Genomic DNA, 144,179 nt, shown 5'->3' with positions numbered 1-144,179 from the left:
AGTTTACATCATTTGGGGGATTAAATGAGACAGTAAAAATATAGCTAACAGAGGCACTAAGAAATAGGTAGGTAGTTAATAGATAGTAATTCCCACTTACTATACACTTGTAAAATGTGTTTCTTGCTAAAAGGAAAATTGGTTGCTCTCTTCATAAAATTGCCATTAGAAGAAGCCTCACATTTTTGTACAGTTGTGATTAGCATTGTTTTAAATCTGCTTTTCAGTTGTTTATTTATTTTGGGGCTCCCATGCAAATTATGTAAATCCTTCTATGTGGTGATTACATTATTTTCTATTTCTTTTGTTCATTATATGATCTTACTCTTACTTTTATGGGTTCCTAATTTGAAAGTACGTTTCCTATAAATGTTTGTCACAATAAGGTTAATTATATATCCTTCACCCCACATAACCATTTTGTTGTTGCTGTTGTTATGGTGAGAACATTTAAAATCTATTCTCTTAGCAAATTTCAAGTATACAGTAACTATTAATAACTACAGTCACAAAAGATCTCCAGAATTTACTCATCTTATAACTATGTTTGTGCCATTTAATCAATATCTCCCAATTCACCCAACCCTAAACCCCTGAAAATCACCATTCTACTCTGTCTCTCTGAGTTCAATATTTTTAGATTCCATATATAAGTGAGGTCACACAGTATTTGTCTTTCTCTATCTGACTTATTTCACTTAGCATAATGAGAAGAAATCTCATTTGATCTTCATACAACTTTGTGAGGTTGATAAAGAAATTATCAACTTCACTCCACTATTGGGAAAATTATGATCATGAAAGGTAAAATGAATATCAAAGTGACAGAGGCAATGACTGAGGCAAGACTAAGTCCAAATTCTTAGGCCTCATAGGCCTCATATTTCCAGCCCATATATCTTTCAAGATTCTCTTAAGCCTCTTAAGGAATCTATGCTGACATTCCAGAAATGTTGTTATGATTACACTTCTACAATATTTTTAATATTACCTTGAAGGAAATTCATGGTAGTTAATAGAACTTAACTAGTTATAAGTTCTTTCCCCAGATACCAAACACAACTCTGTTATGAAATTAGTGTCTTGCATTGTTTAATGACATGAAAAGAGCTTTCCTCATCTCATTCAACCCTATTATAAAATTAGGGCTTACAAACTCACCAATGAACCTGAGAAAATGCTTAAGGGGATTCCTTAGAATACACCTATTTTCTGTTTTGAGTCCAGTAATTTCCCCTAAGTAAGAAAGATGAAGATCTCATTAAGATGCTGGCGTATTCCTGGTGTTTTCATATGTGTCTTACATACCGACACACATGTGCACAAGCATGTACACATATATACACACAAGCATGTACACATATAAACACACATCCATGGAAGGGATCAAAACTATTTCATATCTATATATTGATATAAAGTGTTAAATTCTGCATTATCCTTTAGAAAGATAACACAGATTGAGGAGAAGTAAGTTCTTGTGCATCTATCAGGGATCTTTAGATGCAATAGTCATGTCCAGCTTTGGAAAACTTGAGAAATAAAAAAGGACTTATTAGAAGGATATGGGGTGACTCAGAACAAGAGAAGCAACTGCAGGAGTGTGCTTAGCAAAGAGACCCAGTGATGCTGGTAGCAAGACTCACCTATTAGGAACCAGTGAGACGGACTTTATTCAGGTCCCCTTTATGAAGATAAATGGAATCTATTTTTTTCTCTAGCATTCCTTTCAAGAGTCAAATCTTGGAAAATAATGAACATCTGATAGGTTCATGGATTTACCTCTTAACCAGGTGAAGGTAGGGAAATTTGACCCTTAAGACCACAGAAAGTGGGCAAGAAATTCCCAAAAGGAAAGCATGGTGCTATTATCAGAAGGAAGAGAGAGATGCTAGACTGCTAAACATGAAAAGAAATAAAATAAAATGCCAAAATATCTTAGTTAGAATTACATTTTAAAGGGAAAGATCTGCCTTATGTAAACCCAATAAATTAAGGTGATATAAGATTGTCCCATTTAATCATTTCAGAGATTTATTCTAGAAAGTCCTCAGTACCTCAAGTCAAGAGAAATTCTTCTCTTAGTATGCTACTTACAGTTACCTGTTTTATTGTTATTAAACCTGTCATTTAAAAACATAAGCAGAACAATATAGTTCATTTTTAACTACACTTTCTTTCATCACATAATTACATTAGAAAACACTAAGCCTTCTGCTACAATGAGATAATACAATTCCTAGGTGTTCAAAGACACATGGCAAACAATGGCTAAAAGGGGAATGTTATCTTACAGTAAAATATGCTTAACTCTAAGGGCTTTGTTTTACCACTGCTAATGTGCTTTTGGAATTCTGACAGAGATGTACCTATAAGAATGCCATTGAATAACAAATCATTACATACAGAACACTCAAAGAAAAAAAAAGACAGTAAGAATTCAAAATAAGACAGTGAGTGCATTTTGAAATTAATTTTGAAGGCATATTACATGCAAATTAAAACCTTTTTTGCAAACTGCAATAACTGTTTTCCTTGATTATAATGAAGCATTTGGTAGAATTAAGTATTTGATATCTATAAATCATTTAAAAGATGGAATAAAGACCTGGGGTTATTGGTGTGTGATGTGTTGTTCCTGAATTTACTCACAGAATGAGTTATAGAGATATGATTCTGTGAATTCTCCAGCAAATACGACTCAGCTTTCCATAAGGGTAGATAAAGACTCCGTGCGAAATCATAGAGTTAGAATTTTACAAAACTTAGAATTAGACAGCAAATCATCCAGTATAGACTTTTCATATAACAATTTCTCTTATCATGTAGTTTACACGCAGTGTTCAAAGTTTGTAGCAATCCAAGTTTTACACTCTGGTTCACTCTCTTATTAACCACAGTAGGGAGGAAATTTTTAGCAGAATATCTGGGAAGAGTTTCAAATTGCTCTACCCCACCAGAGAGTCCCTGGGTTGAAGGAAAGAGAAAACTCATGATATGAACCAGTCCTCAGTTTTTTTCAGGTCATTAAAAACAACTAAAATTACCTGCTGGTAGGTAGGAACCTAAAGAGATTACTTCTTGGAAAGCCTGGGTAGTTTAGTCAGCTGGGTGGCAAACTCTTGATTTCAGCTCAGGTCCTGATCTCGGGATTGCTAAGATTGAGCACCCCCACCAAGCCTCCCATTAAGCCCCTCAGTGAAGCCCTGCATGGGGTTCTATGGTCAGTATAGAGTCTGCTTATCCCTCTCCCTTCCTCTCTGCCCTCCCCTGGCTCCACTCTCCACACCCCACCATGTGCTTGTGCTCAAATAAATAAATAAATAAATAAATCTTTTTAAAAAAGAAAAGAGATTATTTCTTTATACATTTCCTTCTTTGTTTCCAAATATAATTTAGGTGGCTTTAGAAGTCAGTTAACAAAACCTTATCTCCCAAACAGGAAATCTGTGCCATCTCAAACTAATGTCTTCTTTTTTGTTTTTCCTAGGACAAAACACATTTACAAGCAGCTTTCCCATCAAGCTAGTTATTAGAAAAACCTCGACTGTATGGACTCACAAACTAAGTGTAACATACACTTAGTTTGACCTAAGACAACCCATTTCTAAGACTTCTTCCAGATCATAATCTCTCCATAAACTTTCCAAAAACATTACAAACATCACAAACATCTACCACTCTCACCTCTCGGAGCCACCATCTTCTCTCATCTGGATTATTACAACTGCCTCCTAACAATTGGTTTCCCAGGTTCTACGCTCATCTTACTCTAATCCATTCTCAACACAAAAACCCAGAGTGTTCGTTTAAAACTAATACCAAATATATCACTCCACTGCTCACAATTCTCCAGTATCTCCTTATCACACTTAGAGTAAAAACCAAAATCCATGCCATGGCCTACAAGGCACTACACCTAGTTCCCCATGACCTCTAAAACCTTGTAACCCACTACTGTGAACCCTGCTCATTCTGCCCCAGCCACCTGGACATGGCCTCCCAAAGATGTCATCATGCTCCTGCTTAGGAGCTTTGCACAGGCTTTCCCCAGATATTCTCATTCTAACTCCTTTACCTTATTCATGTTATTGATCAAAAATGTCACCTTGTTAATGAAAACCTCCCTGAATATCATATTTAAAATTCGCCCAGTGGCCCCAGAACTCATTACCCTTTCCTGCTGATGTGGTTTGAATGTCCCTCCCCCACCTCACCCAAATTCATATGTTGAAATCCTAATGCTCTCGATATGATATTATTGGAAGGTAGAGCCTTTTGAAGGTGCTAGGTCATGAGGATGGAACCCTGATGAATGGGATTAGTATCATGCTCTTATTAAAAAAAAAAAAATCAACCATCAGAAAGGATGAATACCTACCATTTGCATCAATATAGTTGGAACTGGAGGGGATTATGCAAAGTGAAATAAGTCAAGCAGAGAAAGACAATTATCATATGGTTTTACTCATCTGTGGAACGTAAGGAATAGTCCAGTGGATCACAGGGGAGGAAAGGAAAAGCTGAATGGGAAGAAATCAGAGAGGGACACAAACCGTGAGAGACTCTGAACTGTGGGAAACAAACTGAGGTTATAGAAGGGAGGGGGGTGAGGGACTGTGGTAACCAGATGATGTATATTAAAGAGGGCACATGTTGTGATGAGCACTGCGTGTTATACACAATTAATGAATTGTTAAACACAACATCAAAAATTAATGATGTACTATATGCTGGCTTACTGAACATAATAAATAAATAAATAAATAAATAGCCCCACAGAGTTCCCTAGCCCCTTCTAGCATATAAAGACACAGTGAGAAGATGCCAACTATGAACCAGGAAGGGGCCTTCTCCAGAATGTGATCATGTTGGTGTTTTAATCTTGACTTCCACCCTCTAAAACTGTGACAAGTAAGTTTCTGTTATCCTTAAGTTGCCCAGTCTGTGATATTTTGTTGTAGCAGCCCAAACAAACAAAGACACCTGTATTATTTTTCTCTCATGTGTTGTCACCATTTTATAAACATATGTATGTGCATGTGTATGCATGTGTGTGTGTAAACAAACTCTACTGAAGCAATGATTTATGTGTTTCTTACGCCACCACTGCCCTCCCCCACCCCCCACCCCCGGCTTGTTGTGTTTCCAGTACCCAGAATAGTTCCTGGAACAAAATAGGTTTTTCAAATAATTTTCTTTAATAAATCAGTTAATAGTTAAGGAGACTAACTGATTCCATGGCCCTGATACTACAGGTAACTCAAATTCACATCCTCTATCCTCATTTGTAAAATGTGATTCATGATCCTTAAGATTCACTCCATGCTTTAAAAGTAAAGTTACAGTCATAGATCTACAGATATGGCAGGAACCCTGGTGAAGCTCTGAGACAGTCTCATTGTTCAATACTGTTGTAAAATCAAGCTGGAGTGACTGTGAGGAGGGTACCCAGTGGCCCCTGTGACCATGTTTCAACATAACCAGGTGTCAAGGTGGATCTGAAGTTGCACTGTCTTGTCTCAAAGAGTCATAAAGAAAATCTGATGGTTTTGTCCTTTCCTCCATTCAGCATGATTTTGTAAATGCTAGCCACAAGACAGAGTTTCAAGAGATGAAATATCTAATTAAAATGATATTTCTGGTGGGAATAACTCTTGGGGAGTAATGATATGACTAGACAATATTAAACAAAAGAGTCTGAAACTAGGAGTCAGAGTAACTCAATCCTAAATCTAGTTCTGTCACTATCTGTGTGACCTTGGTGAAGTTGCTTAATCTTTATGCCTCAGTTTCCTCATTTGTCAAAGGGATTTGCCACCCTTCACAGGAAATTGTGGGAATTGCAGAAGATAACAGACACAAAAATACTTCTAAAGTTTATAAATGCCCTATACCTACATATGTTATGGAATTGTTTCATATTTTTAATGCACTAACAATGTGTTAAATGCTGAAAATGACCGAGAATTAAATGTGCTCTTTGCTCATAAAACGATGAGATGCAGTCCTATAGACTCAAAATCTACCTAACAGGATATGACACACACACTGGGAGACACTCCAGAGAAGAAGCTGTTGACAAAGTGGAAAAGTCAGGCATATGCAATTATGATGTTGAATCCAATTATCATCAGGAGTTCAGGGTAGGTATTTATGTGTCGTCACAGGGATTGGGAGAAATTCTGGGTGGGTAGTAAGAGTGGATTTTCTTTAGGAAGGCTAAGTTATCAAAGACAAAGTCACTTCGAACTTGAGAATTAGAAACTTTACTGGTTGTACAGCTCATCTACTTAACAGGCCCTAACATTTGCTGCATTCAGAAACTGAGTTTGGTTGCCATGAGACCACAGTAGAGTGCCACACTTGGTACTAGCACAGCTGTAATCAGGACAGATTGCAATCAGGGCACTTTTCTCTGGCTCTATAGATACAGACAAAATCCATGTTTGCTTTTTCCAGGGCCCAGTTCAGAAATCAGTGCTGGTCAAACACAGCACACATTCCCGTTGGCACTAAATTTGACTCGGCAGAGTGTGTATGGAGATCCTGGCAAGCAAAAGACTCATTTTTCTAAGCCATGGCCAGTGCTTGGAAGCGAATCTAATCCTAGTATGGTGTTCCAAGAAGAAAAGAGAGAAATTTTCCGAGATAACCAGAAGGGAAAATATAAGAATAATTGTAACAAGATCCTTGGGGGGGGCGGGTAGTGAGGAGGGGAGGATGCCATATTGCATTAAACTTTATATGCCCTATAGTACCTATATAATGCATAAGTCAAACTACATATGTTAATTAATGAAAAGATGAAAGCTTAGTCAGGATAGACTAAATACAACCAAATGATTGTATTCATTTGGTTGCAGAATCAAATCATTCAGCCTTTAGAATCACCAGGGACTAGCCCATCACAGTATGGAGATATAACTGTTATTTCTGAATGCTATCCTGGTGGCACAGCCACCAAATGGAAGCAACACTAGGAAGAAGCAAATGTATGATCTTTGCTATGCCCAGTCTGATTTGACAAAGGTCATTCAGATAGGACCTAGAAATGAAGCGTTAGTGCCATTAACAGATCTACTTTTGAAAAACAAAAGGCTTATAAATATTGAAAAATTAAAAATGAAATAAATTTAAGCCTATATAAACAAAAGAATATTATTTTTTAAAAATTTAATTTAATTTTTAATTTTTTCAGCTTTATTGAGATATAATTGACAAATATCATTGTGTAAATCTAAGGTGTATAATATGGTAATTTGATACAAGTATAGCTTTGTGAAATGATTACCACAATAAGGTTAAACAAATCTTTCACATTATACAGTTACCAGTGTGTGTGTGTGTGTGTGTGTGTGTGTGTGTGTGTGTGTGGTGATAACATTTAAGGCCTATTACCTCAGAAATTTCAAGTATACAATACAGAATTGTTAACTATAGTCACCATGTTGTACATGAAATCCCCCAAACTTAATTATCTTATAATTAATGCCTTCTTACTCTTTTTTTCCAACCCTTTCAACCTTTAAAGTTCACAGAACCTTCCTGTTTCATATCCTTGATATTGGTTCCTTCAATGACTTTAGCTGTTCTTTAGAAGTTGTACAAAGAACATCTCTCATATAATATAGTCGGCTAATAAAATATGCAGGACTACAAATATTCTAGTTATTGCAAAGTTGTGCTTCTGACATACTATATAAGGTTTCCAACAGATTTCTAACAATAACAATACATAGCTGTATGTTTAATATATTACATTATATTATAATCATAACTATACCTCTGCTGGACATAGTGTAATCATCTCTGGTTGACTCATAAAACACTTCAGGATCCTGGTGTGTCTGTTTATGCTCACAGCAAGCAAAACATCTGTGTTAGGGTGCTAGTGAGTGGAGTATTTGTTTAATAGATCTCTGGTAAGCACAACTATATCTTTGCTCAAAAACTGTTTCTTGTGTAAATAACTCTTGGTAACTCTAGACATGTTCTGCCTACAAACTTACAAAGATTAGGTCTACTTAGTTCCCCATATTAAACAAGATCAGTTGTGTTTTATTTGGTATGGCTTAAATATTTTCTTGTGATTATATTCATTTCTGCTCCATTTTTTTTTCCATAATAGTGTCCTTTTTAATTTTTTATTTCAGATTCTCTCCAGGCTTGAAGGTTTTGTTTTCCATGAAATTTTCCAATTTCTTCCCTCAGATGTTTACTTTAAGGCTATGTACAATAAGTCCTCCAAAAGCTTTCTGGCTATATCTTTATATAGCAAAAATACACACACACACACACACACACACACACACACACACACAATTAAGCAAATAAGCAAAATGTTATTGGAAATAATATAGACTTATGGTTTCTCTAATATGTCCTGCAAAGTTACAGGATTCTATAGATATGCTTTGCTGGCCACCATGATATGAAGAGAAAGATAGACCCACTTCTTTCTTTGCATCCCATACTCCTCAACCTCAGCAATTCCATTCTTATCAGTTTTACATATTGGGATTCCACAGCATAAAAATAGTTTGCCAATAGTAATGTTCCCCCAACTACTGATTGTGACTATTTCATTTAGGTGATCTAGTTATGTCCTAACAAACTACCATTGAGTAGTAGCAGTGATGCTAACAAGTCTTTTATTTAGTGTATAAATAATTTTGAAAACTTACTAAGTAAGGGTAAAATGTTGACTTGACTAAAGCCAATATACTCCCAATGCTTACTGTCCAGAGTAACATTATGCACAATATTTAACTGAGCTCCCACCCTACAATTGTAAAAGGTAAGCAAGATTATCTTATTACCTTAAAGATTTAGATTAGAAATTATTGGAAAAGCATGTTCATATGCAGTTTGACTCTTTTCCACACTAAAATAATTATCCAGCATTGTAGCTAGACTCATGGGATTTTGAATGTAGTAATAAATTATTGCAAACCTTCCAAAAAATACAGAATCATATGTCTCTGGGACTTGGTTGGAAGCTGAAGCTATAAGTAAGGATGTGGGAAGAAAATGTTAGTACTTCTAAAGCCAACTGTGTAAGGTTATGAATTGGAATTTGTTGTTATAATGGATGAAACTAGAATGAATTTCTCCCACGTTGTAGTAGGAAATTGGCTGTTAAACTTTATAATTTACCTTCTAATGATTAAAGAACAGAATGTCCAGATTCTTAGAATTTTCATTATGGAAGTTCAAATTTATATATGGTTTATATTACATGGGTGGCTACAATGAGAAACTTTCAAAGTTTAGGTAAGATCAGAAAAAAGATAAAAATATGAAACTGAAAGTAATGAGAATTAAAACACTGTAGACGAAAGTATCCAGCTATAGAAGATACATTCTATCTACAGAGAACATATAGATCCATATTCAAGAGATTTTTTTTTTCCGAGAAGATCTAAATCCAAGCAAAGAATCAAATATAGATAAGAAAAGCAGTAACTTAATTGATCAATGAATTTATGGAAGCAAAGTCAAACTGAGGCTTAAAAAGGGGGGAACAAAAAAATAAAGATTCATAAAAAATTATCCAGCACTATCTAAGAAGAGATTATTATATCTAAGTCACCTGAGGTCAACTCTCATTGAACAAGGATGGCTTACCAAGCTTTTCTTACAGCTTTTAGACAACTTCCATGTTATCAAGAAAGAATGAAAAAACAGACATATATAATGAGTTGACCTTAAGTAAAATAAATTATTCTAGATACACTAATGGGCCTGATTCAACCATTTGAAAGGCCTTAAGAACAAAACTGAGGGTGCCTGGGTAGCTCAGGTGGTTAAGCAACTGCCTTCAGCCCAGGTCATGATCCTGGAGTCCTGAGATCGAGTCCCATATCAGGCTCCCTGCTCACTAGGGACTCTGCTTCTCCCACTGACCTGTCTCCTCTCGTGCTTGCTCTCTCTCATTCTCTCTCTCTCTCAAATAAATAAATAAAATCTTAAAGAAAAAAACAAGAACAGAACTGAGTTTCCCTGCTTGACTTATTTCACTCAACATAATCCCCTCCAGTCCCATCCATGCTGATACACGTTGGGTATTCATCTTTTCTGATGGAGACATAACACTCCATTGTATATAAGACCATATCTTCTTTATCCATTATCATATGGTTTCACTTATTTGTGGAGCATAAAGAATAACACAGAGCACAATGGGAGGTGGAGAGGAGAAGTGAGTTGGGGGAAATCAGAGGGGGAGACAAACCATGAGAGACTGTGGAATCTGAGAAACAAACTGAGGGTTTTGGAGAGGAGGGGAATGAAGGGTTGGGTGAGCCTGGTGGTGGGTATTAAGGAGGCACGTATTGCATGGAGCACTGGGTGTGATGCATAAACAATGAATTTTATAGAACTGAGTTGTCCTGGAAAAAGAAAAGAATTCCACCTGTCAATTGCAGCTTCACTTCTGAAGCATCTAATCTGTCTTTCCTGACAGCCTAACCTACAGATTTTAGACTTGCCTAACTACCTATCACAATCACATAAGTCAGTTCCTTGAAATAAATCCCCTTACTGTATATCTTTTATTAGTTCTGTTTTTTCCTGGTTGAACTTTGACCGGTACATACCCACAAAACCTTTCTCAGGCAACTAAAGGAGACTATAGTTCATCAAAAAGGAAAAGGAACACTAGGATCAAGCACACAGGAATTTTAACAACAAAAAAAGAGAGATAGAGGTGCACCTGGGTGGCTCAGTGGGTTAAAGCCTCTGCCTTCAGCTCAGGTCATGATCCAGGGTCCTGGGATCGAGTCCCACATCGGGCTGTCTGCTCAGTGGGAAGCCTGCTTCCTCCTCTCTCTCTCTACCAGCCTCTTCACCTACTTGTAATCTCTGTATGTCAAATAAATAAATAAAATCTTTTAAAAAAGAGAGAGAGTTAGAGACAATTCCTGGATGATGGTGACAAAAAATCCCCAGAGGATAACAGCTATGAACCATGTTGAATAGCATGTCTTACAACCATTAGGGAAACAGGCATGAATATTTCTAAGGTGAAAATTACTAGTATGTCATAGATAAGCAGAGATTAATAGCTTGAGAAGAAGACAAAATCCAGATTTTAAAACAATATTGATAGGAGTTCTTAGTGACCAAGACAAAAATAAGTTGCCTAGCTGATTATTGACCATAGAATTTTATAGTTCACTGTGACCACAGGAGTAGGAACACCAATGAGATGCTTCCAGTGCTCTAGATGTCCATAATTATGCTTTTGCCTGAGATTATTATCAATTTTGTGTTCTGTGTTCTAAAGAAGAATATAATCTTCTTTACAAAGGACAAGGTTTTTAAAAAAAAAAGTCTGAGCAATTAATGCTTCTCTGACTTGATATTTTAGAGAAAATGAAAATTTCTGAATAGGGTGAAGAAATGACCTGGAAAAGATACCAGGAAGGGAAGGAGTTCTAGGAGGCTAAGGAGAATTAAAACTTGTGCCCACAGAAAAATGTTTTTAGCAAATAGGAAGAAACTCAGTACTATTAAGGTTGTACTGTGGGAAATAAAACTCCAGTGCTAGAGTAACAACTTTGATACGTCTCAGCTGCCAGTCTGTAAAATAAAAACACATTGTTTAGATATCAGCATCATGATTTTGCTCAACTGGGTCAAAGGCAAAATTTAAAGCAACTTTAGGTATGAAATGGATTATTAGGAGAAGAAATGCCTTCTGAAGTTATGGGCAGTCTGGAAACCATCAAGTGATGGAATATAAGCAGTCATTTCTATTAGCCTCAGGTGGATATATGAATTGTCATTCAGGCATGTCATAGATCCAGAAGAGGAAGGACAAGTATAAACAATAAGTACAATAAGTAAAATTCTCTAGGTCAATTGAATAGTGGCTTCAAGGGCTTCAAAGGGCTTCAGACTACCTCCTACATTAGTATTTGAGGATTCCAGGGAAAGTTAGAGATATAATACCTTCATCTTTACTGAGCCTATCTTAGAACACTGGAAACAAATGCATGTGTATGTCCATATAGAAATAAATGCCATGCTATCATAAATTTGGCAGATTAAGAAATGAGGCATACCTAGCAACATGTATAACAAAAAATCTTCAGTTGGGGGAGAAAAACACTAGCAATCCATCTGATGTTGATTATAACTCTCTTCACAGGAAGCCTCTTGTCAGGAGCCAGGGTCCAAAGAAAAAAGGCCTGATGCAAGCCAAATAAGGAATTGGAACTATAGCCAAGTAAACTCCAATTCAGGGAGTTTCTCAAGTCCAGCAAAGAAAGCAGGGCAAATTCATGATCTAGACTAAGATTGTGACAGGGAGGGAAAAACCTGCAATAAAATATTCATATGTTTCAATCCAAGAGCTTCCAAGGATCAAGCCAATTATAAGCCAGGAAAACTAGTTGTAGGCTCTACCTACAGTGGTGCTAACAAAACTGCTCTAACTTTGACCTGGTCAAGCTCTGCTATGGAACTGGGGTCAGCCTGGTCCAGCATAAGAAGGACACTACTATTTCTGGCATGGAGGAATTAGAGACAACGAAAGTAGGGAAAATGAGATCATTAAGGACAACAGGTAGATGTCTGTAGCTACATAAAAAGAAATGATGCTTGAGTCTTATTTCAAAGCTGTTATATATGCTGAGAGTCATGGAACCCTTGTCAGTGACATACCAGTTCGTAATGAATAGGGATATGGGAGTTCTATGTTATATATTTCTAAGAACTCTGCTCCTGAATAGGCCAATGAAAAGAAACTCAGCACACTTACTCGGGCAGATACTCGTTCAGAATGATAACAGAAATTGTTGTGTTTTGATCTTAGTATTAGTTTATGAAGCTGACTAGAGAGTCATGGAAAGAATGATCAAAGCATGGACAAAAATAATCTATACTTTCTTTTCCCCCATAGAGCCTGAAAAATCTTTTTTACCCACCTTTCATTATCCTTTGAAATAACTTGTAGGAAAATAAAAGCAGATGTCTGGAAAAGTCATCGAGAAAAGCCACAAATCAAAAAGAGATTTCAAACATATGTTTTTAATGAACTGGCTGAAGGTTTGTTCTCCCCCCGCCCCCCCCGTTCCATCACAACTGATCCCAGAGTGTTAGCAGCAAGGTGTTCTATCAATCAGTACTTTCCCAAAACTAAATGTACTGTCATTCTACTCTCTTTGGGAAGAGAAGACTTAAAGTGGATGGAAACTGCCTTAGAGTACCAAAACAGCTTTCCTTTTCAGTCTAGTCCCACTGCTTTTCTTTTAGTCCACAGGTACAGCAACCTGGACCTGGAAAACTTGGAATAAGTCCTTACCCATCCTTCTGTACCACATGCAAGGGAAAAATATGAAGTCATTCCTTATAATACCTGTCTGATTCACATTCATTGGCTTTTCTTCTTCTTTCTTTCCCAGAACCACAGTATTCACTAACAAAATTTAAAACATCTTTTGTTAGCCTGAGTACTTTTCTTAAAGGATCAGTAATTTTTTCTATCTAGTGAGGCATTTTGGATAGATAGACATATTATATCTGGCCAAATAAATCTCCACCTGAAAGACAATTTCCAGTTCTTAATATGACCCTAAGTATAAGTCAGCTAATGGTTTTATTTTTAGATGAGGCCTAAAAAGATCATCTTGCCATAACCTGTATTCTAATCAGTAAGATGTAACTATACCTGTATCTTCATTTTATGGAGTGAAGTTCATTGTTATGCTGAGTCTTACTATAGCTTAAGGGGCATGAGAATTCAGAACAGCAGCTTCTATAGAGATACTTGGTCTACCACCATACCATGCTGTCTCTTTTTTGGAATCATGGCTAATTTAAGACATATTATTATAAACCAGGCCATAGACATTACCTTAGTAATTGAGTTTATGAAATTTCCAAGCTAGATGATGATGATTAAAGAGTGTCTTCACAATAACAACTTCATAATTAAAACAAATGAAGGGTTTGTAGAATACTGTAGGCAATAAAACACACTTTTTTCTTTTTAATAAAATGGTAAATAATAATAGAAGCCATTATTGGTAATCATTTAGGTTCTCATACCAATATATATAATTATAGAATTCCTACATATCATAGCGAATATATTCTGGTCTGAGATAAAATTCAGGATCAAGAATTGTAAACAGAAAAATAAACTGCTATACAGAAAGATGTGGTAGCACATGTTGGTACAATACGGCAAAAAATTTGCTCTGGTCCTGTGTCTCTTGGTGAATGAATGTAGAAGCAGTGGATATAGGAAATAGGACTGGACATTTCCAAATGGGAATGATGAGCTTTTCGCTATGCTACCTTTGCCTCAGAGAATGCCATCACTTCCCACTAACCATAGCTCAGTCAAAACTCTGGTTCTCCAAGGGAGCAGATTACTGTACAGCATGCACAAAGAAGAAGGAAGTAGCATTTCCACAAATAGTCTCAAACCAAACTTTGAGAAATCCTCATATTCAGTAGAAGATGGGAATATGGAAAATATAGTTTATTAGTAAAAATATATCTTGCTAAAAAATGTTATTAAAGTAACTAAAGCAGGTATTTCTAGGACATTTTAGCATATTTTATTAAAATGAAGATTTGATTCTTCACCCAGAGGCACCTGGTGGCTCAGTGGGTTAAAGCCTCTGCAGCAGCAGGGCATGATTTCAGGGTCCTGGGATTGAGCCCTGAATCTTTGCTCAGCGGGAAGCTTGCTTCCGTGCCCCCTCTCTGCCTGCCTTTCTGCCTACTTGTGATCTCTGTCTGTCAAATAAATAAATGAAATCTTTAAAAAAAAAAAGAGAGAGTATGGACAAACGCCTCCATTTGATAAATCAATACTCCTAACTCCAAGTTCAGGTGACCATATGTATTCTTTTCATGTTTTAGAATAAAACAAGAAAAGCTTTTTTTTAAATGTTTTTCATATTTTTTGCAAAAAATGGAGACATTTAAAAAAATAAAATCTACGGGGTGCCTGGGTGGCTCAGTGGGTTAAAGCCTCTGCCTTCAGCTCAGGTCATGATCCCGGGTCCTGGGATCAAGCCCCACATCTGGCTCTCTGCTCGGTGGGGAGCCTACTTCCTCCTCTCTCTCTCTCTGCCTGCCTCTCTGCCTACTTGTGATCTCTCTTTCTCTGTAAAGTAAATAAATAAAATCTTAAAAAAATAAAATCTACAAGCTGAGTTTTTAAATACTATAGTTATGATATTTCAAAACAAATTAGTATAAACTCTATATGATTGATAATATTAAGGAATTAATTCAATTTTCAAAAAAAGTCATAGTTTTAAAATTTTATACTTATAGGTGAGTTATAGGTGAGAATATTTCTGAGCAGCATTTTCAGAGTTACTTATTTATATAAGCATTATTTTATACATTGCTTTGTCCTTAAAAGAATGTAGGGGAAATTGAAAAGATATAAACCATGTGAATCTACCTTTAGATGGCTAGGCTGACTCAAGGTTATATAGTAGATAGTTGAATTTGTATAGCCTGTATTATACTTTGGTAAAAAAACAAAAACAGAAACAAAACCGTACCACCCCAAGTCTTCATAGCTTATAAAAACAAAAATTTGTTTCTTGTTTGTTATAAATTTATTTTGAGTCAAGCTAGCTCTTCTAGCAAATATGATTCATAAGTAGACTCAAGAAATTGAGGCTTCTTTTATCATCTAATAGTTTTCGAAGCATATGATATTACTAAAATTATTTAAATGAGAGCATTTTAAAAATGTGTATAATGGTATCAACCATAATTTTTTTTAAAGATTTTGTTTATTTGACAGAGAGATAACAAGCAGTCAGAGAGGCAGACAGAGAGAGGAAGGGAAGCAGGCTCCCTGCTGAGCAGAGAGCCCGATGTGGGGCTCGATCCCAGGAGTCTGGGATCATGACCTGAGCCAAAGGCAGAGGCTTTAACCCACTGAGCCACCCAGGGGCCCCAACTATCATTTTTATTCTAAGATACAAGTATCTAGTCATTCGTTAGGACAGGTTTTTAAAAATCTATCTCCACAATATTTGTACTTGTAAAAATTGCCTTTTTTTAAACTGACATGTAATTGATATACAATACCTATTAGTTTCAGGTGTACATCGTAGCAATTCAATATTTTTATACAGTATGCATGATCTCCATAAATCTAAATACCATCTGTCATCATACAAAGTTGTTGCATTATTATGGACTATATTCCTTATCCTGTACCTCACAACCCTATGACCTCTTTATTCTTAATTAAAAATTTGTATCTTTTGATTCCCTTTACCCATTTTACCTGCTCCCCTACATTGCTTTTTAAGTGATATTTGAGAGGCATGTTTCTGATTGACTTCATAGCTTTAAAGTCATAGCTTCCCCACACCAAAAAACTAAATCTGTTTACATTATTGTGTCTCCTCCACCCCCCCCCCTTTAAAATAGTTCAGCCAAGTGACCTATAAAAACATAGTTTTAAAACTAGCACTGATTTTGGCCATTTCAACTTAATTGTATTCCCCATACAATTTTGTTTAAAATCATTTAGAAAATACCATAAATTATGAGTGACTGACAAGAATCTGAATGTAAGAAATATCCTTTAATTCTGAGACATACTTTTGGGTAAAATATTAAGAGTCTATTACATTCTAGACATTACGCTAAGTACAACAACAAAGATAAAATATAGAGGCGGGGAGAGACCTGAAAACTGGAAGTTTGGTATAGGTGTGTGCGCCATTTTGACTCTTATGGGGTGGGTAGGCCCCTTTCCGGGGGTGATGTGCATGCTGATGGCCAAATAGGGAAGAAAGAGAACCATGTGTAATTTGGAGAGAGAATATTCCAGCCACAAGGAATATTAAATACAAAGCACAAAAGCCATAAAGCATAAACAAATTCAGCTTGTTCCAGGGTCTAAAAGAAGGTCATTCTTTGCATAGAGAGATGAAGATTAGTTCAAAGAATAGGAAAGGTGTGAACCACACAGGGTCATGATGGCCATGGTGTAGGGTTTAGATTTATGTGTACAGAGAAGTAGTCCTTCGGGTATTTTTAGTAGGGATATGATATGATCTGATTCATATTTTATGAAGGCCACTCTGTTTTGTACAAAGAGAATACTATCCAGGAGGAGTGGAAGTAGAAATTTGGTAGGAGGCCAGAGCTCTAGCCTCAGTGGGAGCAAGGGAGGCATGGACCAGTACTGGAGAGAGTAATGGACAGAATTCCATAAGGATTCATAATCAAGACACAAAATAAACTAGAAAAATATTTGCACCACATATCACAAATTCTGGTTTTCTACAGATCAATAAGAAAAAGACTGATAGACAAAAAACATATTAATTTGAAGAAAAGGAAATAAAAAGGCTTCTAAATATGTTAATCTCCCCAATCTCATAATAAGATAAATGAAAATTAAAATTACACTGAAATACTCATCTAACCAAACACTGGTAAAAAGCAAAGAGTTTAACAGATTATAAGTTTGGGGAAGGCATGAAGAAATAAACATACATTTCTGGTATGAATCTAAGTATATGCTATGTGATGAACAATATGGAGATGTCTATCAAAATCACAAATGTACTTGTCCTCAGACCCTTCAATTCTGTTTATTATAATTTATTCTACACATAAACCTTAATTATACATCTTTGACAGAGGTGGTTAATGCTTTGCCCATATCCCTCAACCAAGTATCTGTATCCCTCAACCAAGGACTCTCAGATGTTGGTGTGTATCTACTTCAGCTCTCTCACCCTTGACACTGAATAATTGTGAGAAGTGTATTTTTCTCCTTTCTCAGTTTCCCCCATTTTTAACTTCCCATAATACTAAGATACAGTTACTGACTAAGGTACCTGGCTTATAGTGCACCACTGGTTGATTTCTTTTCCCTAGATCACCTTCCTCTTCCTTTACTAGTTTTCACAGCACCTCCGAATAAATTACTTACAATCAATGTTGCTTCCTGGAGGAATCCAACTAAGAGAATCCTCCATCTCCTCCTTAAATATGTTCTAACTTTAGATTCCTTATAGGGGATGCTATTGGCATTTGGGCAGATATAGCCGATGTTTTACAGGTCTGTCCCTACCTTCCAGGACTTTTAGCGTTCCTCTTCCCTGCACACTAAACTTCTATAGCACTCTAGTTACCAGTCCTTGTGACAACTCAAACCTTATTCCTTGCATTTTCATGTTTCTTACGTCTCCTTCCCATCCCTGGGAACAAAGCTTCTCCTCTATCACCCTCATTAGAGTGCCACTTATTCCTTTCAGGTTCCTCAATCACCAGGTCTGGAAGTGGGCTAAGTGTCTTCTTATGGCTCTTTACTGCTTCTAGATCATTTTCCCACCCTCTTCCAGAAAAACTCCATCTTGAATCCCATATCTTTCCACCATAATACCACCATCTGTCACCCTAGGAGTGCCCCTTGAAGAATCTTCCTTATTCCTTAAAGATTTTGGCCATGAGCTCATTGTCATTCTATCCAACACTGATATTATAATTCTTGGTGATTATAGTATTTACCATGTCCTCTCAGTCCCTTGATCTCTCTTCCTTTATCAAGAGAACCTTGAGAACTTCCCACCACAGTATTTACCCATAATTTGGTATCTGTGCCACATGTTACCTTCCTTTTTGCTACAATGAATGCACTGTCCCTGCCCCTATCTAGACCAATATGTTGTCTAGTATTTTAATCCCATACTTTCTTTCCTATTCAAGGACATCACTCCAGCAATTTGTATCTCTCTTCCTGAATCATTAATGTTCCCATTTCCACTAGGTCATTACATTCAGGATTCAATTATACTGAAATTTCATCCATTTTAAAATGGTGATACACTCATTTGGTTTTTGTCCTTCTCCACTGGACATTTTATCACAGTCTTCCTTGTTGGTCCTTCCTTATCCCTCGGTCTAACAATGATTGGAGGGCATCAGGACTCAGTGCATAGCCTTTCCTATATCCATGCTGCCTACATTGATGATTTCATCCAGTTTCAAGATTATAAATACCATTTATATACTGACAACTCCAAAGTTTATTTCTCTAACTGGGTCCTCCCCTCAAAATTCGTAGCTCATATATCCAATATCCTACCGGATATATCTATCTGGATATCTGATACATGATTTTAACTGGAAATGTTCAAACTTCTTATCTCCTATCCAAACATTCTTCTTCAATGGTCTTCCTCTACTCAGGAAATGGCATACCCCTCCTTCCAGTTGCTCAAAACATATACGTAGTACCATAATTTGATTTTTATCTTCCTCTAATGCTCCATATCTACTTTAGTAGGAAATTATTTTTGGCTTTTCTTTAAAAGTATATATAGAATTCAACCACAACTTACACCTCCATTGTCAATACCTTTTAAGGTGTTGTTAAACAATAACATTGTTTATTTAATGTAATTGTAATGTAATGTAATTGTAATTATGTAATTATTGTTGTGTTAAAACACTAACACTTTAAAGACATTTTTTCAAGTTTTTATTTAAATTCCAGTCAGTTAACATACAGTGTAATATTAGTTTCAGGTTGTAAAATATAGTGATTCAACCCTTCCATACATCACCTAGTGTTCATCACAATAAGTGCATGCCTTAATCTCCGTTGTCTACTTCACCAATCACAACCCACCTCCCTTCTGGGAACCATCAGTTTGTTCTCTGTACTGAAGAGTCTGTTTCTAGTTCATCTCTTTCGTTTTTTCTCCTCTTGCTTATTTGTTTCATTTCTTTAATTCCACATAAGAGTGAAATCATATGGTATTTGTCTTTCTTGGACTGACTTATTTTGTTTAGCATAATACTCTCTAGTTGCACCCATGCCATTGCAAATGGTAAGATTTCATTATTTTTTATAGTTGAGTAATATTCCAGTGTGTGTGTGTCTGTATCTGTGTATGTGTACACACACACCACAACTTCTTTATCCATTCACGAATTATCACATGCTGTATACTTGTATACTTGTATATTGTAGATAATGCTGCTATAAACATCTGAATGTATACATCCCTCTGAATTAGTATTTTTTTATTCATTCAGTGAATACTTAGTAGTGCAATACCTAGATTATAGGGTAGTTCTATTTTTAAATTTTTGAGGAAGCCCCACACTGTTTTCCAGAGTGGTTGCATGAGTTTGCATTTCCACCAACAGTGCAAGAGGATTCCCTTTCTCTACATCCTCGCCAATGCTTGTTGTTTCTTGTGTTGTTGATTTTAGCCATTCTAACAAGTATGAGGTGATATGTCATGGTAGTTTTGATTTGCATTTCCCTGATGATCAGTGATGTTGAGCATCGTTTCATGTGTCTGTTGGTCATCCACATGTCACCTTTGGAAAAATGTCTGTCCATGTCTTTTGCCCATTTTTGTTAGATTATTTAGTTTTGAGATGTTGAGTTTTATAAGATCTTTATACATTTTGAATATTAACCCCTTCCTGAATATATTATGTGCAAATATCTACTCCCATTTAATAGGTTGTCTTTTAGTTTTCTCAGTCATTTCCTTTGCTGTTCAGAGCTTTGTATTCTGATGTAGTCCTAACAGTTTACTTTTGCTTTTGTTTCCCATGACATAGGAGACATATTTAGAAAGAACTTGCAATGGCCGATGTCAAAGTACTGCCTGTGTTCTCTTCTAGGATTTTTGTAGCTTCAGGTCTTAAATTTAGGTCTTTAATCCACTTTAAGTTTATTTTTATGTATGGTATAAGAAAGTGGTCCAGTTTCATTCTTTTGAATGTTGATGTTCAGTTTTCCCAACAACATCATTGGGAGACACTGTCTTTTTTCCCATTAGATAGTCATTCCTGCTTTGTCAAAAATTAATTGACCATATAGTTATGGGTATATTTCTGGGTTTTCCACTCAGTTCCATTGACCTATGTGACTAATTCTGTGCTACTACCAAACTGTTTTGATTACTACAGCTTTATAATATAACTTGAAGTCTGGAATCGTAACGGTTTACTTTGATTTTCTCTTTTGAGATTGCTTTGGCTATTTGAGGTCTTTTTTGGTACCATACAAATCTTATGATTGTTTGTTCTCTGTGAAAAATGTTATAATTTTGATAGGGATTGCATTAAATGTGTAGATAGTATTGGGTACTGTTGGCATTTCAACAATAATTGTTCTTTTAATCCATGAACAGGGAGCCGACTCCCTGTGCTTCTTGGAGCCTGATGCAGGACTCAATCCCAGACTCCGGGATCATGACCCAAGCTGAAGGCAGTTGCTTAACTAACTGAGCCAACCAGGTGCCCTCAGTTTCCAAGTATTTTATTGAGGATTTTCGTATTGATGTTCATCAGGGATATTGGCCTGCAGTACTCCTTTTTAGTGGTGTCTTTATCTGGTTTTGGTATTGGTAATATTGGCCTCATAAAATGAAAGTGGAAGTTTTCCTTCCTTTTCTATTTTTCAGAATAGTTTGAGAAGAATAGGTATTAACTCTTCTTTAAATGGTTGGAGGAATTTGCCTGTAAATCCATCTGATCCTGGACTTTTGTTGTTAGGAGTTTTTTGAGTACTGATTCAGTTTCTTTGTTGGTTATCAGTCTCTTCAACTTTTCTATTTATTCCTGTTTTAGTTTGGCAATTTATATCTTTCTGGGAATTTATCCATTTTTTCTAGGTTGTCCAATTTGTTGGGCATATAGTTTTTCATAATACTCTCATAGTCATTTGTATTTCGGTGGTGTTGGTTGTTATGTCTTCTCTCTTTGTGATTTTATTTATTTGGGTCCTTTCTCCTTTCTTTTTTGATAAGTCTGGTTGGAGGTTTATCAATCCTATTAATTTTCTCCAACTCCTGATTTCATTGATCTGTTCTATTGGGTTTTATTTGTTTGTTTTGTGTGTGTGTGTTTTGTTTTTAGTTTCTATATCATTTATAGCTACTTTAATCTTTATTATTTCCTTCCTTCTGCTGGTTTTAGCCTTTGTTTGTTGTTCTTTGTCTAGCTCCTTGAAGTGAAAAGTTAGGTTATTTGAGATATTTCTTGCTTCTTAAGGTAGGTTTGTATAATTACTATATACTTCTGATCTCTTAGGACTAGGACTGATTTTGTTGCATCCCAAACGTTTAGAACATAGTGTTTTCACTTTCATTTGTTTCATGTATTTTGTAAAATTTTCATCTCTGACTTCTTGGTTGACCCATCATTGTTTAATAACATGTTATTTAACATCCTTGTTATTGTGGTCTTTCCAGATTTTTTTCTTGTGGTTGACTTGTAGTTTCATAGCATTGTGGTCAAAAATGGTGCTTGGTGATTTTAGTTTTCTTGTGTTAATGTCTCTTTGTGGACTAATTTGATTATTCTAGAGAATGTCCTATGTGCACTTGAGAAGAATGTGTATTCTGCTCTTTCAGGATAAATATTATCTGTTAAGTCCACCTGGTCCACTGTGTCATTCAAAGCTATTGTTTCCTTATTGATTTTCTGTAGGTGATATGTCCCTTGATATAAGTAGGGTGTTAAAATACTCTACTACTATTGATTATTATCAATGGATTCCTTTATTTTTCTTTTTTTTCTTGAACTTTTTAAATTAAATGACATTTATTAATTTCATTTTATAAATAAATCGTAAAGAATATGTATATTGCCAAACATGCTTACTTAACTTTGTCATTTTTTTTTTAATTTAAATTCAGTTAACTAACATATCGTGTATTATTGGTTTTGGAGGTACAGGTCTGTGATTCTGCAGTCTTGTATAATACCCTGTGCTCTTTACATCACATGCCCTCCTTAATATCCATCACCCAGTTACACCATTCATCCACTCTTCACTCCTCCAGCAACCCTCAGTTTGTTTCCTTTGATTAAGAGTCTCTTAGGGTTTGTCTCCCTTCTGGTTTCACCTTGTTTTATTTTTTTCCTCTTCCCCTATGATCCTCTGTTTTGTTTCTTAAATTTCATGCATCAGTGAGATCATATGATAATTGTCTTTCTCTGATTGACTTATTTCATTTAGCATAATACCCTCTAGTTGCATCCATGTTGTTGCAAATGTCAAGATTTCATTTTTTTTGATGACTGAGTTATATATATGTGTGTGTGTGTGTGTGTGTGTGTGTGTGTGTGTGTGTGTACACATATATATATACATATATATGATCTTCAGATAATTGCATTTGTATCTTTGGGGTAAATACCCAGTAGTGCAATTGCTGGGCTGTAGGGTAACTCTATTTTCAACTTATTGCGGAATCACCATACTATTTTCCAGTGTGGCTGTACCAGCTTCCACTCCCACCAATAATGTAAGAGGGTTCCCCTTTCTCTACATCTTTGCCAATGTCTGTCATTTCCTGACTTATTAATTTTAGCCATTCTTACTGGTGTTAGGTGGTATTTCATTGTGGTTTTGATTTGTATTTCCCTGATGCCAAGTTATGTTGAGCATTTTTTCATGTGCTTGTTGGCCATTTAGATGTCTTAATTGGAGAAATATCTCATCATGTCTTCAGTTCATTTTGTTACTGGACTATTTGTTTTTTGGGGGGTGTTGAGTTTGATGAGTTTTTTATAGGTCATGGATACTAGCACTTTATCTGATAAAAAAAAATGTGAACATCTTCTCCCATTCTGTCAGTTGTCTTTTGGTTTTGTCAACTGTTTCCCTTGTTGTGCAAAAGCTTTTCATGAAGTCCCAAGAGATGTATCTAGTAAGAAGTTGCTGCAGCTGAGTTCAAAGAGGTTGCTGTCTGTGTTCTCCTCTAGGATTTTGATGGATACCTGCTCATATTAGGTCTTTCATCCATTTTGAGTCTATTTTTTTGTATGGTGTAAAGAAATGGTCCAGTTTCATTCTTCTGCATGTGGCTGTCCAATTTTCCTAACACCATTTGTTGAAGAGACTGTCTTTTTTCCATTGAATAGTCCTTCCTGATTCATCAAAGATTAGTTGACCATAGAGTTTGGGTCCATTTCTGGGTTCTCTATTCTGTTCCATTGATCTATTTGTCTGTTTTTGTGCCAGTACCGTAAGTTCTTGATGATTACAGCTTTATAATAGAGCTTGAAGTCTGGAATTGTGATGCCACCAGCTTTGGTTTTCTTTTTCAATATTCTTTTGGCTATTCAGGGTCTTTTAAGGTTCCATACAAATTTTAGGATTATTTGTCCCAATACTGTGAAAAAAGTTGATGGTATTTTGATAGGGATTGAATGTGTAGATTGGTCTGGGCAGCATAGACATTTTAACAATATTTGCTCTTCCAATCCATGAGCATGGAATGTTTTTCATTTCTTTGTGTCTTCCTCCATTTCTTTCATGAGGGTTATATAGTTTACTGAGTACAGATACTTTGCCTCTTTGGTTATGCTTATTCCTAGGTATATTATGGTTTTGAGTGCAGCGTAAATGGGATCAACTTCTTAATTTCTTTTTCTTTTGTCTCAATGTTAGTGTATAGAAATGCAACTGATTTCTGTGCATTGATTTTATATCCTGGCACTTTGCTGAATTCCTGTAGGAGTTCTGGCAATTTTGGGGTGCAGTAATTTGGGTTTTCCACATAGAGTATCATGTAATCTGAAAAGAGTGAGAGTTGACTTCTTCTTTGTCTAATTTGGATGCCTTTTATTTCTTTGTGTTGTCTGCTGAAGCTAGGACTTCTAGTACTATGTTCAACAGCACTAGTGATAGAGGACATTCCTGCCATGTTCCTGACCTTAGGGGAAAAGCTCTCAGTTTTTTCCCCATTGAGAATGATATTTTCTGTGGTCTTTTCATATACAGCTTTTATAATATTGAGGTATATTCCTACTATCCTTACACTGCAAAGAATTTTAATCAAGAAATAATGCTGTATTTATTCAAATGCTTTTTCTGCATCTATTGAGAAGATGATATGGTTCTTGTCCTTTCTTCTATTTATGTATTGTATCACATTAATTGATTTGTGGGATGCTGAACCACCCTTGTAGCCCAGGAATAAATTCCACTTGGTTATGGTGAATAATCCTTTTAATGTACTGTTGGATCCTATTGGCTAGTATTTTGGTGAGAACTTTGGCAACCATGTTTATCAGGGATATTAGTCTGTGATTCTCCTTTTTGGTGGGGTCTTTGTCTGGTTTTGGGGTCAAGGTTATGCTGGCCTTATAGAAAGAGTTTGGAAGACTTTCTTCCATTCTGATATTTTGAAACAGCTTCAGAAGAATAGGTATTATTTTTTCTTTAAATGTTTAATAGATGTATCTGTTTCCTCTAGCATCTTGGGTTGAGTCTAAAATGAAAAAGGTTGTTGACTTGTTTGGAGGGCTTATCACACTTTTCATGTTGATTCGTGGTTTTGAGGATGTGTCTGTAATCTGTAGGCAGTGTTAGTTTCATGTCAGAATTAAACAAAAGCTTTATCTGTATTACCAGAAACCCCAAAATTATGAAATCTGTTTAGGAACTGGCTGTCCTGTATCTGGAGGGATGTTGGATTTCTTTGAGTTCCTTTACTATCTCTCTTTTGTGTAAACAGGTTGAAGACCACCCATGGGTCACTCTCATCGAAATTTCAATCACTTATGTGCCAGCAAATTTAAATATGACTGGTTACCTCCTGATATCCTGCTACATTCAAAGAAATTTTGTATTCACTTTTGTTCAAAAAGAGAAAAAGAATAACGGCAGTAAATGTGGGGCAACATCCCAAAAGCCAGTGGGACAGGAAAAGTCAACATCACCTCAAATGGAAAATGTAAGGACTCATCCAGAAGTGTCTTTTGGGGCAGGAATTAACCTATAAATTCTGGATGGTGAGGCAATCTTGCTGACCTGTTCAGATTTTCTATTTCTTGTTGATTCAGTTTTGGTAGTTTGTACATCTCTAGGATTGTGTCCATTTCTTCCAGATTGCCTAATTTGTTGGCATGTAGTTGCTCATACTATATTCTTATAATTGTACTTCTTCAGTGTTGGTTTTGATCTCTACTCTTTCATTCATGATTTTTTTAAAGATTTTATTTATTTATTTAACAGAGAGACACACAGCGAGAGAGGGAACACAAGCAGGGCAGCAGCAGAGGAGAGGGAGAAGCAGGCTTCCTGCCAAGCAGGGAACCTGATGGAGAGTTCGCTCCCAGGACTCTGGGATCATGACCTGAGCCAAGGGCAGATGTTTAACAACTGACTTACCTAGGTGCCCCTACTCTTTTATTAATGATCTTACTTTCGTCCTTTATCTTTTCTTTTTCAAAAGTCTGGTCAGGGGTTACAATCTTATTAATTCTTTCAAAGAACTAGCTCCAAGTTTTGTTGATCTGTTCTACTGTTCTCTTGGTTTCTATTTCATCAGTTTCTGCTCTTATCTTTATTATTTCTCTTCTCTTGCTGGGTTTAGCCTTTATTTGCAGTCCTTTTTTCTGCTTCTTTGGGTGTAAGGTAGGGTTGTGTATTTGAGAACTTTCTTGTTTCTTGAGAAAAGCTTGTATTGCATATACTTCCCTCTTAGGACCACCTTTGTTGCATCCCAAAGGTTTTGAACAGCTGTGTATTAATTTTCGTTGGTTTCCATTTTTTAAAAATTCTTCCTTAATTTCCTGGTTGACCCATTCATTCATTCTTTAGCAGGATGCTCTTTAGCCTCCATGTATTTAAGTTCTTTCCAAATTTCATCTTGTGATTGAGTTACAGTTTCAAAGCATTGTGGTAGAAAAATATGCAGGGAATGATCGCAGCCTTTTGGTAAAAGTTGAGACTTGATTTGTTACCCAGTATTTGTGATCCAGATCTTTTCTGGAGAATGTTCCATGTGCAGCTGAGAAGAATGTGTATTCTGTTGCTTTAGGATAGAATGTTCTGAATAATCTCTGTAAAGTCCATCTGGTCCACTGTGTCATTCAAAGCCCTATTTCCTTATTGATATTTTTGCTTAAATGATCTGTCCATGGCAGTGAGGTGGGTGTTAGAAGTCCCCTACTATTATTGTATTATTATCAATGTGTTTCTTTAATTTTGTCATTAATTGGCTGCTCCAATGTTAGAGGCATACATGTTCACAATTGTAAGAACTTCTTATTGGATAGACCTTTTAATTACGATATAGTGTCCTTCCTCATCTCTTACTAGTCTTTGGTTTAAAATTGAATTTTTGTGATATAAGGATTGCCACCCCATCTTTCTTTTGATGTCCATTATTAGCATGATAAATGGTTTTCCACCCCCTTCTGTCAATCTGGAGGCATCTTTGGGTCTAAAATTATTCTCTTGCAGACAGCATATGAATGGATCTTGTTTTTTTATCCAATTAGATACCCTGTGTCTTTGATTGGGGCATTTACCCCATTTACATTCAGAGTAACTATTGAAAGACATGGAGAGGAGGGGCACAATGGTGGAGAAGTAGGAGATCTTGTTTCAACCCATCCCCTAAAGTGAACTAAATATCTACTAGAACACTCTGACACCCATGAAATCAGCCTGAGATGTAGGATTATACACTTCTGGATCTCTGTGGGGGAGGAAGACACAGTGGAGAGGTAAATCAGAGTGGGAATGCTCGGACTGATTGCAGAGGATAAACAGAAGGGGGAGGGAGCCACCAGAAGTGACACACTAGAAAGTAAGACTCCAATACAAAAGCACCCTATGATTGGGGACAAGAATTAAGTTGGAGTCTGGTGAAAAGCACTCAAAAAGAACAGAAGATCTTAAGGGGCAACTGGTGGAATCAGGCGGTCACAGGCACACACCTAAGCCCACAGACCCAGGACAGCCACTGCCAGCGACCACTGGTGCAGAGTGTGAGGGAGCCTCTAGCTTCTGATCCCTGAGCCCTCAGGGTTGCACAGCTTGCAGCACTACTCAGTTGAGTGTACTCCCATCCCCGCATGAGGGAGTCTACTGTGGATACCAGCCTGCGCTCTCTAGAACTACAGCCTTTTGTGCTCTGTGAGCACTGTGCGACCAGGGTCTGACCCACTCCCATCCACGCCTGAGAAAGCTCCGTACAAGTGCTAGCCATCATTCCCTAGGACTGGCCAAGAGTCTGGATGCTTCTAGCCCGGGCCTGAAGAAACTAAGTGCAATCTCTGGTTGGGATCCCTCAGCAGTGGCCTATGCAACTGTGAGGTCTGGATCCCAGACAGCAGTCCTGGCAAAGTCAGCCACTGGAAGCAGGCTCCCTGTACCAATATTGCTCATTGTTTTAGTGGCACAGAGGTGCAGAGACAAGCACGCACTTGGGCAACCCCTGAGACAGTGGCCGTGGACATGCACTGCCTGTGGGAGGTTGCACGGTTCAGAGGAGTTTGCAGAGGGGGAGTGTGTTCTGGACCACCCAGAGGGGAGCAGACTGAGACTTCTCTCTGAGAAGGAGCTCTGGGAGCAGTTTTCCACTAAATCTCCAAAAAGCCACAAAAAGCTGCCAAAGAATGAAAACTTCCAAAGAACAAAAGCCTGAAAAAACAGTTTCCACAGAGCCCAGCCCCTTGATAGTGGGCAAGAGGATTCAACCCAAGCAAGACTGACTGAAAAACAACGTGGCAGGCCCACTCCCCCAGAAAGCAAGCCAAAAGAATGAGAGAGGATAACCACCACAGGGTCCTCATGAAACTGTAAAACCCCAATAACAGGAGAAAACAATATATTAAGCTTCCAATATTGCTCTAAAACCTGTATATTTCATAGTTACAACTTTTGTTTTTAATTTGTTCTCACTATTCTTGTTCTTTTTTTTTAACCTACTTACCATTACAACTAGAAGTTTAATACAACATATTCCATAATAACTTTTAACTTGAACTTTTTTCATACATATATCTGTGTTTTTCTTTTAATTTTCTATTTTTTTAATATACATATAAGCTCCATGGTAATCCTCTCTTCCTAATCAATACTACCCCTATATATAAAACAGTTTTAATCCCCCTTTAAATTTGGAAAGATGAGTCCTTTAAAAAAGATATCAAGATACACACAGGAAGAATCAAAATAAACTTCCTCGCCCACATTGAGGATTTATAACCACCCTCTCATCTTTTTCTTCTGTCATTGTTCCTGTGTATTTGTTTTTGTTCTGGTATTATATAAATCTTATACTTGGGGTTCATTTTGGCTGGGTTCTTTTTTTTTTTTCCTTGTCATTTATTTTTGTCAGTCTTTTTGTTTGTTCATTTTTGTTTGTATGCCTTATAAATCCTACTTTTAGGGCTCATTCTGGCCGGGTCTTCTCTTTTTCTTTCTCTCTCTCTTTTTTTTTTAAATTTTCTCTTTCTTTGCTGTTGACTTCCGATTGCTCTGAAGCCTTCCAGAGTACACCTTGCCTGGATTGTGGTTGATATATTCAGCTACACATGCCCTCAACCACCTCTCACCAAGTTAACTAGGAGAAGGAACACCCAACAGAGGAAATATTCAGAGTTTGTGCCCTCTCCATAAAACTATTTGATATGGACATAAACAGTATGTCAGAAAGGGAATACAGGGTAACAGTTATCCAGGCAATGGCTCAGTTGGAGAAAACCATTAGTGACCACATAGAATCTCTAAGAGCAGAAGTGAAAGCCACCCAGGAAGAAGTTAAAAATGCTATCAATGTGTTCCAATCTAATATAAATACTCTAACAGCTTGGGTAAAGGCAGAAGATAGAATTTGTGATCTAGAGGAAAAACTGATAGAGAAAAAGGATCAGGAGGCATGGAAGAAACAACTTAGAAGCCACAAAAACAGAATTAGGGAAATAAATGACACCATGAAACGTTCCAATGTCAGAATTATTGGGATCCCTTGGGGGGGGGCGGTGGAGAAAGAGAGAAGACTAGAAGATCTGGTTGAACAAATTCTGGATGAAAATTTCCCCAGTCTGGGGTATAGAATCAGTGGTCATGTCCTAGAGCAGAAAGAACACTCCCCCAAGATCAAGAAATCTAGAAAGACCTCAAGACACTTGATTGTGACTCATGAATCATAATTTTAGACAAGAGGTTCTGAGGGCAGCTGGGGGAAGAGATTCCTTATGTACAGAGGATGGTCCATCAGAATAATGTCAGACCTGTCCACAGAAACCTGACAAGCCAGAAAGGGCTGGCAAGATATATTCAGGGCACTAAATAAGAAGAACATATAGCCAATGATACATTATCCAGCAAGGCTCACATTCAAAATGGATGGAGAGATAAAGAGCTTCCAAGACTGGAAAGGTTTAAAACAGTATGTGACCACCAAGCCGGCACTGTAAGAAATATTAAGGGGGGTTCTATAAAAACAGAAAGAAACTAAGAGTGACATAGAACAGAAATTTACAGAGACTATAGAAACAAGGGCTTCATAGGCAACATTATGTCCATAAAAATGCATCTTTCAATAATTACTCCCAATGTGAATGGCCTAAATGCGCCCATAAAATGGCACAGGATTGCAGATTAAATAAAACAACAGGACCCATCCATATGTCATCTACAAAAGACCCATTTGGAAGGTAAAGATACATTCAGACTGAAAGTGAAAGGATGGAGAAACATCTTTCATGCCAATGGGCCTCAAAAGAAAGCGAGGGTAGCGATTCTCATATCAGATAAATTAGATTTTAAAGACTGTAATCAGAGATAAGGAAGGACACTACATCATTCTTAAAGGGTCTATCCATGAAGAAGATCTAATAATTATAAATATGTATGCCCCCAATATGGGAGCTGCCAACTACATAAGCCAACTGTTAATCAAGATAAAGAGTCATACTGACAACTGAACCAGGAAGAAATAGAAAACCTGAACAGACCCATAACCAGTAAGGAGATTGAAACAGTCATCAAAAATCTCCAAACAAACAAAAGCCCAGGGCCAGATGGCTTCCCATCCCTTTGATCTAATTTTTGATAGATAAAAAATTTAAAGAAGAACTAATTCCTATTCTCTTGAAACTGCTCCAAAAAATAGAAATGGAAGGAAAACTTCCAAACTCATTTTATGAGGCCAGCATCACCTTGATCCCAAAACCAGACAAGGATCCCATCAAAAAAGAGAACTACAGACCAATATCCTTGATGAACACAGATGCGAAAATTCTCACCAAAATACTAGCCAATAGGATTCAACAGTACATTAAAAGGATTATTCACTACGACCAAGTGGGATTTATTCCAGGGCTACAAGGTTGGTTCAACATCCACAAGTCAATCAATGTGATACAACACATTAATAAAAGAAAGAATAAGAACCATATGATACACCCAATAGATGCTGAAAAAGGATTTGACAAAGTACAGCATCCCTTCCTGATCAAAACTCTTCAAAGTGTAGGGATAGAGGGCACATACCTCAATATTATCAAAGCCATCTATGAAAAACCCACCGCAAAAACCATTCTCAATGGAGAAAAACAGAAAGCTTTTCTGCTAAGGTCAGGAACACAGCAGGGATGTCCATTATCACCACTGTTATTCAACATAGTACTAGAAGTCCTAGCCTCAGCAATCAGACAACAAAAGGAAATTAAAAGCATCCAAATCAGCAAAGAAGAAGTAAAACTATCACTCTTCGCAGATGATATGATACTATATGTGGAAAACCCAAAAGACTCCACTCCAAAACTGCTAGAAATTTTACAGGAATTCAGTAAAGTGTCAGGATATAAAATCAATGCACAGAAATCAGTTGCATTGCTCTACACCAACAACAAGACAGAAGAAAGAGAAATTAAGGAGTCAATCCCATTTACAGTTGCACCCAAAACTATAAGATACCTAGGAATAAACCTAACCAAAGAGTCTAAGAACCTATACTCAGAAAACTATAAAGTACTCATGAAAGAAATTGAGGAAGACACAAAGAAATGGAAAAATGTTCATTGCTCCTGGATTGGAAGAATAAATATTGTGAAAATGTCTATGCTACCTAAAGCAATCTACACATTGAATGCAATTCCTATCAAAATTCCATCCATTTTTTTCAAAGAAATGGAACAAATAATCCTAAAATTTATATGGAACCAGAAAAGACCTTGAATAGCCAAAGGAATGTTGAAAAAGAAAGCCAAAGTTGGTGGCATCACAATTCTAGACTTCAAGCTCTCTGACAAAGCTGTCATCATCAAGACAGCATGGTACTGGCACAAAAACAGACACATAGATCAATGGAACAGAATAGAGAGCCCAGAAATAGACCCTCAACTCTATGGTCAACTAATCTTTGACAAAGCAGGAAAGAATGTCCAATGGAAAAAAGACAGCCTCTTCAATAAATGGTGTTGGGAAAATTGGACAGCCACATGAGAAAAATGAAATTGGACCATTTCCTTACACCACACATGAAAATAAACTCAAAATGGATGAAGGACCTCAATGTGAGAAAGGAATCCATCAGAATCCTTGAAGAACACAGGCAGCAACCTCTTCGACCTCAGCCACTGCAATATCTTCCAAGGAACATCGCCAAAGGCAAGGGAAACAAGGGCAAAAATCAACCATTGGGATTTCATCAAGATCAAAAGCTTTTTCACAGCAAAGGAAACAGTTAACAAGACCAAAAGACAACTGACAGAATGGGAGAAGATATTTGCAAATGACATATCAGATAAAGGGCTAGTGTCCAAAATCTATAAAGAACTTAGCAAACTCAACACCCAAAGAACAAATAATCCAATCAAGAAATGGGCAGAAGACGTGAACAGACATTTCTGCAAAGAAGACATCCAGATGGCCAACAGACACATGAAAAAGTGCTCCACATCACTGGGCATCAGGGAAATACAAATCAAAACCACAATGAGATATCACCTCACACCAGTCAGAATGGCTAAAATTAACAAGTCAGGAAATCACAGATGCTGGCGAGGATGCGGAGAAAGGGGAACCCTCCTACACTGTTGGTGGGAATGCAAGCTGGTGCAACCACTCTGGAAAACAGCATGGAGGTTCCTCAAAATGTTGAAAATAGAACTACTCTATGACCCAGCAATTGCCCTACTGGGTATTTACCCTAAAGATACAAACATAGTGATCAGAAGGGGCACGTGCACCCGAATGTTTATAGCAGCAATGTCTACAATAGCCAAACTATGGAAAGAACCTAGATGTCCATCAACAGATGAATGGATAAAGAAGAGGTGGTATATATACACAATGGAATACTATGCAGCCATCAAAAGAAATGAAATCTTGCCATTTGCGACAATGTGGATGGAATTAGAGGGTATCATGCTTAGCAAAATAAGTCAATCGGAGAAAGACAACTATCATATGATCTCCCTGATATGAGGAAGTGGAGATGCAACATGGGGGGTTGAGGGGGTAGGAGAATAATAAATGAAACAAGATGGGATTGGGAGGGAGACAAACCATAAGTGACTCTTAATCTAACAAAACAAACTGAGGGTTGCTGGGGGGAGGGGAGTTGGGCGAAGGGGGGTGGGGTTATGGACATTGGGGAGGGTATGTGCTATGGTGAGTGCTGTGAAGTGTGTAGACCTGGCAATTCACAGACCTGTACCCCTGGGGATAAAAATATATTATATGTTTATAAAAATTTTTAAAAATAAATAAATAAACAAAAGAAATGGAGCTGAGCCTTCTGAAGTGACAACTAAGTAGGGCTAAGGAGAGGTCAGTTCATATACACACAAGACACACTATCTCTTAAAAGTAGGAATTAATAAAGGCTCATGCATTGTAACAATAATCAGATTTGGTATAAATCTGACCATCATTAAATCATCTTTGTCTTTTTTCCCTAATAAATTAAGAAGTGCCTTTCACATGGATCATATTTTATGGTTCACCACTTCTTTTATGAGTAAATGATTAGCATATACATGAACCCCTAATAAAACCACACAACCAACTTATACTACAATAGTCTACAGTTCTCAACAAACAAAAGACAATCTCTGGGGACCAACATGGAAGTATGATTAGAGATCATACCTATTTGCTGTCTAAACATTGTCTATAAACTGAGTAAAATATTCTTCATACAATTCTGTATTCTTTGTCATATATATATATAAGTGACCTGGTGATTAATAAAATACATTCAAAATCCTTTTTAAAAAAGAGTCATATTGATATGAACCCATTAACAGTAGGGGATCTTAACACACCACTCAGCAACAGAGATCACCCAAGCAGAAAATCAATAAGGAAAGAAGAGCATTGAAGGACATATAGGACCACATGGACCTCATAGACATATACAGAACATTCCATCCTAAAATAACAGAATACTCATTCTTCTCAAGTCCACATGGAACTTTCTCCAGAACAGACCACATATAGGGTCACAAATCAAGGCTCAACTGATACCAAAAGACTGAAATTATTACCTGCATATTCTCAGACCACAATGCTTTGAAACTGGAACTCAACCATAAAGAAAAGCTTGGAAGGAATTCAAACACTTGGAAGCTAAAGACCACCCTGGTTAAGAATGTTTGGATCAACCAGAAAATCAAAGAAGAACCTAAACAATTCATGGAAACCAGTGGGAATGCAGACACATTTGTCCAAAACCTATGTGATAATGGCAAAGGCGGTCTTAAAGGGGAAAAACATAGCCATCCAAACCTCACTCAAAAAAAAAAAAAAAAAAAGAAAAGAAAAATCCAGAATACACCAGCTCTCATTACATCTTAAAGAACTGGAAAATCAACAACAAATTAAGCCAATCCCACTCACAAGAAGGGAAATCATCAAGATTAAAGCAGAGATCAATGAGATAGAAACTCGAGATACAGTAGAACACATCAATGAAACTAGAAGCAGGTTTTTTGAAAGAATCAATTAGATCAATAAACCTCTGACCAAACTAATCCAAAAGAAAATACAGAGGACCCAAATTAATAAAATTATGAATGAAAAGGGAGAGATCACGACTAACACCAAGGAATAGAAACAATCATCAGAAATTATTATCAACAGTTATATGCCAATAAGTTAAGCAACCCAGACAAAATGGATGCATTCCTGGAAACCTATAAACTTTCAAAACTGAATCAGGAAGAAATTGACAACCTGAATAGACCAATATCTAGTAATGAGATTGAAGCAGTGATCAAAAACCTCCCCAAAAAACAAGAGCCCAGGATCTGATGGATTCCCTGGAGCACTCTACCAAACATTCAAAGAAGTAATAATACCTATTTTCCTGAAGCTGTTTCAAAAAATAGAAACAGAAGGAAAACTTCCAGACTCTTTCTATAAAGCTAGCATTACCCTGATCCCCAAACCAGGCAAAGACCCTTTCAAAAGGAGAATTTCAGACTAATATCCCTGATGAATATTGATGCCAAGATTCTCAACAAGATCCTTGCTAATAGGATCCGACACTACATTAAAAAGATTATCCACCTGGGACGCCTGGGTGGCTTAGTCGGTTAGCCGTCTGCCTTTGCCTCAAGTCATGATCCCAGGGTCCTGGGATCGAGCCCTATGTTGGGCTCTATGCTCAGCAGGGAGTCTGCTTCTCCCCCTCCCTCTGCTCTTCTACCTGCTTGTGCTTGCTCTCATTCTCTCTCTCTCTTTCAAATAAATAAATAATATTAAAAAAAAAAAAAGATTATCACCATAACCAGCTCGGATTTACCCATAAGATGCAAGGGTGCTTCAACATTTGCAAATCAATAATGTGATAGAACAAATCAGTAAGAGAAGAGAGAAGAACCACATGGTCCCCCAATTTGATGCAGAAAAAGCATTTGACAAGACACAACATCCCTTCCTGATTAAAATGATTCAAAGTATAGGGATAGAGAGAACATTCCTCAACTTCATAAAATCTATTATGAAAAACACATAGCAAATATCATTCTCAATGGGGAAAAGCTGACAGCCTTCCCTTTGAGATCAGGAACACAAGGATGTCCACTCTTGACACTGTTGTTCAACACAGTACTAGAAGTCCTAGCAACAGCAATCAGACAACAAAGAGAAATAAAAGGTATTCATATTGGCATAGAAGAAGTCAAACTCTCTCTCTTCGAAGATGAAAACCCAAAAGACTGCACCCCAAACTACTAGAACTCTTACAGCAATTCAGTAATGTGGCAGGATACAAAATCAATGTACAGAAATCAGTTGCCTTCTTATACAGTAACAATGAAAATATAGAAAGGGAAATTAGAGAATTGATTCCATTTACTATAGCATCAAGAACCATAAGATACTTGGGAATAAACCTAATGAAAGAGGTAAATGATATGTACTTAAGGAACTACAGAACACTCATGAAAGAAATCGAAGAAGACAAAAAAAGATGGAAGACCATTCCATGCTCTTAGATCAGAAGAATAAACATTGTTAAAATGTCTATACTGCCTAGAGTAGTCTGTACTTTCAATGGCATCCCAATCAACATTCTACTAGCATTTTTCAAAGAGCTGAAAAAAACAATCCTAAAATTTGTATGGAACCAGAAGAGACCCCAAATTGCTAAGGAGATGTTGAAAAAGAGAAAGAAAATTGGGGGCATCATGTTGCCTGTTTCAAGCTTTACTATAAAGCTGTGATCACCAAGACAGCATGGTACTGGCACAAAAACAGACACATAGACCCAGTGGAACAGAGTAGAGAGCCCAGATATGGACCCTCAACACTATGGTAAACTAATCTTTGACAAAGTAGGAAAAAATACACAGTGGGAAAAAAAATCAGTCTCTTCAATAAATGGTGCAAGGAAAATTGGATAGCTATGTATAGAAGAATGAAACTCGAATGTTCTCTTACACCATACACAAGGATAAACCCAAAGTGGATAAAAAACCTCAAGTGAGGCAGGAATCTATCAAAATAATAGAGGAGAACATAGGCAGTAACCTCTTTGACTTCAGCCACAGCACGTCTTCTTTCAAGACATGTCTCCAAAGGCAAAGGAAACAAAACTGAAAATGAACGTTGGGGACTTAATCAAGATCAAAAGCTTCTGCCAAGCAAAGGAAAGACTCAACAAAAAAAAGAGGCAACGCAAGGAATGGGAGAAGATATTCGCAAATGACAGGACAGACAAAGGGCTGATATCCAAGATCTCTAAAGAACTCCTCAATCTCAACACACACAAAACAGATAATCATGTAAGAAAATGGGCAGAAGACATGGACAGACACTTCTCCAAAGAAGATATACGAATGGCTAAAAGACACGGGAAAAAATGTTCATCATCATTGGCCATCAGGGAGTTTCAAATCAAAACCCCTTTAAATACCACCTTACACCAGTTAGAATGGCCAAAATCAACAAGACAGTAAACAAGTGTTGGAAAGGATGTGGAGAAAGGGGAACTCTCTTACACTGTTGGGGAAATGCAAGTTGGTGCAGCCACTTTGGAAAACGTAGGGAGATTTCCTTAAGAAATCAAAAATAGAGCTACCCTAGGACCCTGCAATTGCACTACTGAGTATTTACCCCCAAAGATACAGACATAGTGAACAGAAGGGCCATCTGTACCCCAATATCCATAGCAGCAATGACCATAATCACCAAACTGTAGAAAGAGCCAAGGTGCCCTTCAAAAGACAAATGGATAAAGAAGATATGGTCCATATATACACTGAATTATGCTTCCATCAGAAAGGATGAATACTGCCCCCCCTTTATATCAACATAGACAGGACTCTAGGAGATTATGCTAAGTGAAATAAGTCAAGAGAGAGTCAACTATCATATGGTTTTACACTTGTGGAGCATAAGGAATAACATGGAGGACATTGGGAGATGGAGAGGAGAAGTGAGTTGGGGGAAATCAGAAGGGGAGACAAACCATGAGAAACTATGGACTCTGAGAAACAAACAGGGTTTTGGAGGGGAGAGGGTGAGGTGTTGGGTGAGCCTGGTGGTGGGTATTAAGGAGAGCACATATTGCATGGAGAACTGGGTGTGGTGCATAAACAATGAATGTTGGAACATTGAAAAAAAATAAAATTAAATTAAACTTTAAAAGAAGGTGAAAATAACTATTGAAAGATATGAATTTAGTGCCTTTGCATTACATGTAAAGTGACTAGTGTATGTTGTCTTTGCTCCTTTCTGGTCTGTTACTTTTAGTCTCTCTCTTTGCTTAGAGGACCCCTTTTAATACTTCTTGTAGGGTTGGTTGGTTGATCACAAATTCTTTAGACTTTGTTTGTCGTGGAAGCTTTTTATCACTCCTTCTATTTTGAATGACATCCTAGCTGGGTAAAGTATTCTTGGCTGCACATTTTTTTTTTCATTTTATACCCTCAATATACTATGCTAGTCCTTTCTGCCCTGCCAGATCTCTGTGGATAGGTCTCCTGCTAATCTAATATTTCTACCTTCGGAGTTTACAGACCTCTTTTCTCTGAGCTGCTTTCAGGATTTTCTCTTTGTTTCTGAGATTTGCAATTTTCACTATTATATGTTAGAGTGTTGATCTTTCTTTTTTTTTTTAAATCCTGGATTTTGATGTCTGTTTCCTTCCCCAGATTAGGGGCATTCTCTGCTATAATTTCCTCCAATTTACAGTCTGTCCCCCCCCCTTCTTTCTTGTTCTGGGATCCCAACTATTCTAACCTCGTTTCCTGTTATGGTGTCAAGTATTTCTCGAATACTCCCTTCATGCTTCAGTAGTTGTTTATCTCTTTTTTCTCAACTTCTTTATTCTCCATCATTTGGTCTTCTATATCACTCATTCTCTCTTCTGCCTCATTTTTCCTAGCAGTTAGTGCCTCCATTTTTTAAAAATTTATTTATTTTTTTCAGCATAACAGTATTCATTGATTTTGCACCACACCCAGTGCTCCATGCAATCCGTGCCCTCTCTAATACCCACCACATGGTTCCCCCAACCTCCCACCCCCCATCCCTTCTAAACTCTCAGGTTGTTTTTCAGAGTCCATAGTTTCTCATGGTTCACCTCCCCTTCCAATTTCCCTCAACTCCCTTCTCCTCTCCATCTCCCCATGTCCTCCATGCTATTTGTTATGCTCCACAAATAAGTGAAACCATATGATAATTGACTCTCTCTGCTTGACTTATTTCACTCAGCATAATCTCTTCCAGTCCCGTCCATGTTGCTACAAAAGTTGGGTGTTCATCCTTTCTGATGGAGACATAATACTCCATAGTGTATATGGACCACATCTTCCTTATCCATTCGTCCGTTGAAGGGCATCTTGGTTCTTTCCACAGTTTGGCAACCGTGGCCATTGCTGCTATAAACATTGGGGTACAGATGGCCCCTCTTTTCACTACATTTGTATCTTTGGGGTAAATACCCAGTAGTGCAATTGCAGGGTCATAGGGAAATTCTATTTTTAATTTCTTGAGGAATCTCCACACTGTTCTCCCACTGTTCTCCAAAGTGGCTGCACCAACTTGCATTCCCATCAACAGTGTAAGAGGGTTCCCCTTCCAACACACGTTGTTTCCTTGCTAATTTTGGCCATTTGGCTTTCTGGTGTAAGGTGGTATCTCAAAGTGGTTTTAATTTAAATCTCCCTGATGGCTAGTGATGATGAACATTTTTTTCATGTGCCTCCATTTTTTATTGCATCTCATTAATAGCCTTTATTATTTTGACTTGATGAGATTTTTAGTTCTTTTATTTTTTCCAGAAAGGAATTCTCTAGTGTCTTCTATCTTTTTCAAAGCCCAGCTTGTATCTTTATAATCATTATTCTCAAGTCTAGTTCTAACATTTTACTTATGTCCCTACTAATTAGATCCCTGGTAGTCAGAATGTCCTCTTGTTCTCTTTTTGAGGTGAGTTTTTATGTTTTGCCATTCTATCCAGAGTAGAATAGATGAATGAGAGAACCAAACACTAAAATGGCAGCAATAATCCCATACAATAAAAGGATAAAGTGTAACTGTAAAAATGGAAATTAAAAGACAAGGAAAAAAAATAGGACAACAACAACAACAAAGGCCGGTATATAAACAGACAGGTGAACAGAACAGAGCAATACACTCTCTCCTCAATGAGTGTGTTTTGATCAGTTTGTCAAAAGAAACTCCATCTCAAAACTGTAAAGAAAGAAAAACTAATATATACAAAAATAAAATTAAATACATTGAAAGTATAGAATATAACTGTAAAGATTAAAAAAACTGTAAAGATGAAAAAACAACAAAAAATGAAAAAGGAAAAAAATGACCAAAAAAAGAGAGAATATGATCTGACAGATGAATAGAACAGAGTCATAAACTAGATTTTGGGTGTATTTTGTTCTGTTAGAATAAGCTGCATCCCAAAATTGTAAAGAATGAAAAACATATATATACACACAAAAATAAGCTTAAATACAATGAAGGGATAGAATGAAATGGTAAGAATGAAAATTTAAAAAGATTTTTAAACAAAATGAGTTGATAAAATAAGAAATTAGTTGAAAAAGGAAAGAAAAAATAACACCTATACTCCTGAAGCTGTTTCAAAAAATTGTAGCAGAAGGAAAACTTCCAGATTCTTTTTATGAAGCCAGCATTACCCTGATCCCCAAACCAGGTGAAGACCACATCAAAAAGGAGAATTTCGGACCAATATCCCTGATGAATATGGATGCTAAGATTCTCAACAAGATCCTAGCAAACAGGATCCAACAGCACATTAAAAAGATTATCCACCATGACCAGGTGGGATTCATACCTGGGTTACAAGGATGGTTCAACATTCACAAATCAATCAATGTGATAGAACAAATCAATAAGAGAAGAGAAGAACCACATGGTCCTCTCAATTGTTGCAGAAAAAGCATTTGACAAAATCCAGCATTCATTTCTGATTAAAATGCCTCAAAGTATAGGGATAGAGGAAACATTCCTGAACTTCATAAAACCTATCTATGAAAGACCCACAGCAAATATCATCCTCAATGGGAAAAAGCTCACAGCCTTCCCGTTGAAATCAGGAATACGACAAGGATGCCCACTCTCACCACTCTCGTTCAACATAGTATTAGAAGTCCTAGCAACAGCAATCAGACAACAAAGAGAAATAAAAGGTATCCAAATTGGCAATGAAGAAGTCAAACTCTCTCTCTTTAAAGATGACATGATACTTTATATGGAAAACCCAAAAGACTCCACCCTCAAACTAATAGAACTCATTCAGCAGTTCAGTAACGTGACAGGATACAAAGTCAATGTACAGAAATCAGTTGCTTTCTTATACACTAACAATGAAAATATGGAAAGGGAAATTAGAGAATCAATTCCATTTACTATAGCACCAAGAACCATAAGATACCTGGGAATAAACCTAACCAAAGAGGTAAAGGATCTGTACTCAAGGAACTACAGAACACTCATGAAAGAAATTGAAGAAGACACAAAAAGATGGAAGACCATTCCATGCTCTTAGATCGGAAGAATAAACATTGTTAAAATGTCTACACTGCCTAGAGCAATCTATACTTTTAATCTATACTTTTAATGCCATTCCAATCAAAATTCCACCATATTTTTCAAAGAGCTGGAGCAAATGATCCTAAAATTTGTATGGAATCAGAAGAGAACCCGAATTGCTAAGGAGATGTTGAAAAACAAAAAGAAAACTGGCGTCATCACGTTACCTGATTTCAAGCTTTACTACAAAGCTGTGATCCCCAAGACAGCGTGGTACTGGCACAAAAACAGACACATAGACCCAGTAGAACAGAGTGGAGAGCCCAGATATGGACCGTCAACTCTATGAGCAAATAATCTTTGACAAATCAGGAAAAAATATACAGTGGGAAAAAAAAAAAAGACAGTCTCTTCAATAAATAGTGCTGGGAAAATTGGACAGCTATACGTAGAAGAATGAAATTCGACGATTCTCTTACACCGTGCACAAAAATAAACTCAAAATGGTTAAAAGACCTCAACATGAGACAGGAATCCATCAGAATCCTAGAGAAGAACATGGGCAGTAACCTCTTCTATATCAGCAGCAGCAACTTCTTTCAAGATATGTCTCCAAAGGCAAAGGAAACAAAAGCGAAAATGAACTTTTGGGACTTCATCAAGATCAAAAGCTTCTGCACAGCAAAGGAAACAGTCAACAACAACAACAAAAAAAGAGGCAACCCACGGAATGGGAGAAGATATATATGCAAATGACAGTACAGACAAAAAGTTGATATCCAGGATCTATAAGGAACTTCTCAAACAAAACACACACAAAACAGATAATCATATCAAAAAATGGGCAGAAGATATGAACAGACACTTCTCCAATGAAGACATTCAAAAGGCTATCAGACACATGAAAAAATGTTCATCATCACTAGCCATCAGGGAGATTCAAATTAAAACCACACTGAGATACCACCTTACACCAGAAAGCCAAATGGCCAAAATTAGCAAGACAGGAAACAACGTGTGTTAGAGAGGATGTGTTGAAAAGGGAACCCTCTTACACTGTTGATGGGAATGCAAGTTGGTGCAGCCACTTTGGAAAACAGTGTGGAGATTCCTCAAGAAATTAAAAATAGAACTTCCCTATGACCCTGCAATTGCACTACTGGGCATTTACCCCAAAGATACAAATGTAGTGAAAAGAGGGGCCATCTGTACCCCAATGTTTATAGCAGCAATGGCCACGGTCGCCAAACTGTGGAAAGAACCAAGATGCCCTTCAACGGATGAATGGATAAGGAAGATGTGGTCCATATACACTATGGAGTATTATGCCTCCATCAGAAAGGATGAATACCCAACTTTTGTAGCAACATAGATGGGACTGGAAGAGATTATGCTGAGTGAAATAAGTCAAGCAGAGAGAGTCAATTATCATATGGTTTCACTTATTTGTGGAGCATAACAAATAGCAAGGAGGACAAGGGGAGATGGAGAGGAGAAGGGAGTTGAGGGAAATTGGAAGGGGAGGTGAACCATGAGGGACTATGGACTCTGAAAAACAATCTGAGGGTTTTGAAGGGGCGGGGGTTTGGGAAGTTGGGGGAGCCAGGTGGTGGGTATTAAGGAGGGCATGTATTGCATGGAGCACTGCCTGTGGTGCAAAAACAATGAATTCTGTAACGCTGAAAAGAAATTAAAAAAAACAATTAATTAATTAAAGAAAAGGAAAAGGGAAAGAAAAAAATTAAATTTGAAAGACTAAAGAATCAATGGAAAAAAGGCAGGAGTTCTATGTTCTGTATTCCACTAGCAGTGGAGTTTTGCAGTTCTCATTCATGGGTAAACTTGGCTGGATGTTCTTACAGATCTTGGGAGGGGCCTATTGCATTGAATCTCAAGTATCTTTGCCTTAGGTGAAATTGTACCACCCTTGCCAGGGGCCCAAGCTAAGTAATCTGCTCTGATTTCTTCTCTGTGGCTTTTGTTCCCTGAATGTTTTAGAGGGTAAGAATAAAAATGATGGCCTTCCTATCTCCCGTCCCAGAGCTGAAAACTCAGGGCCCCACTCCTCAGTGCACTCCTAGAGAAAAGCAGGCCTGTCTTCTTGGTCTCTGGCTGCACTCTCTTCAAACCTTGCAGACTCCTGTGTTGCACTCTTGCACTGCTCCCCCCACCCCAAGGAAGGAAAGGAGGTCTCACCGTTTCTGCTGCTTTGTTGGGGCCCTGCTCGGAGAGCAGTTGCCTGAATGTGCTGCAGTTTGTGGGTTATGGCAACCCCAAGCTAAGAGCCCACTGCTGGGCTTCCCCACTCCTATACCTTTGAGCCCTGTCACCCTCAGGCACCACCAACCTTCCTTGACCCCAAGGATCCTGAGACCACATTATTCCAGCCGGGGTTTTGCCCCCGCTTAGACATTTGAATGACTTCCCTCACCAGAGCACACTTCTAAAAGTTCTGATTTTGTGCTCTGCTACTATATCTCTTGCCAGTAGCCAGCTTATGGAGGCTCCCTGCCCCCATGGCTTATCTTCCCATATATCGCCTCAGATTCACTCCTTTGCATCTCCTCCCTTGAGGAAAGTGGTCACTTCACTATTTGTAGAGTTGCAGCTATTCTTTTCTTAGATCTCCTGTTGAGTTTAGAGGTGCTCAGAATTATTTGATAGCTATCTAGCTGAATGCCTGGGACCAGATGAAATTAAGGTCTCCTACTCCTCCATCATCTTGGATTCAGTCCTCTTTTATGTTTTTATTAATTGTTTTATTTATTTGGGTGCTTCCATGTTGGGTTTATAAATATTAATTTTTTTTGTCTTCTTGTTGCATTGTCCCCTTTATTATAATATAGTGCCCTTCTTTGTGTCTTGTTGCAGTCTTTCTTTTAAAGCCTAGCTTGTCAGACTTTACTGAACCTGGGTGGCTCAGTCAGTTAAGCATCTGCCTTTGGCTCAGGTCATGAACCCATTATCCCAGGATCGAGTCCCATGTGGGGTTCCCTGCTCAGCAGAGAGCGTGTTTGTCCATTTCCTCCCTGTTCATGCTCTCTCTTACTATTTTTGTCTCTTTCTCTCAAGTAAATAAATAAGATCTTTTAAAAAGGCTTTTAAAAAGAAATAAAGATAATTTAAAAAAAATAATAAAGTCCAGTTTGTCAGATATAAGTGTTGATATTCATTTGTAGGTTAATTTTCTCCATCCCCTCACTTTCAATCTGCAGGGTTTTTTAAAATTTATTTTTTTAAGATTTTATTTATTTGATAGAGGGAAAGACAGCAAGAGAGGAAATACAAGCAGGGGAAGTGGGAGAGGGAGTAGCAGATTCCCTGCTGAGCAGGGAGCCCAACGCCAGGCTCAATTGCAGGACCCTGGGACCATGACCTGAGCCGAAGGCAGACACTTAATAACTGTGCCACCCAGGTGTCCCTGCAGGTGTTTTAGGTTAAAATGAGTGTCTTATGGGCTGCATATAGATGGCTTGGTTTTGTTTGTTTGTTTGTTTGTTTTTAATCCATTCTGACATTCTATGTCTTTTGATTGGAGCATTTAGTCTATTTATACTCTAATTACTGATAGCTCTGTATTTACTGCTGTTTTGTTACTTGTTCTGTCATTGTTTCTGGAGATTTTTCTCTGTTCCTTTCTTGTCTTTGTTCTTTTTGGGCTCTCCTTTGCAATCAGAGTACCCTTTAATATTTTTTGCAAGGATTGGTTTAGTGGTTAAGAACTCCTTCAGTTTTGTTTTTCTGGGAAACTCTTTTTCTCTCCTGTTCTGAATGAAAGTCTTGCTGGATAGACTATTGGTGGCTGCAGATTTTTCCCATTCAGCACTATGAATACCTCATACCACCCCCTCTGGCTTACCTCCCCCGCTAGCCTTATAGGACATCCCTTATAAGAACTTCATTTGTTTTGCTGCTTTTAAGAGTTTTTCTTTATCACTGTGTTTTGCAAATTTAATTACAATATGTCTTGGTTTTAGCCAGCTTTAGTTGATTTTGATGGGAGTTCTCTGTGCCTCCTGGATCTGCAGGTCTGTTTCTTTCTCCAGATTAAGGAAATTTTTAGCTATTATTTCTTCAAGTAAATTTTTTGGCCATTTTGCTCCCTCTTTTTCTTCTGGGATTCCTATAATAGGAATGTTATTACATTTGATGGAGACACTGAATTCCCTGGTCTATTTTCATGTTATATAATTATCTTTCATCCAGTTTCATTATTTTCCATTATTTTGTCTTCTAGTTCACTAACCTGTTCCTCTGTTTCTTTCAACCTTCTGTTCATTGCATCATGCCTATTTCAGAAACTATTCATTGTAATCTTCATCTCTGATTCTTATTTTAATTCTTCTATCTAGTGGTAAGGGTCTCATTAATTTCTTCCATTCTTTTCTCAAGTCCAGTGAGTATCCTTAAGATCATTGCTTTAAATTCTCCATCAGGTATGTTACTTACATCTGTTTCACTTTGATCTCTGGCCATGACCTTATCTTGTTCTTGGATAATTTTCTCTGTCTTCTCACTTTGTCTAAGTCTGGGACTGCTTCTCTGTGTTAGAAAAGCCAGTTATGTCTCCTGTTCCTGAGAATAATGGCCTAAGGTTATATAGGTTATGTCGTGCCCAGGGCCTGGCACTTCCAGGGAGTGTCTCCAGTGTGTTTTGCATGCACTGTTGTGTTCTGGCTACTTTGTCCTTTAGGCCAATTCTCCACAAGATTTTCCTTCTCTGCTAGAGGAAGTGTTTCCTTTTTTTCTTTTTTTTTTTTTAATTTAAATTTATTTTTTTTCAGTGTTTCAAAATTCATTGTTTATGTACCACACCCAGTGCTCCATGCAACACATGCTCTCCATAGTACACACCACCAGGATCGCCCAACCCCCCACCTCCCGCCCCTCCAAAATCCTTATTTTTCAGAGTCCAGTCTCTCATGGTTTGTCTCCCCCTCCAATTTCCCCTATCTCACTTCTCCTCTCCGTCTCCTAATGTTGGAGGCAGTGGTTTCATCCCTGATGTGAATATAGTGAGTTTTAACTAGGTGTGCTCTAGGTTGCTTGTAAAATGAAATCTGTCACCACCTCCACAAACGGAGGCCCTACAAAACTCTCTGTTTGGGAAACATAGTGTGGGCAATTTTTTATGCTGGGAAGGGTCCCACCCACTGGGACTAAGGTGAGTGACCATGACTGAGAAGGACACAGCAGCACAAGGGTGTGGGGGTTAGCAGTTAGGCAGCTAGTGTCCACACTGCACTACTTCCCACAGGTGGCTCTGTGGTATGCTGGGGATGAGGAAGGGAAATGGCACTGGCCAGGCAGTTCCTTTGTTCTCAGAAAGGTATCTCTGTGAATGCTGCCTCTTACTGACATGGTCTAAGAGAAAATCTCCTTACTATGTGCCCCCAGGTGTTCTTCAGTTCACTGTTTCTGCACTGACCATCCCTGGGTTGTTGGCCTGCTTTCCATCCTGAAGCAGCACAGTGCCCTCTCCCAGCCAAGACTGCTGACCTTTAAAACTCCATGCTTTAAGCTCTGCAGGTTACAAGACCTCACAATATTCAGCACCTCTCACTTTCCAAGCCAATAGCTATGGGGTGATGTTCTCCTCTGCTTTCCCCCATATGCTCCTTTCTCTTGCCCTTCTGCATGACCACAGTTGTCTCCCCTCAGCAGCAGTCAGGATCCCTTTCTTCCCTAAATCATGTCTCCACACTTTCTACCTTCTTCCATGTGGCCTCTTCTCCTTAGTTGTGGAGGTTGTTCTGTCAGTCTTCTGTCAGGTTAACTTCTGGGGTATTTAAGATGAGCTCACAGTTATATAGTTGCATTTATGGGACAAGGTGAGCTTAGGGGCCTCCTACTTTGCTGCTATCTTCCTGTCTCTCAGCATTTTTCCACTAATTTTGTTTCAGAAGACTCTTAAGGATGAACTGGTCTTCTAATTCTAAATAAGTGGAAAATTATTTCCTTCCATGATGTCAGGAGAGCTACACTTTATTATCTTCAGCAGAATATCCCCTCCACACACACCCTCAATATATACAAAATATACCAGTCTTCTACTTCTGGCACAGATTTAGTAGGAGCCAGGCCAGACTACCAGAATACAGCCAGGCATGCACTCAGGCCAACCTGATGATCCACACTTTCAACACTTGTAAAACCTTCCTCATCGTGGTCCCTATTTTCATTTTTGCATTACCCCCATACAATTTAACTTCAAAACAGAAATCAGAGTATTCTTTAAAGATGTAAGCTAGATCATGTTACTACTTTGGGCAAAATCTTGAATTCCATTTGAACTAAAGGTTAGAGTCTTTACAGTGGCCCAGGGGACCACATAGAACCTAATATCCCAGGCACTGTTCCACATAGACTCTTTGACATCTTTGAATAAATGAGAGTTGGACAGATTCAGCAGATTCTATTTTGAGAGTAGCACTATTAAGATCTGCCAGTGAATTTGCTGTGGTAAGATCAGGGAAAGGGAACAATCAAATGTGGTAAATGACTCCTTGATTTTTGGCCTGAGCACCTAGGTAAATGATTATGTGTTAACTTTTCATTAGAAAGACCAGGACTAATATACATATGTGGGGTTATAGGTAATAGGTAGGAATTCTATCACATACATTTGAAATTTTAGGAGCCTATTAGAAATCTAATAGAAGAGTAAGGGTATGCAGTTGGTTATACAAACCTGGTAAGAGAAAACTAGGTGAGTGTGATTTCACGGAACCCCAGAAAAAAAATGTTGTATCAAAAAGGATGCAGTGGCAATCTATTTTTGATGCTACCAAGGTTGAGTAAAATTATGGCAAAGTTAAAAATGGATTAAACAAATGCAGGCTATTGGTGATCTTGGGAAGATGGTGTCATTTGGGTGGTAAATGGATTAAGGAGAGAATGGGAGGAGTTAAATGGAGGAGAGCTTATACAACTGATTTGATGGTAGAAAGGTAAGTCAGTTCCCCCTTTATTATATCCATTTTTATTGTGAACAAGGAATAAGTTTAACCTTCAAAGTGTATAATTTAGTGATTTAGTGGCTATATTTGCTATATCTAGAAGGCTGTACAACAATTACCACTATTGTGATTTTAGGACATTTTCAATATCTCTCACACCCAAAAAAACACCATATAATCATTAGCAGTCACTTTCCATCTTCTCCAACCCATCCCCTAACCTCCAACCCCTGGCAAGTACTAATTTACGTTTTATCTTTATGAGTTTGCCTATTCTGGACATTTCATGCAAATAAACTCATACAACATGCAGTCTTTTGTGTATGGTTTCTTTCAGCTGGTATTTTTTCAAGGTTCATCTATGTTATATATGTCAAGATTTAATTCTATTTTTTTAAAGTTTTTAATTATTTGAGAGTGACAGTGAGAGCGAGCACAAGTTGAAGGGGATAGGCCGGGAGAGACGGAGAAGCAGGCTCTCCACTGAGCAGGGAACCAGACATGGGGTTCATTCCCAGGACCCCAGGATCATGACTTGAGTTAAAGGCAGATGTTTAACAGACTGACCATCCAGATGCCCCTATTTCATTCTTTTTATGGCTGAATATTTTTCCACTATATGGTTTTACCACATTTTGTTTATTCATTCATCGGTATATAGACAATTGCAGTTGTTTCCACCTGTTAGCTATATGAGTAATGTTCATATAAACACCTATGTATGACTGTTTGTGTAGACATGTTTTCATTCCTTTGTTATACTTAGGAGTGGAACTGCTAGACCATACAGTAGTTGTAATTTTGGCAATTTGAGGAACTGCTAGACTGTTTTTGAAAAAGGCCATACAATTTTATATCCCTAACAGCATTGTACAAGGAATGTATATTTCTCCACATCCTTACCAACATCTATTGTCATCTGACTTTATGATTACAGTCATGCTACTGAGTAGGACATGGTATCTTACTGTGGTTTTGATGTGTATTTCCCAGATAACCAATAGTGTTAAACACCTTTTAACAGATTGTGTTTACTGACCATTTGTATATCTTTAAAGAAATGCATATTCAAATCATTTGTCCATTTACAAGACCAGTGCTCTAACCCCTGAGCTATGGAGGCTATTTGTCCATTTAAAATATATATATTAACTCATTTACTATTCACAAGAGCTATAAGATATGGGTGGTACAATAGTCCCTATTTTACACATAAGGAAACTAAAGCAGTGTTTCAGTACCCTGCTCAGGAATGCATAGCCACTAAATCCTGGTTTGAGGTTTAATGCTCGGAACTACAATGCTAAACCCCAGTGTACAGACTCCTGATTCTAAATTCTATCCAATGTTCTTTAACAATATCTCTGTCTGCACCAACTCCATACTTCTACGATTGTATTTTCACATGTGTTTTAATTTCTAAAGAGAATTTTCTACCTTTCTTTTACTTCTGCATTTTCAGGATATTACTTTCTATTTTCTCTACCATTTGACCTATAGAATCAGCTTAACTTCCATAAATGATGATTAGGATTACATTTCTAAATTACCTTGGGGAGGATTTATATCTCAAAGGTAGTGTCTGTTAGGAAGAAGCTATGTATCTACATTTATTGGGTCTTTTATTGTTTCCAAAAATATGAATCATATTTTTGTTAGATATCTTACAGTTTTGTTGTTGTTGAGAATAGGTTCCTTTTTCTGTTTCACTCTTTAACATATCGCTGATAATACATAGGAAAATATTCATTTTTTTATACTAATTGTGTATCTAACCATCATACTGAACTATTCATTGATTCTAGTAATTTTTTCCTGGATTTTCAAGATAGTTGTTTTCAAATAATTATATACCTGTGTCATCTGTCCATTTTTAAATTGTTATTCAACTTTTCTTGTTTTAAAAGATTTTTTTTTAATTTTAAAAGTTTTATTTTAAAAGTTTTTTTTTATATTTTCTAGATCAAAGTTCCTTCCAAATATTCCCTTAGTATCCTTTCACTGTCTGTAGAATCTTTAGTGATGTCCACTCTTATTCTCGATATTGATATTATGTATCTTGTCTCTTTTATTTCCTGAGCAGTCCAACTATAGTTATATCTGTCTACTGATCTCAAAGCATTATCTTTTCGTTTCATCGATCTTTCTCCATTGTTTTTTACTTTTTATTTCTGTTTTGATCTTTATTATTTCATGCTTACTGTTCACTTTGGTCTTAATTTCCTTTACTTTGTTTCTCATGGTGGAAGGTCAATCACTTCAAACCTTTTTTTTTTGTAAATATAGGTTTGATGGTATAAATTTCCAAGGAAAATATCCCACTGATTCTTTTTTATGTTTCTATTTTCATGTAATTCAAAGTAATTTTGACTCCTTTGATTAATGGGTCATTTAAAAGTGCATTATTTAATCTTGTAATATGTGGGAATTTTCAAGGATCTTTACATTATTGATTCCCAGTTTGATTCCATTGCAGTCAGAGAACAGATTCTGTATGATTGGAATTTTTTTTTAAATTTCTGAGATTGTAATATGGCACAAAATATGATCTATCTTGGTAAATGATTCCTACATACTTGAGAAAAATATGTATTCTACTCTTGTGTATAGGGTTTTATAAAGGTCAATCAGATCAAGTTGGTCATGAGTGTTGTTCAAGTCTTCAAGTTCATTTGTCTATTCCTCCTTGTGTTTCTATCAGTTTTTACCTCACTTTTTTTGAAGTACTGTTAATAGTTGCATAAATATTTAGGATTACATCCTTTTGATGAGTTGACTACTTAATCCTTACAAAATGACCATTGTAATCATTACAAAATGAAAATTTTACAATAGAAATAAAAATCATTTCATAAGAATTATGAAGGATTAAGCCTGGTAATACTCTCCTCTCTGAAAATGTCTTTGTCTAATGGCCACCTCAGTGTTCTTTTGACTACTTTTGGCCATGCTGTATCTTTTTCCTATCCTTCTAACATATTTCTGTCTTTATGTATGAAGCATACTTCTTGGAGGCAGCATATAGTTGGATCATGCCTTCAAATCTGATCTGATAATTTTACTGTTTTAATAGCAATGTTTACACTATTTACATTGAATGTGATTATTTATATGGTTAGGTTTGTTTTCTATTTATCTTTGTTAAATATGTTCTTTGTTCCCCCTTTCCTTTTATCCTACCACCTTTTGTATTTTTTTATGAATTTGCTGCTTTGTTGGGTTATTCATTATGTCTTTCTTTACTTATTTTATTGATTGCTTTATCTTGTAATAGTCTATGTTCAAGTGATAGTATAAACTTAAGCTCTACAAAAACTTTAATTTCTCCTCCATGACCTTTATGCTAATGTTGCATGCATCTTACTTACATGATTATAAATCCCACAGTATACTGTTACCATTATTTAAACAGTAAGTTATCGTTTTTTATTATTATTATTATTATTAAAGAGAAAGAGAGGGAAATAACAGATCAGGGGAGAGGGAGAAGCACAGCTGAGCAGGGAGCCTGACCTCGCTCTCAATCCCAGGACTGGAGCCAAAGGCAGATGCCTAACTAACTGAACCACACTGGTGCCCCTAAACAGTAAGTTACCTTTTAAAGGATTTGAGTAGAAAAATATATATATATTTACCTATATAGTCACCAATTATATAGTTCTTTATTCCTTTGTGTGAATTTACATTTTGTGTTTGAGGACCTTCTTATAACATTTCTTACAGTATGTGTCCACTGGTAATGAATTCTTCTAGTTTTTGTATGTCTGAAAATAGCTTTACTTCACTGTTGTTGAAAAATATTTTAGCAGGACATATAATTCTAGGCTGACAAGTTTTTTTCATTACTGTAAATATGTTCCACTGTGTTCTCATTTGGATTATTCCCAATTTAAAAAAAAATTGTTTTCATTCTTATCTTTGTTGTTTTGTATGTGTCTTTTATTTTTGGTACTTGTAGGTTTTTCTTTTTTTTTTAAGATTTTATTTATTTATTTGAGAGACAGCGATTACAAGCAGGCGGAGAGGCAGGCAGAGAGAGGAGGAAGCAGGCTACCCATGGAGCAGAGAGCCCGATGTGGGGCTTGATCCCAGGACCCTGGGATCATGACCTGAGCCGAAGGCAGAAGCTTTAAACCACTGAGCCACCCAGGCGCCCCAAGGTTTTTCCTTTTTTAACCACCATTTTTTTTAACAATTTAGTGATGATAGACCTTGCTGTAATTTTCTTCATGCTTCTTGCACTTGGGTTTCATTGAGCTTCTTGGATATGTGGGTTTATAAAGTTTGGAAAGGTTTTGAACATATTTCTTGAAAAAAATTTTCTGCTCCTCTCTCTCTTTTCTGGTAATTCTAGGCCACTTGAAGTTGTCCCACAACTCACTAATACTCTTAATTTGGGAATTCCTTTTTCTCTGTGTGTTTCACTTTGGATAGTTCCTATTGCTATGCTTACAAACTCCTATCTTCTGTTACACCTAATTTGCTGTTAATCCCATCCACTATATTTTACATCCTAGACATTGTAGTTTTCAACTCTAGAAATCTGATTGGGGTCTTATTTTTTTTAAATCTCTACTTATCTCTTTGAATATATAGAATGTAACCACAATTGTTTTGATGTCCATTGCTAGTAATTATATTATCTGTGTCAATCTGGAGATAGTGCTGACCAATTGGTTATTCTATTGTGGGTTGTATTTTCCCATCTCTGTGCAGGTGTGGTATTCTTTGATTGCATGCATACTTTGTGATTTTATTTTGTTTGGTGCTGGATACTTTTAATTCTCATAAATCTTGAGTTTTGCTCAGGAGTAATGCTGTTATTGGAAACAGTCGATCTGTTCAGGTTTTGCTTTTATGGTTTGTTTGACAGATTGGGAGCAGTTCTGAGTCTAGAGCTAATTATTCCCTGCTAGTGAAGAAGACATTCTTGAGTAATCTACCCAGTATCTTATGAACTATGAGTGTTTGTAGTCAGGTTGGAGGGAACAGGCACTATTTCTGGCCCTTTATGTGCTCCAGGTATAGGTTGTCTTTATTCCTTCCAGATTCTTTCCTGGGCCTCGGGTAGTTTCCTTACAGCATGGGCTGATCAGGACTTCACTGAGCATTTTCACACCAGTACCACTACACATTGCCAGTTTTCTTTCTGTGTAGCTCTCTGCCCTTTTCCCTCAACCTATCAATTCTCACTGCCCTAATGTCCCTGGACTTATACATCTGTCTCTTCAATTTGTAGTCTTAACTGGGCTTCACCTCAGCTTCCCTTCCATACGTTAGGGCCTGAAAACTCTCTCAAGTTAATATCCTGGGGCAAAAGTAGGTCTCATCTCTTGTTTCTTGTCTTTCAAGAATCAATTTGTAATAAATTGTCCTTTATTACCTGGTATCCAGTGTCCTAAAAACCACTGTTTAATTTGTGTTGGTTTTGTTTTGTTGTTTGTTTTAGTTGTTACAGGTGGGAAGGCGAATTTAGACCCTGTAAACCCACCTGTGAGCTTTTCTTAAGCAGAGGTAGCAGGAAGCACTCTGAATGGCTCCTCATCAATGTCTTTTCTTCTTTATTTATGATGAGAATGAGAAATTTGGCCTACACACACAAACATGCACACACACAGAAATATGCACACACACACACCCCAATTTTTTGTTTCTCAGATCTTTAAACACACACACACACACACACACACGCAGATGGAGCAAACACTGATACCACAAACAACTTCCTTTTCCAGAAACAAGAGAATTCCACTGGGGAACACTCCTTTATGTTGTGGTGTGCTAGCCCAAGCTTTATCCTGATAATTTACAAATCCAAATTTCTCCCATAGATGGGAAGTTATAGGCCAGATATAATATACAATTTACTGGGGAAATTGCAGTGAACGTAGAGGTAGGCCTGGCCCAAAGTCATTCAAATTCAATAGTATAATAGCAAGTAAGAGAGCCCTAACTTTCTGGCTCAAACTTATTGCACATCTTCACCCTCAATTCTTACCACCTACCTCAATCATAAGACTTTTTACTGAAATACCCTATGGGGAAAAAAAATCCTTAAAAGAGGAGCACTATATAATATTAATAATTATAGTTGTATTATTATTACTGATTATAAGTCCTTTAAAGAGGACCTCTAGCCCCCCAAAGAAAAGTTAACCAGGAGGTTACAAAATCATAGATGAGGAAATGAATCTAGCTGCCCTGAAGCAGTAAGTATCCTTTTTACCAGTCTGGGAGAGGCTGTGTGTCCACGAAGCTTAGCAGTACACTCATGTTAAGGACAGTACATCTCTCTGTCTTCCCAGCGAAAGTACCCTATTACTACTATCCGCTTCTCCTGTTTTACAATCTGCTTTGGTCAATATTTCCTTAAGCTAGGAAGAATGCTAACCAACACAGAGATGAGAAACTGCTCTTAGAAACCTGTTGACAATATGAGCTAAAAAAGACAAGTTTGGAAAGCTAGAATCAGTATTTTTAAAAATAATAATTTCTATTTTTGAAATAGCTATGGTTTGCTTGCCAGTGGTAATTTAGTGATAACTAAGAATATCATATTAGGAATTATAATATGAAGGAGTCTACTGATTATGGGCTAGCCAGGATGCTCATAAAACTCTAACTCCTATTGCTACTAAAGGTAGTCTACACAAGTACAGACCCAGAATATCGAGTCATATTATGACTGAAATATATGTTTCTACTAATATTCAATGATGTCTTAAAGGACATCAAAAGACAGCAACATATGATATTCAGATATAACGTATTAGTGTGTTTTTTAATACCTAATATAAGTAACAGAAGGAATTAATTTTATGAAGAAAGCCCATCTTGGTTAGGTAGTTCAATCACAATACTAAGCAGCAAGATTAGTCTCTCCAACGTAAATACTTAGTGAGACTCATTACTGCTGTTACAACAAACACTAACTTTCCCTGCAAGGTTTATTGATCTCTTAAAACAAGTTATGTTTCATGGCTGCATTTTTAAAAGTCCTCCCACACAGTCCTCATTTTTAAAAGTCCTTCCTCATAGTCTTCTTTAGAAAGCCAAACTCCATTTTTTTTTTTTAACAAGTTAAATTAATAAGAGGTGACATTTTTCCAAATAGGTTTGGTTTGATCAGTGATTTTGCTTCTCTTTTTCTCCCAGGGACATTTGCCAATGTTTACAGAAGTTCTGGTTGTCAAAACCGAAGGGGAGGGTGCTACTGGCATCTACCAGACAGATGCAAATATTCTACTAAACCTTTTACAAAGTACAGAACAGCCCCCTACAACAAAGAATTATCTAGTCCCAAATGTCAACAGAACTGAGATTAAGAAGTCATATGTTAGATGTAATGCTACTAAACTTCACTATAAATTCCAATTGGGGAATACCTTTGCTGCAACTTTTAAAGTTACATTTGTTTTAAGAAAAAATAACTAGTCTTACTCACAGTTTTTAAATAACCTCTTGCATTTGCTTCGCATTTTATTGCTTCCAAAATTTTTTCATACGTTTTAATCTCATTTGTTTCTCCCTCTGATGAAGTCATCTTTTCCCTGTTATACTACCAAGGATGTGTTGTATAAGAGGAGGCCTGGGGTGGGGAGGGGGACTGTACCTGGGTGGCTCAGGTCATGATCCCAGGGTCCTGGGATCTAGCCCTGCATTGGGCTCCCTTGCTCAGCGAGGAGCATGTTTTTCCCTCATCCACTCTCCCTACTTGTGTTCTCTCTCTCTCTGTCAAATAAATAAATAAAATCATTAAAAAAAAAAAAAAAAGAAGATGAAGAAGAAGAAGAAGAAAAGGGTTAGGCAAGTAAGGTCACACACACAGATTCAAATTCTGGATGAAAAATCCATGCCCTTTTTTGCTATCTTACAGTTGTGACACTTGTTAAGAACAATATATAAAAATGAATTTAAAAATTTTAAAAAAGCAAATAAATCATCGACATCCATGAGGGTATGACTCCAAAAGACAGATGTCATATGCTCTCAGGATGGTAAGTGGCAGAGAACAGGGAATGGGTTGGGTGTTTTGGGAGGTGGGAAGCAAGTATGGGAGATAAGAAGCAAAAAGAACAAAGACATTAGTCAAGCCATGGGGATAAGCACAGATAGATCCCTGAATTTAAAATGAACTACTCTGTGAAAATCATTTTTCCCTTATAATAGGATAAAATTCTTATGAAAACATAAAATGGAACAAAAGTGCTGAATCCGACCAGTAAAAGAGAAACCACAATTCATTATTTCAAACGGAGAATTTGATACAAGGAATCTATTGTACAGGTGATGGAAAATCTGAGAATAATCTAGAGATTAGTAACCACAGAAAGCCACAACAGTTTTAAATGGGCAGGAGAGTGGAAACAGTATTGCCAGGGCTCAGGGCCTGTCCAGTAGGAGATGGAACCCGAGAGGATAAACAGTTGTTGCTGCGAACAATGCCTAACCCAGAAAGAGAGGGGGAGAAATACACTGGTTTCTCCCTTCTTCCCACCCTCCAGGCATCTGACAGTGCTTCCAATTGGCCTAACTCAGCAGGAAGCCAGCTGACACAGGGCACAGGAAACAGCTGGGAGCTGGCTAAGATTGGGAGCACAGAAGAGCCAAGGGATGAATCTAAAGGAGACAAGCTTAGAGCCATCACATTGTCCTGTGGGCATTTTGCCAATGCAAGGACACCACAAGTTAGTTCAAGGCAATAAATGAATATTCCTGTACTAAACTGTTTTCCTGCAAGGCAAGAAAAACAGGTCTTAAGTCTATTCTGGACCCAACAAATAAGTAAACTAAAAATCAAACTCAGAAAAGGAATCTGACAGATGAAGCACAGAATAATTTTTCATAAATATTTAGACCTAAGCAGTGACAACTGAGAAAAATAAAAATACAGATAAAACCCTGCTATAATAGATGCTCAGAAAAGGAAGTTTGGATTTGTCACACCTATTTTGCACACAGTAGGCTCCATATTCAAAACAGAAGCAATTTCTGAGCTCTTGACAACATGAAAATAAAAACATTCATCACCTTTCATCTTAAATTTGTAGACTATAGCAGAACACGATTTTTAAAAGGCTAGCCTAATTTTCTTTTTGGGAAAAAAAAATACTCAGAAAGTAAACTAAAGAGGCAATAATGTATTACTGTAACGTCTCCCTTTTAACTGGTTCACCGTGTGTACTGAATGTGCATAATTAAATTTAAGAAGTAGGTTGAAATTGTAGAAACACTAGTATAAAACTAGAAATAATGGAAAGTAAAAGCCAAACTTCTAATGGTTATTTCAGCTAAGTAATGGTTAATATTTAAAAGAGATATTATCTAGGGTAATTCCTGGCACATTTGGTTTCTTGTGTATACTCTCAATCTGCAATAGCGAATGATCATTAAAACCTTCAGAAAAGTATACCAGTGATGCTGTTGGTAACTGAGGCATAAAAGTCCCCCTTTAGGGAAGGGGATACCTAAAGCAGATAAATGTAAATAGGCACTGAAGTAAAAAAAAAAAAAAAAAAAAAAAAAAAAAAAAAATGTAAAGTGTGATTTCTGGTAGCTCTCCTGCCTCAGACACAAGTGGGCCTTTCTGGTCAGTCCCAGCAGACAGGGTAAGACTGAAGCATCCAAAATACAGCACTGGACCTGTTTCTTTGAGTGGAAGAGCCACCAGACAGCTGGATGCAGCTGCAGGCTTATGAGAGTTCAGTGTGTAGAGAACATCATCATAGCTACAGGGTCAAGGAAACAAATGCCATAGTCCAAAGCTACAGTTTCCTAGGGGGGAGGAGGCTTTAAGATTGTAATGGCGGGCCTACAGTGGTAGAAGCACTGTGAAAGCAAATCTAGGGTCTTGTGATGCTGTGAAATCCCAGAGGCTATTTGGAATAAAGGGAGTGTCTATGTGAGCAGCGTGAATAAAACGTGAGTGACCTAGGCAGGGAATCAAACAGAGAAGCCCAGTTATTAAAAACTAGAAAAGAAAAAGATTTAATTGATGATAGGAGGTAGAGGGGAGGGCTTGAACCTGAATCCAGTGTGGAAGAGTTTATATCCTTCCCTCCCAGAGACATTTTTTAAATCCTTTTAGGGTTCAGGTTCTAACTAAAGGCACAACCCCTAGAGTCCTTATACTTTTCCAGGTTTTACCAAATGGAGAGCTGGAAAAGAAAAATATCTTGGCTCTAAAAGCTACAGAAAACTGTGAGGTGAAATTAATATATATTTTAAGAGGAAAATTATATGAATCTTTCATTTTGCATAACTGAACATTGTATTTTTCATGTGGGATATGACTGTATTTTTGAGTTTCACAGGATGTGGAATAAGGCCTCTAAAAGAATATCCAGATATTATGGCAGCCCTTTAGTTGGCCCTTCTTTAGCCTGGTGTAGTTCAGGCCGGGAAGGTCAAGAGTGTGTCAGAACTTTGGCAAGGATGGACAGGCAAGAAGAGGAAGGCAGAAACCCAAATCACCAAGACCAGATTGGGGTAGGGAGAAAAGGGAGGCTTGGGGGAGGGGTGTCTGAGACAGATGCAGAGGTTGGGCTTGACGGGGAGCTGGGAGGGGCAGTGCACTGTCCCCGGAGATGGCACAGCTTGGTTTCTAATTTTGGAAATGGCCATACCAGGATTTCCAAACTGGTAGGCAGGCTGGCAGCAAAGGGCTCTGAATAGTAGAGAGAACCATCTGGAAGCAGGTGGCCACTCAGTGTTATGGAGGGGTATGATGCAGAATCAGTAACACCTGGACAGCAGGGCTTAGTTTCTAAAGGGGGGAAGAGGCAGAAGGGAAGTAAGGACTGAGCCAGAGAACTCAGTCCTTCTAAAGGAGCAGAGAAGTGAAAATCAATGAGTCAAGGAACACTAGGGCACAGAGGTTCCAAGGCTCCCAGGTTCACTTAGTTTGATTGGCTCCTGGGCAACTCCAGGAACACTGCCAGAGCTCAACCAATGGACCTCCAGGACTTCTAGTCTGGGAGTCTGGAGCAGGGCCCAATTCTATATGCTTTGCCCTTGAGAAGAGGGGTACCTTAGTCTAAGTGAAACAGGGGGTCATCGGAGATTACTCTGGAAGCAGGGCCCCTTAATGTGCCCAGAGAAAATAAAGCTCCTTGAATCAGGGTCAGAGGGGACTGAAGTGATCTCAATTTTCAGGGAGAAAGCTAGAGACAGGAACCACCCAGCAGGCTTCGCAGGGGCAGATGTTTAAATAAACTCTTCTAGCCAGAAATTGCCCTGATAGGCAGACGGGTGTGTCTCTCTGGGAGGGGACCAAAGACCCTGACCCGGAGACATTGTGATGACTGAGCAGAGATAAAAGAGGACGAGACTGAGCAGCTGTACCTCTACAGTCATTTGAGGCTGCTGCAGGGGCTGGTGACCTCTGGCTGGAGAGCACAGTGGAGAGCTCTAGGCTTCCACTGGGACGATCTCCAAGGTCCAGGATCAACCACAACTTCTCAGGTTACCTGACAGCAGAGCACAGCCAGGGCACCAGCAAAGGAGAAAGAGCTTAGCTGGCCAACCTGAAGAAGAGAGAGGTCATCAGGGACTACTAGATCATGGCAGTAGCAATCACTTGGATCCTGGCACACTAAAAAGATTTCCAGCAACTGTAGTGACCCCGATGAGAGTGAGTTCTCAGGGCATGCCTGGAGGGATGGTGTAGGGGGCTTTGGATAATGTTGTCAAGGAGATCATTTTGTTGTTTTTGTCCTATTACATTGTAAACAGGGAATTTGTAGATTAGAGTAACCAAGATTTTTTTCCAAGACAATTTATTGCTTAGGTAAAAGTTTGCTGTTTCCCATTCATTGTGTATTAGTGATCCAAAAATCTAGGGATAGTTATGTTTTAAGAGCCTCAAAAAATGTTTCAAAACTGATTTAAAAGATTTTATTTATTTATTTACAGAGAGATCACAAGTAGGCAGAGAGGCAGGCAGAGAGAGAGAGAGAGAGAGGAGGAAGCAGGCTCCCCGCTGAGCAGAGAGCCCGACGTGGGACTCGATCCCAGGACCTTGAGATCATGACCTGAGCCGAAGGCAGTGGCTTAACCCACTGAGCCACCCAGGCGCCCCAAAACTGATTTAAATTAATATTTAATTCAATGGCTATAAAATTTAACAGTAAGCCAACTAGTGAACTGCAACTCAACACAACTCTTCACATGGTGATAGAACAAAAATAACAAAAATCACCTTTCTTGTAGTAGACCCCACAGATTATCCAAAGGACCAAAGCATTAAATACATGAGTACATACTTAATTTGAAACAAGAGTATCTTGAAATATTTGACATAAAGTGGCTGGGGACATGAAAATGAAGGTGCCAGAGGAGGACAAAAATGATCCTGTTCTCAAGATTCTGGGTGGGCCCTATCTCAGTTTTCTGGGAATGTCTTTTGAATAAAAAGTACATCAAACTTGCTGGCTCTTTCTTGCTATAGGCATCACTACACAAAGGTTGTAGGTTCTTAATTCTAGAATTCCAAAGTTTTTGGATCCTTAATGAGTATCATATAATGCAAAAGTACTACAAAACTAGGAATTCACATGCAAGGTGAAAAGCCAGAGACCCAAGGAAGAAATGGAGGTATGGGAAAAGGAAATGAAATTACGTGTAAATAACTCACAAGTTATTAAAGAGTTTTAGTGTTTTCTTCCAAATAAAAGACCTAAAATTTATAACAGTGAAAAATAATTAGCAACCAAGTTGTTCTTTTCTTTCCACATAAATTACAAAACATAAATGTCAAATATTTGTCTGGCCACAAGTGTTAGTTTATGGAAGTAAAGCCTGAGTTTGGTTCCCTTGAAGAAAATTTAAGACAGAAAGGGATAATGGCTAGAAAACTATGAGGAACCCAGCTCACCAGGAGAGAAGAACTTGGTTGACATTGGGAAGGTTGGGTATGAGCAAAATGTCCAGGGAAGCACAGAGTACTACACTTGGGATTCATGAAATATATCATGTTTACCAAAAAGCTTAATACCACTTTCTTGACTCTAAACAGAATAATGAATTTGGGAATTATTTGCAACTGCATGCTTTAGTTTTTGTTTTTGTTTTTGTTTTTAAGATTTTATTTATTTATTTGTCAGAGAAAACAAGCAGGGGGAGCAACAAGCAGAGAGAGAAGCAGGTTTCCCACTGAGCAAGGATCCTGATGCAGCAGGACTTGATCCCAGGACCTGGGGATTATGATCTGAGCCAAAGGCAGATGCTTAACCAAATGAGCTGCTTAGGTGTCCCTGCTTTAGTTTTTTTGATAGCTAGAACTGGAAAATAATAGTACAAAACAGGTGATGGTATGGAAGGCAGTGGTGTGTCTATTGTGTGTACCCAGTCACGAAACGGGAGCATTTGTGATTTTAACTTAGAAAAGAAAAATAAAATGCTGCAGTCACTAAAATACCAAAGTGGGACGCATGGTTGGCTCTTCAGATGAGCCTCATAGGGTTAGGTCAAGAAGATCCAAAGTCTAGTCCTCATCTGCGCTCATGACGCTCAGAGAACGACTCTTCTGATTTTTACTAACTGCCAACCTATTAATTACAATGAGTAGAACTTTCAAGTCATCCACTGAGGAGTGTGAATGGTTTTCTACAGAAAACTAGCACTGGAGAGAAAAATGAGTATCAAAAGTTTCTTGGTGTTTAAGGAGTTAGAACACCTTGCATTGCTTTGAGCAATGCAAACCTGATAAATGACTAGTGGAAGTACACTATGCACAATACCAGTGATAAAGCTGTTACTTATTTAAATATTTATAAAAATCACTTATGGCAGTAATAAACCATAGCCTTTAACAGTTTAGTTTTCCAGTAGCTATCCAGTAAGTTCGAAATCAAATCAACAAAGGTAGTTCTTTAGGGGATTGGTATAATAGCATCAAGCTTTAATCCAAGCTTATTGACCACTGTGTCATCTTTTACTTTGTCAAACCATACGTTTTACTGGCATTAGTTATAAGCCATATTTACTCTTACTCTTTCCTATTACTTTATCAGTGGATAAAGTCACCAAAAAAAAGAACGGCATGTCCCAACACTGCAGAGAGAGCAAGCCTAGGGAAAGGACTTTATGAAAATACCCTGAGGAGCTATTTGACATTCTTGTGGTGGAACGACCTCCAACCAGAACCCAGTCAAGTGTCAAAGGTCACTCAAGTACCACTCATTCCTAATTCCCAATTGAAAAATCTACTTCAAAGATTTATTATAATGATTGTTTGGGTGTATTACATGTATCAGTGCCTAACAATGACTGATCAGTGGAAGAGAGGGTGTGATATAATTTAAGGGGTTGAAAGAGGTAAATGGGCTGGGCAGAAATCTTACACAATTTTCAGTGTTTCTGTCACAAAACATAAAGTTAACACAGACCTACAATGAGTACAGCAAATAATTTAACTGTTCTTTGTGTTTGGAGAACACGAAATTTTGCACTAATATTTGCTTTCCCCACTCACAAGTCCCTAGCACACTAATGCTCACTTCCACTTTTGCTTTTTAACCCTTGACTAAGATAATTTTGAACTTTATGGTTATGGTGATCTTACCTTTTTTTTTTTTTTTTTGCTACTCTTTGGCACTGGTTGTATCCCTCGCATGTTTTGTGTGTTACATCGTGAATAACACAAAGTAGTATTAATTTGAAGTGAAGGAGATCTGCTTTCCTGGTATTCAAACTCCATTCGCCCTTGAATGAATTACTTACTATTTCTGATCCTTAGCTCCTTTATCTGTAAGATGGGAATCATTTCTACCATGAAACTGTAAAGTTGCTGAGAGGATTTTAAAAGATCATCCAAGTCCGTGCTTACAGTGCTCGATACAGAGTAAAATAGTATTTTTCTCCCACCTCCCCTTTTCTTGGAAAAGCAGGTAAACAGTGGACTGATGCGCAGTTTTTTACAAAGTTAAAGGAACTGGGGGGGGGGGGGGCTGTCTTTAAATGATATTCGTGCCTGCACTGTCCCTCAAAACTCTTTAAATGAGTGCATTCTCGGCAGCTAGAGCAAGTTTTCGCTCACGAGTGCTGAAACAATGTTCTGTAGGAGGTCACCGTTCTTTGAACTCCATGAGGAAGTCTCCTCATGTCTTAAGACGTTTGCTTAGATACAGCATTATTTACCGACGTTTAGTCATGGGATGCCACCTGTTCTTCCTTTGGCAAGCAAGCTCAGTCGCCTTTAGGCGGACCCCTTCCTTCCTAGGCCTGAGACTTCCACTGCAGGCTCGCCTCCAGCCAAAAACCGTTCCACTGTGGCATTTCATTTGCCGACCTGAAGTTGTCTCTATTTCTCCCTGGAGACTGTATATTGCTGTTTTCGTTTTCGCACTTCACATAGTTAGGTGCTCGCAACAGGGGCTCGGTAAAAGTTGCACCTTGGCTTTCCCGTCTGGTGCAGCACCAAGGAAATCATACCGAGAAACGGTGGCCGCCTATAGCACCTACGTCTATCCATTTAAGAGGCGTTATCAGCGGGCTTTTTAGGCAAGGAAAGTTTTACGCTGGTCGAAGGGAGGTCCCGCAAGACGAGGGAACTCCTGGTCCCCTCCAAGGGCGCCAGTGCTGCGGGCGCGCACAGCCTAGGGCCCACCGCCTGGCGCAAGCCGCGGCAGTAGCGGCTGCGGCGGCGGCTCCCAAAACCCGGCGGTGGATCCCGGCCGGCCCGGAAGTGCCCGGCGAGGGAGGGAGGAAGAACCTTGCGAGCCCACGCCGCCGCCGCGCGCACGCGCCCTCGCTGGCTGGGGCTGGGGCTGGAGTCGCAACTCGGAAGCCGGAGCCCGGACGGGCCCGGGGCGGGGAAGGGGGGGCTGCGCGGGGGCGGGAGCAGCGGAGGCAGCCGCCCCTGGCGGCGGGTTTGTTTATCCCGGGGAAGAAGTTTAGGAGCGGGAGACAGGGAAGGAAGGCGGGCCGGGGAGGAGGGATGCGGCTCGGTGGAGGCGGCCGCCACAGGGACTCGCCGCCATCACCTCCGCCGCCGCGGCCGCCGCAGCCGCCGCCTCAGCGGGAGAGAAGTCGCTGCCGGGACTGCGCGCCGCCGCCCCGCACGCCCGGGTAGGTGCCCCTCCCCCTCTGAGGTCCCCGCCGCACCTTGGTAGCTTGCTCTTCCAACTCCCAGCCCTTTCAGCTCGCTTGCGCTGGAGCGGGGCGGCCTCCTCCTCACCCACGGCACCCCCATTCCTCCTGGCTCCGGACCCCCTGTTCCTGCGGCGTGCCTTCCCTTTCTCAGGGCTGCTTTTCGCCCCCGCCCCTCAGCCCCACCCGCTACCCGCCCCCCCTCCCCCAGGCCTTCCCTTCCCAGTCTTGGCTTGCCCCTGGCGACCCCCCCCCCTTATCGATTTCCCAGCCTCCGCCTACCAGGATCCCCGAGACTTTCCTCCACGAACCTCGCCCCTTTTCCTTCTCCAGTCTCGCTCCTTTATACCTACTTGTCTCCACGCCCGCCCCTTTATACCTGGTCTGTTTTCTTCCCCTCTTGGAGTAGTGCCCAAAGATGGAAGCCCCTTTGCCCGTCTTCTCCCCCCGCTCCCCAGCGTCCCCATCACCTCTCATCCCAAACGTGTGAAGTTATCCCTATGAGCCCATGTTAGCGTGAATTCTCTGCTCTCCAGCTAGACCACTCAGTGTTTACTGCGGTGTTCAGGCCCTCAGCCTACTTCCCTACCTCCAAGCACACCTTGCCCTCTCACAAATTCTGTCACGTTCACAAGGGAACATCAGACTAGCTCTGAGGTTCAGGGTTCCAATGTTCACTTCCTCTTTTATTCCCTTGAGCTATCTTTTCCCCCGACTCCTCTTTCTTTGGAGTCCCTGTGTACTGAGTAAAGGGGAGAGGATGGTCGAGTTTTCTTCCTCAGAGCAGTAGATCCAGTAGAATTAAGATTTACCTTTTACTTATCTCAACTTTTGACCTCTTTTTCTGTGAATTGTGTCATTCAGCCATACTTTTGAGGCTGTTGCTGCTTTGTCTATACTTGAATGATCCTGGGCCTAGATTATTCCATTATAATACTTGTCTTCGCAGTTTTTCCTTATAGCTGAAGCCACTGTTTCTTAGGAAATTTACGTAATAAAAGGTTTATACCTTGGAAAATTATATCTCTGCTGCCGTAATGGGAAAGCTGGAATATTTCAAATTATCATCCTGTTATTCTTAGGAGAAATGGTGCCTAGTGGTTAAGAGCTCAGATGTAGCTGAACTGCCAGGATCTAAACCCCTGCTTTGCCACCTACCAGCTCTGGCCTTGGGCAAGTTATTTAATCTCTATGCCTCAGTATTCTTACACATCTAAAAGGGGATAGTGGTATGCTTGATAAGATGGTGGTGATAATTGTATAACTTATTGCAGGTAAAATACAACAGTTCCAGGCACCTGGTAAGCATTCAGCAAATGTTCTTTATCATCATCTCTTAGCTTGACTTCTCTTGTCTCTTGGTGGGTGAATTTTGAGGAGGGAAGGTGGGAATGGAAGGCAGCTTTTTGCTATTTTTCACTTAATACCTTTTTTGATGTAGTTATGATTCATATTTTGTTACTGTATAAATTAATTCCTTCTGGTGTGAAAAGTACAGAGTTTTAGCTCCTTGTTTGAGGGTAAGTTAGTAGGCTACAAGCAAGTCAGTCCCAGCTTCAGGTGTCCTTAAAATGTTACATTTGTTTTGAGAATAGATGAAATACAAAGCAAATTTACAGTAGTGGAAAATGACAGTTTTACTGGTAAGTAAAACTGATTGTTCATACTTACCAGTTCTTTATGTTGAATTGGTACTCAAGAACTTGGCTTCACTCAAAAGACTTGTGGCTTTTCTCTCTTAACATATTATGTATGTATGTATGTTTGTTTGTTTGTTTATTTTTGAAAGATTTTATATATTTACCTGACAGAGATCACAAGTAGGCAGAGAGGCAGGCCGGGGGGGGGGGGGGGGGGGGGGGGGGGGGGGGGGGGGGGGGGGGGGGGGGGGGGGGGGGGGGGGGGGGGGGGGGGGGGGGGGGGGGGGGGGGGGGGGGGGGGGGGGGGGGGGGGGGGGGGGGGGGGGGGGGGGGGGGGGGAAGCAGGCTCCCTGCTGAGCAGAGAGCCCAATGTGGGGCTGGATCCCAGGACCCTGACATCGGGACCCCAGCCGAAGGCAGAGGCTTTAACCCACTGAGCCACCCAGGTACCCCAACATATCATGTTTATTAATACAGCCATGCCTTGATGTTTCCCAGATTTTACTCACTCTTTAAAACCCTGACAGTTTTTGTCATATTTGCTTACATCCTGTGCATTATTTTCTTGATTTTTTTTTTTTTATAACAACTCAGTTAAAACCCAAATAGGTGCTGTTGGTATTGTTATAAATAGTGCCATATGCGCTATCTAAATAAAGATGTTGCCCATGTATAGCTTAAAATCATATTTTATGTCATCAGTGGAATGTACTCCAAACTTTGAGTGACAGTGACTTTGCCTATGCTAGTCTCACCTAAAATAACCTCTGCTCTTTTCCCCACATACCCAGGTTCTACCTATCTTTCACATAGTTTCTGCCAACACTGGTTTCTTTGTCTCTTGGTTTTCCTGCTGTCTGTATGCAGCATTTTTTGGCTTTGAGTAATATAAGCCCTGGTTCAAGAAAAATGACTCCCTTAGAATAAGACTTCAGAAGTTTTAGGAACTTTGAAGGGTGAATGAAATGGACACTTAGCATCTTCTTTGTGCTAAGCACTCTTGCTTTGGTTTTGTACATATTCATCCTTTCTAAAAATATTTAATGAGCACTTACTTCATGCCAGGCATTGAGGATATGCAAGAGCAGTCCTTCTGAATCAAGAGTTCTAGTGAGTATCAAGCCCTAATGCTCTAGGGCATACAGGGTATGTAATGAATTAACTCCTCTCCTATGTATCTAAAATGGTACTAGCTATGTACCTTGAGAGAGAGAACTGAGGAAATAATCACTTAAGTTGGTTTCTGTAGGGTGTAATTCTCACAGAACCCTGGCTGAGAAAAGCCCCATCAGAGAATAATAACAGACTCTGCTTTTTTGTAAGTTATTTTAATGTGGCACTGACAGAAAATAAGCAAGAAGGCAGATAAAATTACTTTATAAGAGACTGGTAATATTGAAGATGATGATAATCACTAACATTTACAAAACACTGTGCCAGGCACTGCTTAAAATAATTTAATATCTTCTTTAATCCTTATAACAGTCCTTTGAAAACTTTATTGTATCTCAGTTTCACAGATAAGGAAACTAAGAAATTATTTAACAGCCACAAAATCACACAGCTTTGTAAGCAGTGGAACTAGATGATATTGTTGTAGTCATTACCTTTTGTTGCCTCTCAGATCTTTTAGTTCCTTGTTGGTTACTTTAGACAAAGTTCTTCACCTTTTGGGGGAAGAAAGAAAAAATAATTTCGACAGTGAGGTTTCCCTGTCTTTTTAGGTGGTTTAGGGAAGTAAAGGAGATGTAACTTTTGTAAAGCAAGGGGTACATAGACTTATCCAAGTCTTATACATGACTAGATACTGAAGGCATTTGCATTTTTGTGGTCCTGCTCACCATTGTGTTTCCTGACATAGGTTTATTCACTTACCAAAAATTTACTGAATGACGGATAATGTGCCAGGCACTGTTCTAGGCTCTGATGATGTATGTTAATGGAAGGAATGTACCTGTATTTATGGAGGCTAAACAGCTAATTACAAAAATAATAATTACAATTATGATTACTGCCACAAAGGAAAATTATTTTAAGCATTGAAAGCCCACTAATGTTAACAGGGAATGCTTCTCTGAAGAAATGACTTTTAGGCTAAATCTGAAGGATTAACTGAAGTTACCCTAGTGTTGTTGGTAGTTTCAGCTTTCTAGAACTGAAAATCCTGTCCGTGCTGGACCTTAGCATATGAAGCTGGTTGACGCAAATGACGCCAGAGCAGATCACAATGGTCTGTCATTGTTAAACATTTTGTATTTAAATTCTGGCAATGGGAAGCCACTGGATAATGTTAAAAACCTGAATAAGTTACTTAAATTTTTACTTTAAAAATATCACTTGACTGCTCTGCAGAGGACACACTGGAGAAAGGCAAGTGTAAAGGCAGGGATACCAGTTAGGCCAGTCCTTCTCAAACTTAATCTGGAGAAGGACCAGTTTTGGTTGGTTTGGTTTGGTTTGGTTTCTAATCTGTACTGGTACTTTAGTGACACAATAAAATGGACGTTGTGGCAGTTGTCAAATTGCTATAAAAATTTCTAAATACGTCTTTCAGTTTCTGTATTTGCCTTGTCTCAGACCAGTAACAGTAGTTCATGGATGACTGTTGGTCTACAGAACACACCTTTGAGTAGAATTGAGTTCAGTAGGTTAGGCAGGAGACGATGGAATCCTAGTCCAGGATGGCAGCAATAGAAAATCGCTGGATTGGGGGAAAGTTAAATTGATAGGATTTGGTGATGAGTTAGAGTAGTGGGTCTAGAGAGAGGAGAAGGCAGGTTTCCGGGGTTGGTGGTTCTTGTTGGTAACACAGGGAATAATACTAGGGAGAGGAGCAGTTTTTTGTTTGTTAGTTTTTGGGAAATGAAGAGAGTATTGATCAATAATTCAGCTCGAAATCTTCATTATATGGCTTACAGTTGATATCTTACTGTGGGAGCTGGTGAATGTGATTTCCCAGAGAGGGTAAAGGAATAGAATAATCCCCTGTGAATTTTCAGCATTTCAACATTGGGAAAAAGAAATGAAGCAAAGGAGACTGAGAAGGTGTAGCCAGAGTTGGGAAGAAATTTTCCTTGACATCGCTGAAGCCAAGGCAATAGACTGAAAAAGGAGTGGGTAATCAACTATTTCAACTATGTTGAATGAAGCTGAGAACTCAATTCAGTTGGCAACTAAAAAGTACTCTTTGGATTGAGCAACATGAAGGGAATTTAATTTTATTATTTGTTTATTTATGGGGGGAGGGGCAGAAAGAGAATTTTTTTTTCTTTTAAAGATTTTATTTATTTGATAGAGACACAGCGAGAGAGGGAACACAAGCAGGGGGAGTGGGAGAGGGAGAAGCAGGCTTCCCATCAAGCAGGGAGCCCAACGTGGGGCTCGATCTCAGGACCCTGGAATCATGACCTGAGCCGAAGGCAGCTGCTCAACCACAGCCACCCAGGCACCCCCAGAGAGAGAGAGAATCTTAAGCAGGCTCCATCTCACAACCCTGAGATCATGAGCTGAAATCAAGAGTTGGATACTTACTCTAATGAGCTACCCACAACATCAAAATTTTTTATTTCTTAATAAATAGTCTGTCCATAAACTAGTTGGTGATGAATTTTGTTTTAACCGGCCAAAGCAACAATCCTAAATTTAGGATAAAATTATCATATCTATAGTATGAGCCATCTTCATTCCTCAGTTTAGACTTCATGTTAGACCCATGTTTCTATTTATCACCATGTAGATGTTCTACAAGCATCTTAAATTCTTTCTAAAACTCACGCATCAGAACATATTCAAACAGTGTTTTTTAAGGTGTTTAATACTAAACTTGTAGAAATGTGATGAGACTTAAGAGACTAGGGTCATTGGACAGTTAAATATTGTTACAGTGTAATTAGTATTGTCACTGCAGCTTATTCAGGTTGCCTTGGAAGCACAGATAAGGCATTAGGGAAGACTTGAGTAAGTGTCTGAAAGGTGGAGAGGTGGAGAGGGCAGTCCAGTGTAGTTAGTGGTAGAGGAGTTTAAAGAAATGATAAAGAAAGGCTGCTAAAGAGGTGATACAAAATACAGGTATTTTGAAAGCATGCAAAGGCAAGGAATTGGGACACTAGCATGTGCATGATAGTTTGGAGAGGTTAGTGTGCCATTCAAAAGTTTTTCTCTTCAACTTATGTACCTCTTTCTGTTTGCCGATTTGATTAATATCACTACCCATGTAAAGGCACCAGGCTTGGAGATACCTACTGAATATTTTCAAAAGTTAAAGATAACTATGTTGTAGCATTTATCGTTCAAGGTGATAATTTATTTTTATTGGTTGGCTTTATATTTCATACATTAATACCCATACTTACAGAATCATTAAGTAATTTATAGCATAATTTAAAAATATTGGTTATGCCTTGGGTGTTGTTTTTTTTTTTTAAGATTTTATTTTATTTATTTGCTAGAGAGAGAAATAGCACAAGCAGGGGAGTAACCGGCAGAGGGAGAAAGAACTGGGCTTCCCACTGGGCAAGGAACCCAATGTGAGACTCATCCCAGGTCCCTGGGATCATGACCTGAACTGAAGGCAGATGTTTAACCAACTGAGCCACCCATGCATCCCTGCTTTGGTGATTTTTTAACGGGAGAAATTTAATACATACAACTTTTTTCATACTTGGAGAGTTGAAAATAAAGGCCTTGGTAAGGATTGTTAAGAGTTTACTACGAAACCTCGGGTTATGGTTAATGATGGTGTTTTTGGACAATGAAGAATAAGAAGAGGCCCCTGATACCATAAACACTATTTTAGATAGTTGTCTAAATGTTCCTAGATTTACCCTCTTGCACCATAGTAGAACACAGTTCATCTGCTGGGATTACTCTCTGAAGAATACTGTAGTTGGCAAAACCTTATTGGCACGATCAAAGGCTCATAGAAAATAGTGTGTTAAAAGGGAAAATTAAGTTAAATGTATTTTAAACTTTTAAAATAGTAAAGGTTAGGGACGCCTGGGTGGCTCAGTTGGTTGGACGACTGCCTTCGGCTCAGGTCATGATCCTGGAGTCCCGGGATCTAGTCCCGCATCAGGCTCCCAGCTCCATGGGGAGTCTGCTTTGCTCTCTGACCTTCTCCTCGCTCATGCTCTCTCTCACTGTCTCTTTCTCAAATAAATAAATAAAATCTTTAAAAAAAAAATAAAATAAAATAGTAAAGGTTATAAAATTGATCTGCCTTAAAATAAAGGAGGAATGGGTTTTATCAAAATTTGCTTCTGAGTTCAGTGAGTTACTGTGGAAATGTTGTTATTCTGATCTGCTAAGGTAGTCTCCCTTAAATTTTGTACTAGAAAATTGTAACTCTTAATTGTTTTTTAATATCTTTTGCTTTTGCCTTCTCCCTGGTTTTTAGTTCCTTAAATCTTGCTGAATTCTTGTGTAACAACTGTATATTTTTCATATGTTACCATGGTTCTTAGAGGCATACTTTTTCAGGCCTCTTTTTTATATACATATGTAGAGCTCTGATGTTTTCAGACTTGCCTACATGTTCTAAAGGAGGACAGAATAATTACTAGCATTATATTTTGAATTGTGCTCTGTAACTACTATATATGAAACAAAACTTTACATAGATAAAAGATAGCAGATTAAAAAGAATTATCAGCAGATAGAACATTGTGTTACCTCAAACCATGATTGGGATAGGTTGTTTATACACTGAGAACAAACGTATGATGGAAATAATACATTTATACAATATGAACATGCTTACAAAATACTCCTTTGAACTTGTTGTATTTGCTTTCATTCTTAATTGGATATGAGAATAAATAAAATTAGGAATGACAGTTTACACTCCTATTGAGTAATGCGATATCTCAAGGGTTGTAGTATGATGCTTTTAAAATACTACTTGAGATTTATTAGCAAAGAAGAAACCACTGTTTCCTGTCTGGATATGTTTTTTTTGAAGCAAATTTAACAATTTTTTTATTGTGTATAAATGGATTTGTACTTCTCCCACCACCCTGTTCCCCCAAGGTAAATTAAGTGACTTTAAGGTAAAGAGTGCAGTTGATACAAGGTGTTTTTTTTCAGTTGTAATTTGGATACGATTTTTGGTGTTTTAGTGGGAAATTCCCCTAAAGGTAAATAGTTTTCATCCTATAAAATCGAAAACAAACACACAAAAAATCATTGAATATAAATTCACTCTGAAATCATCAAGGCAGATGTCAACACAAGATGCTATCAAATACTTAAATTAATTGAATTTGTTTTAGTTAAAATTTTTGGTGGCAATTCTTAGGACCAGTTTAAACCTTTTTTTAGTTATTCAGCATGGAGGTTAAGCTTCAAGTTTAATATGTCCAGTTTTTGTTAGAGCTCGAGTGGGCACACAACTAAGCAGATTGGTCATTTCTGATTGCATTCAAAGTGTATTTTTTATGATGATGATCATTATTTATTTATTTATTTATTTATAGAGAACACGAGCTGGGGAGAGAAAAAGAGAGTCTTAAGCAAGCTCCATGCCCAGTGTGGAGCATGTCGCAGGGCTTGCTCAATCTCATGACCCTGAGATCTTGACCTGAGTCCAGAATCCAGTCAGACACTTAACCTACTGAGCCACCCAGATGCCCCTAAACTGTATTTTTAAAACTTGAATTTTTTTTTTTTATGTGAGCATTTTATCTGTGGCATTTGAGAACTGGCTTGAAGCAAGCGGTATTTGGGAGTATCCTAATTCATGCTTTATTCTTGATGATTTTAATTTGCTCAGATGTCTTATTTTTACTGTTGTTTTGTCTTTCTGCTTCCCCCCATAGCATATCCCTTATCAAAGAAAATTTCCTCACCAAGTTATATAATGAAACCAGTATTTCTTCCTCACAAAGGATATAACATGGTCTTTCTACATATATAACGTTTGCACATGGTCTGAGAAACTGACAGTACTGTAAAGGTATTTTCATAGAATTTTCTTATAGATCATCATGGTTTAAAGGGAAGAACTGCCCTGTAAAACACTTGCACTGTATTTTTTATATTTTACTACCTTAGGTATAGATAATAGCATAATTTTTTGAAATGTACTTGCCTTCAATTACTGGATGCATCATTATACATGTATCCCAAAGAGAGAAAATAGTATCAGTTACAAATATAAAATGCCATCAATTTTAACCCATTTTTTTTAACCCACTGAGCCACCCAGGTGCCCCTAAAATGCCATCAGTTTTAGAAATGTTAAAATATGAGAGAAAATGGGCATCTTAGAATTCATGAAATGTGGCATTAATGTACCTCATTTTATGGTTATCACCCAAATTCCTCAAAATAACTAATGTCCCAACATGAAGTGAAATTTTATCCTGCTTTATCTTAGAGCTTTCTGAATTCTAAAATTCTGCTTTACTTCAGAGCTCTTTAAGCAGCATAGCACAGAAATTAAGAGCATGTAACCAGACTGCTATTTAATAGCTTTGTGAATTTAAGCAGTTAGCATCTTTGTCTCAACATTCTCATCTGTGAAATGGAAATGGTAATAGTATTTACCTTGAGTGTTTGTTTTATAAGACCAAATGAGTTATATTTACATTTAGAGTTGTGCTTTATACATAATTAAATGTTTTGTGTAAATATTATTTCTGATTTAGGAAATATAAGTATATATAGGATGTATAAGTAAATGATGTGTTTAAAAGGGAGGGACGAGGGGCCTTATCAAATGGGTCATTGGTATTTTGGACACCCAGTGAAGATTAAATTATTTTGTTGATTTGTCTTCTTTTTTTTTTTTTCCTATGTCTTTTAACTAAATGTGAGATTGCAGTCTTGACAGCTTTGATAACAAAGTTGCATTTTCATTTTCATGAAAATAATACTATATAAAGATTCAGCTGAAATTTGCTTTTTTTCATCTGTATTAAAATACAGTTAGAATTTGACATACTATGATGGATGTCTTGAAAATAGCTTGTGATACACTTATGATTCCTGTTAACCTCATAAGGAATTCATTCAGATATTTTTAAAGACTTTCAAATTAAAGAACAATGTTTTAATTTTAGTTTAAACATCATACTTTGACATTGTGAAATACATGGGGGAAAATAATGAGGCAGTTTTTGTGTATTTTGATCGTATATTTTATATGTTCATAATTTTGTTGGTTCATTGGAGATTTAAAAATATTGTCATATGCTTTAATAGTAAAAGTAGATTAAGACCTTCCTTTGTACTTCCGGATTTTTTTCTCATTCTTACTTTTGCTTTATTTTCCTTTTTTCTGTTCTATTTTGAGCTCACATCATTCATTTATTCCGTAAGTGGTTATTGACCCAACTACTAAAGATCAGGTTCTGTGTTTACACCGTTGTATTGGAAATAGCCCTTAACCTGAAAGCCTCATTATTTGGGATATAATACTGTCTACTCATTGAGTGCTTAAGCACAGTGCTGCAAATTGTATATGCACTCTTTGTTTTAATCCTTATAACTAACCTGCTAGGGCAGGTTATTACTTGTCAAGTGTTTGTTCTCAGTGATTGTCAGAAGAGTGAACTCTGCTGATGGAAGGAAGGTGAAGGTCTGAATGGTCAAGGTTATGATGGAGGGGAGAGCTTTAGTGGTAAAATTTTTTTTCAAAAATTTTTAGTGTTTTCTTCTGGAAAGGATTTGGCTCTTGCATTCTATAACCTTAATACAACCTTCTTTGTTTTCATATAAAAATGGTTTTAAATTAGCATGAGAGAAGATTCAAAAAGTGTTCTCTCCCAGTTTTAGACTGGAAGGAGCATGGCACTGGGAACATGATTTTATTACAGACATCTAGGCATCAAGCTGCTTATTTATTTATTAAATTTTTTTTAGGTAAACTTTTTATGACATTTAATATTTAAAGACATACATACTACATCATATAGCAAATACACCCTTGTGTCTGGCTTCTTACACAAAACATTTCTATTTTTTCTTATTTAGTTATTTATTTAATTATTTATTTTTGAGAGAGAGAAAGTGTGGGTGTATGTGCAGGGGATGGTGGGAGAGGAAGAGAGAATCTTAAGCAGGCCTCAGCCCAGTGTGAAGCCGGATGCAGGACTCAGTCCCACTGCCCTGAGATCATGACCTGAGCTGAAATCAAGAGTCAGATGCTTAACCAACTGAGCCACCCAGGTGCCCCCCAAAACATTTATTTTTATATGATCCATTCATGTAGTGTGTAGCAGCAGCTTATTCATTCTCACTGTGTAGAATTGTTTCAGTTTAGCTATATACCGTAAATTACCCACTCTACTGTTAATGAACGTTTAGGTTGTTTCCAGTTTTGAGCTACAGCGAATAGTGCTCCTGTAGAATATTCTTGTGTATGTAGTATACATTTTTGTAGTATATGTTCCTTGAAGTGCAACTGTTGGGTCATGGTATGTGCTTGTATTCAGTTTTAGTATGTATTACTCAGTGTTTTCCAAAGTGGTTGTGTCAGTTTATACTTTCATCAGTAGTGAATGAGAATTCCATTTGTCCCAGACTCTGCAACATTTGCTTGATATTGTCTCGTTTATTTAGCCATTCTGGTGGGTGTAAAGTGGTACTGCATTGTGGATAGGCTAGGTTTTCAAAATAAATGTGATTTCCTCCCCACTAATACCCACATACCCTCCCACATGTGCACCAAGGAAAAGTGGAATAGAGACATGTTTATTTTCACAAAACCCATCAGATGATTCTGGCTGCATTGTCAGTTGATAAGATGCAGGAATATAAAGCAAATTTAAGTATAGTTTAGGGAAAATGAGCAAAATGAGCATGTCATGAAAATGATAGTTTCATTGTATAGTTCACTGACTTTCTGACAGATGGCGCATTTCTGCCTAACTGTTGCTAAATGTGGGAAGGTTTTAAGATTTTGCAAGCTGGTGAAAAGTTTTGTAGGCTAGTTTATTGAGTGTGTCTGTGACATTGGCTCAAAGCTTTCATTACACAATGCTGACATGCACTTGCTCTTAACTTGATTTCTACCCAGACTGCAGGTTGTGTAAGTTCATTTCTTTTGTGAGGTTCTGCTACCTCTTAAATAAGGGAAACACTGTGTACGCAGCAGGATTTACTCAATTTTCAGATCTTGAATGTTGAGAAAATTTTACCATATGCCCACAACATGCTGTGTGCTGTTTTATATTTAATTTCTTGTTATATATGGAGTTTTTTCTTGTGTCAACAGAAGGTAGTGTTGCTAATATATTTTTTGTCATCATATTGTATAGTGAAAACCAGGGAATGCAAAAAATGTTCCTACCTGTGAATCCTTTTCAGTGTTAGGATTGTGGTTATTCCTTATTCTTCAATGAATGTAGACCTTAGAATTGATGTAGGGAAATGCCATTCCTGTACCTTTTATTCTAATTAGTTGTTGACTTCTGCTATTAAAACACACATATAAATTCACAACTACAGATAAGATAGTTTAACCTTTTTAACATTCTCATAAGCTTTTTCATAGCTAATATTTTTATGTCTGACTTCATTTCTTACTTCTGCAAAATACCGTTCCTGGGTAGAGCAGCTATTGATAAATACTTGTATTTATATGTCTACATCATTATACCCTGCATGTACATCACCATTAAAATGACTTTATTTTCCTTAAAAATATTTTCTTGAAGAAGACCATTTCACATAGCTGCTTAGTTTACAGGAATAAAAGAAGGAAAAGAAAGAAAAATAAATCAAAAGGGAAAGAGAAAGAAATAAAGCAAAATGATCCATGAAGAACAATGTGTTAGGAGATCTAAATTTTAAGCCAGTCTTTTCTGAAGTGATGTAGCACTTTGTCAAACTGGACTTAATAAAAGGAGGTTATTGCCATCACCTACCAGCCCTACCTCTCTCATAAGGAAATGCTTTGCAGAATAAACTGAATCGTTTTAATACCTCATGGGAACACTTTAAAGGACATGAATGCCATCCTCAGCTCTTCTCATGAGCTAATAATTCCAAGATTCTTTGACTAGCAATAATCAGTAAAAATTTAAGAATATGTAGAGTACAAGTATTTATCATAAGCTGCTCTAACCCAGGAACGGTATTTTGCAGAAGAAAGAAATGAAGTCAGACATAAAAATATTAGCTATGAAAAGACATATGAGAATGTTAAAAAGGTTTAAACTATCTTATCTGCAGTTATGAATTCATATGTGTGTTTTAATAGCAGAAGTCAACAACTAATTAAGAATAAAAGGTACAGGAATGAATGGCACTTCCCTACATGAATTCTAAGGTCTACATTCTACATATAGACTACCACCCTTTATCCTAAAGCATACTATTTTGCCAGTTTTTTCCCAGAGGTTTTAATAACTGAAAGGTCCAGTAAGTGTAGTTTCTCTTATCTTTTTCAAGGATGATGGTTTATCCTGCTTTTACTTAGGATAGTACTAATTTTAATTTACGTCTTGTGTCCCAGCATCCTGGTCTATTCAGCATTTGTAATGTTTAATTTTTAATAAAATACTATTAATAGTTTGAATTAAAATAAGCCTGGGTTGGTTTGGCAGATTTTTACTTCCAGCTGCTGCCACGGTCTAGTGTAGTGGTATGTGAGATACATGTGTAGTAATGAGTTCTGTCTTGAACAGGTGGTAAAATCTGGAATCTACTAAGTATACCTCTCTTTTTCTAACCCTTCTAAGATACAGTGCAACCAACACCTTCCATTAATAACCATATCAGGATGGGGATTTCCATGATTAGATGTGGGCTGGGATGCAAATGACTAGGAGCAACAAACTCCTTTTGGTCTCAGGAGATTGTAAGAGATAGGTGTGATGCCACTGCCCTTATTGACTGCTTTAGGAACCATTTCTTCCGTGTCGGGTGCTAGAGCTTGAAGTCACAAGGAGGGCAATAGATAGTGGGAAATTACAGGTCATGTGAGCCAATATAGTGACTGAGTAGTCCTACAATGGAGTGTGTAGAACAGCAGTATTTAATAAAGCTTTGTGCAATGGTGGCAGTGTTCTCCACTTTCCATTTTGGTAGCCACTAGCTGCTTGTGTCTATAGAACACTTAAAATGAGTCTAGTACAACTGAGGAGCTGAACTTCTAATTTAATTTAATTTAATTTGTTTTATTATTTAGTAAGATCTATTTTGCAACAAACCCTTTTGACAATAGTAAAAAATAGAAATATGTACTTAATGAAAGCATCCACTTAAGAAACCACTCTTCTGCTTATAAAGATTTTTCACATGCTTAGAAACCTAAATAAAGGAGCAGACCTTGGGTAGTTAGGTTGACAAGGAGTAGAGAGGGTTTACAGAATGGTTGTAGTAGAAGAGAAAGGGAATGAAATGTGAAGCATGCTTGCTAGAGAGTGTTTGGAGTGAGGCATTGTGGGTTTTGAGTTTAATAAAGAAGGACATTAGCCCAGAATGGGCATAATGACTTAAGAATGGAGAGGGCTCAATGAAGTATTGTGAATAAGTATTGGGGGATTAAATTGGTGACAGATGGGAATAAGTTCTCTTATGAAACTGATATACTGAGGCTTAACTTTCATAGTTGACTTAAGCTATTTTAGGTAATAAGTTCCAAGTCAGGATCTTTGAAAAAGATTGCTAAAATTTCAAGTGGGTGAAATCATTCAGGAAGGTGAAGGAGTTCTGATGCTGGTAGATTGGAAATCAACAGGAGTGCAGTCATCCAGTGTGATGGCAGGAACTGCGAAGAAGACATGGAGACAGGTGTTGATATCTTCCACTGTAAAGGAGCCTATCTGGAAGAAAGGTGAGAAGAGGAGAGAAGGGAGAAGAAGGTAAGAGAATATAACATTGGAGTCAGCAGTTGCCATACAGTTTTGGCAGAAGATTAGAAAAGTGGTCTGGAAGCAACTCTGGTTGGAAGCAAAAGTGGTTGGAAGAGGGGTGCCTGGGTGACTCAGTTGGGTAAGTGGCTGCCTGCCTTTGGCTCAGGTCATGATCCCAGGGTCCTGGGATCAAGCCCCACATCAGGCTCCCCGCCAAGCAGAGAGCCTGCCTTCTCCCTTTCCGTCTGCCTGCTGCTCTGCCTGTTTGTGCACTCTCTATCTCCCTATCAAATAAAATCTTAAATTTAAAAAAAAAAAAAAAAAAGTGGTTGGAAGAACTGTACTTCCAACTCCTTTTTTCTAGATTCTTGCAGGTATAAGGAAAGGACCTTATTTTAGCAATTCTATTTTATCTGCTTTAGTTAGGTATTTATTTCTCTGACCTTATATTTGTTTCTCCAGTGCCTGACCTATTTAGATACTTAATAATGTTTGTTCAGTAAATGCTAGATGAATGTGAAATTGTTCCAGTGTGCTGGAGTTCTAGAACAAAGAGCATTGCTTAGACACTTTCAGAAAATGATTTGAGGGTGCCTGGGTGGCTCAGTTGTTAAGTGTCTGCCTTTGGCTCCAGTCATGATCTCAGGGTCCTGGGATGGAGGCCCACATCCAGCTCCCTGCTTGGCGGTGGAAGGCCTGCTTCTTCCTCTCCCATTCCCCCTGCTTGTGTTCCCCTCTCTCTCTGTCAAATAAATAAATAAATAAACCTTTAAAAAACTAATTTGAAAACAGGAACTGTTACTTTTACACAATTACCCAATTTAATTAGGTATGTTTGTATTTGAAAGGGCAATACCAGAAGTAAATTATGTAACTTTACATAAATCAATGGATGGTAGCTTCTTAATGGGTTATTAAGGGTAGTTAAAATATTTGGGGAACCGTTCTTGATTTTTAAAGGTTGACAAGAGGACATTGCAAAATTGATATATGTCTTTCAGATCTTTAGACAATTATTAAAATTGTAATCTCTGGCAATACGTTACTGTGTTGTTTTTGTTATTGGAACATTAAACTCTTGGAGAAAGGAATTGTAGCAAATTGATTAACTTTGCACAAGACAGGTAAAGGAGTCTTCACTTATTTAAGGTAAAAATTTTTGATCCTCGCTAAATGAGCGGGAGAAGTATGAAAGCAAAAGATTCCATTATGACTTTGTAAACAAAACACAATTGGGGGCAAAAACTTTAATGAAACAAAATGGGGAGAAAGTAGGAAAAGGGAAATACAGCTTTTATTTTAGATACATGTTTTAGGATTTAGGTAAATTTGAAAAATGTCTAGGGTTAATTTTAGTGGATCCAGAATTGGCAACTAATGGCAGAAACTACTGTAAGTACTTTTCTGACCTTCTCTCCTTCAGTACTAAAATCTTCCTGGTGAGTAATTACTCCCTTTCTGAAGATGAGAATGCTAAGGGTTAGAAAAGGAAAGTAACTTGTTCAAAGGTTGTAAGTCCTAATTTTTTTTTAAATTTGCATTGTTTTATATACAGGTCTTTCAGTTATATTTCAGCAAGTTTTAACAAATGTATTCACCTGTGTAACAACAGCCCAGTCAAGATATAGGTCATTTTCATTACTCTAGAAAGTTCCTTTGAATATTACACAATTCCCAAGAGATATTTGGACATCAGTCTTATCTTTTTCCCTCTATGCCTCTGCATTACTTGCATTAAAAGGGAACTGAAACTGTTAGAAATAGTGATGTGAAAGCAACAGAGTTAATAGTTGATGTAATATTTATTGGAGAGCCAAGTGATAAAGGTTGAAAAAACAAAAATAGAACCTGAAAATACACATTGAGGGAAGTTTCACTCTGCTCTTCTTAATAGTTCATGAGATTATTACTGTTTTGTAAACTATTACTATCTTTGAGTTTCATATTGATATTCATACACATTAAACTAATTTATTGAGTGCTTTCTATGTACCAGACACTATCCTAGATGTTTTATATGCATTCCCACTCAACACAGTCATTTGAGGTAGTTACCATTTATTATTTCATTTGTTGAGATATTACCATTTATTATTATTATTATTACTACTATTATACAAACAAGAAAACTGAGGCTGAGAGCCCTCACACAGTTTTAGGATTTGAACTTAAGTCTAATATCAGAAACCAAATTTTTAACCCTGATGGTAGTCCCTGGATCATTCTGTAGTACTAAATTATATTTGGTACTTTGCTTTTTAGGAGGCAATAAATTATACACTGCCTAGGAAATATATAATACTTTTCAAGTAACTAACTTCAGATCCAGTCAGTATGTCTTTGCTTACTATCTGCTGCCTTGTATATGAAGCAATGGTTACATAAATGCGAAAGTATAGTACTTAACACATTTGATTAATTAGAAAAATTGTATTATCAATGAAAACTCTTGGATATAATTTTTGACTAATAGGGGTTTTTTGTTGTTTCTTCACTATATGACCTTAGAGCACATTGCTTCTGTGTTTCAGTTTCCTAACTATAAAATAGAAGTAAGTATTTCAGAGGGTTGTTTATTTAAATGGTCCCATGAGATAATACATGTAAGAGTCAAGTTCTAAAGTGTGAAGTAAAATCTTACAGATAATTGTACTAATAACTACAGTAAATTTGATTAATTATTTGAGAGAGAGAGAGCGCAAGCACAAGAAGGGGGAGAACCAGAGGGAGAGGGAGAAGCAGGCTTCCCACTGAGCCAGGGAACTTGACATGGGGCACCATTCCAGCACCCTGGGAAGATGACCTGAGCCAAGGGCAGACGCTTAACCCACTGGGCCACCTGCACACCCCTAAATTTGATTAATTTTGTGCAAGGGCATTGGTTATAAAAGTACTTGAGTGGCTAGGGAATAATTCATTTTACTGAAAAAAATCGTATGGGGTTATGGATTGGTTAGTAAAAGTTTTACAAAAGAGGTGGCACTTAAGATGGGCAGATTAAAAGGTATTGGTGCTTAAGGGTTAAGACTAAATTATCATTTGTTAATTAAGATAATTTACTGCTCTGAGTTGGGTAAAAGAGTGGTATGGTACTATAACAAATTAATGCTTGGAATAAATAAATTAACTTTAAATTTTTTTAACTGTATCAGACGTTTATAACATTGTATATAGTGCCATGCTGTCACACGTTTTAAATAAATTATGCATTGGTAATTTCTGATTAAGTGTCTTGTTAGGACCTTTAAGCCATTGCTAAAATTTTCAAAATTTAGGCTAATATCTAGGTAAAACTTGCTTTTAGAGACTGTAATGAACTCAAGAGTTACTGCTTTGGTATTAAGAGTATCTGGATGATCTTGTTCCCTTAATCATGTTTGTGCTGCCCAAAAATATTACGGGGGCACCTGGGTGGCTCAGTTGGTTAAGCATCTGACTTTCGATCTCGGCTCAGGTCTTGATCTCAGGATCATGATGGGTTCAAGCTCTGTGTTGGGCTCCACACCCCTACTTTTAAAAAGAAAAGAAAAAAAAAGACATACACACATTTGGGTAACAACATTTAGTTTTAGTTTTCTGAAATTTTTACCAAAAAAGACATGATTAAGTTTTTACTTTGTTCTCTTAAGCACATTTGAAATTACAGATTTTCCCTGGGAGACCTATAAGATCTAGTTCAAATGATGAGGTCAGGGGCTATCTGTCATCCTTCCTTGTTTCCACAGGCTCTAAGTGTACTTTCTCCAGTGGATTAGTACATAAGAGAATGACTAAAGGAAGGAAGGAATGATTTAAAAAAAAAAAAAAAAAAAGATATCTTGTAATTTGGCCATATTGAATGAGTAGTCTCCTGACTGCTGGTCTCACCCCTTTTTAGTTTACCACAGTTTATATATTACTACAATTTAAAATCTTACCTTATGAGGTTATTAATCGTACTTTAAAAAACTATCATGTTAACTGAAGCTGATTTTTGAAAACCCCAGTACCATCTTTATGAGATTTCTGGAAATAATCTCCTTTTAAAAAGTGAAATATTTATTTGTAGATAGACTTCTGTTTTTCTTATTGTGCCTTGTATATAATGTATCACATAAGTAATAAGAAAACAATTGAACTTGCAGCAACTCACAGGAAGTATAATTGTAGTTGTTTGCAAATGGTGATTTTTTAAAAGTGGCTTCCGAAGAGCCAGAGTGTCCTTATTATTTTATGCTGTAGGAAAAGCAATCAGGTTCTGAAATGATCTATAGTTGATTTTTTTTTTAAAGACATACATTGCAGTTTGAGGAAGTTAATGTGATACCAAGTAAGTCTTAGTCTTAGTGTAGGGTATGAGACTTAATGATTCTTGCCTCAAACTCTTTGTGTAGCTAAAAGCTCAGTGCTGTGCAAAAGGGCATGTGGCCTAAAATCTAAAATGGCTGGGTATAGAATCCAGATCTCTCAACACATGGCCCTCAGAGGTTCCCCACCCACGCACCCATTTTTACTATTCTTAAGGAAAATGGCATATCTATCTCTAGAAATGCTGTTAAATGACTTCTTACTTTTAGTCTTTTCTTTGAAATTACAATAAAGAAACAGAAATGGAGTGATTTTGGTGGAGTTGCAGTGTATGTATACCCAGGGGTTGTGTAGTTTGTTCTTGGTTTATGTTTTAAGGGAGAACTTTGGTGTTGAATGACAAGGCAACAGTAAGCAGAGGCTTTAAATCTCTGTAGAAACCTTCACCAGCATGTATTAATGGCCTTTAGGAGTTACCAAATAGAAAAAGAGTTGGCATTAAATGTCTGTAAGTATTTTGCCTATCCTTGTAAAGTTTCTGTGAATGTCTTCAATTAAAATTATCTGCTTACTTTCAGTGTCTGATGTTGAGGATTTCAAAAGAGATTCCATAACATTGGAATAAGACCCTGGTACAAAAAAATTGAAAGCTAGCCCAACTCCACAGGATAACGCTTAGATAAAATGGAAGATTCAGTCAGAGCTGTAAGGACACATGGATGGTCGGGCAGTGATGATGAGATTCTTGTGTTTACGGTATTAAAAGCTTTCTGGTCTAACCCTCAGACTAGATCAGTGGTTCTCAAGGTGAGATCCCTAGATCAGCAGCATCAACACCAACTGAGATCTTTGTCGGAAATGCACATTCTAGGGCCCAGTTCAGGCATACTAAATCATTAACTCTGGGTATAACGAGCCTTCCAGGTGATTTTAATGTACACTTAAATTTGAGAATCACTGCCCTAGAGAACTATAACCTGAAAGTACCATTTGTCATCCCTTAGAGACTGAGACTATTAAAGTGGACCATATAAAATATTCTGCTTTTGACTTATAAGAAGTTCAAAGTGTAAGACCCATTGTTTTACTTAGGTCTCTCAATAGTCAAAATAGGAAAGAATTAAGAGCCTAGGTAAGTAGACTATAAAGTAAGCAGAGGTATTGGCTCAACCCCATTCATTTTTTTTTTTTTTTTCTTTTTTAAGACTAAGGCCCTGTGTAATTTCATCAGCCGCAGCCATCGCTCCTGTGTGCCGGTATACATCTCCTACTCCCTGCAGTTCTTTTGGTTTTCCCCTTATAGTCAAGAAGAATTGATCTTCCCATCCTTAGCCAATTTTTTTGAGGGTTTTTCATCACCTCCTGTTCCTTACCCCTAAGATTCTTCTCAGTAGCACCTGTGTCTAGAAATACTGCCACTGAGTGAAATTATTATACTGAGTCATAGCTGTTTCTGTTTGGAAGAAGAGACTTTCTCGCATGGTATGCACATTTTAGTGAACTTTAGATTTTTAAGCAATGGCAACTACAAGATGACTTTTCTGTTTTCATGTACATATATTATAGCCATAATTAGCTATTCCATTAATCCTTAGACCTTGTAATTAATCCTCCTTCTTCTTTAAACACTAAGGCTTGCACTATAGAAATAGATAAAACACAAAAACCTTCAAAAGAGATCATAGTAGACCAAGTAGTAAAATGCACTAAATGAAAGGGGTAATGGAGGTGATAGAGTAGTAGGAGTGTTTAATGTGAGCTCACTATGGCAGTGAGTAAACAATTTCAGTTTTCTAAATAAGCATACTAAAAAATAGTAATAAAATAAATGGGCATACTGTGTTATATACCACTCCCCCCTCCTGGCTAATAATACTTTTCAAAAATAGAAGTCCTCATTGTGTTGAGATTCATGTTACATGAGAATAAAAAAGAGGATAAGATAGGGCTTCCCTCTTTCCCCTCCCAGTTCCACTTTTCTCTATAAATGGTGCCTGCTTTTATTTCTGTTAGTGGTTTTTACTGATAATGTTATTTTTTATTTATTAGCTCTAGACAGTAGTACCTTCAGGAATGATAGTCTTGGTCCTCTCCTTACCCCCCCCATCTCCCAATTATTCATTGTTAATTTTATATCTACATTTTGTTTTGTAACTAAAATTCTTTTTTGCTTTACTTACAGATCAGTTCTAAAAACTTTAAACCTTGAAATATGTACAATGTGATTATATAACTTACTGTAGAACAAAGTAGAATGGTCTTACAGAGAATAAAATGTAATCGTATGTACATTAAAACTTTACAATTGAAAATTTTCCAAATATCAAATTCTGGGGGATTCACCTTTAGTTTTTTTTCAATTTCCTCCTCTTCTTCTGAGACCTGTTCAGTTCAGTTGTTTCTTCAGTTCCATGTTTTTTTCCCCTTGGATTTCTTTTTCATGTGGTTTAGAGCTGTGGTCTTCAAAATGAGGCATCCATCCACATTAAAGAGGGTACGTGGAATAATTTTGGGGGGTGTTGGAATATACTTGAAATTACGTGTTTCATCTGATGATTATTTTTTTAAAGGTTTTATTTATTTATTTGACAGACAGAGATCACAAGTAGGCAGAGAGGCAGGCAGAGAGAGAGAGGAGGAAGCAGGCTCCCCGCTGAGCAGAGAGCCCCATGCGGGGCTAGATGCCAGGACCCTGGGATCATGGCCTGAGCTGAAGGCAGAGGCTTTAACCCACTGAGCCACCCAGGCCCCCTGTCTGATTATTTTTTAATTTTTACTTTAATGTGCTTTATAATACACAAACATGCTAGTATAAGGGTATGCTAATTTATAAATATAAGATATTATAAAATATTTATAAATATTGAGAGCATATGTTCATATGTTTTTTACTTACAAAGGTGTGTCATAAACAAAAACATCTGGATTTCTTTGGATTCAGAATACCTCATTGAGTAATTATCAGTATAGACTAGCACACTTTCCAAGTATTTGCTGTCTGAAAATATCCTGTATTTGGCTTGCATTTATGAATACATTTAAGTATGGAATTCTAAGTTTACATTTTTTCTCCTTATAAATCTTAAAAGCATTAGTTCTGTGTCTTAACAGCATTTAGATTTCAATGTGACTTGTTTCTTTGTGGATAACATGGTGAAATGGAACACTTTTACTAAGATGTGTCTATGTATAGATATATTTTTCACTACGCATTTTGGTACTTAGTGAGCCCTGTCTATGAAGTTGTGTCTTTCTTCAGATCATGGTAATGGCTTCGTTTTTTTTTTTTTCTTTCTTTTTATATGTCCCTATTTTTTCCTGTTTTTATCCCCCTCAGGAAGCATCTATTAGCCATATTATATCTCTTCAACCTGACCTTCAGGTCTCTAGTTTTTCTTATTTCCAATATTCTTTGTGTTTTAGTCTGTCTCATCAAAAATAGTCTTCAACTTCCTGGCGATTCACAGACCTGTACCCCTGGGGATAAAAATATATTATATGTTTATTAAAAAAATTTTAAAAAAATAGTCTTTAGCGTTTATTTTGCACTCATGCATCAGTTATGGCCATTTAAAAGAATTTTAAGAATTAATCTTTTCTGACCACTTTTTCAAAGCAGCTTATTTTTGTTTTATTCAGGTGTACTTTATGAGAAATTTCTTTGAGAGTGCCATTCTGCCCCCTGTATCGTCTCCATTTCTATCAGTTGTATGTTTTCATTTTTGGATCTTTTCCCAAATGTCTGTTGTCCTTGGTTTTTCATTAATATTTTGGGATCAAGAGCTAGGTTATTAAATAACGGTGTCTGGCTGGCATGGTTTTCCCTAAGGTTGCATAGGTCTCCTCCCCATCAGCCTTCTTCCCTGAATGGGAAGGCTGTGCACGAATTCAGTGTAAGGGAACATAGTGTTAAAACATTATCTACTTCTCTGTAGATTGTGTCAGTAGGTTGGGGACTACCCCCTTCCCCATTCCCACACATTTCAAAATAAAGAGGACTTTATTTCATAGTAGAGTATTTAATTTAGAGTAGTAGAGTATTTAATTTCTGTTAGAAATTAGCTCTTCTTGTCCCATTCCTAATGTCTTTTATTATATTCAGAGTTTGTCCAGTCTGTGTCCTGTTTGTCTCTTAAGCACTGATAACTCTTATAACAGGTGGCCAATTTCCCTTAGGAAGCAGTTCTTTGACTTTGGCATGATGGTAAAAGCCACAGCAGCGAGCCTTGGGAAAGGGGAGGGTCACAGCTGTCTCAGCTAGCCCAAATACTGTTTCTAAAATAATTAACCTTATTATTGCCTTGGCCTTTTCCTGCTTTTTGTATTTGGTGAAAGGTTGGTTCTTCTTTGGGCCTCTTTGAAAGAACTGTGGATACTTCTTCTATCTTGGATTGTGATTTTTCTCCCTTAATTTTTCCATAATTTTCCCATATGATTGATATCTTTGCTAACTTATTCCCATTTATGGGCCTTGAATTTTTCAGAATTTCTGATCCACCATTATTACCCTTATTTTCCAATCCTACTAATGTCTTTATTCTTTTGTGAAAACTTGTCATCTCATTGATAATGGTGGAAAGTAAGAGACAGATAAATGTGCTCAGTTCTCTGCCTATAGCTATGTTCTGTTTTTGAAGTTCCATCTTAAGTGCAGAATTTGATCTAGGTATTTAGAAATTAGAAAATTGATAGAAGCCTCTATATCTTTCACATGAGTTTGGAAGAGGGTATGAATCTTCTTTGTTCTGTTTTTGTTTTTGTTTTTTTTAAGTATTTATATTTATTTTTGCAAGAGAAAGAGAATGAGCGGAGGAGGGAGGTGGGCAGATAGAGAAGCAGGCTCTCTGATGAGGAGGGAACCTGATGTGGAACTCGATTCCAAGACCCTGGGAACATGACCTGAGCCGAAGGCAGATGCTTAACCCACTGAGCCAGCCAGGTGCCCAATGTTCTGGGTTTTTTAAACCAGGCTTAAAATTACTTAAAAAAAACAAAACTGACACACAATATGAAAGGGAAAATCATAAATAGTCCTATTTTTATTAAAATTGAATTCATTATTACAAACACCCCCACAATGAAAACTTACACAGATGGCTTCACTCTATAAGCTCTTCTGCAGAATAGGAGACAGAAACAAACTTCACAGTATGTTTGATGAAACCAATGTTAACTTTTATACCAAAACCAGTCAAGCACTATCATAAGAAAGGAAGGTAAGGAAAATCTCTCATCAGCACCATATGTAAGAACCCTAAATAAACTAACAGCAAATCAAACCTAGGCCTGCATAAAAAGTATTACAATTTCATGACCAATGGGATTTTATTTGAGGAATGCAAGGGCAATTAATATTAGAATCTATTAATGTAATAATAGATTCTATTAACGAAGAAAAATAGATCACCTTGATGCATCCAGAAAAAGCTGTTGATGGAATTAAGTGCCCTTTCAGAACAAAAAAATCTTTACAAGTAGGAATAAAAAAAAAAAAAAAAAAAAAAAAATCTTCCTTAATTTTGCAAGTGTCTTAAAATATACACCAACACCCCTACATTTTGAGATGAGATAAGGGGCCATTATCAGTGTTTTCATTCAATACTGTACTGGAATTCTAGCCTTAAGGCAAGAAAAATAAAAGGTATAAGAATTGAAAAAGAAAAGAATCAGCACTCATAGATAACATGATTGTATACAAAATAATGAAATTAACAAGCAGTTTTGTTCATGCTATTGCACACAAGGTCAACAGACAAAAATTCATTTTATTCCTATAAGTTAGCAACAAATAACCAGAAAATAAAAATCTTAAAAAGATGCCATTTATAGCACAATTTAAAAACCAACTTCTAGAAATAAATCTAGTTAAGGATGCTCACAATTTCTACACAGAAAACTACAAAATGCTGTAAGAGAGCAAAGTTAAGGGTCATACTCTGAATGATCTCAATGGACCTGAAATTTTTTTGCAAGGCTTCCTTTATCATGCAAGAATATGATTAGTTTTGGTAAATGTATTCTGTGCAGTTGAGATGACTTTATTCTTTTGCTGTTGGGTGTTGTGTTCTGTCTCTGTATATGTATGTATATATGTCATTAAGGTTGTTCTTTCACTTGTTGAGGAAATTAGTCTCCTGCTATAATTTTTAGAAGCAGTCCTATTGTATGCAGACATATTTAGAATTATGTTCTTGTGTGGCTCAATGAGTTGAGTGTTCAACTCTTGGTTTCCAGTTTAGGTTTTGATTTCAGGGTGTTAAGATTGACCTGGATAGGTTCTGAGCTTAGGGCAGAGTCTACTTGAAATTCTTTCTTTCTTTCTCACTTCCTCTTTACCTCTCCCCCATGCACGTGCATGTTCTCTCTCTCTCTCTCTCAAATAAATCTTAAAAAAAGAAAAAATTATGTTCTTGTGATTGTCCTTTTTTCTCTTTTTATTACTTTTTTTTTTTAATTTATTTGACAGAGAGAGATCACAACTAGGCAGAGAGGCAGGCAGAGAGGGGGGAAAGCAGGCTCCCCACTAAGCAGGGAGCCTGATGTGGGGCTCGATCCCAGGACCCCGGGACCATGACCTGAGCTGAAGGCAAAGGCTTAACCCACTGAGCCACCCAGGTGCCCCTACTTTTCTTTTTATCTTTCCTAATGTTTCTTGCTTTAAAGTCTGTTCTGTCTGATCCTAGTGTAGCTATACCTGCTTTGTTTTGGATAGGATTTGCAAAAAAGTATATATTTTCCCATCTTTTTAATTAAAAACTTTCTTACCCTCATATTTTGTCTTCTGCAAACAACAAACAGTGGCAATTTATTCTTTCCTCACATAGTTTCCCATCATGTTAACACCATATTAAGTTCCATGTTAAACAGCAATTAAATGTAAATGCTTTGTTATTATTGAATAAAACAACAACATTAAATTAAAAAAAAAGAAATTACCGTTTGTATAACATACGGTTAACTAACTGTAGACTTGGATCAGATTTTTGCCAGTATTCCCACTACTGCCTTTTTACCATTCCAAGATCTGACATTGAACTTAGTAATGTCTTTGAGTATATTTAATCCAGTCTGATAATTGGCATAGTTAACATACTTATATGTAAATGTAATATATTTACATTATATATTTAGTATATATATATAAATGTAGTTATTTATATCATCTATCATCTTGCTATTTCACTTTTGTATTTTTTTCCTTTTTTGTTGTTTATCACATATTTTTTAAAGATTTACTTATTTTGGGGGAGAGAGAGAATGAGCATACGTGCACACGAGTTGGAAGGGCAGAAGGAGAGGGAGAGAAAAGACTCCATGCTGAGCACAGAACCTGACCAGGGTGGGCAGGACTTGACTCAGGGCTTGATCTCACAACCCTGAGATTACAACCTGAGCCGAAACCAAGTCTGAAACCTAACCCACTGCACCACCTAGGCCCCCTTGTTTATCGTATTTATAGTTAAGCTATCTCACTTCTCTTTTAGTGGTTACCCTAATAATTATAGTATGCTTCATTTACTTATTACAGCTAATACCAGTACTTAAACTTACCATTTCTCCCAAGAATGCTAGAACCTTAGAACACTTTTTATTCCATTTATCCTGATGTCGTTTACATTCTGGAATTTTGGGATCCCCTGTCCTGATTGCTTGAGCAGCTCTAGATAGATACCTATAAACAGATTTTATTTTTTATGTCAAGTTTTCTACTTAACAGCAGAATTTAAGTTGCCTTTTTATATACATTAATTACTTGTTTTGGTTATTATTCATCCTTACCACCATTTACCCTCAAATGTCACTTGTGAAGTTTTCATTATTATATGTGTATTCTGGTATTCAGTTTGTGCAAAGTGTAAGCATGCACATACCCATCCACATTTTACAAATGAAGGAATCTAAAGAAATTTTAAAATTCCTTTAATACAGAAAGGAAAGGACGGGTGAGTGTAAGATTCAAGAATCCATGACAGAACCGTGATCCAAGCTGGTCTCAGCATAGAACACTTGCTATTAAAATCTGTGCTGTAGTTTGTGGTCTTCCTGTCATTTATTTGCTTCTTCCAGAATCCAGCTCAGGGACTATCTTCAGGATATCCCTCTTGTCCTGAAAGTGTTCATTATTACTGTGTACATTCCTCTGTCACATTATCATAGCAGAAGTATGCTACCGTGTATCTGTTTCTCCTACAATATTACGGTCTTCTCCAGAGTAGAGACTACATGTTACTTCTTTGCAGTTAAAGGTACATTAGAGTGCATGATACATATCTAAGCATATAGTAAATACTTATTGTTCTGTCATGAAGTCATTGTATGCTTAATTCAAAAGATTTAAGAAATATATGATACATGTATTATTATCATTTTTATAAACATTTATTAGTCTAGTTATTCTTATTTCTGTGATAAGTCTTAGCAAAACTATTTGAACATGATATATTAAGTTACATATTAACTGATCTCCTTTATTTTGTAATCATAGTCATCATGTATATAAAATTGCTTGGGCAATTTCAGACTATTTTCAGTTATAACTTCATGATGCAGTTCAGAAAACTTTAAGCATAAATATGTTAGTATTTCACAGTTGAAGAATGATTTACAGTTTTTAGTTGAAAAATTAATAAAAATGCTTCCTAAATGTGCGTATATCATTGTTTTCAATAAATTTGAGAAGTTTTTAGTCATTTCTTCAAATATTTTTTCTCCTTTTTGTCTCATATTTCCTTTTTATGTCAATGTGCTTAATAATGTCCTAGATTTCTCTGTCTCTATTCCTCTTTCTTTCTTCATTCTTTTATCTCTAGATTGTATAATCTCTATTGATTTCTCAGTAAGCGTAATAATTTTTCTCCAAGTATGTATCTGCTTTATATGAACATAGCCCTTTATGTGAAATTTTAATTTTAGTTATAGTATTTTTCAACTCCAGAATTTCCTTTTTGTGTGTATATAACTTGCGACTCTTTATTGATGTTCTTTACTATCAGTTTCCTTTTGTTCTTTGGGCATATTTATAGTAGCTACTTTGAAGATTTTGTCTGTTAAATTCAACATCTTCTTGGAACCATAGTTTCATCTCCTTTTTTATCCTGTTATGTGAGCCATACTTTCTTATTTCTTAGCATGTCTCAAAATTTTTGCTGAAAACTAGACTTTTTATACAATGTAGAAATTCTTGGAGCTGGTTTTTCCTCTCTAGTGCCTGTTACTGTATCTCACTTGTTTATTTATTTGATGACTGGCTGGGTTAATTTAACAGAGTCTACATTCCTCTTCTTCTATCCCCACATTCCCTTACACACACACACACCACCACCACCACCACCACCTCCTTCCTTCAGATGTTTCTCCTAAAGGGGCACAACCTTGAGTGTTCCTACAGTTACTCTGGGATGACAGTAGTTTGAGCAGGGCTCTTTTAGACTATATCATCGTGACTGCATGTAACTTTTAAGGTCTCCTAATACAGTGCTAATTACAATCTTGTTTTCAACAGTGCCTCTGGCTTTAATTGCTCTACAGATTAAACTAATCAAATTTGAGTTCCTTTGGAGGGATAGTTTCTTAAATCAGTGCTTGGAGCTTGTTCTGACTCCAGGTAGGTTACTTCTATTATCTCTCTTTTTTGTTCAGTCTGGCAAACCAGCCAACCAACCAACCTATGGTTTAGTCTTTATGTCCAGTGATTTCTCCAGACTCCTCTCAGTTGCCTTTCCACCAGGGCCTCCACTGTTTTTCATAGCACGTTTGTCCATTTGCTTGCAAATGAAGTATTTCTCAGAGAAGACATTTGAATCTGTATGTTTTATGGCTCCCTTCATCTCACAGGCAGTATCTCCAGATCAGGTCTCAAGTATACAGTGGGGACAATGATGCATTTCTCTTCCAGTTATATCTCTGCTGTAGGATCTGAGCTGTTTGTGTAATAAAGGGAATAGTATACACATGTCTACTTGGGTTGGGTCTCCCAGTGTGGAATTCTCACCTTAGAAGCTGGAATAATAGCATTCAGTGCCCCAGCAGCTTTATGGGAAAGTTAAAGCCTACATCCCATCAGTGTAGGTAGTATGGAAAAAGAGAGCCTTCCCTCCCCCCATATACTTGGTGGCACTTACCTAGTACTTTACCTTCAGCAATAGGTACCTGGAGGCAGGATGAGAAATGTTGATATCCTGACCTTCCCAATAAGATAGACTCCTGAGCCCACAGGGAATGGAGTCTGGAGTGGAGTTGACACTTTCTGAGCTAGGGCGAAGGGACCAGGCGAGTCCTGGTACTAACATCATAGACTCTCACTTGTCTTAAAATCCCTTGTAGATTTTCTTGAGTAAATCTTTCCTCATTTGCCCTCTGTCCCCAGGACCATTTCCAGGAACTACAATAAATAGTTGTAGTTTTGTAATTTTCAGTGGAGAGCAGATCTGTGGAGTTATCAAGCTGTCATGCTTCGAAGTTTTTTGTTTTTGTTTTGGGGTCTGCTTGTTTGTTTGTTTGTTTTTGATTAATAATTCAGTGTCTGCTGATTATAGGTCTGTTCCAGTTTTCTGTTTTTGAGTCAGTCTTCATTTGTATTTTGTTTTTTTAAGGAATGTGTCTATTTCCTCTAGGTTATCTAATCTCTTGGTGTACAAGTGATTAATATTATTCTCTTATGCATTTCATTTCTGTCAGGTTGGTAATGATGTCCTCAATTTTGTTTCTGATTTTAGTCATTTCAGTCCTCTTTTTTGTCTTGGTCAGGTCTAGCTAAAGGTTTGTCAGTTTTGTAGATTTTTTTCAAAGAACCAACTTTTGTTTTACTCCTTTTGTTGTTTTTCTATTCTCTATTTCATTTTTCTTCCCTCTAATTTTTGATATTTCCTCCATTCTGTAAGCTTTCAGCTTAGTGTTTTCTTCTATTTCTGTATTTTCAAGGTGTAAAATTGGATTATTGATTTCAGAATTTTCTTTTTTTATTATAGGTGTTTAAAGGTATACATTTCCATCTGAATGCATCCTTCATTGTATCCTATAAATCTTGGTATGTTGTATTCTCATTTTCTTTTGTCTGAAAGAAAATACTCTTTTCTAATGTTTCATGTGCTGTTTCTTTTTTGCCTGTTTGTTGTTGAAGAAGAATCAATGAAACAAGATGGAATTGGGGGGAGACAAACCATAAGTGACTCTTATTCTCACAAAACAAACTGAGGTTTGCTGGGGGGAGGGGGGTTGGGAGAAGGGGGTGCGATTATAGGCATTGGGGAGGGTATGTGCTTTGGTGAGTGCTGTGAAGTGTGTAAACCTGGTGATTCACAGACCTGTACCCCTGGGGATAAAAATATATGTTTATAAAAAATAAAAAATTAAAAAAAAAAAGAATATGTTTTTTAATTGCCAAATATTTGTGAATTTTTCAGTTTTCCTCTTACTGATGTACAGTTTCATTCCATTGCAATTAGAAAAGATACTTTGTACAATTTTAGTCTTTTAAAATTTATTAGACACTTATTTTATATCCTAGCATATGGTATAAATGGAGTCTGTTCATGTGCACTCAAAAAGAAGATATATTCTGCTGTTGATAGGTAGATGTCTGTTAGGTTTAGTTGTTTTTTTGTTTGTTTGCTTTTGTTTTTGATTTCACTTTTTTTTTTTAATTAACATATAATGCATTATTAGCTCTAGGGGTACAGGTCTGTGAATTGTCAGGCTTACACACTTCACAGCACACACCATAGCACATACGGTTCAGTTGTTTGGTTTCTGTTTGTTTGTTTGTTTGTTTTTTAAAGATTTTATTTATTTATTTGACAGAGAGATCACAAGTAGGCAGAGAGGCAGGCAGAGAGAGAGGGGGAAGCAGGCTCCTTGCTGAGCAGAGAGCCCGATGTGGGCCTCGAGCCCAGGACCCTGAGATCATGACCTGAGCTGAAGGCAGAGGCTTAACCTTAACACTGAGCCACCCAGGTTCTCGGTTCAGTTGTTTTATAATGCTGTTCACGTTCTCTTATTTTTGTGTTTATGTTCTTCCTGATGGTTCTATGCATTATTGGAAGTCAGTTATTGATATGTTCAACTATTTTTGCAGAATTGTGTATTTCTCTCATTCTATTGGTTTTTGCTTATTTGTTTTTGGAGCCTGTTGTTTGATGCATATATGTTACAGTTGTTTTATATTAATCCTTTTATCAATATGTAAGTTCTTCTATGCATTGTAACAATTTTGATGTCTGTTTTGCTTATTTATATGAAGTATGTTTTTCCATCTTTTCAATTTCAACTTATTTTTTACTTCCATAAATACATGGAAACCACTTCGAGCCTCGTAGCCAACACTCTCTGTTAGGACATTACTTAGGCAGGCTATTTAGAACTCTTTCATCTTCACTTTCTATATGGTACTCAAAGGTGAGCCAGAGTTAATAGCTTATGGTGTTCTCTCATATTTGGCAAGCATGTGTTTGTTCCCAGATATGCACGTGGTCTTCTAGTTCCCTCTGTTTACTCAGGATCTTTTCTTTGTTTGTTTGCTTGTTTCTTTCTTCGGACTGATTTTAGAAAGAGAGAGAGAGCGCGAGCATGAGCAGAAGGGACAGAGGGATATGGAGAGAAATCTCAAACAGATTCCACACTAAGCATGGAGTCAAATGTGGGTTTCATTCTCACAACCATCAGATCACAGTCTGAGGCAAAACCAAGAGTCAGGATGCTTAACAGGCTGGGCCACCCAGGTGCCCCATGTGGGAACTTTTCAAAGCCCTTTGCCCCCCACATATCTTTTTAAATTTTTTTCTTCCCAGACTTTCCTGTCTGGGTATTGCTTATTAACTCTTACCCCGTGTTCCAGGCAGCTGCAGCTAGGTAATACATTGGGCTTTAAATGCTTTGACAAAGGCTGCCACCCAGAATACTGCTTCTACCCTGTGGAAGCTCCAAGGCATGTGAAACAAAGGCAGGCTCTTGAGCTGATCCTTTAAGGAGTTACAGACCTAGAGAAAGCACATAACCACAGTTCTTTTGGAATAAGTCTGTATAGCTCCTTCTGGTATCAGCAACCTGCACCAGAAATGTGGGCTCATGTCTTCATGGCTGCTGCTTAACTGAGGAAGGGACCATGGTAAGTACATATGTTAAAACGTACTTCCTGAAATTTTAGCAGCTGCATTCTTCATCAGGCATTTTCCTGATTGTAAGTTTTCATTTGATTTCAGAGTTCCAAAACATTTTTCCCAGCTTATTCATTGCATTTTTGAAGGGATGGAGTTTTGGAGTTCACCACTTTGCTATTTTTGATGACATCTATGTTCATATACTTTATTATGTTATCTGTGAGCTTCTCTCTATATAGTTCAGAGATTCATAAGTGGGTAATAAGAATGTGAAGAAATTTCATCACTGTGAGGACAAATTCAGGATATAGATAACTTCTTGTGGGGAGAGGAGATTTGGTGGTGGGAGGGCACACAAGGATAGTGGGAGGAAGATGGTTGACATTTTTTGAATATTTAAAGTTCTTAATAATTTATGGAGTTATGTGTATGTCTATGACATATACATTTGAACACTAATTTGGCACTCAGACATTTTGTTAAGGTAGAAAATTACATGTGTTTATTTCAATAACAAGAGACTTGTTTTCCTTTAGTACATAAAACTAGGCAACACTACTTAAAATTTTTAAAAGCCTATGTAGAATATGGAAGAAACTTTTACTTATCTGTTAATATCTGTTGATTGATTATCTTGTATTATTCTCTAGATCTTATTCCTAGTTTTGCGCTCTCTTTCTGCAAGCTCTTCTGTGAGAACAAGATTAGGAAGTCCTGAATGTCCTGGACATAGTTGATAGTTGATAGTCTACTGTGCTTTTTTTTTGGAAGAGAAAAAAAAAATAGAATACTGGAAACAGCGCTGAAATAGACTTTGGGAGTTCTTTTCCTTTCTTCTAATATTTACCTAACAGTATAAGCTTGGACCATTTATTTCTGTACCCAGTCTCTCTCTTGGTCCTCTTCTGTAAAATGAGAGTTGGACCAGGGCTGTTTCAGCTCTGTAATATCAGAAGGGGCAGCTGATTCCATGGAAAGAGTATATATAGGCTGTGAAACCCATTAAATTTGTGTTCAACCATTTTCTGGTTATCTGTAGTCTAAAGTAAGCTTTCTAACCTGCCTGATGATTTTCTCATGGTTAAGGTGGGATTATTACCACACATCTCATAGATTTGTTGAAGAATAAACAAGTATGTAATGTCTTATAAGCGCTCAGCGGCATTCTCCATACTCCCATTCCATAACTGCATCATTTGCAAGAATAGTTGGAAAAGAAACAAAAATCTTTGTAGCCTTTTACTTAGTTGGCTTTATTTATGAACTATGTTGTGAGTTACACTTGAGGAGGTAATAGCTCTTGTAGAGGCATTAAAGAACTCTGTTCTTTATGCTTCTGGTTTTTAAAACGTACTTATGTATTTTATTAATGTTAAGTTAGTTGGTATCTTATGAAAATTTAAATATTAGGAAGATTAACATTAACATTTTCTTTGAACATCTCTCAATCTCTCCTCCTTAGAGAGTAATACATGCACACACACACATTACATGTTTTCTGTGTGTTCATATGGCATGCAAATAACTATTTTCTACTTTTAAAAATAATGACAAATTTATTTATTAATATAGAGAAAAATTAGAAAATCTTACCATCCAGATACAGCCTCTATTAATATTTAGGTGTATAACTTATCAGTGTTGATATTGCAGTGCCAAAGTATAACTCATTGATCTTTGTGCCAGTCTGGTTTTTTTCATGCACCTATACTTGTATTGACTCTGGGTGTTATTTATATAAGTAAAATCCTTTTAGGCCTACTCCTTATGTACGTATGTATGTATATAAATATAAAATTATATATCATTAAATATATTATATTAATTAAAATTGTATATACCCATGCACAGCAGATTTGAATACTTTCCCTGACATTAAGAACATTTAGTGCTCTTAATGGTTGCATAAGCCTACATGTATATCACAAAAGCATACTGTATTTATACTTAATTTGTTTTTTCCACAGTTGTAATACTTTTCTCAGGATAAATATGTAGGCTGAATCTGGTAAAGAGTTTCTTTAGATACTAATTGTAAAATTGTTTTACAGAAAAGGCTAACTGGGGGCGCCTGGGTGGCTCAGTCATTGAAGCTGCTGCCTTTGGCTCAGGTCATGATCCTGGGGTCCTAGGATCAAGCCCTGCTTCTCCCTGTCCCTCTGCCCCTCCCCCTGCTTGTAGGCTCTCCTCACTTGTACTCTCTCTCCCATAAATAAAATCTTTAAAAAAGAAAAAAAAAGACTAAATGTCTGCCTCTCTGCAATTTTGTTGGCTGTACAGAGATTAATGATTTAAAATAACCTTTGACCATAGTATAGGTAAAAAATTGAATGTGTTCTTTTTGTATCCATTGATTACAAAGGAGGTTAAATTTTTTCATGTGACTTGCTTTTATATCTAGCTATTTTTCTGAATGTTTTTTGAAATCATTCTGAGTTGCCAGAAATTATATACATTGTTCTCAGGGCCATCAAATAATGCCATAGGTGTTCTCATATTTAAAATAAAATTTGTATCTTTTTTATTAGCATTATTTCCTTCTCTTTTGCCAGGAATTTCACCATTAAAAAAAAATGAGAAGGGTGATTATTAAAACAGCTTTATAATTTATATTCCCACTAGAAATGTATGAATCTTGTGGATTGTTGTTGCCAGTCTGATAGGTTAAAAAATAAATTCTTAATTTTCTTTTAAGCTGTATTTCTCCAATAATGAGTAAAGTTCTTTTCTGTGAATTATTTGTATTCTTTTTCTAATTTTCAGGAATTTCTTACATACTGGGGAAATTAACCCCTCGTGATGTAATACAGTGCAAATATTTTTCTTGGTTTGTGTTTTTGCAACTGTTCGTAATGGTTTATCAGCTTGCTTTAGAGCAGCTGAAAGTATTAACTAGGACCCCTTTCACATATTTCTAACAGGTAACTCTGATAATCATTACTCTTTTTAGTACATTTATTAATTGAACTTGGTTAAGAGAAATATCCAATTCATATTTCTGCTCATATTTCCACTCCCAGCCCAGTAAACAACAGTGGCAGTTTTATCAGTCTGGGCCTAGCCAGGAAAACAGCAGTTTTGCCACCAGATCAGGTGGATTTGATTTGGGGCCAGAGGGTGGGGAACCTGTAGTTCAGTCAACTAAAGGTAACAGACTCAGTAGAAGGAAGGGGAACAGCCTGCAGTTTTGCTAAGTAACTAGAAAAAAAAAAAAGTAATAAAAAGCCAGGAGGAACATCAGCAGCCACACAGTAAGTATGGTGGCAACAGATACTAGTGTTAATTCCAGGCAAGTTACTAAAAAGAAGACAATAATCCATAGAAAAACAAATCAGAATTCAGAGTTACTACAATATATAAATCATTGTCCAGCTTTCAGCCAAAAATTATGAGATATGCAAAGAAATAGGAAACTATAACACACATTCAGGAAAGACAGTAGAAGCCAGACTTAAAACTACACATGATACAGTTCTATTTAAATGGAACATCTAGGTAAGGTATAACTATGGAAAGCAGATTAGTGGTTGCCTAAATGTGGGGGTACAAAGGACCTTTGGGGATCATAGGAGAATTATAATACTGTATTGCATTGATGAGTGCACAACTGTATAAATTCACTAAAAATCATTCACCTATAATGAGTGAATTTTGTGATATGTAAATTATACCTTAATAAAGCTGTTAAATATGTAGGGGAACTAGTATCTTTAAAGTGACTGTTAGTGATCTTAACTTACTGTTGTGAGTGCTTGTCTTATGTTCTGCTTTCAGATAAAAGTAAATAACCAAATGTGTTTTATAAAAGCAGTTGAAGGTGACAACTTGGAGGTATTTAAGACCAGTACCTAATTTTTATGCATAAATGAGAAATTCTTGTTAAAGTGACAATGGGCAATGCTTTTAAATTACATATTCACTTTTCTTTGAGGCATACTGTTTACCATCATTCATCGCTATTTTGGCTTTTTTTTTTTTTTTTTAAGATTTTATTTGACAGAGAGAGAGTGTTCACAAACAGGGGGAGCAGTAGAGGGAGAGGGACTCAGAGCTCTATCCCAGGATCCTGGGATCATGACCTGAACCAAAGGCAGATGCTTAACATGGCTGAGCCACCCAGGTGCCCCTATTTTTGCTTGTTTTGTTAAGGAACATCCACTTTTTTTTCTAACCTCTCCTTTAATGCTGTTGTGATTTTTAAGTACTCCTGATAGAATAATCCCAGTGTTATTATTCTGACTCTCTTGCTGTATATTTTGGTGATTCTCACATTTTGCTGTGCTTCAGATACATCACGTGACAGGAACTCTTGTATGTGAGGAACTTGCACAGGTATAAGTACATTTGTGTGAGTGTATTAATTTAGTTGTCATACTTTAAAGGAGAAATGACACAGTTTACTCATAAAGGGTTAATTTTAAAGTTGTTTCATTTGAACTATTTTCATCATTGCACGTATCACTTTAATGAAGTTGCATCCCCCATCACCCCAAAATTACTCTTTTATCTCAGTCTTTCCCATCTGAGTATGGCATTGCCATCCTCCCCGTTCCACCAGTCCCAAGCTAGAACCTCTCTTTGATTTATCCTTCCTTTAGTTTTATTCCATCACAAATTCTGTTGATTTTTGTGTTTTTAATTTTTAACAATTTCTTTTTATTTTTAATACTTATTTCAGTTGATAGGACCACATTCCTCACCTCCACTGTTATGCTGTATTAGTCTGTTGTCATTGTCTCTTGCCATACAATTCTTAATACCTCTCCAATTTGTTTTCTTGCTTTTATTCAGCTTATTTCCTGAAAAGTTGTAATTCTGATCTTACTACTATCTAAATTACATTGTTAATCTGCTAAAAATCCATCAGTGACATGACTCCTTTCTTTTCCTTAAATTTTCTCAGATTCTTTCTTGCCCTAGGGCCTTGACAATGGCTGCTCTTTCTCCTCTTACACACACCTTTCCCTTGACTTGTCTTTGCTGTTTTTCTTACCTTTTAGTTCTCAACTCAAGTATCAACTGTCAGAGCATAAGACATAACAGATTTTCCCCATATCTAGTTGAAGAATTTTCAGCCATTGCATAAAAATTACTTTCCTTCTTTCTTTTTTCCTTTACTTTCATTTACTGTTGTTTATTGTCTTACTTAGTAATTCATTTAATTTATTTTTTTCCATGTTTTCTGTTTTTGAATGAATTAGTTTTCAGTGGTTCAGTGAATTATAATTAATTTGTAAGGTTTTTTCCTTTAAACTAAACCTTAAATCATTTAAGTTAGTGAGTTTTTCCCCACAAACCTGGCTTTTGATTTGAAGTAGCTATTTCTTGATCTAAGGGTCAGATGAATAGCACCCCTTCTTTTATAAATTTCTACTGATTTATGCCTTAAGAATAACTTCATAATTTTACTTAATATTTTATTCATTTGACTTATTTTGTCACAGTGCTCTAAGAACTTTTTTTTTTTTGATGTCTGTGAAGTTTTAAAACATAGATTTGTTTTTTCATGTTCAGAGGTATAAAAATGAAAACTTAACATCATGGTGGAAGTTTTTGTCTCTGTTCTTGCTCTTGAGTCATCTGACTTTGGCTGGAAAATAATTTGCATGAATTAATCCCTTTATTAAATAGCTCTGGAGGTGGTTTACGTATTTTTACACATGTGGAAATGAATTTCTGCTGCTTTAAACATGAATAAAAACATGATAGAGTGTAGAATCCTTGTGCTACAGCTCTTTTTCCCTTAGAACTCTATAGTAATTATCCTGTTACCCTCAGGCATTTCACAGTGAGGGGAAAAATAGGGCCATCTTGATTTTTGTTCCTTTAAAGGAACACATGTATACTTGTAATATTTTCTTTCTCATTTTGAATTTCACAGAAATATATCTCAGTGGTAGTTTTGTATTTTTATTGTTTATTTCTGGTGCAGATTTTTAATGTGCTTCTTCATTTGTACTTCTAAATTTTTTTATATCTTTTATAGGTCCTTTTGTTTCTGTGCATCTTTCTGATAGCTTTCTTCCATCTTTGTTTTCTTGTTTCATACTACGGTTTCATTGTAGACACAGAACAAATATTTTCTTATGAATTTTGTATGATGTGCCTATGTTTGAATGTAATCTTCAAACACCCCCACCCACACACCTACAAACTAACTACACTTAGATCCTCTTGAGTCTCACTTTTCTTTTATAGACTTTACACGTTGCAAAGAATCATCCTTTAGTCACTAATATCCTGGCAAGATTATGCTGAATTAATTATGTTTCTAAATGAATGTAGTAAACAGCAGCTGACTAGGAGGAAATTTTATGATAAGTACATATTATCTGGTAAGGGACACTCTGATTGGGACAAAATCTTCAACAGAGACCTGTTTATATGAGATAGACGTAGACTTCTGTGGAAATCTATGTTATTCTTCACATAAAATATTGCTTGTTAGTTTCTACTCTTGTATTTTGACCAAAACTTAGACGTGACTAATATTTGTAGTTTTCAGGACTGCTCTAACTTCGCAATCCTTTTAATATATCAGAAGATAAAGGTGAATCAGGTATTAGTTGACGCTTGAATAACATGGGTTTGAATCATGCAGGTCAACTTATATGAAGATTTTTTTCAATAAATATTGTACAGTAAATGCATTTTCTTTATAATTTTCTTAATAACTTTTTTCTCTAGCTTTATTTTAAAGATACAGTATATAACATATGTAAAATATGTGTTACTCAACTGTTATGTTATCAGTAAGACTTCTGGTCAACAGTAGGCTATTAGTAGTTAAGTTTCTGGGGAGGTAAAAGTGATACGTGCATTTTTGACTGCAAGGAGGTTCAGTGCTCCTAACCCCCTACCTTGTTCAAGGCTTAATCATAATATTATCAGTAAGCGTCCATGTTATTTTGTGCTTTTATGTTTATACTCTTACTATTAAGCTATATGTTATTTTTTGCTTTGTGGTATTTTGATAAGTATACCTTTATAAAATAATATCTGTCAGCATTAAATTTGTTTAGTTTTTAAGTGTTACATGTTACAAAATGTTTTGATTTTTTTCTTTTTTAATTATTGAAATAATGAAATCCTTGCACGTTCCCTCATAATCAAATTTGGGAAACTAATTGTCTTATGACTGTTTAAATACTCCCTCTTGATTCAGTCAAACCTTTTGATCAGTAAATGGAACTTCTTTTCTTTGTAGTAAAGTATTCATCTGTGTGGGATATTGCATAAATCTTGGAAGACTGCAGTAAAGTGGCAATGTCTCGGGAACCCAGCCCACCTCTCCCTGGAGATATGTCTACTGGTCCTATAGCAGAAAGCTGGTGTTATACACAGGTACGTGCTGTTAAAAATGCCTTACTTTATATCACTTAAAAATTTTATAGTATTTTGAAAATATTGTAAAGCATTTTGTTAGAGTTACTATAAGTGTTTTTAACGTGACAAGTTAAAAGCAAAAATGTCATCATTGTAAAAGTGGTTTTCTGAATCTCTTAGGTTAAAGTAGTAAAATTTTCCTACATGTGGACCATTAATAACTTCAGTTTTTGTCGAGAGGAAATGGGTGAAGTGTTAAAAAGTTCAACATTCTCATCTAGCCCCAGTGACAAAATGAAATGGTAAGATTTTTGTTTTGAATTTTTGTTTTTGATATTATCAGCTACTTTATGGTTTTGTTACTGTTTCTTAATGGGTTATATTAGATTTATAGTAAATTCCTAATAGTATAGAGAATTATAAAGAACTGGAGATATTTAATAGGAGTGCTATTTGTGATATTTAACAACTAATTTCAGCATTGCCTCTCTTTTTTGAGTGTTTTAAGTTTTATATTCCTCCATATGAGCTTGTTGTTTTGTTTTAGGTGCCTGAGGGTAAATCCAAAGGGATTAGATGATGAAAGTAAAGACTACTTGTCCTTATATTTGCTTTTAGTCAGCTGCCCAAAAAGTGAAGTTCGAGCAAAATTCAAATTTTCCCTTCTAAACGCCAAAAGGGAAGAAACAAAAGCAATGGGTAAGTGGTTTGGAGTAAAGTTTCTGAGTAACTATGTGTTAACTTATGTACTTTTGCCTAGAAAAGGATATATTTTTTTTCCCCCACTGAAATCTGCTTAACCTCAAACGTGCCATGTAGCCATTGTTTAATTCTAAATGCTGGTCTGGACTTACGGTTATTTTAATAAATCTTAGACTTCCTAAGACATGTAAAATTTGTTAAAAATAATATTAAAATTCTACTTTTCATGTCCTAAAACAGTATATACTTGTCACTTAGAAAAATAGTTGCTTTTAAGGCATGGTGCCTGCTTCAATTCCTGGCAAATATAATTGGTGTTCAGGAAATAGTTCTCCTTTGCTGTTTTTCCAGATAATAAAATCTGAGGAACAGTGTGAAAGGAGATTGCATGTTCTGGTATTCTGTCACTGGAATTTTTTTTGAGGGATGGACTGAACACTGACCAAGGAAATCAGTTTTTCTTAGTCTCAGGACCTATTAACTTCATTTCAAAGCTTCATGTATATAGCCAACTGAAACTCTTCATAATAGAAGAGCATTGTAGGAAATGTATAGTGTGCATAGTAGGAAAATATATCATGAACTGCCACATTAAATTTTTTTAATTTTACGTGATTTCCAGAAGTGAGTCATAGAATCAAGTAATATCATTACCAAAAATTAAAAAAATTTAAAAAACCTTCCTCCAGATAAAATTTTAAATAATATCTTTTATTGCCAAAGTAATACATAGTTTTATATATATTTTCCTCATGTCTGACATTTATGGTAGTGGCATGTCTTGGTTTAGGCTGCTAAACACAAAGTACCATAATAAACAACAGACATTGGCTTCTCACAGATCTGAAGGCTGAAAGTTCAAGATGAGAGTGCCAGCATGGTCAAGTTCTGGTGAAGACCATCTTCTGGGTTGTAGATTGCTGAATTCTCACTGTCTTTATATGGCTGATGGAGCTAGGGAGCTTTGTGGAGTCTCCTTTTTAAGAGCACTAATCACATTCATCACGTCTCTACCCTCATGAACTCATCTAATTCTAATCACTGACCTCCTAATACCATCCTTCAGGGGCATGTGATTACAACATAAGGATTTTGAGGGGATACAAACATTCATTCCATAATGTGGAGTCTTTCTATTTAATTTATTACTTGTTTTTCACCTCTAGTTAATACTTTGTGTAACAGATTGTAAATACTTTCTACTGAGGATCTTGTTTATTTTATAATACACAATTCTGTTGTATGCTAGGCATTTGTAACATCTACCTCAGACATTATTGGTTGTCTTTTAAAAATTGTACTAAAATCATCTTTTAGACTTCATGGAAGTTGTTTTTAGGGATGAGGGGATAGATCTAGGAGTGATAAGAGACTTTGTTTTATCAGTTGATGGATCTTTCTCTAGTTGAGTAAAACTTAAATTAGTAGGATAGATGCCCCAGGAACGTTAAAGGATGCCCTGGTGATACAGAGCATCCATTTTTAGAGCGAGAATAAGAAATGAGGGATATGTGTCTATAATCAGGTTTTGATGAGGAGGAATATGGCTATGCCAGTGTATTTTGTTCCTCCTCCATTATTCAAGGGCCCGCACTGTTAGAGAGATGTCTTCTCCAAGAGTTTTGATACGGCTTTTCTTCCACTTAGAGATACAGAAATCTGAATGTGAGCTGATTGATGGTGGCCAGAATTTGAATACTGCTGTGAAACAATCTTGCCCTGTGTGATATAACTCTTAAGACATTTCATTTATGAACACATATATCTATAATTCTTATAATGGATATATTGGCCAAGTTTAATTTTTGTGCATTTATTTAACTATGTTATCAATTAGATGACTTTTTTATTTGAATTTCTGTTCTGTTTTCCACCAGAAAGCCAAAGAGCATATCGGTTTGTACAAGGGAAAGACTGGGGTTTTAAAAAATTCATTCGAAGGGATTTTTTGCTTGACGAAGCTAATGGTCTTTTACCAGACGACAAGCTTACATTATTTTGTGAGGTGGGTATATTTTTTATTTCAAGGAACTCCAAAGTTATATCTCATGATAAACAAAAATACAAAGTAGAACAATATTGGGTATACTTTTCTAAATTTAAGGGTATATTTTTAAAATTAAGTAATTGGTATAATTGATAAGGTTTCATTTGTAAGTGTTTTACTAGTAAGACTAGATTGTTTCAGAAATCAGTGTAGTAAGTAGCTTATCCTGAAAAAACTGTCATGTGTATAGTTATAAATTATATATGGTAGTTATACTACATCATACTAAATACTTCTTCCTCCTAGGAAGACTATGGATATGTATATCTTTTTATGAAAATGTGTAAGTATGTTCTTCATTCTGAATAATTCTAACATAGATGTTCATCATTTTTTTGTCATTTTCAGGTCGACCATATTAAACATGATTAGTAGTATATCAATTTGAATACATACTGAAATAGATACATACATAATGAAAGTGCCTGAAAAGATTGGGAAGCTTTTTGTTTATTCAGACATTTGGGTTCATTTAATTAAATAAATGTTAGCATTATAAGAAATAGCATCCCAAATTTTTAAAATTTGCCCGTGTCTGTTCACAAACTTGCAAGGTATATTTATTTGTATAAAATGTCATATTTTAACAGTAACCAGCATAGCCCCTGTAATAATTTACACCTATGATTTGTCGTAATTTGAGGTTGGAATTTGCTTTTGTCATTGTTACCATTACATGGTTTTACTCATACAAATTGTTGCGATTCCTCTTTGGAGTGAATTCAAGGATTATGTTATGTTACCAATACAGTTTAAAGAGAATATACATAGTTTTATCAAAATGTTTAAGGTAGTTGATAGTTTTCATAGGAAAACTGATTGAAAAGTTATGGTCAAGTAAACTGTGTAAAATATATTTCAGACCAATGAGTGTCTTGGAAGTATGGTAGCTTATTTTAACAGCTACAAAATTAGCCTTAATCTCATTGTAGGAATATGTCGAATTTCTTGGCAACATTATAAACTAATTGTATGATTTTATGCTGTGTCAGAAAAATAATTGAAACGTGGCTCTAGAGACTACATAATGCAAATACAGTGCATCTTATTTCCACTTAGGCAAGTTAAATGAACTGTAGGATGAATTTGTTATGAATATAATTATTTGGTTGGTAAAGCGCATACCACTAGTGTCTTCAGCAGAGTTTATCATTAAATAATTTGTAGAACAAATACTAAAACATTTGCTGCCAATAGACATATATCCAGAGTAATATTTTAAATAAATACAGGTTATATTATTTTAAAATTTTAGCATCCTTAATGTAGACTCTTCCAGAATTTTAGCAGTTATCTTAAATTCCAACATGTTAAACTTTTTAGGTCATATAATCTTTAAATTTAAAGGACCTTTAAGTTATGTAATCCAGTTTCAAAAATTTATTGCAGTTAAAAGTCTTTATGTAAATAAACTCTTACGAAAATAATTTCTTTTTTGTTGTTGTTGTTAGAATTCAAATAGTGTTAACAGATATTTTCCTAAGCATATTATATTGGAACCTAGTCAACCAAGAAATTCAGAATGAAGGCTGAAATTAAGATCTTTTTTCAATATATACTTTTGAAGTATGTTTTTTATCTACCTACTAGTGAACTCCTAAAAATATAACCCACCATGACTTGTAAGTTGGCATTGGTCAGATTCAGTTTTGGATAGTTGTAATATGTACCTTTTTACTGATGTAGAGACTTATACTCTGGGCACTGTATTTAGCATCGGTGGGCAAAAAGTAATCTGAACAAACATTCCTCATGCCCTCCACCATTTCTTCCATACCTCTCATTGATGCCCTTCCTTCTACAGCACCTTCAGCACTGCTTGCAGAAGAGGAGGAAGCATTGCACTGCCCTACCTAAAGAACTGCCTCCTCCCCCTCCCCTGCAAGTGGTGCTGTAGACAGGTAAGGCAGTTTGGTGCTACCCTTTTTCTGCAAGACCTAACTTCATCTTGCAACTTCCATATCATGAATCAAGTAGCCAGAGGTAGATATTTCTAGCAGTGTAAAGATCTCTGCCCCTTCTCTCCCTCCCAAAATGATGCAGAAAACAAGACTTGAGGAATACCTTTGAAAAATAGAAAACTGTTTAGATTAGTCCATCTTTTTGAATCCAATAGATTTTTTTTCAAAGATTTTATTTATTTGACAGAGAGATCAGAAGTAGGCAGAGAGGCAGGCAGGGAGGAGGGAAGCAGGCTCCGATGCAGGGCTTGATCCCAGGACCCCAAGATCATGACCTGAGCTGAAGGCAGAGGCTTAACCCACTGAGCCACCCAGGCACCCAGTTCAATAGATTGTAAACCTCATAGTCTTCATATACAGATAGAATATATGTATGTATTGAGTATTTCTTGAAGTTAATTCATTTAGAAGGATACACCATTTTTCCCATCCTATCTTTTTGTTGCTAAGTTATCACTTCTGTTTTAAAATATTTGTGATAATGGATGGAAGTTAGGTTTTATTCTTTAAAAAGCCCTTTTATGGGGGCACCTGGGTGGCTCAGTGGGTTAAAGCCTCTTGCCTTCGGCTCAGGTCATGATCCCAAGGTCTTGGGATCGAGCCCCACGTCGGGCTCTCTGCTCGGCGGAAAGCCTGCTTCTCTTCCTCTCTCTCTCTCTCTCTCTCTGCCTGCCTCTCTCCCTACCTGTGATCTCTTGTTTGTCAAATAAATAAATAAAATCTTAAAAAAAAATTAAAATTAAAAAAAATAAAAGCCCTTTTATAACAAAATGACAACCTTGTTTCTGTCAACCAAATTTTTAAGAAGGATACCTATCTAGGACAGTCAGAAAGTCTAAGATCCACTATTTTAGAAAATGTGAAATTGGACTATCGAAAGTTTTCTCACTGTGGAGCCACTGTGAGGGATCATTAGATAGTTGATTAAGAGTGGCAAAATTTTTACTATGAGGAACCGTTGTAAATTCCTAGCTTTTATTTATTTGACAGAGAGAGAGATCACAAGTAGGCAGAGAGACAGGCAGAGAGGAAGCAGACTCCCCACCAAGGAGAGAGCCTGATGCGGGGCTTGATCCCAGGACCCTGGGATCATGACCTGAGCTGAAGGCAGAGGCTTTAACCCTCTGAGCCACCCAGGCGCCCAATTCCTAGCTTTTAAAACTAGTTTGGAGAATTGAGATTTTTTAGAACTGGAAACATAAGTCCTTCAGTTCACACTATGAGAGACCCAGATTTCTAGGGTAGTCACAGTTGATTAGAATCTGTACGTGTTCATCTTTAGTCTAAATCATAATTCTCACAATTGAGCTAAAACCAAATTTGAAGAACAGTTTTCAGATGTGTTTCATGTTTTGCTTTGCAGCATTTGTCAGTTTTGAATATTATAACTTTGCCTTTTTATTTTGAAAGAACAATAATTTAGCCATAGGAAAGAATCTCAGACTTTTTTCTGAATTTTTTACTCTAGGTTCCATTCAGTAAGAATGTTCATTACCTGTGTTTGAATATGTGCTAGAGAAAACTAAATGTTACCGATTTCTTAATTATAGGTATCAAAAAAATAATCAGATTTTGTTCTGTTTAATTCTGTTAATAGGTTGTTAATTTTTGCTGCATAATATACCTTGAATATGTGAAATTGGACTATCGAAAGTTTCTCACTGTGGAGCCACTGTGAGGGATCGTTAGATAGTTGATTAAGAGTGGCAAAATTTGAATATACCTTGAAGTATGAAATCTTAATTAAGTCTTAGTTAAAACTTGTGGTCGCCATGATGATACTGTGTAGATGAATGTTAATAATACAACTTCTGAACTATGATTACATATACAAAATAAAAATAAAACATTATCAATATTTGTGCCTCATAAAAATGGCTGTATTTTTTCATTTTATTTTTTCTGTCACCTGATTCTGGCCAAATTTTTCTATTTGATGTATTATTTTGAGTTAGGATAATAGACAATAAATAAAATTTTAAAAATCCTTTCCTAAATTATGTTGTCACATTTTTATGACTTGACTGCATACTTTATGGTAATTGAACTAGTCCACTTCTACTGTCTAGAAATTTTTAAGAGCAGTGCTTGATAGGAAGAAGTGAATATTGTTTATGTGATTAAAAAAGTGATCTGTAACTAAACCCTGAATATCAACACCAGCATTTTTTAAGTATCATTAAGTTATAGTGGGTGGCAAAACAGGGTAATTAGGTAGGGATTAGTAAAGTTCTTTATTTCTTTTTTGTAGTCATTTTCGAAACAATTTAGAAGTTTAAACAATTAACAGAATAAAGAACCTTTATTGTTGGATTTTATGTATTTATGTATGTATGTACATACACAATATCTTGGCTCTTATATGTAGAAAATCATCTCACAGTGTTTTTGCAATAAATCCTTTTTGAACCATAGTTGCATTAAAGTAGCACTACTGATTTTAAAAGATATCCAAAGAAGTATTTGTGTAATACAAAGAATGGTCTAAAAAAAAAGTATCTTGAGAATTATAGTCTCTAGTCTTCCTTTGATACTGATTGCTAGTGTGATTGACACATTAGTTACCTTCTTTGATCTTCCTTTGAAGTCTGTCTGTAAAACAAGGTGATTAAATAAGATGATTTCTATGATATACAGGATTCCAAATAGTTAATAATACAAGTTGTAAAAACAATGGCTAATAAAAATATCCTCAGAAAAATAAAATTTTTCTCTAGAAGTATCTGTTTATTCGCATGTGATACATGTTTATATACATCAGGATGAAGGAGGACTTCCTGAGATTTAATATCTTCAAATATTTTATACTGGGCCATTATTACACGTTCTGTGTTAGCTAACAAATGACCACAAAACTTAGAAGCTTAAAACAGTAGATAACTAACATGTAGCACTAATGCACTAATGGTTCATTTACTCTGAAATATTTGCTTTACTAATTGACTGGTATTTTCTTCCACTTATTAAATGTAATATGAAATTTCTAATATTAGTAACATACTTTTTCTAAAAAGTCATGCACAAGAATCAATGGTCTTTTAAGATTTTTCAGTACATAGTCATCTTTAATGAGAGAAAATTTAATCCAATTATATTGAAATCTTTATAAAAGCAGTGTTTTAATCATAATAAGTTTTATTTATTATTTTATAGATAAACAGAAGGTCTACAGATTGAACTAAATTGTATTTGTATTATTCTTACTGTTGATTATATTAAAAGATTTCCATGAATTTTAATGAGCACAATGCTTTTGTGAGAATTCTTGTACTTTACAATTTAAATCAATATTACTAGATATTTAAATCAATTTTACTAGAGTCAAAACATGTAGGAATTACACTTAAAATACTTCAGAAATTGCTTGTCATGCACTGTAGTTGTATAACCTTTTTTAATACTCTTAAAAAGTCCTTTTGAGTGTGATGCCATGTTTATTACATGTATAATAAACTTTAAATGTTGATAGGTCTTTGGTGTAAGTGAGAAAAATTAAAGAAATTTCTTCCTTCATCTCTCAGAAATGTCTCCTGCTTGTTCAGTTCACCCTCATCTTATGACTTTTATTTTCCTGAGAAATAGTTTTTGTGATTAATTTAATGACCAAGCATTCCAACCAATCGATAAGTCATCTATTTACATAAAATGTCACTTGAAAATGATCTAGTGTTTCTGATCTTTTTCTAGTCTCTCCTTTAAATTGTATCCTTAAATTTAGTTCCCAGTGTTAACATTTATGATCAGGAGTACTTTGAATTATCCAGATGACTTTAATGATAAGAAATCTAAGTATAGACTTAATTACTGATACTAATTTATAAAAGTGTTTTTCTTGCTGTCCCTTTTTTATTAGGTGAGTGTGGTCCAAGATTCAGTAAATATATCAGGACATACTAATACAAATACTTTGAAGGTGCCTGAATGTCGACTAGCAGAAGATTTAGGTAATCTCTGGGAAAACACAAGATTTACAGATTGCAGTTTTTTTGTGAGAGGACAAGAATTTAAAGCTCATAAGTCTGTACTTGCAGGTACTTTTCAACTTTTGGGCAATATTGTACATTTTTTCCATACATCTGTGCATTAAATAATGATGCTTAATCTTGTTACAGCTCGATCCCCAGTTTTTAATGCAATGTTTGAACATGAAATGGAAGAAAGCAAAAAGGTAAACATGGTTTAAAGGCTAATATTTAATTTGTGCTAATGTAGAATAGTGAAATGTATGTTTTGAAAGTAACGGTTCATGTTCTCATTGTTACATTATGATTTTAGAAATAGAGGGATAGGGAAAAAATAGGGAAAAAAATGTTCTGCAGTAGAACAACAGATGTAGCCTAATGTGGGTGAATATTCCAAATAATAGCTATTTTGATGTCCATCTGGTGGCAAAATAAGTGGGTAGTTCTTATCCAAAAGAGTGGTGTTCTGGTCCATAGCTATTTGAGAATTTTCTGGTTAAGATGTTTATTCTTCTTTTCTAAACTATCCATTGATTTTGGAATTCTGCATTCTTTTTACCACTAAAATAAGATATTTATTAGATTTTTTTTTTAAAAATGACATAAATTACATCAGTGTTACTGTATGTCTGCTGTAACCAGTATCTCTTTGGTTTTCCCAAATATTTGTCCTTCACTGTTGTCTTAAAATGTAGTCAGATTAAAGATCAGAAATTGATTCTTTGCTGGTTACATGACATAGCAGCCTTCATGCTCTAACTAGATAACTCCAAAGTTTACCTATATGGCTCTCCTTCATTCTTTCTGTAGAACTAAAGTCTGAAGCAAATAGCTGCTTTCCTTCCTTGGATTGTTGTTCTGCCAGATGCTAAGATTAGCTTTCTGATGACTACCACACAAGGAAACATGAATAATGTCAAATATTATTGTCAGCAAAGGGTCAGAAAAGTCTGGTATGGTTTAGTGTTGGATGTTTAGCTTCATTGATCCTTGAAGGGAAATCAGATACAAAGATGTAGGAATAAAAAAGGGATTACGGCTCAAAAAAAAGGGGGGGGGGAGGGATTACTGCTCATTGGACTTGAGTATGTTTTGAGCAAAGAGGTGATACGCCCAGAGATAGTATGACATGTCATTTTTGCAAAAGGGAGAGTTTCAAGGTAGTGGCTGTGGAATTATATGAAATACCTGACCCTGCTTTTGCTTAGTGCTAGGAATAGCACCATTGGTTTTAGGGTCATAGGCATTGTGCTATGACCTTGGAATTCAACAAAGAAAAAAACTAATAGCTGTCTTCTTCTAAGAGAGAGGTTAAAAACTGAACACACATATTTTGTTTGGCCTAAAGGCTTTTGTTTGTTTGTTTTTTTACTCTTTTTTAATTGAAAAATTGAGGTTTTATGTGCCTACATGGCAGTACTTGTCTGGGTATACTTCTGTTAGACCTGCTTGCTTCACTTTGCCTGCTTAGCTTACTGAAGATTTACTTATCTCCATTTTAAAGTAGAGTTTAAATAGAGCATTTGGGTGCAGATTTAGTTAAATTATTATCAAAGTTTTGCTTTGGTTCATTTGTGCGTGTGTATGTTCTTTGAGTGTAACTTTTTTATGTTGTTTTCAATATCAGAATCGAGTGGAAATAAATGATGTAGACCCTGAGGTTTTTAAAGAAATGATGAGATTCATTTACACAGGGAAAGCACCAAACCTTGACAAAATGGCTGACAACTTGTTGGCAGCTGCAGACAAAGTAAGTAATTAGGTCTTAAAAAGCTGAAAAATCTCCTCAACTTGTTGTATCTAGAAAGCTATCATCAAAGAAAAACTCCAAATAACTTAAAATATTGAAGAATTAATTTATACTATTTATAGATGGCTCTTGAGCATATTATGAAATAGCAGACATTGAAGATAATATGGAAATTAGATTTTTTTAAATCAATAAGGCGTAAAAATATCTTGAACTAGTTAGAATATATAAATAAAATAATAAGATAAAAAAGAAGAAAATATTGGATTTTTTTCTAACTTAATTCCCAGTATTCAGACATTTATTTTTTAACATGATAACACAGAAAGAGAAAAAAAAATGTTAATGTTATATAATGTTCTTTTGTAATGGTGATTTTTTTTTTTTTAAAGAAAATTTATGTATTTATTAGAAAGAGAGAGTGTGCCCATGAGTGGGGTGGGGAAGAGAAGCAGACTCTCCACTGAGGAGGAGTCCAACATGAGACTTGATCCCAGGACCCCGAGATCATGACCTGAGCTGAAGTCAGATGCCCAAACAATTGAGCCACCCAGGTGCCCCTATAATGGTGATTTCTTGAAGTTTGAGAATCAATGCAAAAATGCCAGAAAATCTCAAATCCCAGTAGTTCTCAATCCTGAAGGACATCGGGAGGTTTTTCTGAAAAGTATTGATGTTCATGCCATTTATATCTCTCTATATAATATGTAAGTTTATGCATACGCCTTTGTGTGTGAATATGTGCATATATATATTCGTACATATATACACATACACAGACAGAGGGAAAGAGAGAGTATGTGATATTGTACTTTTTTTTTCTTTTTAAGATTTTATTTATTTATCTGATAGAGAGTACAGAGAGAGGGAAAAGCAGGCTCCTCACGGAGCAGGGAGCCCAGCCTGGGGCTCAATCCCTGGACCCTGGGATCATGATCCAAGCTGAAGGCAAAATTTAACCAACTGAGCCACCGAGGCATCCCAATATTGTACTTGTTTTATAAAATATTACCAGCGGGGCCTTAGAATCTGTTATTTCTTTTATTGTCCCAAGTTGTTATTTAAATTTTTGTTAGTTAGCATACAGTGTAATATTAGTTTCAGATGTACAACATGATGATTCAGCAATTCATATATCACCTGGTGCTCAACACAAGTGCCCTCCTTTATTCCCATCATCCATTTAACCCATCCCCCATCTACTTCCCTTCTGGTAGCTAGTTTATTCTCTGTAGTTAAGACTCTGTTTCTTGATTTGTCTCTCTCTGTTGTTTTTTTCTCTCTTTGCTCATTTGTTTTGTTTCTTAAATTCCACATATAAGTGAAAACATACAGTATTTGGTTTTTTCACTTAGCATAGTACTCTCTGGCCCCATTCATGTCACTGCAAATGGCAGGATTTTTTTTTTTTTTGGCTGAGTAATATTCCATTCTGTATATATCACAACTTCATTACCCATTCATCCATCGATGGACACTTGTGCTATTTTCTTAAATTGACTATTCTTGATAATACTGCCATAAACATCAGGGTGCATGTATTCCTTTGAGTCAGTATTTTTGTATTTTCTATTTTTAACTTTTTGAGGAACTTCCATACTGTTTTCCAAAGTGGCTCTACCAGTTTGTATTCCCACCAACAGTGCAAGAGAGTTCCTGTTTCTCCACATCTTCACCAACACCTCTTGTTTCTTATGTTGTTGATTTTAGCCATTCTGACAAATGTGAGGTGATAACCTCATTTCAGTTTTGATTTGAATTTCCCTGATAATGAGTGATGTTGAGCATCTTTTAATTGGTCTGTTGGCCATGTGGATGTCTTTGGAAAAATGTCCGTCTTCTGCCCATTTTTAAATTTATAAGTTCTTAAATTTATAAGCTCTTCATATATTTTGGATATTAACCTCTTACTGGATATATCATTTGCGGATATCTTCTCCCATTCTGTAGGTTGCCTTTTAGTTTTGTGGATTGTTTCATTTGCTTTCAGAGCTTTTTATTTTGATGAAGACCCAGTACTTTACTTTTGCTTTTGTTTCCTTTGTGTTAGGAGACATATGCAGAAGGAAGTTGTTACAGCCAATGTCAAAGAGGTTACTGCCTGTGTTCTCTTCTAGGATTTTTGTGGTTTCAGGTCTCACATTTAGGTCTTTCATTTTGAATTTATTTTTGTGTATGGTATAAGCTAGTGGTCCAGTTTCATTCTTTTGCATGTTGCTGTGCAGTTTTCCCAACACAGTTTGTTGAAGAGGCAGTCTTTTTCCCATTGGATGTTCTTTCCTGCTTTGTTGAACAACAGTTGATATATGATTGTGAATACATTTGTGGGTTCTCTATTCTGTTCCATTGTTCTTTGTGTCTGTTTTTGTGCCAGTACCATACTGCTTTAATTATTACAGCTTTGTAATACAACTTGAAGTCCAGAATTGTGATGCCTCCAGCTTTGCTTTTCTGTTTTAAGGTTGCTTTGGCTATTCAGGGTCTCTTGTAGTCCTGTATTAGTTTTATGATTGATTGTTCTAGCTCTCCAGAGAGTGCTATTGATATTTTGATAGGGATTGCATTAAATGTGTAGATTGCTTTGGGTAATAAAACATTTTAACAATATTTGTTCTTCCAGTCCATGAGCATGGAATATATTTCCATTTCTTTGTGCCATCCTAAGTTTTTTCATTAGTGCTTTACATTCTTCAGAGTACAGGTCTTTCACCTCTTTGGTTAGGTTTATTCCAAAGTATCTTATCATTTTTGGTGCAGTTGTAAATGACATTGTTTCCTTAATTTCTCCCTCTGCCACTTCATTATTGGTATATAGAAATACAACAGATGGTTTTATGATGATTTTGTATCCTGAGACTTTACTGAATTCATGCATCAGTTCTAGCAGTTTCTTGGTGGAGTCCCGTCTTCTGCAAATAGGGTAAGTTTTACTACTTCCATGCTGATTTAGATGCCTTTTATTTTTGGTTGTTGTCGTCTCCTTGCCATGGCAGAAACTTCCAGTACTATGTTAGTGAGAGTAGACATCCTTGTCTTCTTGTTCCTTAACATAGGGAAAGTCTCTCGGTTTTTCCCCCAGTGAGGATGATATTAGCTGTGGGGTTTTCATATATGGTCATTGTATGTTGAGATGTGTTCCCTTTAAACCTAATTTTTTAAGGGTTTTTATCAGGAATGCATTTTGTACTTTGTCAAATATCTTTTCTGCACTTATTGAAATGATCATACGGTTCTTATCCTTTCTTTTATTAATGTGATCTGTTGTGTTGATAGATTTATGAATACTGAACCAAACTTGCAGCTCAGGAATAAATTCCACTTGATTGTGGTGAATGATTTTTTTTTAATGTATTAGATTCAGTTTACTAGGATTTTCATATCTGTGTTCATCAGGGATATTGACCTGTAGTACTCCTTTTTAGCGGTGTCTTCATCTGGTTTTGGTATCGGTAATATTGGCCTCATAGAATGAAAGTGGAAGTTTTCCTTCTTTTTCTGTTTTTTAAAATAGTTTGAGAAGAATAGGTGTTAACTCTTATTTGAATGGTTGGTAGAATTTGCCTGTGAAGCCATCTATCTGATCCTGGACTTTTGTTGTTACAAGTTTTTTGATTACTGATTCATTTCTTTGCTGGTTATCAGTCTCTTCAACTTTTCTATTTATTCCTGTTTTAGTTTGGCGATTATTATGGCAGTTATGTCTTCTGTTCCTGAAAATAATGGCCTAATGAAGAAGAAGTTATGTAGTGCCCAGGGTCTGGCACTTCCAGGGCACGTCTCAAGTGTGTTCTGCATGTGGTTCACTGTTGTATTCTGGTCACTCTGTCCTTTAAGCCAGTTGTCCACAAGACTTTCCTCCTTTGCTGGAGGCCATGTTTCATCCCTAATGTAGATGTGGCAGATTTTAACTAGCTATGCTCTGGGCTGTTTGTGAAATGGGACCTGACACTGCTTCATCTGGAACTGAGGCCCTGCGAAAGAAACTATGGGCAGGGTTTGTGCTGATTTTCCGGAGGAAGGGCCTGCTATGTTGGGACTGACAGAAGCTTGACTGAGAAGGGTGGTCCTGCTGGAGTGCAAGGGAGTGGGGCTTGGTGTTAGCAAGTAAGGCAGCCAATGTGGATGCAGTGCTGGGTCTGTATTTATGCTGAGGGGTGGGGGAGTTAACTGGCACTGACTAGCTCCTTTGTTCTAGGAGAAGTGTCCCTGTGAATGCTTCCTCTCAGGGCTGTACTCAGAGAAAAGCAAATAATGTGACCCTGATGTGTCCCAGACATTCTTCAGATAGCTGTTTCCACACAACCTACCCCTGGGTTCTTTGTCTGCCTTCTGTCCAGGAGCAGGGCATTACCCTCCAAACTCTATCCTAGCCAAGCCCACAGAACTCTAGCCCCACTTATTGCAAGAAGTCATGAAATTCAGGTCCTCTCATTTTACAACCCATCATTTTTGGAGAAACATTCCCTTTTGAATTCCTCTGTGTGCTCCTCTCTCCCTCATCCTTCTTCATGACTGCAACTGCCTCCCCTCTACAGCACCCACAGTCCATTCTCCACTAAGTCAGGTCTCCACACTTCCTACCTTTATCAGTGTGGCCTCTTCTCTCCCTTTAGTTGTGGAGTTTGTTCTTTCAGTCTTCTAGACTATTCCTGGGGTATTTAGGATAATCTGATAGTTACCTAGTTGTGTTTGTGGGACAGGAGGAGCCTAGAGTCCTTCTACTCTGTTGCCATATTTCTCTCAAGCTGGAATCTATTAATTTCTTAAAACTACACGTGAACCATAGCTATCTCAATAAAATTTAAATTTTAAATGACATTTGCAGTAGCATCAAAAATATTAAATATATACGCATATATCTAGCAAAAGATGTCAAAAGACTGAACTGATAATTACAAGATATTGATAAGTGAAATTCAGGGACTACCTGAATAAATAAAAAGAGAAATTTTGGGGGGTGCCTGGGTGGCTCAGTCGTTAAGCGACTGCTGTTGGCTCAGATCATAATCCCAGGGTCTTGGGATCAAGCCCCATATTGGGAGGGGGGTCCCTGCTCAGTGGGAAGCCTCCTCCCTGTCCCACTCCCCCTGCTTGTGTTCCCTATCTCTCTGTGTCTGTCAAATAAATTTAAAAAACTTTAAAAAAAATTGTTTTTTTGTTCATGGATCAGTAGTCTCAGTATTAAAATTTCAGTTCTTAAAATTCACAAGTAGAACCAACATGTCCTTAGCAGGTTTTATTGTTTTGTTTTGTTTTTTGACAAGTGGATATAAAATTTACGTGCAAGTGCAAGAGCCTAGAACAGTCAGATAACTTTGAAAAAGAGATCAAAGTGAAAGGCTAAAACTACATGATAACAAGTCTTCCTATAAAGCTTCAGGATTTAAGGGGCTCCTGGGTGTCTCAGTCAGTTAAGTGTCTGCCTTTGGCTCAGGTCATGATCCTGGGGTCCTGGGTTCAAGCTCTGGCATCAGGTTCCCTGCTCAGTAGGGAGCCTGCTTCTCTCTCTCCTGCTGTTCCGCCTGCTTATGCTCTCTCCCTCTCCCTCTCTCTCCAATAAATAAATAAAATATTTTTAAAAAGTAAATAAAGCTTCAGGATTTAAGAAGTGTATTGGTTACAAGATAGACAACTTATTGGAACAGAATGGAAAGTACAGAAATAGACTGTTACGTATATTGATACCTAATTTTTGATAAACGTGAAAAGACAATTCAGTGAGGAAGGAATAGTCTTTTCAGTAAGTGATACTAGAACAATTGGATACCTATATGCCTGAAAGAAAAAAAAATATGAACTTCTTATATGAACTTTAAGCCCAATACAAAAAGTAATGCAAAATGGATTATAAATCTAAAACTTAAAACTTTGAAGAGAAAACATAGGATAAAGTCTTCATAGTCTTGTGTTAGGCAAAGACTTTTGAGCTATCACACCAAAAAACAATACATAAAAGAAAAATTGATAAATTAGGCTTAAGTAAAGTTTTAAAACTTCAGAAAACACGTAATGAAAAGACAACACAAACTAGGAGAAAATACTTTGCAAAGCATCTATACAGTTAGCAGCTTTTATTCAGAATATAGCTGCTAAAAGACTTTTTAAAAAAAAAAAGATTTATTTATTTATTTTAGAGAGAGAAAGAGCACATAAGCAGAGGGAGGGGCTGAGGAAGAGAGAGAGGATCGCAAGCAGACTCCTTGCTGAGTGTGGGGCCTGATGTGGAGCTTGATCTTACAACCCTAACATCAGGATGTGAGCCAAAATCAAGAGTTACCTGCCTAACTGACTGAGTCACCCAGGCACCCCGGCTAAAGGACTTTTGCATTCAAACTATATAAAGAACTGCCAAAATTCAATTATAAGAAAACAATATTTTTTTTAAGGAAATCTGTATTTCCTTTTTTTTTTAAGATTTTATTTGAGAAAGAGCTCGAGCCAGGGGAGGCAGGGGAGTGGTTAGAGGGAGAAGCAGACTCCCCTCTGAGCAGGGAGCCTGATTCAGGACTCAGTCCCAGGACCCTGGGATCATGACCTGAGCTGAAGACTGATGCTTAACTGACTGAGCCATCCAGGTGCCCAACAATGTTATTTCTAAAAATAGAGAAAAATATTTGAACAGACATTTTCTCAGTTAATGTCAGTTAACTATTTCAAAAGATACTCAACATCATTAGTTATTAGGGGAAGGTAAATTAAAACCATATGAGTTATTTCTACACATGTATTGTAATAGCTAAGATTACAAAGACCACATTAAGTATGGTCAAGGATGTGTAAGTTAGAACTTTTATACACTGCTGATGGAAATGTAACATGTTACAACCACTTTGAAAGATTGGTGACTTCTTAAAATTTTCACACCATGTGATCTAGTGAGTCTACTATTTTATCTAAGAGGGAAAAAAAGCATATTCCCATACAGTGACTTATATGTGAATATTTATAGAAGCTTTATTTGTAATAGCTAAAAACTGGAAACACCCAAATGTTTATCAACAGAGGCATGCAGAAACAAATATGGTATGTCTTTATGCAATGGAATTTTTTTTAGCAATAAAAAACATTGAACTGTTGATAAAATAGCAGACATGCATGAATCTCAGAATAAATATTCTGAGTAGAAGAAGCCAGTCAAAAATGAGTACATATTTTATGATTCCATTTATAGAAGACACAAGAAAATGCAAACTACAGCAGTAGAGAGCACATCAGAGGTTTAGCTGGGGGTAGGGTGAAAGGGGAGGATTACCAAGAGGTAGGAAGAAATTTTTAGAGATGTTGAATATGTTCAGTGTCATGTTTTAATAATGGTTATATGTTATAAACTTACCAAAGTATAAACTTCAAATATGTGCAGTTTGCCATATATCACTTATACTTCAATAAAGCTGCTGAAGTTGTCATAATAACTAAAGAAGTTATCAAAATTATTTTTTCAGCTTTATAATTCATTCTTCAAGATTGAGCAGTGGCAACATACAGGTACCTCCTGGTACACTTCGGCATTTAAAATGGAGAAGAGAAATTCACTCATTAAGAGTATTGAGCAAGAAAGATTTTTTTAAAGGAATAAAACTGTTTTAAAAATTGACAGTATGTATTTTGCATAAATTGAAATTTCCTAAAGAAAATTAGTCTTTCTCTTGAATTCATTCAAGAGAATCTTCTTAACATTAATCTTCTTAATATTTATTCAAGAACATCTTCTTAATATTAGGTTAAAATAACTTTGAGGGTTTTTTTTTTTATTATTCTCGGTCATAGGGGCAGCTGCATGCCTCAGTCCGTTAAGCGTCGGCCTTAGGCTCAGGTCTTGATCCCGCAGTCCTAGGATCCAGTCCCATATCAGTCTCTCTGATCGGTGGGGAGTCTGCTTCTCCCTCTGTCCCCACCCCCCACTCATGCGTGCTCACGCGTGCACGTGCTTTCTCTGTCTCAAAAATAAATAAATAATTTTTTTAAAAATAAAAGACCTTTTCTTAATTCTCAGTTCAGAGTATAATGTGCTTTAACTTTATTTTCTAGTTTACAGATACCAAGTGTTTTCTAAATTACAAACACCAAGTGTTTAAAACTTGGTAGTTTGAGTAAATGTTTAATTGTTATGTTTTCCTTTTGGATAGTACGCACTGGAACGGCTGAAGGTCATGTGTGAAGAAGCTTTGTGTAGTAACCTCTCAGTAGAAAATGTTGCTGATACCCTTGTCCTTGCAGATTTGCACAGTGCAGAACAGTTGAAAGCACAAGCCATAGACTTTATTAATAGGTAAGCTATGCCTGTATTTCAGTGGGCATGACACCTTCAACATTTCTTCACCGGACTTTTTTTTAAGTGTGTTTAAATCTTCAATGCAGGTGCAGTGTACTTCGACAGCTTGGGTGTAAAGATGGGAAAAACTGGAACAGCAAGTAAGATGACATCAGTTTCTGACTTAAAGTTGATCTGCATACATGAAATTAAGTGTTTGCATAGCCTTTTGCTCATCTGCATAAGTATGAATCCAGATATTAGTTACATGAAGTAAACTGCCAGTTATTTTAAAAATTAGTAATTTGACTTAGTGGATTCTTGAGGCTATGCTTCCTTGTAGATCAGCTTCTAATGTGAACTGGGATCGACATTTTAATTTCTTATGCATATATGCTTATAGTATATAACTGAGTCCAGATATTTCAATGGCTATTGGAGATCCTTTCCCTGCCCCTTCAGAAAGCATTTCTAAAAATGTGGGAAATACTCATTTTATCCTCTAAGGCGTGTTCCTCCAAATTTGCTTAGAAAGTCTTTACATTTGAATGCTCATCTACTGCTTCTTAGGTTAGCCAAGTAACTTGAATCATACAGTATTTTAGACTAGCTCCTGGTTCAATTTGTTCTTTTCTTTCTCTGATGAAACTGTAAGAGGTATGATAGTTGTTACATGTTTTTAAGCCTGGGCCTTCTGAGTATGAACCACTAGAACTTATTATTCCCTTCTTATGTTTTCTTCTCTCATTTTTAGAATGATTTGTCTATGTTTTATAATTTTTCAAAATCAAAGAAGCGTTGATGGTGTAAAGAATTTGTCCTGCTTTTGATTAGTATTTACCTGTAAACCCTTCAGTTAGTTCTATTTTCACATATTATCAAAAGTTGATATAAGTGGAAAAAGACAGTGTTAGAAACAATAAAATGAGTGTTGACCATTTAATTACTTCCCATTGTTTTCATCTATGACCACTTTTAAGTTACTGGATGTTCTGTATATTGATTGGTGTGTGATAATATATTATCATCATGGCATTTGATCCTAAAAAATATATTTGAATCACAAATATAATGTTTTAGCTGTAAATGATAATTTTTTGATCCTTTGTACTTAGCCACTTTCAAATTCTAATTGTATTCTGTTAAGAAAATATTACATTGAACAACTTTTTTCCACTGTCAACAAATGCTGGTTTATTTCACATCCCTTCAAGAAGCTGTTGTAGATGCAGATCTTCAATAGATATTTTGTTGAATTAAATAAATGAAAATGCCAGGTATATTGATAGGTATCTTTGTGATTCTGAACAATTAGTTAAAATTATAAACACAATGACATAGAGGTAATATAATGTCAGGCAAATTTAAAAAGTTGTTCTATTGTTAATTAGCCACTGTTTAGTTCCACAAACATTTACCTAGTATTCTTGTGTCTCAAGCACCATGCTAAGGAGTTTCATATAAAAATGATTAGGAAAAATCCTCTCTTGAGAATTTTAACTATTGATACAAACTAAGTACATGAATATGTTATTATAATGTGGTAAGTAATGTGATAAAGGAAGATATGTACAGGGCACTGGATAAAGGTTGGATGGTTTAGGGATGGCTTTCTGGAGATGACTTCTGAACCTTTAAACATGAATAGGAATTAGTAAAACTGAGAAGGAAATAACAGGCATTGTGAACAGAAAGGATAGCTCCATCCAAAGTATAGAAGCATGAAGCAGTAGGTGATCATTCAATTAACAGGTATTTATATTTACTATCCAGTAAATACCCTAGGCACTGTGCTTATACAAAGAATATCATGGTGAACATGATGAATGCTCCCCTGCCTTCATGGGGTTTATAGCTTAGCAGGAGGCAAATTGGAATTAGACAAGTGATTGAAATAAAGTGTAACAATAGATACTATATAACATACCCATCGGAGCATATAGCAAAAGAACCTTACCTAAGCTAGAGGAAGAAGGCCTTTTTGAGGTATTATTGAAAAAACGCCTTAAGTATTAGTAGGAGTTGATAGTATTGAAGTAGAGGGAGAAGAGCAGAGGGCAAAAGTTGGAACTCTAGAGAAAACCTGTGTGTAACAGCCAGGGAAAAGAGCTGTTGAAAGAGCTGATACACAAATGGTAACAATGGGAGTTAGGACTATGGAGAAAACTGTAACATAGTTCCAGAGTATAGAACTTCCAGAAGAATTTAAGAGTTTCTGTTGCAACATAAAATACCAGTAAGGTGAAGATGGTATTTTCATGAATTCATGGGGCCTGATGACAGAGAGAAATGAAGTGTTTAAAACATTTTGAAATTTGTAAGTTTTAAAAATAATAATAATGTGTTTTGAAAAGTACTCTTTAGTAAACATAACGTAACTTTATTTTTCAGCCAAGCAGCGGACATAATGGAAACATCGGGGTGGAAGTCCATGATTCAGTCTCACCCTCATTTAGTAGCAGAAGCCTTCCGAGCACTAGCATCTGCACAGTGTCCACAGTTTGGCATTCCACGCAAACGGCTAAAACAGTCCTGAAATCTTCCATGAACTGTAGAAAAATGGAATTGACTTTTACTCCTCCAGGTCCAGAAGGATTCTAATATACAAACCATAAGCAAGAGTTGTTTCTGTTGTCTTGTCCACAGAACAGAAGCTGAAAAAGCATATTGCTTGCATTTCAGGTGGATAATTTATGGTTTATTCTTCAGCTTTAAATTAGACTGATTATACTCTAATTCACTTCAAGGCCTTAAATTATCTTCAGTGACTTCTCTTGTTCATATAATACTTTAATTTTTTTATTGTGCCTTGTCATTTTGACTAAGGCTATGCAGGATTGCACTAGGTCCATAATGCAGTAATATTGATAACTGAAGATATTAAGTTTCAAAAGGATCTTCCATTAGTTTGAGAAAAAAGCAAAATGAATTTTATAGGGTTTGTCCTGTGCTGTCTCTAAGTTTAAAACTAGGTTCTTCTTAAAAGCACTTGAATTGGAGATTACTGATAATGTCTCCAGTCTAAGTTCTATACATATAGGAGAACCTGCTTACCTTCAAGGTAAGTTACGGCAATACACTGCTTCAATTCTAATTTATTTTTCATTTCAGGGGGCAAATATGCAATGAGTTGGCCCAAATTTTTAGTAAAATTTGTGATGTTTGTGTGTTGACTGTCCAACAAACTGAGAAAAGCATAACAAACTTTTGCTTGTGTTTTTTGTGGATTTATTCAAGTTTACAATGATTGAGAACTGATTGAGGTTAAGATTTCAATAAAAAGAAAGCATGTTTTATGCTGAATTAATTTTTTTAATTTATAGTGACATACATTTATATGAAGAATTCTGTCCATGTTGAAAGTAAGGATGACCAAATGTAAATTTAAGGAGTGGGCCAATTAAGAAAGATATAATGCACTTTTAATGTGTAACTTTTGTATGCTAAATGGTACATATATTTTTTTTGTTTTGTTTTTGAGGGAATTAATAAGGTATAATTAATTGTGTCTTAACTTTTGAAAGAATTTTTTAAGACCAATGGAGGCAATTGGGATGTTTGTGATAATAGATAAGAACGATAGCCTTGATTGTAGTTAAATTGGTTTAAATTTCAGATATTTATTATTGAATTTATTCCTGTCTTATCACACTTTGGAGAAGGCAACTGAATAAACAAATCCTGGATACTCTACTCTCCTCCTGAAAACAGTGAACTTATATTATTTGCAGACTAAAGGAGAGAGCCCTTAGAAATATGTCAGGCCACACTCTGAACCTTTTTTCCCCCCTAGCTTTCTCCTTTCTGTTTCAGTTACTGTACTAACATTGTGGATGATATTGAAATTCTGCATAATGTGAACAGGATAAACTATTTATAAACTGCTTTTCATGGGCCAGTTCTTTATTATAAATGAATTTAGCTTTAAACACATACACATGTTCAGTGTTTGGATAGCTCTGTTCACAGTGGAGTCTGTTCTGGTGCATTATCCCAGAGAAGTAGGAGTGATCAGTGGCAAGTCACTGCATCTGATTTTCTGTGATAGTGACAGTATGCTTCGTAGGCAAGATTTATACTTGACCACAAGGGAAAAAGTGTCACTGGAAAAAAAAAACACATATACTTATATATTCACGTACATACTTTATTCCCCCAATTAAAATTTGTATGCTATGTTTAATTTTTGAATTTAGGATAAAAGGAGGAAAATGAAGCCTGAGGATTTAAAATAGATTTCGTTTTTGTTATCTCTTTGTTAGGTAGTCACTGAAGCAATTTTAATATATAAAGAGTGATTCATACTTACATTAAGCAAGCACTGTCAAATAAGCATTTATTAATCCACAACAAACTGTAGTTTGAAAAGATCATATTTTCAGATAGCTTCATTTCTTTCTGTGTAGTTTAATGGGAATCTTTCTTATGTTAACTTATATTTGAAATTGGAAAAATCCCTTGGGATAGAAGGATTCTTACATGTTATTGGACTCCATCCTGTGTAAGAATACTATAGGGAGTAGAACCTCGCTTCCTTAACCAGATTGAATCTATTAAATTTACAATGTACAAATTTTATACACACACATACATATACATGTTAAGATTTTAATATTTTTCCAAGGTCTTAAAACAAAATTCCTCAGGCTCTAGAACCTTGTTTTCAAAAAAAAGTACTGGTGTGTCCATTTATATATAATATGCACAGGCTCATTGTGAATTAATTCAATACTTATATGTACATTTCTAACGATAGTGACTTCAGTAATAACACCCATATAATGAACACTGCAGCTTGCTCCTACCTACTTACTTTAGTGTTTATTGCAGATCTTAAGGGTTTTATTATAAAGTTGTTTTTTGGTTTTGTTCTAAGTTTGGTAGCACATTTTGTACCAAAAATGTCAAACACTGTGCTGTGAGGAGATACACGTTTGTAGAAATGTCCACTTTTCAGATTATATAATGCCTACCATTATACTAACAGAATCATATCATAGTTGATTTATTTTTTTTATTTATTATGGGGGATTTTTTTTTTTTTTTTTTGGTATTGTGGGTTTTTGAGGCAATGGAAAAAAAAAGTGTATTCTGATGTGAGTGCTCTAATAGCCTTTTTATTTTTTCATTTTGAAACTACACACATTGTTTTCATTAGGGACAGAATCTGTCTGTCCTGAACAATTTTGCCTTTTATTAGCCTGCTCTTGTTTCCCTTTTGTCACCTAAACAGAGCTTTCCTTAGAAAAGTAGTGACTGGTTTTAAATGTTGTTACAGGTTATCAAAGTAACCATTGGAGAGGTGTTCATTAGCTTGAGATACAGAAATACTGTATTTGTGCCTTTTTTGTTTTTAAATTTTAACATACATTGGTATTTAGAGCACAAATATGAAGGTGCCATAATGTTATGGCTTGCCATTGTTACCTCCTTGAATATTCATGTGTCATTGTCTTGAAATAGTAATTGGAGAACCATGCATGTATTATGTCATCTGGGTGGGTGTGTGTGTGTGTGTGTGTGTGTGTGTGTGTGTGTGTACACGTACTTGTGTTTGCTTGGACTTGCGTGTGGTATGTTCAGAAGAGTGAATTTCTGAAAATAGGACTCAGTTAAATGTTGAAAATTCAGGTTAGTTGAAATATTTCATTAAATGAGCTTTATTTGGGGGGGCAGTTGATAGAAAATTATAGTTTTCAAAAATGTGACCATTTACTGCATGATGAAATGTGAAAACAGTGCCTTTTTAGGACATCAAGTTTAAAGTTAAGTTTTAAAATATTCACAAAGATATCTTAAAAACTTGTCATGAACATTATTAGCTTATTTTTAAACTAGACCTAAGTTAGAATTTAAATTGCCAAAAGCATAATTACTGATTTATTTTCCCATTTAAGTTCTGTGCAGAAATGTAAAACCTAAGTAAAAGTTTTTATAAAAATGTGGCTCATACATGCTACCCAGTGTTACTAAATTAGAACACTAGAGACTTCAGTAAATTGTTTTGTTAAAATCCAACTCAACAAGCTTTCTTCCTAGCAAGGTATTTGAAAGATGAATTATTCTGACGTGGACATTCTTGCTCTTTGATGGATAAAATAAAAATATTCAGTGTATTCTTGCAAAAGGAGGTGGATGAGTGGGCTTTACTGTTTTTAGATTATAAAAACAGCACTTTCAGCACATAAGAGTATTTTTTTTGTAAACCTCTTTTATACAAATTATGAGCTCTACTTTAAGTGTTCATGGGATGATGTCAATTTTAGATCTAGTTGAACAAATATTGAGTGCCTATCATATGCAAGACTCCTCTTCACTAGGAATGAAATCACCACACCGTGTCTTCTGTTTGCAGTATGTGGACTTTATGTTTAAAAAGAAATTCTTATATTTAAATCTTTTTCTGTTTGTTAGAGTTTATCGTTGTATACTGTAACCCAGTTAATTTCACATCCAGTTTTTTAGAATGAAGATAAAACTTAAGTGAGTCCCATTTTTGAAAATAAAATTCTGCTAAAATTATTTAAAAATTAATTCTGGGGGAAATTGATTTTCAAGATTCAAATGTGTAAAGACTTATATGAACTTTTCAGCCTCATTTTTAATCAGCTGATGTTAATGATGAGATACATACTTTTTGTATCTTGTTGCTGAAAATATTTTTTGCATTTCAGCACGTTGAGTTAAAATAAAGTTGTTACTACTTATTCAGAATTAATTGGTTTATTTTGTGTTTATTTGAAAATAAGAACTCTTTCATTTTCAGTTCCTATGATGTTTTGCAAAAGAGCCATGTGTTTGATGTAGTAACTTTAAATTATGCATAGTAGTTAATTCTCCTACATAGGAAAACTAGTATTTTTTGGAACCTACTAAAGACTTATTCCTTAACTGTGAGTTATACCTATATTTGCTTTTATGTATACATTATCAATATGGAAAGATTTATGCTAATGTCCTGTAGCTTTAATGTAGTACTTAAAGATCACCTCTCCACTGGTCCTCCTGTTCCTTCTTCATTATTAACAGACAACTTAATTATTTGCTGCCATCAATAAGGGCAGAATTGGGGCAATGCATTCCTGGCCTCGTTTAGTAACAGTAACACAATTAGTGCATAAAAATTGTGGCCAAAGTGGCAGTATGAATGCATAGTTAAAAAACCTTCCATACACCCAACACACATATACACATGTGCATGCATACTACATTACCCTTAGAAGAATAAAGGAAGGCCTGAAAAACCTAAGAACATTGTCTATTCAATTAAAGTAAAATAGGACAGATAGTGGTTATATTCTAAACTTTAAATGAATTATGTATAACCATTCCCTTTCACTCTGCAGCAGCCAGCATTCTGAATATATATTTTTTAGAACATTGGAATGTAGTGTTTCCTTAGTTCTACCACCCAAGAATCATTTATTTCTAAGAGAATGCCAAAAGTGGTATTTGTTTTGATCACTACTTTTTTTTTTTTTTCCCAATATCCATTCAATTTTAATTTGGTCACACTTTTAAATAGAAGGCACACTGGTAGAAATCTTGCATGTGATACATTGTTGCTACTTTTTTGGTTTCAGAAAGGTTTGCTTGTATCTGCAAAGGATAGTGGCAAAAGGTTTGTCCTTTCTGTTACGAATGCTGCCTTTTCACCTCTTTTTCTATTGCCTTACATCCTTAATTTTTTTATGAAGGATTCAGATATAGCCAGACAATTGTAGGATTTAGGAATAACAATACAGCATACTCACCTGTGCATGCCACACACACACACACACACACACCCCGAAACCAACCAAACAAAAAAAACCAGTGTCCTGACAATTCTGATACTTACTTTGCTCTAAAATAAATTTATTGCTATGGCAGGTTATTAGAATATGCTTGAGTTTTTAGCTAAAAAGTTGTGCAATTCATGAAAATGGAATGGGCAGAAATGAGGAAAAATAAAAATGACGTGCAGCTGAAAAAGAGGAACAAAATTAGATGCATCAAACTTGATAAATACCAGAGATGCAAAGCAGGAATTTGAATCAATAGGAAACAAAGCTCATAAGTGCTCCCAGATTACAAAGACAAGAATAGATGAAAATAAAGATGATTCAGTTTAATTTCTATATCCAGATAATTAAATAGAGTGCCAGGCATTGTACCAAACTTGGTAATATAAACAAAATATAAATAGCTCATATCCTCATAAGTGTATTCTTGAAGAAAGCACAGTTATATAATATGTATGTGAATTGTAAAAATAATAATAATATGTATATGTATGTGAATTGTGATAGGAGTACATGAGGGCCATCTAATCTGGGAGGGTGATGGAGATCTCAGATACCCTCTGAGGAAGTGATACCTAAATTAAAATTAAGTGGAAGTTAGGCAACTTAGTGGGACTATCATCCACCCCATTATGTGAAATTCCAGAGGTTAAACCAAAGTTCATGTAGAACCTGTATGGGAATGAAGATGAACACGGCTATATCCTTACGTGTAAGAGAAGGAAAGAGTAAACCAGAAGATGAAGGTCATGATTTTTTTTGAAGGTATCAGAGGAGTCAAGTTTTAACTTGAGGGATTTGAAGTATGGTTGTGTCATGATCAGTAATCTATCAATCTTCAAATGAACTGAGGCCTAGAGGAGACGGTAAGGAAAGTTCTGAAGAGATGAGTGCTCTGCTCTGCAAGGCCAGGAGCTCTGAAATGGAACAAAAGGGAGAAATCTGTGAGGAAATACCGCGAGGGCTTGGAAATAAATTGCATATGGTAGAAGGAACAGACAGGATTCAGGAGTGACTCCTGGGTGTTGTATTTGAGCAACAGGATGGAGGGTAGTACCATTCACTGATACAGTAATCACAAGGGTAACAGCAGCTTTGAGAGAAAAGCAATCATTCTGATTTGGAGCCTGTTAGGCTTAAGATTCCTATTGGACATTCTGATTGGGTATGTGAATCTTAGACATGAGAGTGATCTGGGTTATCAAGTCAGGAATCCTCAACATAAAGAAGATAATCAGTGCATGCAGGTTAGTAAAAAGCATAGGGAAGAAACAAGAATAGAGAAAGTGGCTAACAGCGTCAAATGAGCTGTCAAGTAGGAAGCTAGAAAATGAATTCAATATTTGAAAGAAGACTGGACAGGAGTCTGAAGTGGGGGAAGAAGTAGGTAGGATTGGAGTGAGAAAAGGGATGCTCCAAGTACGGAACATAGGATGTTCGGCGAAGACAGCAGGAAAGAAACTAGCTATGGGATAGGGTTTAGGATCAGTTTCTTACTTTGATCTCTTATGCTAGGAGAAGTGTGTGTATATTAAGGTAATGACAAGGAGTCAGAAAGTAGAAAACAGATGGGATTACTCAGGTTTTAGAAGAGAGGAGAAATAAGATACCAGACAGGAAGATTGCTTCGAACATGTGCAAGGGGGAAATGATGGATGCAGAGTCAGACTTATACATTGTTTTGTTTTTGTCCGAAAGATAATATTTTATGTCTCATTCCTTGTGAAGTCAACTATTCAGAATAAACCCCTGGGTTTAGAGCAGGGGTCAGCAAATTTACTTCATAAAGGATTTAGATAGTAAATGTTTTACCTATTCAATTATGCTATTGTAGCATGAAAATGCCATAGACAGTATGTAAACAAACAGTGTGGTTGTGTCCGGTTAGAACTGTTTACAAAAGCAGGCATTCAGCTGGATTTGACTATTGTGCCATAGTTCGCTGAGTTCAAAAAGTTCGAGAAGACGAGAGTAGTTTTGGAATAACAGATATGAAAATACGTGGATGGCCCACTTGAGATTGGAGACCATGACTTTACAGAGGATGAGTTAAGGGTAACAAATCTTTAGATAATTGATAATATCAAAGACATAATTGGAAGACAGTGACTAAAGCTATTAATTACTTTTCTTTTAAAAAGATGAAATTTTGGAGTGCCTGGCTGATTCCATTGGTAGAGGATGTGACTTGATCTCAGGGTTGTAAGTTCAAGCTACACTTTGAGTGTAAAGATTACTTTAAAATATTTTTTAAATGAATTTTGGAAATGAGAAAATAAATAACTCTCCGGGTAAAGTTCATCAACAGTTATCCAAACCCAGACACAATGGGTGACTTGTAAATTGGAAAGATAGTGTGAGCATCCAAGAAGTAAGTATTTTAAAAGTCCTGTTTCTCTGACGAGACTTTAGTGAAAGAAATTCTTACTCAAAAACTCTTAGCTGTGTAATAATTCACTTCTAAAGCTAACATTTAAATTATATAGAAGTAGTGTATTAACACAGTTCCTAAAGTGTATGCAATGATGAATATTAACAAAAATTAATCTGAGCATAGGAAGTTGAGGCTTATAAGGACTGGCAATGAGTATTAAACTGTTAGAAGGAAGTCTAACTTATTGTAACATACGTAAACATAAATGTAAAACTTGACCACAACTCCTCCCTCACCCCAACCTGGTGCGTTCCCAACCCTGCCTGCTCCTCCGCCCCCGCCTTCAGGATGACCTATGGAGACAGCTATTAGCCTCCCTGCAGAGGGGTCTTCTTACCTTGCTGATGAACCTTAGCTAGTTTAGAAGTATAAACTACATAAAATGTAAAAATATAAATGTTACAAATGTTAGAATGGCCATCTATTGTAAATATAAAGGAAACCAGACAGGAGGAAGATGGGGAACTGGAATTGGGAAATAAAAATACAAAATTCTTCCTCTTGCATAAATGGGAATTAAAAAATTTTTTTCTACTGATTTTTAAACATTGAGTTATAAACATTTAAGGACTTTTTAAAATTAAGAAGCTTAAACTATCCATTGGTAGAATTTAAAATAGACTACATATATATGCTCCAAAACATTGTGTGTGTGTCACAGTGGGGGAGAACCCAATTAGGACACCAAAAAAAGGAGAAGGCAAAGAAAATTACAAAGATCTAGCAGTAGTATGACCATTGGAATAGGTTAAACACACCTGCTATAAGAAAAAGTTATTTAGCAATGATCTCATTCAGCAGGTTGTGTGAGCTCGAAATGTAATAATGAGAGAGAAATGCCCTATTCTGATAGAGTTTACTATAAATCCAATAATAAAATAAAAGCCTTGTGAAAGGGAAATAAAGGATTTTGTGGAGCACATCTCACAGTCCAGAATTGTTAGCTGGCATAGAAGAAGAAGAGCATTTTTTATAAAGGGACAAGTGTGACAGCCCAGGGGAAAATGGGGGTGGTGATTTTACTGAAATACAGTAGAGCTGAAGGGTAGTGCTTTTTGTTGTTGTGTAGTGTCTCTGTGTTTCTGTGTCTTTTCTTGAGGATAGAAATCCAAGTGAGAGAATCCCAGTAGGACTAAGTCAGGGAAACCCTTTTAAGTTCTAAATTGCCCAAGTTGACTAGACCAAGGAAAAAAAGTGGAAACAATTATCAAATAATTACCTCCACAAAAGGCTTGGAATTAGGTTGACTTTATACGGAAATGATTTCAAACTTTGTAGGAACTGATCATTCCCATGATACATGAATTGAAGTAAACGCTGAGAAGTACTTTCTTTTAAGCTACTATAAACCAGGTAACCTTAGGAAATTGCAGAAAGTAAAGGAAATCATACGTGTAAGATTGATGCAGCATCCTAGTGGTACCGGTAGCCTAATAAATATTCTCACCAACTGTAATTGTGGATTTGTTCATTTCTCCTTTGAGTCAGTGTTTGAATTTGAAGCTCTTTTTATTAGATACACACATAGTTAGGACTTTTACATTTTTCTAATGACTTGATCTTTAATCATAATAAAATAGTCCTCTTTATTGCTCAGAATGCTGTCTTGAAGTCTAAAGTTCACACATTAGCATGGTGCATATAATGGCACTCTTTCAATTGCAACCTACTTGTGTTTGTATATCTAAAGTGAGTGTTTTGTAGACACTGTATAGTTGTGTCTTATCTTTTTATCCAGTCTAATTCGTTCTGCTTTTTAACTGGTGTGTGTAAACTATAAAATACATTTTATAAATTACATTATATAATTACTGATATGTTAGAATTTATGTGTTGCCTTAATATTGCTTTTCTTTATTTCGTCTTTTGTTCCTTCGTTGCTCCTTTCCTGCTTTGTATTCTTTTTAAAGATTTTATTTATTTATTTGACAGACAGAGATCACAAGTAGGCAGAGAGTCAGGCAGAGAGTGAAAGAGGAAGAGAAGCAGGCTTTCTGCCGGGCAGAGAACCCAATGCGGGTCTTGATCCCAGGACTCTGAGATCATGACCTGAGCTGAAGGCAGAGGCTTTAACTCACTGAGCCACCCAGGACCCCCCTGCTTTTTGTTTTTGTTTTTTTTTTTTTTAGGTTTTTAATATTCTATTTCTTCTTTTTATTACATATTCTATGTTATTTCTTCTTTTTGCTTTTTAATATGTACTTTTTTGCATTTTTGGTCATTGTTCTAGACTTTACAATAAGTATCCTTATCACAGTCTACTTTCAGTGTTGCATCATTTCATATAAACTATAAAACATGTACAACTGTTTCATTTATTACTGTCATTTGCACCACTCTTGTCATATGCTTTACTTCAACATATATTATAAACCCTAAAAATCATGTTACTTCATGTTATAGTTATTGTTCTAAATATGTTATAGTTATTGTTATCATGTTATAGTTATTCTTCTATCATGTTATAGTTATTGTTCTAAATACAATATCATGTTATGGTTATTGTTCTAAACAGTGAATAGCACTTTTAAAGAAACTAAAGAGAGGAAAATTAATGAAAAATATTTTCTATTTACCCATATTTACTATTTCAATGCTCTTATTCCCATAAATCTGACTCTCCATCTATTTATTGCATTTTGTAGAGAGCTCCAGAGACAGTTTTGGATAAGTTAGTGATTGATAATCTGAAAAGTAAACAAATGTACAAACAAAACCATCAACTCCTGGAACCAAAATAGTCCTACAGAGAGGGAATGCAATCAGCATACTTTGTGCCCCACCTGAGAACGATGTTTTTGTACCAGCATCATGTTGTATACACTGAATAGTATCATAACCACAAATTGTGATTTTATGCTCTGATCTTTCTTAGTGGGAAATTAATAATATCTGAAAATAAAAAGTACAAAATTAGGTTAAGAATTTAATAGTCATAACAGCAAGCTTGGAGTTTGGAAAGAGGAAAGTAAGTTTAGAGAGGGAAGATCGGACAGTTGGCAGAGTTCGCCTCTGGGAAGCAGGAGTGGCAGTAGGGGAGGGACTGCTGTTTCTCCTAATAGGTTTAGTTTTACCGTTTGACTTTTCATGTTATATACGTGTACTAATCTGATAACTAAAACAATTGTGAAGCTAATAGGACTATTCCAGTGAGAGGAAAAACACAAGTATAGAAGAAACAGACAAATGGACCAGGTAAGATTTCTGACTACACACATTGGTTTGATAATCCAAAAAGTAAATGGCCTTAAATACAAGAAAAGATAGTTCTTCTGGTCTGTTGAACAAGAGGAAAGGATGATAGGATCAGAGCAAATGATGGTAGCTCTCTGTGTCTGGTGGTAGGAACTGAAGAGTGTCCTGATTCTATTATCTCTATGACTGCAGCATGAGAGTAAAATGTAAGCAAAGTGTTACTGCTTTTCCCTGAGGCCCAGCTGTGATGACAATGAGAGGGTTTTTTTTTTTTTAATAATTTAAAAAATTTTCATTCATTTTCTTTGGATTATTTTTGTTATCATGTTCATCCTTATAGCCTGATACATTACTACTTAATTTATTTTTTATGCTTCCTTTCATAATTTCTTTTTTCTTTCCACTTAGTCTCAGGTTTACTCCCCTTAAGTGACTTCAGTCTTTCGAAGATGTGTTCTTTTCTGTTCTGTGAAAAACCAAAGTTAGGTTTGTTTACAGATACCTGAGGGCTGTTAGTATCTGCAGAAAGATTACAACTGTCTACGTCATCCCTATAATTTCTTAACTCCTGTGCTTTGGATAGTATATTGTCAAAATGTTAAACAAGTTTAAAATCAAATGGGAATATAAAACAAAGTCTACTGTGCATAAATTTCTATCTTGTAGAGCCTGTGGATGTGCTCTGGGCCTAAGAAAGGATTTGGTATGCCTGATGATAGTGACGAGAGAAGGCTGCATAGACATTGAAGGATGCTTGGTCTAAGTCTGACGGTTAGAACTTGGGTCCACCAACCACCAACATTTCCTGCTCTCAGCCCACATAGGTGTTATTAAGCAACTGGGAGTTGGTATCACTGCAATTGAATCCTCTATTGCTTACCAGCTGTGTGTTCTTGGGCAAGTTACTGAAACTCTGAATTCATTGCCCCATTTCTTAAAATGTTGATAATAACTTCATTACCTTATAGGAATATTGTGACAATTGAATGACAGAGTAGATATGAATGCACCCGTTACACCTGACATACATACAAGCATATACTTGGCTATAGGAGGCAGTAGCTCCTGTATAAATGTGGGTTTATCATGAAACTAATAAAGCTTCAGCTTCAAAGCTCCCTTACTTGCACAGATGAGCTCCTGCCAGGGCTCTGGGAGATAATCTGGTAATGTGATTGCATAATCAAGTGTTTTCATAAAAACTGCAAAATGTTTTAACTGCAATTTTAAGACCATTGCCTTGTGCTTCAACTTTCTGTTACTCTTCCCCTTGTACTAGGGGGGTGTTGGAGTGGCCACAGGAATTTCGAGGCTCCTACCAAGGAAAGATGAGTTGGGAATACATTTAGTTTGAGTTTTGTGGGCTGTATGTATGTGGGTTACAATGTTCACATACAGTTAAGCTACTGCTAGTTGTTCTGGTAGGAATGGCTTCTAGGAATAATCCTATACCCACTATGCCACTTCCCTAAAACCTGTAAAAAAAAAAACAAAAACAACAACAACAACAAAAAAAAAACAAGTACAGGATCATATGTTGTATCATGATATAAACATGTCATATTACACCTGGTGAGTAATGGATAGTGAAGGAGAAACAATGTTTGAAAAGTATGGAGCCAAATGGCTTGTGGGAAAGTCTTCTATCAGATGTGTAAATTTTCCAGAGGTGAATTTAGTTCTCATTAATACCTAGAAAAAAACAAAATCTGTGTTAAGAATATATTCAATAATTCACCACATATAATTATCAATGCATGATCATTTTTTTCCTCTCTTGATGGAATTTGTGTGAAATTTATCCCAATATCTATATTTACAGCACAAAACCTGTAGCAGTATTGAAGATGTGGTACACCTGGGTGCAAAGTCATGTTTTATGCATCCCAACATACCGCATCTCATCAATAGCAAGTTGTAAGGCTGACTTTAAAAAAAAAAAAAAAAAAAAAAACTAGCAGTACTATAACGAATTTCATCAGCCATGTTTCAGGCTGAGTTATATTTCTGTTACCTCTTTAGAGACAATATACCACAAAATTTCCAATATGAAGAAGTGTTCAAAGGTTATGCTACCTAAGAAAAAGAAGTATAGCATATGTCAGGCAATTAGTAAAAATATGGTATTTATATTGATTTTGTGATGTCTATCAGTTTTGATAAGTTTGTAGTTTACTGCAATTTTGTTCCCCATTCAAAATAAATATTTACTTTTCTAACAAATTTTGTAGTAATATTTTAGTTATTTTCTCTAAAGAGCCCCCTCCCCAAATTGTATAAATCTCAAACCTCATGAAATTGACAACTGTCTATACAGTGAGATAATGCAGGACAGAACAGTTTTTCCAGAAAGGGATATTAGTTCACTCCTAACACTGCTGAGAGCTTCCAGTAAAGCACTAAACTCAAATGAATCATACCACAGACTGGGCTCCTCTCAGAAATTGACTTCTTTTCTTTTAGTACCTAACTACAGTCTCTTAATTTTCCATAATGGATCAGCTGTATCCTGGAGCAGATGCTGGCCAAAGCCTTTGGGCATCCTTGCACTTAATGACTTTCTCTTTCAAATTAACATGAGACCTCTCAAGTCTTGTTTCCTTCCAACCAAATGGGGCAGCCAGGACATGGGATCTAGAGATACCAAATGAAAATCTGTGATGTTGTTTTGTTACTCTTCTAAGTAAAGAATTTCTTAATTTCTCTCTTCCCACCCCCTTTTTTTTTAAATGAAGGATAAATCTAGGAAGTTGTCTTTATGTCTTACAAATCCAAAACGGGGCTTGAATTGTTTCTGAGATAAAAGCAGGTGCCCTTTGTTGCGGGGATTAGAAATAAAATATTAATATTGTGGATCTAAATTTAAGTTTCATCTTTATCAAGGTTGAAACCATAAGTCTTTTTAATAAGATCTATGCCCTGGTTTCTCAACTCCCAAAACAAGCTTGTTGAACGAACTTCCTGAGCTAGAAACCATGGGAAAGAAAAGACAGCAGAGGAAAGATGAAGCTGCAGCATTTTGTTAATCTGAAAATTAAATGATCCTCACATGGTCTGTCTTCCTTCTGCCTGGATCAGACATCTGCTTGTTTGTCTTTTCCAATCAGGCAGTGTTTCATTCCTTCCCTTCCTCTCCGAAATGTTTCTTTATTTTCAGATTTGTAGAAAGGACTTTACATAATGGCTATATTTATTCCTTTTGTAGCTCTTGGAATAAAATGTATCTGTAGCTCATCTACATTTAAGTTTAGTGATTTCCTGTCTTCTTGGTCACTGTTTGTATCTCTTAGGGTATTGAGTTTGTTTTGTGAAAAAGATGCTGAGAACCTCTTTCCAAAACTGTCTCAGATTAAGTGACCTTCTACTTAGTCTTAGGACATATATTTTTTAGCTGATGCTTTCCTTCTTTTCCCCTCCATTTCCCTATTCTTTGTTCCTTTCCCTGGCCGCTTTATCATTCAAGGAAGGGTGGGGAGAGCGAGAAGTTATTTGCTGATTCCCATACTCTCTCATGGGACTTGAAGGTGACTTGGTGTACCCTGACAAGATGACGGCTGATGACATCAGGCAAAAGAGCAGTTTCCTCCTAGAGACCATCTGGATCTGAGACTGGGTTGCAACCATTGATGAAATCAGAACATCACATAAGGAAAGGACACTCTGAGCCACAGAGAGAAGTAACTGATTGTGCATTTAGGACAGTGCTTCTTAGAATTGTGAAATGAAGTTTTATCTTTTTGCTTCTGGGAGAGCTACAGCGCCAATCCTTTGAGAAAATATTCACTCAGGATACAAAAAAAACTTTAAAAACGTTGGATTAGAGGGACGCCTGGGTGGCTGAGTTGGTTGGACGACTGCCTTCGGCTCAGGTCATGATCCTGGCGTCCTGGAATCGAGTCCCGCATCGGGCTCCCAGCTCCATGGGGAGTCTGCTTCTCTCTCTGACCTTCTCCTCGTTCATGCTCTCTCTCACTGTCTCTCTCTCAAGATAAATAAAATCTTTAAAAAATAAATAAATAAAAACGTTGGATTAGAGCTTATGTCTTTCCAGCCCTCTGAATTCAAGGTCAAACCTGCATTTTTATTTATGCTTAATCCACATTCTTCACTTAGTCCCCAGTGTTCTTCTTAATAATTTGTCTCTTACATCTTCGGTCCTTATTTCAGCCACAAGAGAAACATCTTCAGAGATCCAAGCGGAAACAAAAAATGTTGTGTGTATCTTGACTCTTTGATTAGTGTATCCTCACAGACCTTCAGTACCTTTTATGTGACTATCCGAAATCAAGGCTTAATTTATCTATGTACCATGACTATTACATCTTCCATTTCCCCTGGATAGGGATGGTCACCAGCTATTTAACAACAATTATTTTTGTACTACACCTTTTATAATTAAACTTAATAGTACAGAAAAAAAATTTAAGTATGCACAAATTAAGAAGAAAAGAACAAGAGAAAACAGGACAACCATTAAATGTCAATATTTGAGATTCTTGTTAGCCAAGGCAAAAAGCAAAAACTGATGAATTAACATTATCCCATAAAAGGAAATGTACCAATTCCTCAGATGATGCCTTTTTAAATGTTGACTTGTTAATGTAATTGATTATATTACAACATCCCAATAATATCAGCATCTCCTCTGTTCCAGACTCTCATGTACATTCAAAATCTGTAAAATGGCAACAGCAATAGTAACTATTAGAAATCACCATTTTTATAGGTCAGAATACTTACAAATTGCCAATTTCATCTGGCATAACCCCACATCTCATTAGCTTAAGATTAGTAATATGGGGAAAATTTATTTCTATCCCTATATCCATTCAAACCCATTGCTCCTTTTAGTGGTAATTTTATCTTCATCCAGAATATCTTTACATCAATATAAGCAAAAAACAAAAAAATAAAAACCAACATATTCTTTATTTTTCCTTTTCTTTGCAAAATTAAAAAATAAAAAAGTAGACCATGCTCAGTTATATGCTTTGCTTTTTAAAAAAGCAACATCATAATTTTTTATCAGTAACTTCTTGTCCTCCTCACCTCTCCTCCTGTTAAAAACAAGTATATAAATATTCCATTATAAGAATGTAATATAACTCATTTTGTCACTCCCAATTAATGGATTTTTTAGGTTGGTGGTATTTTTAAGATGACTATTGATATCACCAGGCAAATCTTTGCTATTACGAACAATGTTGTAGTAAATAACACTGATGTTACATCCTATGTGTGCAGATGTGGGATTAAAATACATTCTCAGAAATGGAGTTGGTGGGTCCAATAGTAAACATACTTGCACTTTGGATAAACACCATCATATTGTTTCTATAGGGGTAGTTTATGTTCCATCAAGCAATGAATAAAAAAAAAACATTTCCCTGAAGCTCTGCTAACATGATATGTCATTAAATGGTTAGAATTTTTGCCTATATGATAGGAGGAAAGTAACAGTTGTTTGGTTTTAATTTATATTTCCATTACTATGAATAAAGCTTGGGGGTGTGTGTGTGTGTGTGTGTGTTTCATTCAAGGAATTCTCCCCATCCCCTGCCTGGCAAGGAAGCTATTCATCACCTTTCTCCTTTACTGTTAAGTTATGAGTCTTATTCTTTTCGTTTTCTAGAAGCTCTTTATTCTTTATTAAGAAGATTGGCACTATACATCTTTTTTTTTAAATTTTCAGCGTAACAGTATTCATTATTTTTGCACCACACCCAGTGCTCCATGCAATCCGTGCCCTCTATAATACCCACCACCTGGTTCCCCCAACCTCCCACCCCCCGCCGCTTCCAACCCCTCAGATTGTTTTTATACAAACTGTAAGTACTTTTTTCAGTTAGTAATATTTTGACTTTGCTTTTGGTCTTGTTTTTTAGTTGAGTAGAAGTTTTTATTTTTATAGAAGTGAGTGTGTCTATTTATTTATCTTTTCTTTAATAGCTTCTAGATTTTGAATCCTAGAAAGGCTCCAAGTTTGTAAAGGAATTTGCTCAAGAAGACTTGAAAACTTTTTTTAGACAATTATTTGATTGATGTGGAATTTATCATATTATAAAATGGAAGATTTGAAATAATGTTACTTATTAGATGGCTGTTAAGCTCTTCTGACATTATTTATTTAAAAGTCCATCTTGTCCCCTGTCATTTCAAATGCACTTGTATATAGGTCTATCTCTGAATCTTTTTTTGTTCCATATTTACCTTGTTACATTGTCTATTCTTGCATCTATACCACACTGGTTTCATTATGCAAAATTTATTATCTGTTTTAACATCTGATAGTTTTAGTTCCTTTTCAGTGTTCCTCTTTTTCAGAATTGTCCTGGTTTTTTGTTTGTTTGTTTGTTTTTCCACACGGTCTTCAGAATAACTTTTTTTTAGTTCTTAAAAGTGTCCTGTTGATACTTTTGAGATTACAGTACATTTTAAAATTAATTTAGGGAGAACCAACATCTTGTTATGTTTTCCCCCTGCAAAGCTATACATTTTCTTTGTTGCAATTAGAAATGAGATTTTTTTTTCTATTACACTTTGTAACTTGTTTCCGTTATATATGAAATCTATTGATTTGTGAATACTAATTTTCTACTCTACTACCTTATTGAATTCTCTTGTTGCTTCTAGTAGTTCTCAAGTTAATTTTATTTTCCAAGTATATAATCATATCACCTGCAAATAGTGACAGTTTTATGTCCTCCTTCCCATTTTATATAAGCAATATATGAATACATTATTCATTGTATAAAAAATCAAGCAATACAGAAATATTTTGAATCACAAATAAGAATCCTTTTTAAGTTCCCCAACCAATCATTTTTTTCAAATGCAGCCCACTTCATCTAAAAAGTTTTTCCTGCATATTTTCACAGGTTTCTATGTAAAACTATGCAGAGTTTTGTTTTTTATTTTCATATTTCTAATGTACTTTATATACTATTTTACATAGTTGTCTTTAAGAACCTTTTAAAATAATCACAGATGTAGAAATTTTCAGGTGCAAAACAAAGACTTGCTTTCCTGAATCATTTGAGAGGAAGTTACTGACCTGATAATCCATAATCCTGAATACTTGAGTGCAAACTTCTTACATTCGAGGATGTTATCCAAGAAAATCATCAAAATCAGATAATCAACATTAGTACATTAAAACCATCTAGTCTGATGGGGCACCTGGATGACTCAGTAGGTTAAAGCCTCTGCCTTAAGCTCAGGTCATGATCCCAGGGTCCTGGGATCAAGCCCCGCATCAGGCTCTCTGCTCAACGGGGAGACTGCTTCCCCCTCTCTCTCTATGTCTGCCTCTCTGCCCACTTGTGATATCTATCTGTCAGGTAAATAAATAGAATCTTAAAAAAAAAAAAAAAACAAACAAACCACACACACACATCTAGTCTGAGATTCCATGGACATTTCAGTTGTCTCAGCAACGTTCTTTAGGACAAAAGAATCCAACTCAGCCTCACTTGTTACATTTAGTTGTAATGTCTTTAGTCTCCTTCAGTTTTTCCTTAACTTTAATGATCTTGACTCCTATGAAGATTACTGTCCAATCATTTGGCAGAATGTCCTTCAATTTGAGTTAGTTTGATTTTTTTCACCTGATTAAATTCAGGTTACACACAGGAATACACTAGCAGGAATATCACAGAAGTAAATCTGTGTTCTTCTCATTGTGTCTTATCTGGTGATAGGTCACTCTCCTTTGTCCCATTACTGATTATATTCATTTTGATCATTTAATTAAGATGCTCCCTGCCAGGCTTTTCCACTCTGATGTTAGTCTTTTATATTTTGAAATTAGTTAAGTCTTTTGTGATGAGTTACTTTGAAACCAAGTACATACCCCACTCCTTTATGTATTTATTTATGTCCATATGAACATGCATACTTTTCTGGGTTTTTTTTTTTCAATGGGTTATAACCCATTACTATCATTATTTCTTTTGATGGTCAAATTGTCCCTAATCTAGCTAGGGTAACTTCTGTGGTCTTTTGGCCATGTCTTCTGATATTCTTTAAGCATTTTCTTGCTTCCTAATACAGCAAGATATTTCAGACTTATATTTTTGCCTCAGCCCTAGAATCAGCCATTTCTTCAAGCAACCTCAGTTCCTTTAGTGGAGAATGGTATTTAGATCTAGGCACTTTGTATGCTTATTGCTACTAGAGTATCTGTTCCAAGATCCTTTTCATGGACAGAACTAGAGAATATATGTATATGTGTATATATATATATATATATATTTATATGTGTATATATTTTTATACTTATATCTTTAAACTTATTTTACACCCATCTCTATATTGAAAACCACAGGTTGACATCAATACTTCTAAATCCAATACCAAACCACACGATTCCTTGTAATGTTCTCTCTTTTGTACCTATATGCTTCTTCTTTGCCAGTGATAAAACTGTCTTACATTATCCTTAATAGATTTAGTTGTTTTGTCAGTTATCCAGAGTGCAATCAATCTCTTATCTGTACCACCACCCCACTCTACAAGCTTACACTGGTATCCTTTTCACCCTGTTCAGTCTCTTACATCCCACTCTGGGACACTGTAGCTTCTCCTTTCTCTGGTGTGGTCACCTATCTTGTTCTACCTACATAATGACTATAGA

The 144,179-nt window shown here is 36.4% G+C and overlaps 1 protein-coding gene across 7 annotated transcripts; it reads left to right on the top strand.

Annotated features, from left to right (window-relative positions):
• The first annotated feature begins 63,953 nt into the window (after window positions 1-63,953).
• On the top strand, window positions 63,954-128,845 carry SPOPL (speckle type BTB/POZ protein like). 7 transcript variants are annotated; one of them, XM_032356238.1, is made up of 13 exons: window positions 63,955-64,290; window positions 94,006-94,064; window positions 103,340-103,476; window positions 103,639-103,760; window positions 104,006-104,157; window positions 106,038-106,165; window positions 112,022-112,199; window positions 112,281-112,336; window positions 113,758-113,880; window positions 122,007-122,149; window positions 122,239-122,292; window positions 122,886-122,960; window positions 124,523-128,845. In XM_032356238.1, the coding sequence occupies exons 3-13, from the start codon at window positions 103,399-103,401 to the stop codon at window positions 124,665-124,667; spliced, it is 1,254 nt and encodes a 417-aa protein (XP_032212129.1). In that variant the 5' UTR covers window positions 63,955-64,290; window positions 94,006-94,064; window positions 103,340-103,398; the 3' UTR covers window positions 124,668-128,845. The 7 variants fall into 7 exon arrangements, with proteins under 7 accessions (XP_032212133.1, XP_032212129.1, XP_032212127.1 ...); XM_032356242.1 differs by lacking the exon at window positions 94,006-94,064 and having other exon boundaries at window positions 63,954-64,290; window positions 112,022-112,112; XM_032356236.1 differs by lacking the exon at window positions 94,006-94,064.
• The last annotated feature ends 15,334 nt before the right edge of the window (window positions 128,846-144,179 follow it).

The sequence above is a fragment of the Mustela erminea genome, chromosome 8 (assembly GCF_009829155.1).
Source record: "Mustela erminea isolate mMusErm1 chromosome 8, mMusErm1.Pri, whole genome shotgun sequence".
NCBI lineage: Eukaryota > Metazoa > Chordata > Mammalia > Carnivora > Mustelidae > Mustela > Mustela erminea.
The sequence above is the reverse complement of the archived record's forward strand: the minus strand, read 5'-3'. Positions and strand labels throughout refer to the sequence as shown.

What these genes read in the sequence shown, in the direction of transcription:
- SPOPL (XM_032356236.1), top strand. Translation starts at nt 103,399, where the DNA reads ATGTCTCGGGAACCCAGCCCACCTCTCCCTGGAGATATGTCTACTGGT. An exon ending in CCCAGTGACAAAATGAAATG is followed by an intron (nt 103,761 to 104,005) that starts GTAAGATTTTTG and finishes GTTTTGTTTTAG; the next exon opens with GTGCCTGAGGGTAAATCCAA. An exon ending in AGCTTACATTATTTTGTGAG is followed by an intron (nt 106,166 to 112,021) that starts GTGGGTATATTT and finishes CTTTTTTATTAG; the next exon opens with GTGAGTGTGGTCCAAGATTC.